Genomic DNA, 144,179 nt, shown 5'->3' with positions numbered 1-144,179 from the left:
GGCAGGATTGGGTGCAGGGAGGGGAGGATGGGAAGGGATGGGAAGGGTAAACAAAGGAGGAGGCTACAATGCTTGATTAGAAATGTACTCACTGTCTTGCCCATGTAATTGTAACCCCACTGTACAGTATTTTCACAAAAAATATTAAAACCTAAAAAAAATATCTTTAAGTAGCTTCCTAATGCTCACAAGATTTCTGTATTAATTTTTGGTTTGACTCCTCTCACTCCTTAGCATTCTCACAATGAGTCCTTTGCAAGTTTTCAATCATTTTATTCACCATGTTTACCAGTAGTGTTTGCACATCTTTTTGGGAACTCCTCTGGATTATTCATTAACTATTCTGTCATCTGATTATCATGAGTGGGAGGTCAGATACCTGGACTTGCCTTTTTCTTGTGCTTTTCGGCTTGTTCTGCCCATTTTGTATGAAAGAAACACCAGTTTTGTACTAGAACACTATTTTAAGGCAAGCATTCAACCAGAGTCCTGTAGTTGCATAATCAAAATGGCTGCAGATACAATCTAGTTCAACAGATACAATCTATTCAACATCAAATAACTATGTATTAATGGGCTACAAACAGCAAAAAAGGATTTGGCAAACCAGAAATTATTAGCTTTAGGAAGAAATGTAGGGACAAATAGGACAAGAGGGATGTGGAGAGGTAAAAGGAGAGTAAATTTAACCCAGTCCTAATCTCAGAGAGTGAAATGGATTGGACAGAATGATAGGAGAGAAATTTAAAAATAAATAAGTAAATTGGAAAAACAAAAATCAAATTGAAGAAGTGAAACACTTAAAAATTATGTAAGTTTAAATAAATGATATCGAGAGAAGAACAGGATAGGATGAGAGGAGAGAAGGGATAGAAAGGAAACATGAAAATTACAAAAAATTAAATTAGTTATTTGATAATTATGTAGGTATAAAGAGATAATACTGCTCTTAAAGAAGTTAAGCCTAAGAAGTTGTAAATTGAGTAATAAATTTCTGGATTAAGTATGTATACAATGTGTGATAAGGTCTAATAATTGATGACAGTTATATGTCTGGGGATGAGCAAAACAGTAATTAAGTCATGCAAAAAAAAAGAAAGATAAAAAATGAAAACAATAAAAAGGATGAAAAGGTCAAAAGAGATTAAACACACACACACACATACACACACACATACACCAAAAATAAAAATTATGAGAAAAAAAATCAACAGAAAAATAAAAATTATGAGAAAAAAAGATCAACAGAAAACACTTTAAAAATAAAAGCTTAAGAAAATTTCAAAAAAGAGTTCCTTGATTTTATGTTTTGTGTGTGTGTGTGGAGGGGGTGAATGGGAAGACCTGTATCTCCCCTGTGTCCATAACCAGTTTCTTGGTGGAGTCTCTGGTCTGCTTGTGATGTTTGGTTTTCCTATGGCTTGATTGGTTTATTGTCTGTTTGGGCAGACAGAAACTGCTCTGTGTTAGGAATGATTTTGTGATCCTCCTCCCAGGCTCGTTCAGTGGGAGGGAGATCTGTTTTGACTATCACAAAAGAGAGAGATGACAGTTTCCTCTAGTATGGAGATGCTGTGATGAGGCTAGGTTCTGAGTAGGGTTGAGGCCTTTCAGCAAATAGTAGCTTTTCCCTGAGGAGCTAGCACCTAAGACACTCACAGAGCCCAGGTTGGATCCTTTCTTGGGGTTTATGTTTACTGAATTTCAATTGTTTGTCTAGGCCACTGTAGGGTGTGGCAGCCTCTGGCTGACATCACAAACCTATTGTGACATATTGTGTCATCATAAACCTATTGTGACCTCATCACCAACTAATTATACCATCAAAATATTATTATAACTTGATATTGTGATGTCATATTGCCATTGTAATATCACTGTCCCATTGGGTTTTTCAAACCTATTATGACTTTATAACATTTTACAAAACTCGTGGCCTTTGAGACTATTAACTTGTGAACTTGTATACTTATGATGCATAAAACACAAGAAAATCCAATGAGGCACATTGAAAACTTTATTTACACTAGGGCCTGCGTTTACCTTGTCCTGGGCTGTACACTCTGTGACAGGCCAGCCCAACCACCAAATCTCAGGCGTCCAATGGGCAGCCCCACACATAATTAATTGGTTTGCAAACCACCAACCCCCCAAATTATCATTGCCATGCTCCAAACTTCATTAGGTAAGCCTTTTTCCTTTTCTCTTTCGCCCTCCTTCTTTATAGTTCTTTCCTTCATTTCCCTTTTTTCCTTCCATCACTCCCTTCTTCTCTTTAGGCCTCTCCACTATCCATAGGCCTCCACTTCTCTGGCCTGGTAGCCCATCGGCATCCTTCCCCTCCTGCTCTCCCTCAAATTCCTCTTCTCCCACGACTTTTCCCTCCTGATATCTCACCACTTCCTTCCTTCCAGGTCTTCCCTTGATTTTCTTCAATTCCATTGCTCTGACCATGCAGCCTATATATAGGTTGAACCCCTACCTCACTCAAGTGATTCTCCTGCCTGACAGTATTGAACCATCGCTTCACAAACTGCTTGTTCCCCAATCACTTCTTCACAGCTCATCATGTGAGGATGACATCTTACCCCCTCCAACAGCATGCCCTGCCCACTTGGGTGGCATGTCCCATGCACTCCAGTGGGCTAGGTCATGGGGCCACATTGATTAGTGGGCCCTGCTCATTATTAGGAACATGCTTCTTTATACATCAACCACTGGTTTTCATGTCCAATCAATTCCTTGATTCCTTCTTACCAAATCATAAAGATTCCCTTCTCTCCTCCCAATGAACAGGATTTCAATGTAAACTTAATAGAAAATAAGTAAGTTATAGAAACACGCTAGTTAGCACTAATTAACAAGTAGTAAGTCTTATTCTTAAGGGATTCTCTGTCTCTGAACAGTCCATCTTGCAGCCTTCCCTTTATATTGGTCCACTACCTATTCCACTTGAGACTGATGGATCCAATGCTGTTTTCCTGCTAATTTAATAGCTGACAGTGAAGATAGCACCACAAAGTAAGATCCTTGCCACTTCGGTTCCAATTTAGGACCAAGACGCATTTTTACCCACACCAGCGGTCCAGGCAAGAAAGATTGAGTGGAGTTTCTTTTTTTTTTTTCTTTTTTTCAACTCCATTTCTTAGTTTATTTCACTTACCTGGATTCTAGTTTTTGAATTTATTTCTGAAGTGAGACTTGCTATAGAATAAACTAAATTACTCTCCCCAAAGAAATTTTCCTTCCAACTGGATTTAATTTCTTAATTGATATTTGAAATTTTTATTTTCATCCTGTTTATTTTTAAACACATTTTTTATTATTATCTCTAAGTAGTTGTACAAAGAAGTTTCCATTCTACAAAACAGTACACGAATACAAGGTGTCTGACAACATTGTCACACATCCCTCGTAACCTTTCCCTTCTCGCACCGTTTTTGTAAAAATTGAGATAGGTGATTACATATACTTCGCTTTATTTTGGAATTGTGATAATTAGTTAAAGTCACAAACACATTTTAACTTTGACAAAGCAAATTATTGTTATCATGGTCTAATGTTTGTTCATTCTATGAGCTTTGACAATCCAAATTATTTTTCTCACCTCAGGTGATGTTTATACTTTTTCCTTTTGCTTAATGTAGGCTATTCCCTCTTTCTCTGTTTCCCTCTCATTCCTCCTTTCCCATCACTGTGTTTGGGTTGCTTAGTTATTTTTCTTCTACGTCCAGTGCAGCTCATGGGCCCCTTTGTTGTATGTCGTTCCATTTCCCACTTATTGTGTTCCTCCTCCTGGCTTCCCTCCATTGCATGCATATTTCTACCATCTACATGGTCAAGAACATGGAGTCATTAATGGTGATACAACAAAATGAGTGGCTGTCCTTTGTTTCTCGAGTTCTGTTTACTTTGTCATACCTTCTTGCATTTTGGCTTTAGCATCCACATATCAGGTAGACCCTGTGCCGTTTGTGTCGTTGTTATTGGCTTACCTCACTCAAATAATTTGGTCTAGTTCTATCCATTTCCCTGCACATACCATCATTTTGTGCTTTCTAATGACTTCATGGTATTCCATTGTATATAGGTTCCACATTTTTTGGATCCACTAATTAGTTGTGGCTTATCTGGGTTTTTTCCAAATCTTGGCTATTGTAAACAGTGCTGCAGCAATCATAGAGGTGTGTATGTCTATATACACTGTATCTTGTTGTTCAGAGTAGATGCTTTGAAGTGGTATGGCCAGTTCATAGGACAGGTCAATATTTAGGTTTTGTAAGTACCTCCAGACTGCTTTCCAAAGTGGTGTTATTAGTATATTCCCACTAGCAATGTAGTAATGTTTCTTTCTTTGTATCTCTTCCAGCATTTGTCATTGGTTGAATTTAGGATGTGGGCCATTCTGAATGGGGTAAGGTGGTATCTCAGAGTTGTTTTTATTTGCATTTCCCTTACAGGCAGGGATGATGAACATTTCCTCATGTATTTCTTTGCCGTTTTTATCTCTTCTTCTAAGAAGTCTCTCTTTAGCTCCCTTGGCCATTTCAAGATTGGTTTTTTAGGTTTGTGAAGGGTTAGTTTCTTGAGTTCACCATATGTAATGGATATTAGACCCTTGTCTGATATATTGCTGGTAAATAGTTTTTCCCATTTCTTCCCATTTCCTGGTAATCTCTATGATTCCTTTTTTTAGGCTTTTATAGTTTTCATGAAATAGACCCTTTACATCTTTGGTTAGGTTAATTCCTAGATACTTTTTTTTTGAGGTTATTGTGAATGGAGTTGTTTCCTTGATTTCCCTTTCTACTTGTACATTGTTGACATACAGAAAGGTGACTGATTTTTGTGGGTTAATTTTGTATCCTGCTACTTTGTCAAATTGGTTTATAAGCTCTAAGAGTTTGGGGATGGAGCTTTAGGGATCGTTATTTTATAAAATATTGCCATCTACAAAAAGAGATAGTTGACCTTCTTTCTGTCCTATGTGGATCCCTTTAATGTCTTTTTCTTGCCTTATTGCTCTGGCTAAGAATTCCAGAACTATATTGAAGAGGAGTGGAGAGAGTGGGCATCCTTGACTTGTTCTTGTTTTTAGGGGAATTGGTAGTAGTTTTTCCCAATTAAGTGTAATATTGGTCTTTGATCTGCCATGTAAGGCTTTTATTATCTTATGAAATGTTCCTTCTATTCATATTTTTTAGAGCTTTAACATTGGTTGTTGTCCTTGGATCTGTTGATGTGATGGATTACATTTATTGACTTACATATGTTAAACCATCCCTGCATCTCTGGGATGAAGCCTACTCGGTCATAATGAATGATTTTTTTATATATTTCTGGATTCTGTTGGCTACAATTTTATTGAGCAACTGTCTTAATCAAAGAGATTGGTATGTAGTTATTTTGTTGGGTCTTTGCCTGGTTTGGGGATGAATGTGTTACTGGCTTCTTAGAATGAGTTTGGGATTACTCCCTCTCTTTCTATTTCTCTGAAGAGCTTGAGGGTAATGGGTATTAGTTCCTCTTTAAAGGCCTTTTACAGTTCTGTGGTGAATCCATCAGATACTGGGCTTTTCTTGTTGGAAGGTTTCTGATTATTTCTACTATCTCATTGTATGTTATAGAAATGTTTAATTGATTTATTTCTTCTTAGTTCTGTTTAGGCAATTTGTATTTCTTTGTTTCTCAGGCAGGAAAAAAATTTAATTTATTGAACTGCTGCCCACATCATGCATGGTGGAGACACATGGCTGAAAAAGAAGGGGGGCGACCCACCTCTGGGCCCGGACTTATCTAAGCCAGGGACAGGAACAGATGTGACCAGGTGGGGAAAAGGTGTGGCCACACTGGATCTGAATGTGACTTTATGGTCTGGGACCCTCCTAAGGTCAGATGGGACTCTGGTGACCAGAAGTGGCCCAGGATGTGTCCTAGCAGGAGGGGAAGGTTACTGCTTCTAGGTCTGCCAGTTACCTATGTAACAGATATTGGGTGGAAACTTAGCCAAGAAGTGGGGAGGTGTCACTGTTCAAACCTTACATTCCAGCCTTTTGATAATTATGAAAAAGGTCGAAGATTCTCTCCAACTACTTCCTCTTTGCAAGGGGTGTCAACAGTAGGTGTAAAAGGCTGAGCTGTGATCCCCTCTGGGAGAAGGCAGCAGGCAACAGCTGTCACTTGGTCAATGAGTCCTTAGATGAAGTCTGGAGGAGGCAAGTCTCTTGGACGAAGTATGCCAATGTCTCATGAGGCATTGAGGGACTGAAAAAAATACGAGAGAGAAAATAAATGGCAAGAGGAAAGACTTGGGGCTGGAAATGTTGGTAGAAATATCCCTAGCTACTTCTGACAACCGGCGACTAGGTAGAGAAGAAGTCAAGTGACAAAGGCAAGAAGATAAATTCCTGTCCATTTGAAAATTAGAGATATGTGGACATTAGATGGGCAGTCTTCTTTCTTCTCTTGTCCTCCTGGCTCTGGTTTGTCTTGACAGGGGAGGCACAAAATGGCTGATGTGATATCATCTCCTCTTACTCCTTTTCATGTTCACTTGTTCCCCAGACTGGCTGAGTCTAAGTGCTCATTGCTGGGATGGTTTGTTCCAGTTGGTATTCAAGGAGGTTTGAACTAAAGGCCTGGGCACTGTCCCTGAGCACTTCTACTGAAGTCTAGCACTCTACCATTTTGAGTTATAGAAACACTTGCAGTGTTTTCTGGTTAGAGATGAGAGGCTCGAGCCATGCTTCCAGACTGGCTCTTTGCAGGTTAGTTGCGAGATGGATTCTTAGGGATTTTTCAGCCCAGGCTGGCTTTGAGTTGCAATCTTTGCCACAAAAGGCCTTTGTTATTTCCCATTATAGCAACAAGGAGATCAAATAGAATAAGTAGAGCTTACATGGTCCTTATCAAGAACTGACCAACAAATATTCTGCAATGACAAAATTGTTAGATGGGAGAATCTTAGCACACATATACTAATATGCTTGCTTTGCATGCATGAGGCCCTGGGTTCTATTCCTCAGGACCACATAAGCAAAAAGAAAACAGCCAGAAATGGCCCTGTGGCTCAAGTGGTAGAGCACTAGCCTTGAGCTCAAGAGTTGAGGGACAGCGCTTAGGCCCAGAGTTCAGGCCCCACAACCGGACCCCCCCCCAAAAAAAAAGAGTCATGTAGTCAGTTCTAGATTACACAACACAAAACCAAAAAGGCAAAACTCAAAACCTAAAATGTTTTGACAACAATGTTTAGACATCTTTGCTAACATAGCACATCAGATGGTTGGGCCTCAGTTACCAGAGTCTGTGAAAAGAGCAACTTGTTAGCAGGACACATTTGAATAGATGGATGGAGGAGAATTAAGCTTGGTGGAAGGGTCAGGATTGGAGGGGGCCAAACGCTTAACCCACCATTTGGCCAAGTTGATGAACTCAAGATGGCAAATTTCTTAAACAATGCAAAGAAAGCCTGAACAAAAATCAAGCCTAGTTTGGCTAGCCTTTTAGAGGGAATCTAGAGGGGATTCCTTGAACCTAGCCTATGTCACACTCTTCAGGGCCCAATACAAATAATTGTAGAAAAGAAAGGGAGATATATAGAAAGTTAGACATGAATAGCAGAGAGCAAAGAGAGCCTGATTGTAAGCAGACTTCTGACCATTGCAGAGGCAAAAATTGTCTAAATCAGACAACAACATAAAAATATTAGGTGCTCTCCTACCCAAGGAGCACAAGAGGCATTTCAGAGGGGTTTCACAGCTCAGGCATGACTTGCAGCACCCCATTAAATGTGTAGGATAGATAGTCTGGTGAATGAAGGAGAGATCACGAGGCAGAAGCAGTGTTGCGACTTCTCCCATAGCCCACTAGAGATTAATGGCCATGCCCCCCAAACCAAGTATCCTCAGCTTCGGAAGTGACCAGCCTTTCGGTTAAAGGCCATAGGAGCTCTCTGGTGTGGTGCCACATCTGAACAGAGATTGAGCAACATAGAGTAATAGAGAGTAGTTTCACTCACCAGAGTAGAGAAGTGGTGTGGACATGGATGTGAAGGCCAGCAATGGTATTGGTGAAAAGTCTCGCGTGGTGTCTCAAGACAGTTTGGTTCACAGAAAAGGGGTGGTTAGGAAATTCTAACATTTCCAAATCAAAAACCGTATCCACGTCATGGCCCCATATGTAAGATATATTAAAAAGCTAGGTTTCATTCTGTAGCCTATGAAGAGAATGCCACACACTATTAAGGTAGGAAAAGACGTTTATTTACCGAACTGCTGCCACCACCATACATGGTGGAGAAACATGGCTGAAAAGGAAAGGGGGGATAGCAATTTCTATTTCTGTATATCCATCTCTGCTAGGTTTTCCTTTCTTTGTGAGTAGAGTCTGGAATTATTTCTTCATGTCCTTGATGTTGGTTGTAATTTTCCCTGTGGTATCTCTAATATTATTGAAATGGGTCTCCTCTCTTATTTTGTTAGTTACTCTTGCCAGTGGTCCATCAGGTTTATTGATTTTTTCCTTAAACACAGCTTTTTAAAATTAATTTTATTTATAATTTTCTCAGTCTCTATTTCATTAATTTGAGCTCTTATTTCGATTATCTCTGTCTGCCGAGCAACTTTAGGTTCAATTTTTTCTTGTTTCTCTAGCAGTTTTGGTTACTTCATAAGATTGTTTACTTGGTCTCTATTTTCTTGATATGTGCACTGAGAACAATAAATTTGCCCTTCAGGACTGCTTTCGCTTGGTCACATAGATTTCTTTGTGATGTTTATTCATTTTCATTGAATTGTAGGAACTTTTAAATTTCTTCTTTAATTTCTTCTGTAACCCATTTATTGTTCAACTGAGTGCTGTTTAATTTCCAATATGTTTAAGGTTTTCCTACTTTATGCCTTGTTATTGAGAATTAGTTTGATTTCACTATGGTCAGATTGAATACAGGGTATTATGTTGATCCTCTTGTATTTGCTTAAATTCCTTGTGATCTATTGTAGAAAATGTTAGGGGTTTGGTAAGAGTAAGACCCTGCTGGTGTGAATGTCTGTAATTGTAGCTACTCAGAGGGCTCAGATATGTGTATTCAGGTTCAAAGCCAGCCCAGGTAGGAAAGTTCATGAGCTTTTTCTGGGGTTGTTCAGCACCAAACCCTGCCTCATGTCTGGGTTTGTTCACCAACTTTGCCACCATGGGCTGGGCTAGGCTGCTTATGCAAGCCAGTATGGAGAGGCCCTCCACCCCACCAGGAGTGAGGTGTTAACCAGGGCTGTTGCCTCAGGCTGGGCTGGGCTGCTTATGTGGGCCAGTATGGAGAGGCACAAAGCGACATGGGTCTGGAGTTGTTCACTGCAACTGTCCCTGCCCCAGCTACCGCTGCAGCCCTTGGCTTGTCTGGGCTGTTCCTGTGAGCTAGAGCTAAGAAGCATTGTGCCCAGAGTCTGAGTGCTTTGCCACTACTGCCAGCTGCTGCTGCTGCTCCAGGTTAGGCTAGGTTGTTTACAGCAGCCGGACAGAGGTGCAACGCTGTGATTATAGCGTCGTTTGCCACTGCTGACAGCTGCTTCTGCTCCAGACTGGGTGGTGCTGCTTGCACCAGCCAGGAAGATGCGCCATGCCAGGGAGGTTGAGGGGAGTCTTCATGCCAGCTCTGTCTTCTGAGATTTGTTTCTATTCTCTGGGTTGGCACCAGCAAGTGAGAGTCTTCTGGATGTCTTGGAATGCTTGTGGATATGTGGTCCTCTGAGGGTCCAGAGCCAGGCCACTTAAGCAGCCTGGTAAGAAGCTCCACCACTTAAGCTGCTCAGCGTGGAGCCCCATCACCAACAAGGGGTGGCTGAAGGTTATTTCCACTTTACTGTTTGTGTAGGTTTTTCCCTTTTCTTTTTTTTCACTTATTGTACCTCTCTGAGTAATCCCTTTTTTTGGTGGGTCACTTGGAAAAACTGAGCATTGAAATTCAAACTATATTTGGTTGGGGAGACCTGTGGTGTTTACCTGCTGTTCCATCACCATCTTGGCCTCTCCCCTTCAGGTGGAGTTTTTCTTAGGTGGAGGGTGGGCCTTAGTTACCAAAGGATAGGTACATAAAAGAATATGTTGTAAAGCCTGCAGATTGTAGTTAGACATTTCTGTTAATATAGCCTTCCCAAATTTAGGAACCAAAGGGTTTGGTCTACCCTAAAGTATTTCAAAGGGATTAAATCCTTTACCATAAGGGCTACATCTTGCTCGAAGGAGAGCAAAGTGGAGGAGGCTCACCTAGCCATGGACAGTCTCTGTATTTAAGTTATTCTGTGTATTTAATTTAATTTAAATAAATTAAATTCTTTCAAATGCTTTGAACTCTGAGTTCTATAAATGGATTGTAACTTCCAATTTATTCCTAGAGCGTTAGTTAATAATTGAGAACTTGGACCATGAATGCAGGGCCATCTTTGTACACCACAAATAAGGGTAAGCCAAATCAAGAAATTATTACATGCCTCACCTCAGCCTGAAAAACTGTCCACTATTACTAACAGATATGAATACCCATACTTTCCAGGCTTTACCTCTGTGAAGTCCACTTTCCCAAATTCACCATCTGAGGTTCCTCACATATGAATTATTTCCATATGTTCCAGCTTTTCAGCATTTACCTGTTTGGAAATTACATACACATATTACAAAGGATTGTCAGCCTGAGGCCCCACTAGTTTTCGAACAGTTTTAGGCAGTTGTCTGGAGCAATTTACCAGGGTGCAAATATCTACACATAAACTGAAAGAAAGCTTGAACCTGTTTACATTTTTCACAAGTCCAGTGTCAACATTTGCCCACATATTACGACTGTTTTTGTTTCTTCCCTTAATCTTAACAACTAGTAACTCTAGAGACCCCACTGGTTTTAGAGTGGTCTCCCAAGCTACCTGATCAGCTCAAATGTTTTCCTGTATCTTATGGTCTCTAGGTTCTTTAATTCCTGTATAGTACTCTGAACCTTGGATACTTCTTCCATATTATTCTCCTTTTCTTTCAACCTTGCTTTCATGATCCCACTCTCCTTCTCAATGAGCTCCTTAACCTACAAGTGTTTTCGAGGGTCACAGGAGAGTTCCTTTGGACAACTGCTGCTCCTTCTCACAACACCTTTGCTTGCTCTACAGCTCCTCCCTTAAGTTCACAAAGGTGCTACTGAGAGGTATTTTTTCCACCTCTTCCTGTACCATTGGGACAAGATGGTTCTGCATTACATTTATGGTAAAGATCTCAGCAGTCTTTTCGGGCTTTTACTCTATTAGTTTCCCTTTCTAGTTTTCGACTTCAGTGTATTTTTGCGACAGATCTTTCAATTGTTTGTTTAGCTCTTCTGTTTTTCTTCCTAATGCTCTTTCCTTTTGCCTGGAATTCTCTATCAGAGCATGTGATCCTATAACTCTTTCTGAAGAGTAACAATCTCTTTCTTGAGGCTGATATTTTCCTGTTCACTTTTCTTGGCCTCATCTTCTATGACACAGCCCTTCCTCGTCTTCTCTGCTAGCTACTTTTCCCCCCTCTTTCTCTGTTGCTTTGAATTTCTGGTGACACTCTTCAAAGCTTATAATAGACATGTGTCGCGACCACCTCGACCAGCAAGGAAGACACAACCCGGGATTCTTCTCAATGCGGTTTATTCAGGACCTTGCTACAAGCTTCTCTCCCACTTTTCTTCCCTCTTCTTCCCGCTTCTCTCCCCCACCCCCACCCCCCCGCACCCGCGCTCCGGTTATAAGCCTCCTGGATGGCCAATCATGAAGCGCCACGTGGCATATACCGATAGGGTCGCAAACACAGAAGCAAACTAGGAGCCAAGTCATAGCCATATAAGGAGTTGTTTTTACAGAGAGCATTCGTCACCGGGAAGATGGAAGGCGGGAGCCAGCGCCATCTTTGGTCGCAGCCGCGCCATGCGGTCACACCATTTTTGTGGCCGCGCCTTATGGCCGCGCCATCTTTGGTCGCGGCTCCTGCAGCTCTCCACAGCTCCCCATTTTTTGTTTTATTAAGCAACAGGTAAGAGTAGAGGTTGGGCCTCTGTCTAAAACTTTAATGAGAGGACCTTGCACTGGTCTTTGCCTGAGGGGCGCCTTCCCCAGTGATGACCAGGCCCGTCCGTTGCCTTTTTTGCAGAGGTGGGATCTTGGGCATTAACCCACTTGCAACCCAACATGCCCTTCTTGGGCTCACGCCAGGGAGTGATTCCCAAGTGCAGTGCATTTGCCTCGCACCCTGTGCTATTCCTTTAACATGGCAAGCCACACGTAGGGGGACTGTCCGGCCTCAATGGCAATGAAGGCCTGGACTACCTTAGCCATACTCCTGCGCTGCGAGCTCCTAATCTGGCATATGCACCACAGGCACAGCAAGATCACCAATGCCAGGATACCAATAAGGGAGCCCATTCCCGCCCACTCCTTCAAATGATCCACAGCTGTCAAAATCCAGGAGGAAACATCTTGTAACAGGGCATCATCCATCCGGGTAGAGTTTATCGCGACAATGGCCGATCATAGCTGCAACATCAATTGGTCGAATTCCCCCGTCCAGTTGCCTAAAAGATAACTTGACAGTTGTTTAGACAAATTTGCTGCTTGGGTATAGTTATAATACTGAATAGCAGTAATACAAAGCCCTTCATATTTTTGAACACATCCCAGCTGAGCCAACTGCCACAGGATATCAACCTGCTCCTGCACAAGGTCAACCCTTTGATTTAACCACATCAGTCCTCCTTTAAATTGTGCATTGGCTGCTTGTTGTAAATCCAGAGCTCTTGCTGTAGTAGCCGATAAGTTATTTAAAGTCTGAGCCGTCTGCACAGTATGTGACATGGTGACAGCAGCAGCCATCGCACCCGCAGCAGCCACAACTATAGCAGTTACAATGGCCGCAGTGATGCCAAAATCTCTCTTATGCCTAAACAAGGTTACAGCTTGAGAAGCATCTACTGTCACAGGCACCCAAAGTGGGATGCGTGCAACTATAGCTAACGGATACTGAGAACTCCAGCAGGTAGCATAATAGCAGGTTTCATTAGTGCAAGCACATACATCATCTGAGCATACAGAGGTGTTGTTAATTACCAAAAACACAAAAGGGGAAACCACACACACGGGTGTAGGCTGATTGCTAAATACCGTATAATTCTTACTAAAATGACAATTGGCACCCACAGTACAGGCAGTCCAGAGGCCCGTGAGCACATCCTTCCACAAAGCCGATCCTAAGGCTGAAGGAGTGGAACAATTATGCCTATCCGCCGCTGAGCGACCAGCGTTATCCAAATTCAAAAAATGTAGGGTGAGTGACTCAGTAGATGAATGGATCAAGAAAATATGGTATATATACACAATGGAATTCTATGCCTCCATCAGAAAGAATGACATTTCCCCATTTGTTAGGAAATGGAAAAAAATTGGAAAAAATTATATTAAGTGAAGTAAGCCAGGCCCAAAGAAGCATAGGTCCCATGGTTTCCCTTATTTGCAATATCTAGTATAGGTATGAGTCAAGCGGATAAGGTCAGATAATGTGATGTTAGGAAAATGAACCCTTAAATATGTATTTTAATGTTTTCGTTTCTTTCATGCATGTGTTTCTAACGCATTTATAAGATTATTTCTTTGTTGCTTTGTACCTCCCTCCCCCACAGTGTAACCCCTGCTTTCACTATATTTGATGTCAGTATAACATGTGGAGGAGATGGGGACAAACAAGTCGTTTAAGGATTCAGGTGGACCTGTTGCAACAATGAGAAATACAAAATGTCATGTCAAAACCAGCTTTACAATGTCGGTGTGGGGGGGGAGGGGGGTATAATTGGGTGGGGGGAAGGGGGAGGCTGGGAAGGGAGGTGAAGGGTAAACAAAGGAGGAGGCTGCAATGCTTGGTAAGAAATGTATGCATTATCCTGCCCATGTAATTGTAGCCCCTCTGTACAGTATGTTCTCAAATAAAATAAAATAAAATTAAAAAAAAATTTAGGGTGAAAAGTGTCATGGCTATTCTTTTTCTTGCTGTGGCCATCAGGGGTCCAGCTCCCCCTTTTTGTTTTATTAACATTTCCTTGATAGTACGATGAGCTCTTTCCACAATTCCTTCTCCTTGAGTGTTATAGGGCAGTCCATGCACCAGGGTAACACCCATTTGAGTGCAAAAGGAAACAAAGCACTGCCCAGTATAGGTCGGACCATTATCAGTTTTTAGCTGTTTTGGCATTCCCCAGGCCGCCCACGCTTCCAGGCAGTGAGATATTTTCCCCTGACAGGGGGGTGGCAAGTATAACACCCAAAAAGGTGTCAACAGAAACATGTAGATATTTTAAGCGGCCAAATTCTGGTACATGAGTTACATCCATTTGCCATATTTGTAAGGGTCTTAAACCACATGGATTAACTCCAAACATAGGGGGCTTATGGTAAATAATACATCGGGGACACTCCTTTACCACTTGACGTGCATCCGCTCTAGAAAGGGAAAAGCGGCTTTGTAAAGTCCTGGCATTTACATGAAATTTGGCATGAAAATCTTTTGCTAAGTCAACAGAAGAAGCATGGAGCGCCCACTCAGCACTAGTGTGTGCATCAGCCAGGGCATTACCCTTTGTCAGTTGTCCTGGGAGGCTCGTATGTGCTTGAATACACATTGGAAAAAAGGGTTCCTTGTGTTGCCATATAAGGGATTGTAGCAAGGTAAAGGGAGCTAGAACAGAACAGGTAGCCTTTATTGAACCAACCGCTTCCAATATATTTAAAGCATTTATTACATAGGCTGAATCTGATATTAAATTAAAGGGACAGGGGAAAGCTTTAAATACTTCAATTACAATCATCAACTCAACAATCTGTGGGTTACCAGGGACAAATTGATGCTGCACGGGGTCTTGGTTACCTGCGACGTATACCCCGCAACCCGTTTTGAAACCATCTGTAAAAATATTTATAGCCCCTCCAATAGGCTTTTGGGCAGTTACCTTTGGAAAAATCACTGGATGTTCCTTTACAAATCTCAGTAGGGGGTCTTTGGGCAAATGATTATCAATATCTCCTGGAAACATGCATCTCAAAATGGACCAATTATCAATAGTGGTACATAAGGTCTGAACTTGGTAGGCATTGTAGGGAACAATGATGGAGTGCGGATAAATTCCAAAAAATTGTAAACTCTGTTGAACTCCTTGCAGAGCTAAGCCCGCTACCGCCTCAGGGTAATACTCCAGCGCCTTTCCGGGGGAAACATGAGAGTGTAACCACATCAAAGGCCCCTCTTGCCAAAGTACACCAGTTGGTTGGGTCTCAGTGGGAAGAATGCATAAATCAAAGGGTTGGCCATCTTGTAGCCTGTTTAAACAGGCGGCACTTAAAGCCTCCTCCACCCTTTTAAGAGCAAATCGGGCGTTCTCAGTCAGGTCTCCTGGGGAGTTTAAATCTATATCTCCTTTTAACATATCAAATAAGGGTTTTAATTCATAATTTGGCAATTTCAAATACCCCCTTATCCAATTAATATCCCCCAACAATATTTGAAAATCATTTAAAGTCTTTAAGTTATCTTTTCTCAGGGTCAATTTTTGGGGCATGATCGACCTGGGATGTATCTTAGCTCCCAGGTACTCCACCACTCTGCCTGTTTGTATTTTTTCTGGTGCTGGATAAAGACCCTGTTCCCTTAAGGCAAAAACCAATCCTGCATAGGCCTTTTGTAACCCAGCTTCTTCCTTATGAGCTATCAAAATGTCATCCATATAATGGACCACCCTGAGTTTAGGATGCCGTTCTTTAACAGGAGATATAGCCCTGCCGACAAACAGCTGACACATAGTGGGGCTGTTGGCCATACCCTGAGGCAGCACGACCCACTCATATCTTTGGTCAGGTTCTTCATGGTTACAGGAGGGCACAGTAAAGGCAAAATGCTCACAATCAGCGGAATGCAAGGGGATAGAAAAGAAACAATCTTTTATATCTATTACCATAATAGGCCAATGGGCAGGGAGTGTGGAAAGCAAAGGTAACCCTCTTTGTACAGGGCCCATAATTTGCATTTGTGCGTTTATGGCACGCAAACCATGAAGTAATCACCATTTACCCAACTTTGTTATCACAAATATTGGAGTATTCCATGGTGAAACTGAGGGTCTCACATGGCCCAGGGCTACTTGTTCTTTTACCAGTTTATGAGCGGCTAAAAGCTTTTCGGAGGATAGAGGCCACTGAGCTACCCATACCGGTTCCTCCGTCTTACAGGTAATGGGAACTTGATTTTCAGCAGCCCCTATGAAAATGGGTTTTTGGTGGACATCAATAGGCTCTTTACAGCCTTGCAAGTTTTTTCCCGGTCCTTGCCCTGGGCAGTAGCCCATTTGTAACATCATTTCCTTTCAGGTAGGAGAATATTCATTACTAAGGGAAAACCCCATCTCTTTTAGTAAATCTCGACCCCACAGGGAGACAGGCAATTCTAAAACATAAGGCTGGATGTTTCCAGAGTGTCCCTCTCCATCCTTCCAGTTGAGGGGTCTTGCACTTATGTCAGGGGCTTTGGCATAGCCCAACCCTCTCAGGGTTTGTTCTGAGGCCTGTAATGGCCACCCTCTCGGCCAATCCTTTTTAGCAATAATGCTACGATCAGCCCCTGTGTCTAACAGTCCTATAATCCTTTTCCTTCAATCTCCAGCTCAAGCGTGGGTCTCTGGTCTAAATCCAGGGCTAGGTACACTGACCCAATTCCAGAGGAGCCAAAACCCTTTTTACCTCTCTCAGACTGTATGGCAGGAAATTTTTCATGTAGGCTAGGCAGGAGTAACAATTGGGCAATTCTGTCTCCAGGGGAAATTGCTACAATACCTTTTGGGGCTTCTACCATGATTTTAAGTATACCTGTATAATCTGGGTCAATAACTCCTGGGTGAATTTTAAGCCCTCTAAGAGTAACGGAAGACCGGCCAAGTAGTAACCCCACTGTGCCCTGTTCTAGAGGACCTTGAAAATCTGACTCTATTAACTGAACGCCCATTAGTGGGGTTAGTACGAGTCTGGTGGTAGTGCGGATGTCCAGTCCTGCCGAGCCTGTAGTGGCTCTCCGCGGTTCTTGGGATGCCTCAGGGTAGGCCATCCTTCTTGGGAAATTTCCTCATTTGGGCTCTCCATTGCCCCATACATTTGTGGGCCCTGGGGACGGGGGCCCCTCTGCCCATTTTTTGGCTGCATGATGGGGCCCAAGGGCTGGCAGTTAACAACTTTGACTGATCTACATTGGCCCAATGCTTTCCTTTCTTACATCTGGGGCACAGCCCTGGTTGTTTACCCGTTGTAACTCCTCCAGCCCTTCCGGTTCCTTTTCTCTCTGGGCAATCTCTTTTAAAAGGACCAGCCTTACCACACTTAAAACATACTCCAGATGTCACTCCAGAGCCCCACGGCCTATTTGAATACTGGAATACAGCGGCAGCAAGGCCTGCATTAGTTAGAGGTCCTCCCAGCTCCCTGCACACTTTCATCCATGCTTCCAACCCTCTATGCTTAAACAGGGTAATGGCGGCTTTGCATTCTTTGGTGCATTGCTCATAGACTAATTGTTTTATAAGAGGCATAGCCATGTCAGGATCCCCAAAAATTCTGCCTGCTGCTTCCACCATTCTGGCCACAAAATCTGAAAAAGGCTCCGTAGCCCCCTGCAGGATCTTGGTGAGATTGCCGCTAACTTCCCCCTTATTTGGTAGTGATTTCCACGGCTTAATGCAAACATCATTTATCTGTTGATACACTTCAGGGGAATATCCTATCTGAGCATTAGCAAAGCGACCTTGTCCTAAGAGCATGTCTCTGTCCCAAACCTGACGTCCGTTCGCTTGATTTATGGCTGCCTGTTCATTACAAAATTCTAGCATAAATGCCCTCCAATCCAAGTATTGGCCTGGACTCAAACATGCCCATGCTTGGCTCGCCCAATCAGAGGGGGTCATGCAATATCTCATTATAGCTTCCACTTGAGCTACGGTAAAAGAGTCTGTAAGCCCATACGTCCGAACAGACTCAGCCAGGGACTTAATTACTTTAAATTCTAGAGGCTCATGGAATCTCTGTTGATTATTGTCTTGAAAAACTGGGAAGGCGAGTTCTGCTCGAGCAGTTCGCCAAGTGTCCGGGCAAAACGTGTGCCCATTGGCTCTATGTTGATATGGAGGAGGAGCTAAAGGGGTCGGACCGGAAGTTCTTTCTAAGTCCTCATTAAGTGCAGGTTGGCTTAGCTTACGTTCCCCTTGTTTTATACGGCTCCTTTTCATCTGTTGAATAAGTGCTCTCACTTCTTCCTCCTATAACTCGCTGGAACTCGCTCTTTCCAATTTTAGCTCGGACAGATCTGGGTATAGTCGCCCCCTTTTGCCCTGTTCACTGTCTCCCTTTTCACTGATTGCCTTCTCTGACCTCTCCTCCTGTAACTGCTCCAGTGCTGGCTGTCCATTTTCTATAATCTCACAGCAGATCTGATCCTCCAAGGCAGCCACTAATCAATCTCCAAATGGGGCGGACTCCTGCCTTTAATGTGCCCTGTTCATAGGCAAAGTCCAACTCCCTCCCTAATTTATCCCATGAGGCTATTGTAAGGCTTCCGGACACTATGAACCAAGGAGCTACAATGTTTCATTTTTCAAGGAACCTCTGTAAAGTACCCTTCTTTAACTTTAGTCCTTTTGAGCGTAGTAGCTCTTCCAGGGCCAGAAAAATTGGATGTGACGTCGCGGCGCCCATCTCAGTTATTAAAATTTTTATTTTTTGTTACTTTCACTTTAGGCCTGTATTTTATTTCTTCCCGGGTTTCTGCTCTCTCTTTTATCTACAGAGAAGAGCCCCGTATTATGCCCACTTTAATCGCGGATTCCCACTTCACCTGGGAACTTAGCCCCGCTCTTGTCGAGGATTCCCCCTTTTCCTGGGAACTTACCGGTGCACCACCCTGACAACAGAGAGAACTGAATTCCCCATATGGCCCACCAGCTGTCGCGACCACCTCGACCAGCAAGGAAGACGCGACCCGGGATTCTTCTCAATGCAGTTTATTCAGGACCTTGCTACAAGCTTCTCTCCCGCTTCTCTTCTTCCCTCTTCTTCCCACTTCTCTCTCCCTCCCCCTCCCCCACCACCCGCGCTCCGGTTATAAGCCTCCTGGATGGCCAATCACGAAGCACCACATGGCATATACCGATAGGGTCGCAAACACAGAAGCAAACTAGGAGCCAAGTCATAGCCATATAAGGAGTTGTTTTTACAGAGAACACTCATCACCGGGAAGACGGAAGGCGGGAGCCAGCGCCATCTTTGGTCACAGCCGCACCATGTGGCCGCGCCATTTTTGCAGCCGCGCCTTACGACCGCGCCGTATTTGGTCGCGGCTCCTGCAGCTCTCCACAGACATTTACTTCACCCTAATACATTCTTATATCAGGTCTGGCTCCATTTTCATGGCCACAATTTCTTAATGCAACATCAGTATCTCTTCTTGGCCTCATTTGTTGTTAGCAAGGATGACAACATTGCTGTCTTGTGCTTCTGTCGGCCTCTGATCTGTGGTCCCCTAATTTGCCTCATGCTCACCCAGGCTAATGTACTTGAATTTCATTTTATTCTGTGTTTTCTAAGTTCCTTTTGCAGATTTTCTTCTCATTTTTGACTCTCACAAGAATATATCTTCAAATCTTTTCTTCACGTCAAATTATTCTCCCTGTTTTCTCCAGTGTCCAGTGCTTTTAAACTCTTGGTGGGTTTGGACTGGCACATATTGGAGATTCAGTCTTTTATAAGCCTGTATTTTGAGGTAGAAGTGTGTGAATTTTTCTTTGCCTCATTTCTTCTTAAGTTCAGAGGGCTGATTTTTAAATTGAACACAATTGGAATTCAGAGCCCCAAGCTCCTTTTCATGTTACTCCAGAGATATGAACACATTTTCCACTTCCTTCCTTCCAGGACTTTTCTCTTTTTCTCTTTCCTTCTATTGCTCTGAACAAGTAGCCTGTAAAAAATCTGTACCCATTCCCCACTCCATCTGCCTAACAGTTTTCAACTGTCACATCAGAAACTGCCCAAAGCCCAATCACTTCTTAATAGCTCAATAGGTGGGGATTAATGCAACAGCCCCTCCCACAGAATGCCCCACCTTCTTTGGTGGCATACTTTGTCCTCTCCAGCTGGCCAGGAGATAGTGCCTGGCTGATTATCGGACCCTATAGATTATCATGGCCCTGATGATTATTACAGTATCCTCCTTGTGAATTAGTTGCAATTGAAATTGGAAATTTGATTGTGATATTACAAACTCGTTATGACATCACAAACCCATTTTGACATCATCATAACACAACATCACAAACCCATTGTGACAATATTGTCATTGTGACATCATGATTCCATTGTGACATCTCAAATCAATTATGATCACTTAGCTCCTTTGAAAAATCACATGCCTTTTTCAACATCATAGTCCTTTTGTGTACCCATATTCTTGTTGTTAACCAATGACAATTGAGATCAGACATGCCATTATAACATCAAAAAGTGTTTGTGACATCCTCAACAGTGTGACATCACATTTTCATTATGAGAGCTTCACCAAACTCAATGACATAATCGCATTATGACAAGAATTCTCATTGTGACATCAAAGACACATTGTGAATGCCTATTCTGTGATTTCATTGTATTTCAAATGTGGCATGAGAGTTGATATCAGAAACGCATGTTTGTGCCTACACAATCATTTTGACATCATAATCACTTTGTGATATAGCAGTGCCAATGTGATATCACTAACACAATGTGACATCACGAAACTCTCCTGTCCTCATAACTTTTGTGACATGCTAACATTGTGATATCTTAGACCTTTTTGCCCTCATAATTTGTTTCAAGCTCATATTTCATGTATGACGAGATACCAGAAATCCACTAACATTATGACCATGTGACATCACGCTGACAGATGTCATGATCATCCTGTCATGTGACATCACAAAAGGTTTTGATGTCACAATTAGTTGGTGATGCCATACAGGTAAGGGGTCACAATAGGTCTATGATGCCACAATTTGTTGGTGATATCCAAATGGCATAAAGGATCTCATTTGTCATGAAATCACAGAGACTATGAGTGCAGAAACGGACTGTGGTATCTTCAAAGGCATGTGTTGTCAGATGTGTGATGAAGTCCTAAGAGGAATATGATATCACAGTGTGACACAATGTGCATGATATCTGTCAGTATGATGTCACAATTGTCATGATATCACAGTGGATTTCTGATATCACATATCATAACAAATATTATAAGACTGAAAACAGATTACGAGCTCATAAAAGGCCTAAGACATCACAATTGCAGCACGTCAGAAGACTTATGAGGACAGGGCAGGTTTGTGATGTCAGTGTGTTAATGATATCACCAGAGCACTGTGATGTCACAAAGTGATTGTGATGCCATATATTTATGAGATCATAATGGTTTTTTCATATCAACCCACATGCCACATTTGAAATAGAATGAACTAAGAGAATAGGCATTTACAATGTGTCAATGTGTCTATAACATCGCAATGACAATATAATGTCATAATGCTATAAGGTCATTATAAATTGGTGATATTGCAAGGACATAATGGTGTCATAATGAATATTTGTTGTCTTATTTGTGATGGGGTCACAAATGGTGATGTTACAATGGCATATATGAATTCCATTGTCATGTGTTCACAATGAGGATATGGGCATACAAAGGGACTGTGATGTCACAAATGCCATGTGTGTTTTCAAAGGTACTTAAGGTCATGATAGCTTTATGATAAACTGTTGTGATGAGGTCACCAAAGGTTTTTGATGACATAATAATTTTGTAATATCTCAAACACAGGTCCAATGTCAATTGCTAATATTTCACAATGTGCATACTAGTTCACAGAAGGATCTTGAAGGCCTAATGGACATGAATTTTTTTAAAGTTATGAGATCATATTAGGTTTGTGAATACACAATGGGACAGATATCATCATGGCAATGTCAACTCACTACATCATGTCAAAATATTGTGTTGTTGTCACAATTGGTGATGAGGTCACAAAAGATTAGTGATGTCACAATTTGTTGTGCATGTCACAATGACATGATGGTTCCCAATTGTCTTTAACTTACAATAAGTATAGGATTTTACAAAGGGACTGTGGTTTCTCCAAAAGCATGTGTTGTCACAAATATATTGAAATCCTAAAAGGTTTGTGATGCTAAAATTTGACACAATGGTTATGAAATCTGGCAGTGTGATATCACCATGGTCATGATGTCACTGGGAATTTGTGATATCAAGTGTCATATGTGAAATCTAATGAGGTCGACAACAGATTATGAGGACAAAAAAGCCAAAGGTATTAGAATTGCAGCATGTCACAAAAGTTATGATGCCAGGATAGGTTTGTGATGTCACAGTGTATTAGAGATATCACAATGGAAGAGTGATGTACAAAGGGATTTTGATATCACAATGGTTAGGAGTTCTTGATTTGCTTATGATATCAACCTACAGGCCACATTTTAAATAGAATGAAATAACAGAAAAGGCATTCATAATATGTCTATGAAGTCACATGACATGGTGAAGTTATAAAGCTATCATATCATTTTAGTTTTGTGATTTCACAAGGAGTAGATGGTGTCAAAATGACAATGTGATGTCACAATTGTGATAAACTCACAAACTGTTTTTGATATTAAAATGTCATGTCTGATTCTCAATTGTCAATATTTCACAGTGGGGATTTGAGTACACAAATGAAATGTGATGTCACAAAGCTATGTATTTTTTCAAAATGTATAAGAGGTCATAATAGATTTGGGATATAACAATGTGATCCTGGTGTTAAAATATCAATGTGATGTCGCAATGGGTTTGTGATGTCACAGTGTTGGTGAGGTCACAATGGGTTAGTTATGTCATGAGTTTTTAATATCACAATTATTTGTCCAATTTCAATTGCTCCTACTTCACCATGAGGACACTGTAATAACCATCAGTGCTGGTATAATCCACAGGAACAGATAGTCATCATGACCTCTTGGTATGGACCACCATAGAGAGGGGTGTATGCCGCTGAAAGGGGCAGGACATGCTGTTGAAGGTGATAGGATGTCAAGTCCCACATGGTGAGCTGCCAAGAAGTGATTGGGCATGGACATTTGGGAAGTGATGATTGAAAACTGTTATGTAGGAAACATATTGCAGTAGGGGTAGGGTACGGCCTAAATATAGGCTGCAGGTTCAGAGCAACAGAAGGAGACAGAAAAAGCGGAAAGGCCTAGAAGGAAAGAAGTGATGAGACTGCAGGAGGATAAAGAGCTGGCAGGAAAGGAAATTGAGGGAGTTCAGGAGCTGAAGGATGGCACCTGGCCACTTGGATAGGGCAGGGCAGGCCTGTAAAGTGTAGAACAGCCTGAAGAGAAGAAGGGATTGGTGGAAGGAAAAAAATAAGACCTGAAATGTCGGACAGGTCTGTAGTGAAGAAGGATGAGGAGATAAGAAAAAGCCTTGTCCTTTGAAATTTGGAGCTTTGGAGATCATTAGTTTTGGGGTTGGTTGTTTGAAGACCAGTTAACCAATGGCTGGGCTGCTCTGTGGAGTTCTGAGGGTTCATGGTTGAGGCTGCATGTAGCTCTGGGCATCCAGCCAAGGTCAAGTTAGTCGCTTGTTATAAAATTTAGGAGGACAAGACAGATTTGTGATGCAACATTGCATTAATCATATCATAATGTCAATATGAGGTCACAAAGGGTTTGTAATGTCACAATGGTGATGTGGTCACAATGGGTTTCTGAAATCAAACTATATGCCACATTTGAGATAGAATGAAATCACAGAATAGGCAATCACATTGTCTCTAGGACATCACAATGAATATGTGATGTCATAATGCTATGATGTCATTGTCATTTAGGGATATCACAATGGGCTGATTGTATGCTAACAACAATGTGATCTCACTCTGGAGATGATGTCATAAAGCGTTTGTAATGGTACAATGGCATGTTTGATGTCATTTGTCCATTTTCAAAGGTGCTAAGAGGTCACAACAGATTTGGGATATCACAAGGTGATCGTGATATCACTGTGGAAATGTGATGTCACAATTGGTTTGTGATGTCACAGTGCTGATAAAGGCACACATGGATAGAGATGTCACAATGAATTTGTAATATCACCATTACATATCTAATTTCATTCTACTAGATCACAATGAAGATACGTGTTTACATAAGGAGCTAGAAGTCAGAAAGGCCATGGATTTTGTAAAATATTATGCAGAAATAAGAGATTGGTGAAAATGCAATGGGACATAGATATCCCACTGGCAATGTGATGTTACCATTACATGGGACAGTATTGTTTTGATGTCACAAATAATTGGTAATGCCATACAGCTGATGAGGTCACATAGATTTGTGATTTCACAATGGGATGTTGATGTCAAAATTTCATGCCAGGTCTCCAATTAACAATAAATATATAAGTTCACAAGGCATAATGTATCCAAAGGCATATGTTGGCACAAGTGCAATGAGTATTAACAAGTTTGTGATGTCACAATGTGAGTCAGTGGTCATGACATCTGGCAGTGCGGTGTCACATTGGTCATGATGTCACAGTGGATTTCTGATATCACATGTCATACCTGAAGTATTATGAGTTAAACAATTTATGAGCTTAGAGAGGCCAGAGATCACACTGGCAGCATGTCAAAACATTTATGAGGTAGGAGAGACAGTGGGTTAGTGATATCATAATGGCAATGTAGTGTCATCGAGGTATTGTGATGCCATAGTGGTTATGTGTTCACAATCTATTTCTGATATCAACACACCTGTCACATTTGAAATAGAATGAAATCACAGAATAGACATTCCATTGTATCTGTGACATCACAATGACCATGTGATGTCATAATTCTATGATGTCATTGTTGTTTTATGATGTCACAATGGGATGATGTTGTCATAATGACAATGTGATGTTACAGTGGTGATGATGTCACAAAGGTTTTGAGATGTTAAAATGGCATGTCTGATCTCAATTGTCATTAGCTCAAAATGAGGATTTGGGTACACAAAGGTCCTGTGATGACACAAAGGCCATGCTTTCTTTCAAAGCTTCTGAAGTCATATTAAGATTGGGATGTCACAATGTGAGCATGGTGACACAATGGCAATGTGATATCACAATGAGTTTGTTTTTTTTTTTTTTTTTTTTTTTTTGGGTCCGGTCGTGGGGCCTGAACTCTGGGCCTGGGCGCTGTCCCTGAGCCCTTCAGCTCAAGGCTAGCACTCTACCACTTGAGCCACAGCGCCACTTCCGGTTTTTTTCTTTTTGCTTATGTGGTGCTGAGGAATCGAACCCAGGGCCTCAGGCATGCAAGGCAAGCGCTCTACCACTGAGCCACCTTCCCAGCCCATCACAATGAGTTTGTGATGTCACCATGGTGATGAGGTCACAACGGTTTAGTGATGTCTCATCAAGTAATATAACAATGACATATAAAATTTTAATTTCTTCTAATTCACTATGAGGAAACTATCATAACCAGTGAGGCCAGAATTATCTGTGGGAGCCCATAATCATTGTAAATTCTTGGCCTGGCCCACCGGAGAGTGAGGGGAATACCGCTAAAGGTGGTGGTGTCAAGCCTCACATGGTGAGCTGTCAAGAAGTAATTGAACATTGGGCAGTTTGGGAAGTGACGATTGAAAACTGTTAGGCAGACGACACATTGGTGTGAGGAGGGGTACAACCTATATATAATTTGCATTTTCAGAGCATTAGAAGGGGACATAAAAATGAGAGCTACCCAGATGGAAGAAAGTGGTGAGACAGCAGGAAGGGAAAAGAGAAAAGAGGAAGTTGAGGGAGAGCAGAAGGTTGGCAAGAGGTCACTGGGGCAGAGGAGGGCAGGCCTGTGGAGACTGGAGAGGCCTGAAGGAAGTGGTGGAAGGGAAATAGGGAAAGACCAGGAAGGAAGGACAAGTCTGTAGCGAAGGAGGGAGGAATGGAAAAGTAAAAAACCTTGCTCATTGAGGTTTGGAGTTTTGGAGATCATAATTTTTTGACTGGTGGTTTGCAGACCAATTAAGAAAGGGTGGGGCTGCCCATTGAAGTTCTGAGGTTTGGTGGTCAAGGCTGCTCTTGCACCTGGGTATCCAGTCCAGGATAAGGTAATCACAGTCCGCTTTCTAGTGTAAATTGGATTATTATACTAAATGTGACTTGATGGTTTGTCTCTTTGCCTTAGAAGTTATAAGCACACGAGTTCACAGAAAGAGCTTGAAGTCTCAAAGGCCATGAATTTTCTAAGATGTGATGTGACCATATAGTTTTGTAAAAAACACAATGGGACAGTGATATCACAATGGCAATACCACAATATCATGTCAAAATAATGCTTTCATACCACAATTAGTTGTCGATGCCATTCTTGTGATGAGGTCACAATAAGTTTGTGATGTCACAAAGGGTTCATGATGTCAGAGTGGCATGGCAGATCTCAATTGTCATTAATTGGCAATGAATATATGATTTCAAAAAGGGACTGTAATGTCTCCAAAGGCATTTGTTGTCACAAATGTGATGCCGTTCTAACAGGTTTGTGATGTCACAATGTGACACAATACTCATGATAGCTGGCAGTATGATGTCACAGGGGATTTCTGATATCACATGTCATACCAGAAATATGAGATTTAAAACAGATTATGAGCTCACAAACGGCTTAACATATGACAATGGCAGCATGTCACAAAACTTATAAGGACTGGTTTGTGATGGCACAGCAGATTAATGATGTCACAAAAGATTGTGATATCACAATGGTTATATGGTCAAAATGGGTTTCTGAAATAGAATAAATTCACAGAATAAGCCTTCACACTGTTATGACTATGATGTAACAATGTCATTGTGATTTATCATGCTATGATGCCATTGTTGTTTGGTGATGTCACAACGAGCTGAAGGTGTCATAATGACAATTTGATGTCACTGCTTATTTATGATGTTACAGTGGTTATGAGTTCAAATTATGTTTCTGATGTCAACACACATGTCAAATTTGAAAAAAGAATGAAAAAGCCTGGAGCCAGTGGCTCATGACTGTAATCCAAGCTACTCAGGAGGCTGAGATCTAAGGATTGCACTTCAAAGCCACTTTAGGCAGGAAAGTGTATGAGACTATCTCCAATAAAAACCATTAGAAAACCAGAAGTGGTGCTGTGACTGAAGTGATAGATTGCTTGCCTTGAGCTGTAGAGCAGGGACAGAACCCAAGCCCAGAGATCAAGCTCGATGACCGAAAAAAAAAATGAAAAACAGGCATTCACAATCTCTCTATAACATCACAATGACAATGTGATCTCATAATGCTATCTTGTCATAGTTTTGTGATGTCAAAAGTAGTTGGTCCTGTCATAATGAGAATGTTATGTCACACTGGTGATGTCACGAAGAGTTCATGATGTTACAATGGCATGTCTTATATCAATTGTCAGTTCATAATCATGGTATAGTTACACAAAGGGACTGTAATGTCACAAAGGCCATGTGTTTTTTCAAAGGTGCTAAGAGGTCCAAACAGGTTTGGGATGTCACAATGTGATAGTGATATCAAGTGGCAATGAAAGCTCACAATGGGTTTGTGATGTCACATTGGTGATGAAATCAACGTTTTGTGAAGTCACATCTCATACTCACATGTCCAATTTCAGTTGCTACTATTTCACAATGAGGATATGAGTTCACAGAAGAAGACTGAAATATAAAAGGCCATGAATTTTCTAAAATGCTATGAAGACATACTAGGTTTTTGAAAAAACATTGGAACAGTGATATCGCTATGGCAATGGGATGTTGCAATATGATGATTTAATAAAGTTTTGTTGCCACAATTGGTGATGCCATACTGGTGATAGTTTACAAGAGGTGTGTGATATCACAATGGGTTGGTGATATCAAAATGACACATGCGATCTCAATTGTCAACTCAAAATGAGGATATGGGCTCACAAAGGGACTGTGATGTCTCCAAAGTCATGCGTTGTCTCAAAAATGATGAAGTCCTAACAGGTGTGTGTTGTCAGAATATGACAAAATGCTCAGAACATCTATCAGTGTGATGTCACCATGATCTAGATGTCACACTGCATTCGGGTATCACATTTCATACCTGGATTGGGTATGAGAGGATTGGAATTTCACAGTGGGTTAGTGATATCACCATGGACATATGGGGTCACAAAAGGATTGTGCTACCACAATGGCTATTAGATCACAATGTGTTTCTACTATAATAGGTTTGTGCTGTCACAATTGGTTGGAAATGTCACAATTGCATGCCGATTCTCAAATAACTTTAATTCACAATGAAGATATGAGTTCACAAAAGGACTGTGTTGTCTCCAAAGTCATGTGTTGAGGCAAATGTGATGAAGTCTTAACACATTTGTGAGTTCACAATGTGACACCATGGTCTTGATGTCTATCAATGTGATGTCACAATGTTCATATTGTCAGAGTCAAAACAGAATATAAGCTTACTAAAGCCCTAAAATATCCTAATGGCAGCATATCACACGTTATGACTAACAGTTCATGGTCCTTGGAGCTTAAGATTCTTTGAAATTGTATCCTCATTTTGAACTAGTAGAAATTGAAATTGGACATGTCATTGTAATAATACTAACTCTTAGTGACATCACAAACGCATTGTGACCTCATCATCACTGTGACATCACAAACTCATTGTGTCATCACACTATTGTTGTGCCTTCACAATCACATTGTGACATCACTAAGCAATAATGAACTCTTAGCACCTTTAAAATACACATGACCTCTGTGTCATCACAGACCCTTTGAGTACCCATATCTTCATAGTGAACTAATGAAAATTGTGATCACACATAGCATTGTAGCGTCACAAATACTTTGTACAATAATTATGACTGTGAAATCACATTGTCATCATGACACCATCATCTCATTGTGACTCACAAAACCGCAATGACACAATACCATTTTTCTCTTTTTTTCTTCCGTACGTTTTTTATTGTATGTGTACTGTACAGAGGGATTACAGTTACATGAGTAAGGTAATGAGTACATATCCTATCAAACATTGCTGCCTTGATATCCCCTTGTCACTTTAATGTCATAGACCCATTGTGAATGCCTATACTTTGATTTCATTCTATTTCAAATGTGCTATGTGGGTTGATATCAGGAAACCATTGTGAACTCATAACCTTTGTGACATCAAAATCTCTTTGTCACAACACTTTGCATTTGTTATATCATTAATCCACTGTGACATCAAATACCTCTCCTGTCCTCATAACTTTTGTGAAATGCCATTGTGATTTCTTAGGCCCTTTGTGAGTTGAAAATCTGTGTTCGACTTCATATTTCAAATATGACATGAGATATCTAAAATCCAATTTAACATCATAACACACCCCTGGACATCATAACCATTGTGTCACTTTGTGACATCTCAGACCTGTTAGTTCTTCACTATCTTGACTGCAAATATTTTGGTGACATCAGAATCCCTTCCCAAACTCCTCATATACTCATGGTGAGTTAGTGATAATTGAGATCCCACATGCCATTGTGACATCACCAACCCCTTGGTACATCTCAAATCTATTGTGACCCCCTCATCAGTATGACATCACCAATTGTGACATCAAAAAATTATTATAACATGATGTTGAGACATCACATTGTCATTGTGAAATCACTGTTCCATTGGGTTTTCACATAGTATGACCACATATTATGAAGCTCCTTCTATCACCCGGTATCCTCATATTGAATTATGAGTAATTGAAATTGGATGTATCATTCTGATATTACAAACTGTGACATCACTAAACCATTTTGACCTCATCACCATTGTAACATCAAAAACCCAATGGGACATCTCATTTTCGTTGTGACATTATGGATCACATTGTGCCCTTTGAAACCTATTATGACCTCTTACCACCTTTGAAAACACACATGGCCTCTGTGGCATCACAGAACATTTTTGTATCCATATCCTCATGGGGAACTGACAACTGACATCAGACATACCATTTAAACATAAAAAAATCCTTTCTGACATTATCATAATTATGACATCATGTTGCCATTATGACACCATCAGCTCATTTTGACATGTAAAACTGCAATGACATCATAGCATTGTAACATCTCAATGTCATTCTGATATCATAGACATGTTGTGTTTGCCTATTATGTTATCTGATTGTATTTCTAATGTGGCATGTCGGTTGATATCAGAAACCCATTGTGAGTTCATGACCATTGTGATATCATGGTGCTTTAGTAGCATCATATTGCTATTGTGATGTCACAGTGCCAAAATGATGTCACAAAGGGATTCTGATGTGACAATGGTTATGATATCACAATGAGTTTCTGATATCAACCCACATGCCACATTTCAAATACAATGAAATCACAGATTTGGCATTCATAATGTGAATATGATGTCACAATGACATAATGGCAAATGCTATAATGTCATTCTCATTTTGTGTTGTCACCATAAGCCAAAATGTGATCACAACAATATGGTGTCACAATGATTATGACATCACACAGGGTTTATAATGTTACAATGGTTATGAGGTCACAATATGTTTCTGATATCAACTGATATGCCACATTTGAAATAGAGTGAAATAACAGGATATACATTCACAATGTGTCTATGACAGTAAAATGGCAATGCGATGTCATAATGCTATGATGTCACTGTAGCTTGGTGATGTCACAATGAGCTGATGATATCATAACGACAGTTTCATGATGTCACAAAGGGTTTGTGAGGTCATAATGGCATGTCAGATCTTAACTGCCATTAGTTTATAATGAGTATATGAGAATGAAGTCACAATGACATACACAAATGAACTGTGATGACACAAAGGCCATTTTTTTTGTCAAAAGTGCTAAGGATCCTAACAGGTTTCATTTGTCAAAGTGTTAATGATATAAAAATGCGTAAGTGATGTCAAACTAGTTTGTAATATCACACTTTATTTCAAATTTCAATTGCTACAAGTTCACAATGATACAAGTTCAGAGAAGGAGCTTGATGTCCCAAAGATCGTGCATTTTTTAAGATGTTATGAGGTCATAATAGGTTTGTGAAAGCATGATGGTACAGTAATATCACAATTGCAATATGATGTCAAATTATAATGTCATAAGAATGTTGTTATAATCACAATTAGTTGGTGATGCCATAATAGTGATGAGTTCAAAATCGTTTTATGATGTCGCAGTATAGATTGGTGATGTGACAATGGCATTTGACACCTCAATTGTCAATAGCTCACAATGAGTATATGAGTTTAGAATGGGATTGTGAGGATTCCAAAGGCATTTGTTGGCACAAATGTGATGAAGTTGAATAGATTTGTGATGTGACAATGTGACACAATGGTCATTACATCTAGCAGTGTGATGTCACAATACTCAAGATGTCACAGTACATTATTAATATTTTATGTCATACCTGAAATAATATGAGGTCAAAAATAGAATGAGCTCTCAATGGGCCTAACATAACACACTGGCAACATGTCAAAACTTACGAGGGCAGGACATGTTTGAGTTGTCACATTTGTTTAGAGATATCACAATGGCAAAGTTTTGTCACAAAGGGATTGTGATGTCACAATGGTTATGAAGTCAAAATGTGTTTTTTATATGAACCCACATGCCACATTTGAAATATAATGACATCACATAATAGGCATTCATAATGTAAATATGATGTCACAATGAAAATGTGATGTCATAATGGTATGATATCATTATAGATTTGGGATATCATAATGACCTGATGTCATAATGACAATGTGATGTCACACCTGTGATTATATTGTAAATGTTTTTTGATCTCACAATGGCATATCTGATCTCAATTGACACTTCACAATGAAGATATAGATACACAAAGGGATTGTGGTGTCACAAAGGCCATGTGTTTTTACAAAAGTGCTAAAGATGTCATAATGGGTTTGGGAGGTCTCAGGGTGATTGTAATGTCACAACAGCAATGTGATATCACAATGGCTTTGTGATGTCACATTGGTGAGGAGGTCACAATGGACAGGACAGCTTTGTGATGTCACAACAGATTAATGATATCACAATGGCACAGTGATATCACAAAAGGATTTTCATGTCACAATGGATTTCTGATATCCACCAATATTGCTTGCTTGAACTAGAATGAAATCACAAAATAGGCATTCACAATATGTCTATAATTTCACTATGACATGCTGTCATAATTCTATGATATTTAAGCTTGGTGATGTCAAAATGACATGTCTAATTTTATTGGTCATTAGATTACCATGAGGATCCCAAAGGTTGTTATGTGCTGAGTCCTTCAAAAGGCGCATTGTGATGAGTCCATTACACAGGTTTCTTTGTGCTATTTTTTTAAACTATGCTGTTTGCTGTCATCCAAAAAGGTGCTATGTTCTGAGTCCTTGTGAGGTAGGTATCCCTGAAAATTACACACACACACACACACACACACACACACACACACACACACACACACACACACACACACACTAACAGAGGGTAACCGTGCACCTGCTTAGTGTGTGAGGTGGATAGAGAATAGTCTCTCCCAGCTGTTGGACTGAGGGAGGGGTTCGTTGCCATGGGCAGCTGCTGGGGTTCGGAAGAAGCCCTGAGCTGTGGTGAGGCTGCTTCTTCCATGGCCTGTTAGCCTTAGGGAGTCAGGGCACCACAAGGTCAGGGATGGGGGGTGTGGTCGAGTGGGGAGGGGGCGTGACTGAGGAGAGGACAGGACGTGGCCCAGGGGGCACATATCTGCTGCAGCCAGGGGCACATGGGGGCTGGCTCAATTGTGCAGCATGGGTGGGGCGGCCCGGGAGAGAAGTGGGGGTCAGAGAGAGACAGCAGACAGAAGAGCAGGCACAAGCACCAGGGGAGGAGGCTTCTGCTCCTGTAGGATCACGGGTCTGGGCTAGGAGCACAGAGCACACAAAGCCAGCACAGCAGGCACATCCCTCCCACAGGCCATTGGAGGCTCAGAGGCCAAGTAGGCATTGAGTCTGAGATTCCAGTGCCAGGAGCTCAGCTGAGCCTAAGGCGGGCTCAGTCCTGCCACCTTCCTACCCCTGTCCTGGCCCCCTTTCCTGCTCTACCCGTGGCATTACGTTTCAAACATGGGCTGCTGGCTCGGACCTGCAGCACCTCTCAGAGTCATCCAGTGATGTGCCCCAGGCCAGCTTGTGGCCCTGACCATGTACTGACCCCCATCCTCTGCTCTGGGCCTGAGCATCTGCCATGATGCTGCCATTGCTGCCCACTACACCCAGAATGGCAGCCTATAGCATCTCCTAGCAGCACACATGAGTGGCCGTCCCAGGGGCCCGCACCTTGTGACCTCTCCAAATCCCCTCTTCCCCACCCCAACCCAGACTCGCGACTCCCACTTCCCTTCTCACATCCTAACCTTGCCTCACCAGTGCCAGGGGCCAGCCCTGGCTCTGCCACAAATGCTCCCCAGGAGTGGGGGGTGGGGGAGTTGGTGTCGACCCAAGGATCCCACCCCTATCACTAGTGTCAGTGTCCAAGGAAATGGGGAGATGCAGGGTTGGGTGAGAAGGTGGCATCACCAAGCCCCTGGCCTGGAGCAGTGGGAACCACACAACCCCACATGTTCACCCTTCCTCTCCTAGGTGGGAATTTTGTGGCTTTATAAAGAGGTGGGGAGCAGCAACTCCACACCTGCCTTCTCAGGTCTTTTCCTTTTTTCTGGGGGTGGGGGCGGTGTTGGATGCAGAAGATAGAGACCCTTTGCTGTGTGAGTTCTTGTCCTCTGTTCTCAGTCATCCTCTCACCTGAGGAGGGTATCAGAAAATCCGACTAGGGAGGTGAGAGCACTGGGTGTCAGATGAAAGGTGAATATCTGGAGGAACACACTCTCTCTGACACCCATACACCTGGCCTGTCCCCCCCTTGCCCTATGCCAGCTGTCAACAGTACTCACAGGTTGGTCACATTTCCCAGCTCTTCCAGCATCTGCTGGTGCTCCTGGTCCATCTGTTCTCCTTGTCCCTCCAAGAATCCACCCAGTTGCCCAGAAGCATCTAGGCTGGAAGTAGGGAATGTGTCCATGTTTGTAGTCTTTAGAACCCCATCCATTTCCTCAACACCATGCCCACCCCAGCTTAGACACCCATTTGGGGACCCATGACCCCCTGCTTGTTTTCAGTTCTTGCTATGAGGAGCCACCTGTCTGGGGATTTAATGCTGGTTGTTCCCAAGGGGAGGAGTTTGGCCCTGGAGAAGGCAAGAGGCAGGGTGGTGCTGTGTCATTACACTGGTGCTCCCCTTGGGTGGGAACCCTTGCTTCTGAAAAGGGAATGGGGAATGGGAACCTGCATGCTCCAGCTGTACATTGTCCCAGATGAGTAACCAACAAACTTAAGAGAGGCAATACTCTGAGTCTGTGTGTGTGTATGTGTGTGTGTGTGTGTGTGTGTGTGTGTGTGTGTGTGTGTATGAGAGAGAGAGAGAGAGAGAGAGAGAGAGAGAGAGAGAGAGAGAGAGAGAGAGAGAGAGAGAGAGAGAGAGAGAGAGAGAGAGAGAGAGAGAGAGAGAGAGATCGATCATCTTTCTCCTTGTACAGCCTGATTGTGCTCAGGTGAGTGATCATTTGACAAATTGCAGGTACTGCATGGAAGACACTTCTGTCACTGTTCTGGATTTGTGTGTGTGTGTGTGTGTGTGTGTCACCATGTCTAAAAACAGCAAAAGCCTCTGTGTGTATGTATTTGTTGTTGTTCTTTTTTCATCAGTACCAAGTATGAGCCCAGCCACAATTTTTGTTTTCTCCTTCACAGTTTCATGGATCCTTTATGAAGATTTCAGTAGACATTCCTTTCCTCCCCTTTCCACCTCACTTTTCCCCTTTTCCTGTAACCCACAATAGCTGCTGGGCCTGCGTGGCCCTCCACTAGGAGACCTGTGTGAACTCGAGTGGACACCTGTCCTTCTATCCCAGGCCAGAAGTTTGTTGAGGCAAGAGTGTCCACAGCCACACTCTTCCAGACAGACACGCTGCTCTCAGTGTATAGTTGGAGCTAATTCAAGGGTTGGGAATGTGTCTGCCAAACATAATTAGGGAAGGAGATGGGAGAAAGGATAGGGCAGGGGCTGTGAAGCTATGAGGTTTTGGGGGCTGGCGTACAGTGTGACATGGAAGATGTTTCACCATGACCAAGGATGAGAGGGGATCCTTACCTAGGGCGTTTATGGCCTCTGTGGACATCCAGGCCCAGGGCTCCGGGGCCCCACTGGTGGCCTGGTTTCTCTCCCGGGGCAGTGCACCAGTGGTCAATCCTCCCTGGAGTCCTGCAGACTCCAATCTGTGTCCTATCTGGGATGTTTCAAGCTGGACAGTGGTAGGCAAGTCCATTCCCCCTGCTGGAGCCCGCTTGTTATCAGGATATGGCAATTAGATAGGGATCGATAAATCCCAGTTTCCATAACCTGCTGTAGGCTGTCTGGAAGCAAAAGGGGACCACTGATTTTGGAACACTTTAAGTTTGATTGGGACAATTTAAATGCTACATTTTCCAGGTTTTTTTTATTTAAGCTGGCAATTTCCACTAATGCCTTGGATGGACGTTTTCAGCTGCCAAACAGTGACGTTCAAAGCGTCACAGGCAGAGTTCCCAGGCCAGATTATTTCTTGCTTTGAACCTTGTGCCTTGACTAAGCCTTTCTCTGGCAGCTGCTGAATCTCCTCCAGTTCTCTCTAGGGTGACCACCTCAGTCGGGGACGTCCTGGGGAGCAGAGATTGTGACCTTGACATCCTCAGCCTGCAGCTGTGAGCAGAGACGATTCCCAGTAACTGCACTGGATTATGGGAGACTCTGAGATCCCAGGCTGCCTCAAAGATCCTTTGTCTGCACCATGAAACTTGGGGGTGGGATTTGGTAGACCATCCTGGCTGGTCCCAGGGGGAGGAGAGGAGGCCTCTTGAGCCAGTCATTCAGCTCATGGCAAACTCGTTCATAACTGAGTGGCGAATTGATTGCCACAGAGCTGGTCAGCCGCTGGACAGAGATCTTTGAGAAGATAGGCATCATAGAGGCCCTGGAATCCAGTGAGTACATCATAGCTCACATCCTAGGAGTCAAAACAGTTAAGTGTGGTGCCACCAGGAGGGCATGAAGAGGGAAGAGAGAGAACTGTGGGAGAGCTTCATCAGGCTTCATCAGAGGAATAATTACAGGGGATACATACCTGAATCAGATGGGACTTTTCTGTAGTATTGTCATAGACAGATGCTCATTTATTTATCCAACAAACCTATACAGTGTGCACCATGCTCTGGGAGGTTTTAGACAATGAAAGGTTCCAGGACTGTTTCCACAGAACATGAAGAAAACTTGGTTTGAGCTGGATGCTGGTGCTTCTAGCCTGTCATCCTAGTTACTTAGGAAGCTGAGATCCAAGGATGGAGGCTTTTGGCCCGGGCAGGAAAGCCTGTAAGACTCTTGTCTTCAATTAACTACCAAAAACAAAACAACAGAAGTTGTATGGCTCAAGCAATAGACTGCTAGCCTTGAGTAAAAGTCTCAGGGATAGCACTTAAGCTCCGAGTTCAAGGCCCATGACTGACAAAAAGAAAGGAAAGACACAGAGAGAGAGAGAGAAACAGAGAGAGAGAGAGACATAGACAGAGACAGACAGAGAGAGAGAGAGAAAGAGAGAGAGGAGGGAAGGACAGAAGGAGAAAAAGAGGAAAGGAAGGAAGAAGGGAGAACATGCAAGACTTGTTTTGGAGTCCCTGGATCAAGGGAGCCAACCATTCACACAATCTCTGTGGGGACAGTTTCAGAGATTAAAGCCAGTATGTTGGATCAAGCCACTGACCCCTGAGCAAGTTCATGACATCCAAGAGCTGTGTACTCAACCGAGTGCAGAGGAAAGCAGCCTCAGTAGACCCTAGGGATCAGGGTGGGTTACCAGGTTTAATCATCCCTGGCCCCAACGAGTTTATTTTCTGGTCAGATAAGAAGAAAATGTCCAAGGGCTAGGGAGGTATTGGGGAGAGGGAGTGTGAAGGGTGGGGGCAAGTGATAATTAGGATGATGAAGAGGGAGGATGATTCCAGGTCAGGGGTGTCAGGATATTTTAGCTATGATTTCACCTGACAACCTAGACTACCAGTGATCGAGCCTTTGATCCAGCCACAATACTATTAAAAGTCCTGGCACCTTGGTATCACCGTTGACGACCTGGCTGTCATTCACTGCAGGATGCCTGTGCAGTTCATCCTTGGGGGCTGGGACTTTCGAGTGCTCAATTGGGCTCAATCTGAAGATGACACCCCTGGTGTTTATTCCTCCATGAGAGACAGAGGTAAGCATGCCACTGGCACAGGGCAGCCTGGGAATGAGGGCGGGAGTTGGGACCCATGTTGCTCTGAGACTTCATCTAGAAGGTGTTAGGGCCCTGTGACTTCCATTCTCAGTGGCAGAAGGGGGTCTCTTTCGTGGCTCAGTCTTTAATCTAGATGGCAGATTTGGGATTCAGAGAGGGCAGGCTGAAGGTGAGGCAGGGCTAGGTAGAGACTGGTGGGAAAACCAGAGGCACTGGGCTCTGAGCAGGGTTGCTTTTTTTGTTAATACTCAAACACAGGAGCATTCCTGGGATAGATTAGCCATTTTCACCTTCCCAAGAGAGAGGGACCTAGAGCTCCCCAGTCTCAGTCCCTTGACCAAGAAACCCTTTGGTTCCCATATCATGTGTTTGGATAACTAGATCTCACTTTACTGTCCAGTGTTGAGGCAGAACTCTGAGAGATCTTGAGTCTTTGATAATTTCAGGGGATCCTCAGTATGAGATCGTACTTGAACGTCCTAATTTGGTGCATGGTCAGGCCCATCTAAGACTGCCATGGTGTAGGACAAATTATCTAGAGAATCATAGCAGGGTGGGAGAGTTCTGAGAGTCTTGATTATTATGTGTGAGTTTTGAGCACCCGTGTGCCCACCTGCTTCCCTTTCTTGGGTGGATTTTGCTAGGAAATGCTTAAAATTAGGGGGTGTTTTGTCTTTTATGCTCAAAGATAACCTTTGAACCAGAGCTTTACTTCTAGCTCTTTTGGGTTTAATTGGAAAATAAAGAGTTCTCATGGACTTGTTGCAAAGGGTGGCATCCAACTGCAGTCCTCAGATCTTAGTTTCCTAAGGGGATAAGATGACAATCATGGAAAATTATCTTTGGCCAAGTGCCAGTAGCTCATGACTGTCATCCTCGGTACTCAGGAGGTAAGATCTGAGGATCCCAGTTCAAAGCCAGCCTGGGTAGGAAAGACTCTGAGACTCTTATCTCCAACAAACCATCACAAAACCAGAAGGGGTGCTGTTGATCAAGCCTTGAGCTGAAGAGCTCAGGGACAGCACCCAGGCCCAGAGTTCAAGCCACACAACCAAAAAAAAGAAAGAAAGTAAAACATCTTTGCCTGCAAAAATGTGGAGGTGTGTGTGTGTGTGGGTGCTGTGGAGACCAGGTGCTGGCCTCACTTTACAGACATTTCTAAGAACTCCCCAAGTTTTCCCCAGTTTGAAGCCACAGTAGGATGGGCGGTGCCTTACCAAGAACTCAAGAGGACGAGGCCTTTGGCAGGCAGTGAGTGGGTAAATGGGTGAAGAGATCGGAGTGTTGTGCCTGTATTCTCTCCATTGAAGGATCTGTTTGGATGCTGAGTGTCAAAGTTTGAAGTCAAGGGCTGCAAGAAGTTCGTGTCCTGACAAATTGAGTTTCCTCTGGGAATATGAACATGGCTAAAGCAGGGTGCTGCTGGTGGCTCACAACTGTCATCCTAGCTACTCATAAAGCTGAGATGTAAAGACCACAGTTCAAGGCCAGCTTGGTGATACTTCATATCCAATGAACCACCAGAAAACAGGAACTGGCTTTGTGGCTCAAGTGGTAGAGTGATCATCTTCAGCTGAAGAGCTGAAAGTCAGTGCCCTGGCCCAGAGTTCAAACCCCATGACCAGCAATAAACAAAGAGGTGGCTGAGTTTTCAACATAGCAGTGTGTATGGTAGGAAATTCCATGCTGGGTTATGAGACATTCCAGATATGTTAGAGGCTCAGTCTTGTGTCTACAGTTGGACTGAGTACGATAGTGCCATCTTCTCACTGGTCAGATATGATCCGAATGGAGGGAGTTCGTGGTTCTGTTCTCAGGAACAGCTGAGGCCTTGGAATGTCCGTGTGTGTGTATGTGTGTGTGTGTGTGTGTGTGTGTGTGTGTGTGTGTGTCTGTTTACGTGTCTGTGTGTTTGTGTGTGTGTGTGTAATTTTCCCTCATCCTTCTCTGCCCCCTTCTTAGGTTCCTGTCCTCCTCTTTCTGACTTCAGATGGTGCCCTTCCTCCACACCAACCTTGCCTTTAGCTCCCTATCAGCATCTACAATGAGTCGAAAATTGCCAGTGGCCTGTGTTCCATATTTTCTCTGGGGCACAAGTCTGGCTGTCCAAATATTTGGCCGCCTCCAGCAGATTCTGGTACAGCAGTGCCAGCTGGCATAGGTCTCTCATGCCTCAGATGGAGGGCCTCAGTCATATGATGTCCTGTCCTTTTCCTCAGCTGGGCTTCTGACATCCCTCTCAACAGGCTGGCAGTGGAGTGGGGAATGGGGGTTTGCTGGTGGGTCTGGCCAACTCAAGCTTGACAGCTGACTGAAGGCCACCCGAGCAAGGAGGATCCAGGGCTACATGGGAGGTGAGACCAAGGTGGCTTGGAAATATTGGTCGGTGTCTAGGTAATGTAAATGTACTTTATCACAGGAAAGTCTATCTTCTGGCCCCAGCTTGGCCTTCTAGACAATTTCGGATGCCCAGAATACAGAGGCACAGACTTTAGATTCCAGGGCCAGGGAGCTGGGAGATGAGAGAATCAATGTTCTGGCGTATTAGTCTTTACCTGGCTATGCCCCTCCCCCCTTGTGTATGTTCACTTCTTAACCCAGTGTTGGCCACACACTGGCCACATGTGGCAGTACTGTGGAAGTGGCAGAAGTGGAGGTGAGATCTAGGATGACCAAAATCTGGATTTATGGCCTGCGGGGCTGGCAAAGTGTGTCTTAAAAAAATCTTTGAGCTGTAACTCTGGGCCTAGGCACTGTCCCTGAGCTTCCTTTGCTCAAAGGTAGCATTCTACCACTTGAAACACAGCTGAACTTTCATCTTTTTTAGTAGTTTGGTGGACATAAGTGTCTCATGGACTTTCCTGCCTGGGATGGCTTCAAGCTGCCATCCTAAGAGCTCAGTAGCTAGAATTGCTGGCACCTGCTAATGATGTTAGTCTGTGTGTGTGTGTGTGTGTGTGTGTGTGTGTGTGTGTGTGTGTGTGTGTGTGTGTGTGTGTGTGTGTGTGTGTGTGTGTGTGTGTTTACCGGGACAAGAACTCAGAGCCTAGATGTTATCCTTTAGCTTGTTTACACTAGGTTCGTGCGGTACCACTTGAACTACAGTAGCTCAACTTCCCAGCTTTTTGGTGATTCATTGGAGGTAAGATACTGCCCAGGATAGCTTTGAATCTTGATTGATCCTCAGGTCTCAGTCTTGAGTAGCTAGGATGACAGGCTTGATCCACCTTCGCCCAGCTGATAATGGCCTTTCTCAACATTGGATTTTGAGCTTCTGAAATCTTCTTTATTTTTTCTGTGCCTATACTGGGGCTTGAATTCAGGGTCTAAGCTCTGGTCTCTTAATATTTTCCCTCAAGGCTGGTACTCTACCAATTGAGCCACAGCTCCATTTCTGGCTTTTGGTGGTTCATTGGCAAGAAGAGTCTCACTAACTTTCTTCCCCTGAGCTGGCTTTGAACCACGATCTCTGATTTCAATCTCTTGAGCAGCTAGGATTTACAAGGGTTGAGTTACTGGTGGCACTGGGTAGAAGCTTTTCTTAAGCAAGTGTTCTTCCCTGCGTTTGCCCTGATTCCTCCATGCAAAGGAGGCCTTAGGGTCAATGGCTGTGAAAAATAGGCTTTCAGCCACAGGAAATGGCTGGGGTCCATGGTGAAAAATCAAGCTAATCTTCCCCTGGGCCCCATTCTGGACCCTACCCTCTGCCCTACCTGTGACTCAAGTACAAACCTTGACCCAGCCTTGAGTGTTCAGCCATACTTGCCTGAAGACACAGAGCCTTCATTCCTCCCACACCACCTGCTCTACACCAAACCTCAGGACCTTTGCCCATGCTGTGTACCTTCTGCCTGAGGCTCTCTGTCCTGTTCCACATCTTAGAACTCCTGTGGAATTTTGGCACTAGTTATATCACCTCCTGGAGCAAGCCCTTCCTTCCATTCTCTCTCTTTTTAAAAAATATTGAGTTCCTAGAGATGGAACTTGGTAGACTGACTGGCAAATGCTCTATATTGGTGTGTGTGTGTGTGTGTGTGTGTGTGTGTGTGTGTGTGTGTGTGTGTGTGTGTATGTGTGTGTGTGTGTGTGCCATTCCTGGGGTTGAAATTCATGGCCTGGATGCTATTCCTGAGTTTTTATGCTCAAGGCTAGCACTCTACTACGTGGAACACAGCTCTACTTCTGGCTTTTGGGGTGTTTAATTGGAGAAAAGATTCTCATATAGACTTTCCTGCCTGCACTGTCTTGCAATTATAATCCTCAGATTTCAGCCTCCAGAGTAGCTAAGAGTATAGGGGTGAGCCATCAGCACCTGCCATCTCCCTCTTACCTATAACCTCAGCCCTCCTCTGAGTCCCAGAAGAGTATGTCTCACCAAGCTCACATGTTTTTGCTAATCTTGGGCTTGAACTAAGGGTCTGGGATTAAGCCACAGTGCCACTTTTGGCTTTTTCTGTTTATGTAGTACTGAGGAATTGAACCTCGAGCTTCATGCTCTCTAGGTAAGCACTTTACCACTAAGCCACATTCACAGCCCAAGGCTCACCTAACAGGATCTAGGAGGGTGGGATTTCAGCACAGAAATCGCTGGCCATTTTATATCTTTGCCAGGATTTGGGACCAGCCTGAGACTCGGCAATGAGGAATGGTGAATGAGTGATAGCCACCAGGCCTCAGAGATCTAGGCTCACATCCTACAGAGGGATAGGAAATATGGAGCCAGAACCTTCCACAACTCATACAGCCTAGCAACTGTGGTCTCCCTGGAGGTAGTGGCTGGCTGCTAGATGTCCCAATGAAATACCTCAGCCAGAATGTAATGCATCTGTTGCATACACCAGCCCAGGCAAGCCTTCGGGGTTTCACTTATTAAATACCAGAGAAGGATGCTTTGTTCAAGCTACTGGCTCATACTTAGTACTCTCTGAGGGCTTTTCCCAGCTTGCCCAGGTTAGGGGTCTGGGCATGGGCAGCCTGCTGAAAGCCCATCGTCCATACATCTACACACAGAGACATGGAGTTACTGAATTCTTTTATTTCTTTGGCAGGTCCGAGGTTGAAATAGGAGACTAAGCCCTATCCCTGATCTCCTTTTGCTCAAGGGTAGAGCTCTGCCCTTGAGGTACAGGCCCAACCCATGGGCATATTTTCCTGTGATCTCTTAGAATTAAGAGTGTCTAGGACTTTCCTGCCCTGGCTGAATTCAAATTGGCATTCTCTACACCTCAGCCTCCTGAGGAGCTAGCATTAAATACAGGAGCCACTGACACCTGGCTTTCTTTTCTTCTTGTTCTTTTTAAAATCATGACAATCTGAAATCTTCACAGTGTTATTCCAATTGTTTACATTTGAAATAAATTATCTAGGCCTGGAGTTAGAATGCCAGGACTGCCACTCACAAATGGAGGGAGATCCTGACAAACTCATTCCTATTTATGTGAATGCTAATGGAATATTATCAAAGTAATCAAAGTAATAATTAAATTTGCAGTTAATTCATGATTCTATTTTAGAATGCCACAGAAAAATTATTGAACTTAAATCTTCCATTCTAACACCATGGTATGATTCCTCTAATGGAAGGATATTGACGAATTTTTAATTAATGCTTTCATAAGTATTCAGCCATTATATTTCATTAAATGGAGAAATAACTTAAACTAATAATTGGTAACTATATATATATATATATATATATATATAATTTAATGATATCCTCTATATATTGGGCACTATTGTGGCTTGATCACAGGTCCTCAGAATTTCCTGGCAGCTCAGTTTTCCAGAGGATGGTGAGCCAAGACTGTGACCCCATTTATGGATTGGGCATTCTAGGCCATGAGTTGAAATCTCAGCATGGCCAAAAATTTATTCATGGAGTAAGAAGCCACTTTTGACACATTTTTTTTCCTGAAAAATATCCTGGGTTTCAGTATGATATATAATCTATATGCAAATATATCCTGTGTGATAGGATGTAATAAATGAAATGTTATGTGTATTATAATACTAAAGAAATAAGTGTAATAAACGTCATACTCACTAAACCCATGCATGTAAATAAATCTCATATATGAATATTATTATTTCATTTTGAGGCTTCTATTCAGGCCCTGGGAACTGGTCTAAAATTTCTTGTCCTCAAGAACGGTGAGCTTCCCCTTGAACCACAGTGCCAAAGAGTTACCCAGACCCTGAGTTCAAATCCCAGGCCTGCCAGAAAAGTGGTGCAAATTTAAAACCAGGGCTTTTTTTCCTTTGGCTAAGCACAGGGCTTGAACTCAGGTCTTGGCATCTCTGTCACAGTTGACCCTTGGTTCCTGGGACCCAAGTTCAAATCTCGGGGTTGGCAAAAAATAAAAAGGAGAAGGATAAAACAGAGAAGTTCAATAACATGGTCTTACATTTTTTCCCCTTTGCATTCTGACAATCCTGGGCTTAAATTAAAAGGCCCAGAAAGTGTACATGATCTTGCGTTTGGCTGGCTATGAGGGAAGCCATAACCGAAACTTCAACTTAGGCCTGGAGGTCGAATCCTGGGACTTCCACTAATGATTGTTGGGAGATTCTAAGAAATGCATGCCAATATACATCCATACAAATGGAATGTTATAAAAGTAACCATTAAATTAGTAGTGTATGAGTATACTATAAAATTATACACAATAATTATACTACTTTGACTAATTTTCAATTAATACCTTGTTATATATTCAACCATGATACTTAAAACTTGAAGGAATAATTTATTTGTCAATAATTACTAGTAATATATGTAATTTCATAATATACAGACAACTTTCTCTTATTTTATACATATGTATACATATATATATATACGTATATATGTCAATCTATATATTTATTTGTTTATACACTTGTCATTCCTGGGGCTCAGTTGTATAGTGATGGCTTGTACATACAAAGCCCTGGATTTGATTCTCCACTACCACATGCATATAAAAATTCGGAAGTTGTGCTGTCACTCAAGCACTTGAGCACTGGCTTTGAGTGCAAAACCATAGGGACTGTGTCTAGACTCTTACTCAAGACCCAGGACTGGCACCAAAATATGATTGAATGTTGTGAATGCAACTCTATAAGTATAGGACTTCAAATACCTCATCACAGAGCAAGCCATGAGTCTGGTGCTGACAGCTGCCATCTAACCTGACTTAGCCAGAGGTATGCCACTGCAAGCCAGCTCCACAGAACCACATGCTGCTGCCTCGCTCACCCCTGTCATCAAGATATTCGGGGGCTGAGATCTCACACTGATGGGTTTAAAACCCAGCCCTGGCAGGATGTCTGTGAAATTCTGTGCTGTGGCTCAAGCAAAAGTTCATAGGACAGTACCCTCAACATTTTAGTGCAATCCCTATGGCTGACTCCCTCCCCCCCAAAAAAACCCCCACCAATCTCAATGATTAGATGTGAACTTTGTGCAGTTTGTGATGTGTTTCTGAAAAAATGGTGATACTGATGAAAGCACCCAATACTAATGACATCTTGTGGGATACAGCTATGTGATGAGTTCTTCCTGAGGTGCTGGGTCCTTCGTGTGGTGCTGTGTGCTGAGTCCTGCTCAGGATGCTATGTGCTGAGTCCTTCACAGGGTGCAGTGTTCTGAGTCCTGCATTGGGTGCTGGGTGATGAGTCTCACTGGATGTTGTGTGCTGAATACTGTAAAGAGTGTAATGTGTTTTGTCCTTCAAAGGGTGCATTCTTTCATCTTGCCCTTGTAATAGCTCCACAACTTGGATGATTAGGCAGACAAGAATATTGAGGCTCACATATGTCCCCATGGCAGGGACAAAATTATGTATTAATGAAGACTAGTGAGTTGTCTACTGCGGACAATTGTTTTGTTTTGTTTTTTTCTCAGTCATGAACCTTGAACTCAGGGTCTAGGCGCTGATCCTTACCTCTTGGACTCATGGCCAGCACTCCACCACGTGTAGCCAAGGAACCTCTTGCAGCAGAGTGCCACAGCCTAGGGTTGTATCGCCAAGGTCTGTCTTCCTGGCTTCTCAGGAAGCTGAGACCAGAGTATCTGGGTTCCAAACTATCCCAGACACAAAAGGTCCCATGAGACTATTATCTCCAATTCATCACTAAGAAACGTGAAGTGGAAGCTGGGTGCTTGTGGCTCATGCTGATCATCCTAGCTACTCAGTAGGATGAGATCTGAGGATCATGGTTCAAAGCTAGCCTGGGCAGGAAAGTCCGTGAGACACTTAGCTCCAATGAACCACCAGAAAACCGGTGGCTCAAGTGGTAGAGCACAAGATTAGAGCTGAATTGCTCAGGGACAGCACCCAGAACCAGACTTCAACTCATACAACTGACAACAACAAAAAAGACATAAGCCAATTAACAAACCTGAAGTAGAGGGCTGAGAATGTACCTTAGGGGTAGAGTGCTTTTCATACATGAAACCCTAGGCTTGAATACTCTGGACCAAATCACTAGGAAAAAGCCTGAAATGGCTCTGTGTTTCAAGTAAGAGAGGGCAATCCTTGTACAAGAGAAACTAGATACAGTGCTCATGTCCTGTGTTCAAGCTCCAGGACTAGTGTATGCACATACACACTCCCACGTGCGTTCGCTTACTGACACACAAACACACACAGAAAGTAGAAGTGAAGCTGTGACACAAAATGGGAAGGCAGTAGACTTCTGCTCTGAGATCATGGTCAGCACCCACGCCCTGGGTTTAACCACAAAACTTAGCCTCTCAGGGCCCAACTAGGAGAGGTCAAAGGTTTCAAAACTTGATGCGCTTCACCAGCCCTAGATGACAGGAAATTTTGTGATATCTGAGATGTTCTTGGATTTCCAAAGCTTCCGGAAAGCTAGGAGAGGCATCATAGGCCCATCATCGCAGGTTATGAAACATTTAATTAGGTTAAGTGCCCTAGTTGTTTGCCAGAAGGACTCCTGAATTATATTGAGCCCTGTATCTGAACATCAGAATATAGTCTCACAAAGGCAGTATAAGTGCACAGAACTTGGCCTTCCATGGGAGGTGGCATAAATGAAGGTTTCCTGTCAAAATAGAGCACTTGGGAGAGAGATCGTTTGACTTTCAGAGCCTGCCCACACTCCTCCTCACTAAGTGGCCCAGATAGAGTTGCTTGTTACACAGCTGTACAGGATTAAGGACTTTTGTCTGCCTGTCCAGACAATGAGAAAGACTTCTTCCAGCAGGACTGGGATGCAGAGCAACCTTCAGGCTATACTGGGAGCAGTGAGTGGAGCCCTTGAACATGCAATGTCATAAAAGCATCCTCTGTGTTATGAACTCATAGTTTTGAATACAAATTTCCTCGCTTGGTGCCATTCATCATAGCTACTCTTACTCTGGAGATTCACCTGTAGGAATACATCCATACATAGACCAAGACGTGGAGATACAGGCTCTTTTTGAGGGGGCAGGTCCTGGGGTTGAACTATGAGCCTGTGCGCTGTCCCTGAGCTCCTTTTACACTGGCCGGATTCAAATTCAGATTCTTTACATCATCTCAGCCTCCTGAGGAACTGGGATTACAGTCAGCAGCCACTGGTACCATCTTTCTTTTCTTAATTTTTTTTTTAATCTGGACAATCTGACTTCTTAGTGGGTCATTCCAATGGTTTGAACTTATAAGAGACTACCCAATGTTCTTTATAGCTGCTTTCTCAGAGAAGGATTTTCTCTCCTCATCTTCCACTCTGGTCACAGGTTGGAAGACAAAAGTGAGAAATGAGTGTCACAGGATTGAGGAGCAAATGTCCACAGGACATGCCAGTTCTGTCACTTAGCATTGAGCTGCAATGAATTTACTGTCTCAGGATGAGAGGACCAAAAGCTGGAACGATCGTCATACTGTCTGCATTGCTCCTTTTGCCTATAAAATGATCTGATAATTATGAGTGCTGTGTGTCTCCAACCTTAACTATCTAGGACACACTACAAGTATCTGCACGTTTCTATTTTTATCTAGTACCTCCTGAGATTTAGATTAAAGGTTTTTGTGGAGTGGCTCCTTGGTAAATCCCTGAGGAAAGCTGCTTGAATCCTCTTCAGGAGATCGCCTTACAAAGCCAGCCCAAGCAGGAAGTCTGTGAAACTCTTATTGCCAATAAACCACCAGAAAACCAGAAGTGGAGTAGTGGCCTAGAAGATAGAGCTCCAGTTTTGGGAGAGAAAGCCTAGCAGGAAACACAAGCCAGACCAGGCAGGAAAGTCTGGGAGTTGCTTAAGTCCAATTAACGACCAGTTGGCTGGAAGTAGAGCTATGGCAGTATTAGAAGCTCAGCCTTGAGCAAAACAGCTGAGGAACACATTGCACCCTGAGTTTAAGCACTGAGATGTCCAAAAAATAAAATTCAAAAAGAGAAGGCCAAGTTTATGTATCAGTGCCCTACTTTCTTACTTGTGTATGTTAATTCTTTGAGTGCAAACAGACTGTATGCAAAGCTTTTGCTTTCATATACTGATTGATTTTTCAGATATGCTTGTTACGCATACTGCATCATTCTTTTTATTTCAGCCCCATCGCTTTGCTCTTCCAGGGTTCCAGGCCTCTCTCCTTATACAATGCACATTGCAGCTCTCAGCAGCCTATAGTTACATTTTATTATGAGGCCAATCCAGGAACAGTCACAAATAAGGCAAGGGAAGAGAAGATCAGGGTTTATAGAAATAACCGGTATTCAGAAAATTACACTTGAGGACACAAACTGTAGCATACTTATGTAAAAACTACCATTAAGAAAAAAAGATGAGGGGGCAGGGAATGTGGATTAGTGAGAGAATGCTTGCCTAGCATGCAAGAAGCCCTGGGTTCTATTCTTCAGTAGTATATACAGAGAAAAAGCCAGAATTGGTGCTGTGGCTCAAGTAGTAGAGTGCTAGAGACAATGCCCAGTCCTTGAGTTCAATCTAAGAAATGTCAAAGAGATATATAGGTAGGTAGGTAGGTAGGCAGGCAGGCAGGCAGATAGATAGATGATAGATAGATAGATAGATAGATAGATAGATAGATAGATAGATAGATAGATAGATAGATAGATAGATAGATAGATAGAAAAATGATACATGAATCTGGTCTTGGATGTCAGGAGGAAAGAAGGGAACAATTCCCAGTCATGAGTCCTTCTGCAGTGTGCCAGGACACCAGCATCGCCTTCACACAACCACAGAGCAGGAAGACTGTCTCTTTTTCACTTCTCAGGCAGAATGAAGGCCCCAGAACCAAGAAGGCAAAGCCAAGTTCTAACTCAGGTGCTTGGAAATAGAAGAGAAACGGCCCTGCCTGACGTTCGACTGAGGATTTGCATTAATGATGTGGAGAATGAAGGAAGGAGAATGGACTGGCAGAGGTAGAAGAAGGGCCTTCAAATCTGACAGATGTAGAGTAAAAAATCCACTCCCTAAGAACAGAGAGCATGGTTTTTCTACTCTGTTCCTGCCCTCTCTCTCACTAAACTGACTCTCAATTGGTAACCTAAAGATAGCCTGAGGCTCCCTTCACCTAAAGGAGGAAGGTTATGCATCGTTTGAAGAGGCTGAGAAAGCCTGACCGTGGTGTAACTGTAACAAATATTTCAGGTTTCCCCTCATTGCTGGATGTGTCTGGAATGAATATAATGAAGTGGTTTGCAGCTCACTTCCCTGTTGAGTGTGTATCTTCTGCCTCCTAATCCTACAAGCCTAGGTCTCTCCACCTAGCCTGGCTTTTGATACTGTTTTCTGTCCTTTAAATACAGTGTTACACTGGAGTTCTCCCTGCTAACAGGGCTAGGGCTTGAATCCTGAGAATTTCATTTGAACCTTGGATGGGTCAATGATGTTTCTTTCCTTCTTCTATAGCACAAGAATTCTAATAACATTTAGAGTTCAAGTAATTTCTCATCACCAAAGGAAACATAAGAAACTATTGAACACCTGACCTTTCAGAAGTGGAAGTCAGAGTGTCATAGACTTTCCTGCCCTGGTTGGCTTCACCCTGTAATCCTGAGACCTCAGCCTCCTTAGCTAGGTTGATGAGTTTAAGCTACTGGTGCTCTGCTAGGTTTAGGACTGTAATGACACTGACAATACAAGTCAAGTGCTTATCACAAAGGGCTTGGGGAGCATATTAAGCCTTTCAACATTGGACCATTCAGATCCCTTTAGCACACAAGGTTATAATGCTAGAGTCTGAGAGCCTGGGCAAGTGGATCTGTTACACTTCAACCTTAAGCTCTGACTCCAATTCTGGTTTACATCAGCTTTTATTTTCCAGGGAACGTTCTCCTAATTAGCAGATAGGAAAAGTACTTTGATTAACCCTTACTTTTTTCCAGTTGTGTGTCTTGTATCAAGCTTGGGCCCTGTCCCTGGGCAATTCAGCTCAAGGCTAACACTCTACCACTTGAGCCACAGCGCCACTAGGGTTTTTTTTTGGTGGTACATTGGACATAAGAGTCTAACAGGCTTTCCTTGCCTAGGCTGTCTTTGAACTGTGGTCTTCAAATCTCAGCATCCTGAGAAGCTGGGGTTCCAGGTGTGAGCCACCCGCATCTGGCCAATTGTTTATGACAGTCCTGGGGCTTATTTTTATCAAGGCTAGCACTCTGCCATTTGAGCCACTCCACTGCTTCTGGCTTTTTCTGAGTATGTGGCACTGAATATTCAAGCCCTCGTCATCATGCATGTTGAGCCAGCTCTTTACCTGTAAGCCACATTTCTAGGCTCACCCTTACAATCTTATCCCACAACTTGTCTGTCCAAAAAAAAACGCTTCTGAGTATAAATCATTAAAGAAATCCCTATAGGAACGTGTTCAAAGATAAATAAGACAAAGTTCATACTTGAGAGAGACCCTAAACGTGTGAAGATTATTACAAATGCCATTTAATTATGTATCATGTTTCAACACAAAAAGTTTTAATGAAAAATGAGTCAATGTCCTAAATTATTGTGTATAATTTTATAATAGATGTGCAAAATGTAATAAATATGTGTATGATAACACTAAATAAAATACTCAATAAATAAATGAATCAAATAAAAAATAAATACAAAATCAATAATAAAAATCATAATATGTAACAAACATAATTATCTAAGTATATATCCTATATTACATATGTGTAGAAATATCTTTTCCATTGCAGGGCCTCCATTCAGGCCAGGGGAACTCTAGCCTGAATTTCATTTTGTCAAGGACAGTAAGCTTCGCCTTCACCCATGGTACAAAAGAGTTACTTGGATGGTGAGATCAAATCCAACCAATGGTAAAAATATTGGCCAGTTCCAAGATAGTGACTTAATTTTTTAATGAAAGGAGTTATGTTTATTCAGTTACATAATGAACATTAAAAAAAGCAGTGTAGAATTTTGTACAGCTATTCAGACGTCCGTCCCTTACTCACAAAGTGCTTCTCTGAACACTACATTGTTTCTTTCTTGTACTTTGTTTATTGTAAAAATGTTGTACGGAGGGGTCACAGTTACTTGAGCAAGGTCATGAGTATATTTCCTATTGAGCATTGTTGCCTCCTCCTTTGTTTTCCTCCTACCATCCCTTCCCTCCCATCTCCAAAACTACTCCTCCTGCCAATCTGAGTGACTTATTTTTAGTTTTGGCTTGGCATGGGGTATGAACCCCAGTAGTGGCAAATCTGCACTTTCCCTCACATTGCTACAGATTTACAAAGACCCTGAGGTCAAATCCCAGGCTAGGAAAGAAAACTGACAGAAATTCCAAATTAGGGAGCTTTTTTTTAAAAATTTAGTTCATTAATTAATTAATTAATTTTTCTTTTCTTTTCTTTTTATTTGGGGGGCCAACCATGGGGCTTGAACTGAGGTCGTGGCAACTCTGCCTCAGCTCGATCACCCTAGGCTAGCTGCTGCTCAGGACCCATACCCAATCCTGGAATCCTAGGCCCAGAGGGCTTGCATGAGGATAAAAGTGGGATAGAACAAAAAGTGGGGAGCTGCAGAAGTCTGGGGTTTTATGTTTTTTAGTTTGCACAGTGACCATCCTGGGTCTGAATCAGATAGCTGCAAAGTTGATCTAACCTGCCATATCTGAAGGCTGGCACACTATCAAGAAAACCATAGGACAACCTGTCAACATAGGCCCTGGCTTCAAATCCCGGTCCTGACACCTACCAATGACAGGGGATCACAAGAGACTCATTCCTATGCATAGGAATACTGATTGAAAGAGAAGTTTGTGCATCGGTCTAGTCTAAAATTGGATGCAATAATCCTAGGACACGGATCGATCCCAATTAATAGTTTATTAAGCATGAAAAGAATACTATTCCTTTAATTGTATTATAATAAATACCTAAGAATTGGTAGGAACGTAATATATGTCATTCAATCATAGATAGGCGGCTATGGCTCTTTTTACCAATATATATTTATTTGTATACCACTGTCTGCCTATCCACGTAATGCTGTTTTGTACAATCCTGGGGCAAGATCTCAGCAGCTGCGAACCACCTGACAGCTTCATTGGCTAGAGGCTGCCGTGCTCAAACTCACCCATTCATGAATTGGGACTGCATGTCCCTGAGTTCAGATCCTAGCACTGCCAAAAATTTAATCTTGGATTAAGAAGCCAATCTGTTTTCCTTTTCTGGGAGAGTCCTGGGTGTCAGGCATGATTGAGAAGACATCTACAAATCTAAATGCTATGTGAAAGGATGCAAACAGTATAATACATTATTAGGTGTCATCACAGTCAATAAAATAAATGGTAAATAAATGAATAAAACAAAAAATTAAATGAATAACCACCCCAAACATAATATAGTCTGAACATCTGTATGGAAGTTCAATCCTATCTTTGAAATGTATATAAGGAATATGCTTTCCAGGGATAAGCCTTGAATTCAGGCCTAGGGAACAGGCCTGACTTTCTGTTCTTCAAGCATGCTGAGCTTCCCATTCCTGCACAGTGGAACAGAGTTACCCAGACCTCTTGTTCAAATTCCAGGCCTTGCAGACAAAAAAATGCCACACATTCCAAGCAAGGGAGCTTCATTAGCATTTTTAATATTTTTTCAGTTCACTTCACCTTTATTTGATACATTTTGATTTTATAACACTAAAGTTTTTCAAAAAAAGACTTTAAACTTTTACATTTCATCATAGCACATTGGTGTTTCTATTTTGACCATCTTCTATGAAGAGTGAACATGAAAATAAGGACACCATTTCTCCCTAGAAGGTTGGGACAGTTGATTTTATTTATATTTAGAGTTATTTCTATATTTATAAACTCTACATTTGTGTCATGTTAGTTTTCCTCCGTGCCTACAACGAAATACACTAGGGGAGTCATAGCACAAAAAGTTGTGTTTCTGAATAAAAACTCACTTTTGTGAGGACAGCAGGTACTTGTAAGCATTTTGGGAATAAACTAGATTGTAAAATGAAAAACAATAACATTGGGAGTGGGATGTAGTCAGTAGTGGAGTATTCGCCTAAAGAGCATAAGACTCTGGCATAAGACTCTGAGTTTCCTAAAGCTCAAAGTATTAGAATTTTATGATCTGTATGAACAAACTTTTTTTTTTGGTCGTGGGCCTGAACTCAGGGGTTATCCCTTCATTCTTCAGCTCAATGTAAGCAATCTACTTCTTGAGTCACAATGCTACTTCCGGTTTTCTAGTGGTTTATTGGAATTAAGAGTCTCACCGACTTTCCTGTCCAGGCTGGGTTTGAACCGCCATCCTCAAATCTCAGCCTCCTGATTAGCTAGGATTATAGGCATGAGCCACCTGTGCCAGGCACGTGAACAAACTTCTTAAAGATTGATTCTGAGAAAATAAACCTGGAATATACTTTTAGTATAAATAATTTATAATGCTATGTTTAAGGCACTAATTCAGAAGTATTTATTCATTGGCTGGTTTCTTAGTTTATTTAAAGATATATTATATATTCATTATGAATATATATGCATATATTATTAAAAATGTAGCTTTGAAGTGTACCTAAGAGCATATATGCTCATGTAAAGTTATACAACTGCACAACTTCATTATTTTTTTTCCAGTTTGGTTGGTACCATAAATTATGTGGGATTTTTCTACTGTTGTTTTGTTCTCTGTTTTTGGAGGATTTCTCTCCCTTTTATCTCCCTCTCTCCCTCCATGAACTTGAACTCAGCTTGGTCTTTCTTGCCTTTGTTGTTCATAGCTGATTTTCTACCACTTCAGCCATACCTGTAGCCGGGCTTTTTGCCAGTTAATTGGAGATGAGTTCTCTCAGGCTTTTCTGCCTTCATTACCTTTGAAATTTCATAGTGCAGTTCTCAGCCTCCTGAGTAGCTAGGATTACAGATGTGGGCAACTGGGGTGCCTAGGGATAAATTAGACTTTGGTTGGTGTATTCTTTCTGTTTTTCTAAGCATGGGATCATCTAATATAGAAATTCAGTGAATGTCCTGGGTCTGAAGTAAGATATATAATATATATGCAAATCTGTATAGTTCTCATAATATGTAATAAATTTAATATGTGTAATAAGTATAGTAATAGTCAATAAATATAATGAATGAATAATACACAAAATAAATACCCTGAAAGCAATATACAGTAAACATAATTATGTAGATATTAAAAATTTTTTCAAGTGTGGATGAATATTACTTTAACAGGGCTGAGGATTGAATTCAGGCCTAGGGAACAGGCCTGAATTGCTTGTATTCAAAGAGGGTGAGTTTCCCCATTCTCCACAGTGCATTAGAGATTCCCAGACTCTGAGTTCAAATCCCAGGCCTAGCAGAAAAAAGCAGACACGAATTCCAAGCCAGGGAGCTCCATTAGTATTTTTAATATTTTTAAATTTTTAAAATTTTTTATTTTACTTTTTATATACTTTATTAAAATTTATTTTATTTTATTTATTTATTCATTTATTTTGCCAGGCACGGGGCTTGAACTTAGGTCGTAGCAACTCTGCCTCAGCCTCCATCACCCTAAGCTGGAATGGTGCAGCTTCTGGGCCCACAGCCCATCCTGGGATCCGAGGTTTCAGGGGATGACAGGAAAACAAATTGAAAATGGCACTGAAAAATAGCCGCGAATTGCAGACAGTCGGCGGTTTCTCGGTTTTCCTTCCTTGCATGGTGACCATGCCGGGTCCAAATGACACAGCTATAACCTGTAGGTTACCTGGCATTGCTGAAGGCTGGCAGGCTGGCAGCGAACCCATAGGCCAATCTGGACACCTAGGCATTTGAATTCTGGTCATGGCACTTAGAAAGGGCTGGAGAGCCTAAGAAACTATTGTCTGTTCATAGGAACCCCAGAGGAATGTGATCAATGTCATGGTTGGATGAGTAGTTTGTCAATCAGCCTAACATAAAATTAAACCCAGTATTCACAAGCTGTGGATTGATTTTAATTCATAGTTTATTATGCATTAAAAGAATACGTGTGTGTGTGTGTGTGTGTGTGTGTGTGTGTGTGTGTGTGTGTGTGTGTGTGTGTGTGTGTGTGTTGTCGGTAGTGGGGCCTGAACACTGGTCCTGGGAACTCTCCGTCAGCTTTTAAGCTCAGGGATAGTGTGTACCATTTGAGACACAGCACCATTCCCGGCTTTTTCTGATCATGTGGTGCTGAGGAATTGAACCCAGGGCTCGTGCATGCAAGACAAGCACTCTCCCAGTGACCACTTTCCCAGCCCCTAAAAGAATACTATTGATTAAATAGAATTCTCACTACATACCTGTGAATCACTAGGAAGGTAGTATATGTCATTGAATACTACTAGATACACATCACTGGAAGTATCTAAATTTCTAAATATATATTTATTTTTATACCACTGTCTGAATAGAAAAGTATTGCTATTTTGGCCAAACCTGAGTCTCGATCCCAGGTCCTGGTATCCACCTGGCATCTGAATGTGCTAGAGGCTGCCATGCTGACACTCACCCATTCATGAATTGGGCCTCCTAGGGCTTCAGTTCAGGCCCCAGCATTGCTAAAAATGTCTTCCTCGAGAAAGATTCCAAATGTGATACCTGTTTTCCTTTTCTGTGCGAGTGCTGGGTGTCAGGTATGATGTAAAAATATGTCTGCAAAGCTCCATGCTGTGGAATAGATTTGAATGAATGTAATAAATGTTATAGGTGCACTCACAGTCAGTCTATAAATAAATGGTAAGTAGATAAATAAATAATAAAATATAATGAATCATTCCAACAAACACGATATAAATTGAATATATGGATGTAAGTATAAATCATATAATAAACATGTCTATAAATGTTATGTTTTCCAGGGCTGGGGCTTGAATTCAGTTCTAGGGAACAGGCCTGAATTGCTTGTCTTCAAGGGAGGAGAGCTTTCTTTTCCTCTACCCGCTCAGTGCATTAAAATTACCCAGATCCCAAGATGCATCCATGCCTGACAAACAACAAAATGGCACAAAATCCAAGACATGGAGCTTCAGTAATATTATTAATTAATTAATTTATTTTTTGCCATGCACGGGGCTTTAACTCAGGTCATGGCAATTCTTCCTCAGTTTCCATGACCCTAGGCTGGGATGGTGCAGTCACTGTACCCACAGCCCATCCTGGGTCCTAGGCCTCAGGGACTAACAGGAAAACAAAATGAAAACACCATCAAAAAAAAAAGCCACGAACCACAGAAGGTCAGCAGTTTCTATTTTTCTTCATTGCACGGGGACCATCCTGGGTCTGAATGACATGGCTGCAACCTGTAGTTCACCTGGCATTGCTGAAGGCTGGCGGGCTGTCAGTGAAGCCATAGGCCAACCTGGATGCTAGGCCCTGAGTTCGAATCCTGATCATGCCATTTAAAAGGGGCTGGAGAGTCTAAGAAACTATTGCCTGTCCATAGGAATACCATGGAAATGTGATAAATGTCATGGATGGATGAGTAGTCCCTCAAAATGTATCTAGAATAAATTTAGACCCAATAATCACAGGACACAGATTGATTTTAATTCATAGTTTATTATGCATTAAAACAATATTATTGATTAAATGGCATGCCCACTAAATACATGAGAATCGGTTGGAACGTAGTATATGTCATTGAATACTAGATACACACCTCTGGCAGTACCTAAATATCTAAATTTATTTTTATTTATGTACCACCATCGTCATAGAAAGTTACTGTGATTTTGGCCAAATTTAGATATTTATATTTATTTATGTACCATCATCATCATAGAAAGTTACTGCGATTTTGGCCAAACAGGGGCTTGATCCCAGGTCTTGGGATCGACTTGGCAGCTGAATGGGCTAGAGGCTGTGGTGCTGACACTCACCCATTCAAGAATTGGACCTCTCAGGCTTTCAGATCAGGTCGCATCATTGCCAAAAATTTCTTCCTGGTGTAAGTTTTCAAGTGTGACACCTGTTTTCCTTTTCTGTGCAAGTTCATAATATGTCTGTAAAGTTACATGCTATGGAATAGATTAGAATAAATGTAGTAAATATTATGGGTGCACTCACAGTTCGTAAAATAAATGCTTAATCAATAAATCAATAATAAAACATAATGATTCACTCCAACAAACACAATATAGACTTAATATATAGATGTAAATATAACTCGTATATTTAACATGTCTATAAATGTTATGAGGTTCTTGAATTCAGGCCTAGGGAAGAGTTTAGTTCATGCATGATTCTCATAGGAAATGATAGGCAAGACGTATGGCACAACAATAATTTTTAATTAAGAGTTCATGAAGTGTGACAATAAGGATCACATTTAGAAATTGGAGGAAAGGGGAAAGATCCAAGAATCAGTACTCACATGGTGTAGAGCACATGGGCAGCAAAGATGGCGCTGATAGGGAGTTGAGTGGACAGAGCCCGATTTGCTTTATGTTCAGTGCTTAAACAGACCGTGGAAGCTTAGGTGCATGATAGGATGTGACCTTGACAGTGATTGGTTCCTCTTCCTCCCCTCCCATGCTACCCATTCTTTTTTGCTTTAAAAATGGCTTGCTCTATGTTAATAAATTAGTTTTCCTGCTTGAGTTGACTCCCCGCTGCATCTGATTGTCTCCCTGGCTGAGGGAGATTGGGGAACAGGCCAGCGGCCACACTTACCTTTCCTCGGACCCTGTCCGTCTTTTGTGGGATGGATGAAGACCCAACATCTGGCTCCCAACAAGGGGCACGAAAGGAAAAAATACCAGCAGAGGCTAAGCAGTGTGTCAGCGTAAGTGAAACCCTTACTATGGGTAATGCTATCTTACAGAAGAAGGAGGAGGAGGCAATATTAGGCCTAGGAGGAGAAAAGGAGGACTTGGGAAGTGAGAAGGAAAAGGAATGGATCAAATATGACCTAGAACACACTGAAACATGCACCATGGAAGTCAAAACGAGGATGAAAGTTAGTCCCTCTGATTCAGATGCCCCTGATGGTCATAGCCCCTCTCCTTATTCCCCCGATTGGAGGGGAGGTACAGAACCCTACACGATCTGTGAGAGATACCTGCAAGAATCGGACCCCTACAAACCATCCACGGAGGGGTGGAGGGCGGGGGAAGTAACCTACTAGGAGGCCTACCCTGGAAAGGAAGGGCCACCTGAGAGCATGGACCCTAGGCCACAGGATTTGCTACCCCAAGTGTAAACGTTCAATCTGGCACCAAGAGCAAACAGGCCCTTGGAATGGTATCCATGGGAAGCTAAGGATCTTAAAGAGCTCTGCAACGTGGTGGCGGAGGATGTCCCAAACTCTCCTTTGGCCCAGAGCTTATTACAGGACATTGCTTATCACCCAGGTGTTGCTAAAGCCTGGCTGGATGTGGCTAAAGCTGTCCTCACTAGTTCTCAGTTTATTAAATGTGTGCTTTCTTTAAGGAGGAATGTAGAGGGCAAGTAGAAAATAACCGGCAGGCTCAACCCATGATACCTATTACTTATGCCTTGTTAACAGGGACGGGGAAGGGTACTCCACTGGCATCCAACAGGAGGCAATACCTGGTCCATACCATGACTAGGTGAGGCAAGCAGGACTTGTCACTTGGTACAAACTGGATGATAGGCCTACTGAGTCCCCTATAGCAGGAGTGAGGCAAAAACCTGGTGAGCCTCTAGCTGAGTTTGTAGACTGAGTCCAACAGAGCATTCATTACAAGCTTCCAGCAGGGAACCTCCGGGATCAGTTTGTAAAGCTACTGGTCTGGGAAGGGATGAATTCATACCACTGCACGGCCTGTGCGGGATTGAGAGAGTTCACTGAGCAGATGGGTGGTGGCCTCACAGGATGTGGGAATGCAACAGCACCAGTCCCAATCACTAGCTTTAGCTTTACAGGCTCAGACATCTGCCATGACTGAGGCTATTACCCAGGCGCTGGCAGCCCAGGGCCGAGGAACCCCAAGATCATCGTGGAGAGGGACTTGCAGGGTGTAGGGGGCAATTTCCCCCTCCCAGCCATTTGGCGGGGGGATTGTTGTAAGCAGTCCTTCTTAAAGTGTCTCTCTTTCAAGTCCCTCTCTCCGATGATTAACCCCAACAGGTGACCTGGACAGTGATCTGCACTGACAATGCAGAAATCATCAATAGACTTCAAGAGAAGCTGTTCCTTTGACCTGGAGGCCTGACCTTCATTTTGATCACCACCTTATGTCATTATGTATGGACCATTTAATATTTGTGTAGGAGCACTTATTTTAATGTTACTGGCTCTAATTGTTCTTTTACTACTTGCTTGTACAACCACCTTTTGTTATGCTTTCCTGTAAACATGTCTAAAATCTGCTCCAAAACAACCCCCACCTCTGGACTCTGAAGTGGCAAAGACTGCTATCCCATCCCTGACTAATGCTAAAAGACTGCTAATGACATTACTTGGCCTGGGAATGCTTTTGCTGATTGTTTTTCTATGCCTTACTTGCATTATATGTGCACTGCAAAACTCTTATGAGTTTAGCCAGCCAATTACATAAGATCAAGCTCCAAGTGAATAAATTTCTCCCAGGGAGGAATCGCAGCCAGAAATGGGTAAGAGGGGGTGTCAGTCTGTCCCTTGCTCTGAAGAAGTTCTCGATGATGGGTCAGGCAGACAAGGCGATCCACCCAAACTAAAATAGGTGGGTTCACTTCCTTAAACAAAGACAGGGGAAGATATTGGGAGCCATTTGGAGCTTAAAGTAAAGCTCAAAGTCATCTTGAACACTGTGCTCACTTAAAGGCACGTACAAGGAACTGGCTTACTTAAAAGACACCAGGTACCCAGGATTGTTCTGCTATGTCTGCAGTTTGTTTTAAATTTTCCTTGTTTTTCTGGACTATAGTAGAATGGCCTGAGTATGGGGGCCCACGAGGATGCACCATGCCACATGTGTGGAACTCCCAATACCCAGGCTGCTCCCAGGTTTTGAAGAGGATGGCCTTACGAGATACTGACTTTTATATATGCCCAGGAATTAATTGAACTGCTTTGGACATTTCTAACTGTGGTGGGACTGATGGCCAATGCTATCCATACCAATGGAATCCTTTTAAAAGAACCTTTACAGAGGAGGGAAAAAGATAACTAACTTGGAGGTGGGTCTGCCATTTAAACAAAAAAGAGGGAATCTATAGAGCACATGGACAGTAAAGATGGCGCTGATAGGGAGTTGAGTGGGCAGAGCCCGAATTGCTTTACAGTATGTAACCAGACCATGGAAGCTTAGGTGCATGATAGTATGTGTATGTAACCAGACCATGGAAGCTTAGGTGCATGATAGTATGTGACCTTAACAGTGATTGGTTCCTCTTCCCCTCTCATGCCATCCACTCTTTTTTGCTTTAAAAACGGCTTGATCTGTGTTAATAAATGAGTTTTCCTGCTTGAGTTGACTCCCTGCTGCGTCTGATTGTCTCCTGCGATGAGGGAGGCTTGGAAACGGGCGAGTGGTCGCACTTACCTTTCCACAGACCCTGTCCATCTTTTGTGGGATGAACGAAGACCCGACAACATGGTAGATGGGATTCCACCCCGAGCTTCAAACTCAGGTCCGGGAAACCCCTAGCTACTTAGTTGCTCACAGGTTGGTATCCTCACCTAGACCCTTTCGCCAATTGGGCCTGCTAAGCTCTGAGTTCAAATCCCAATACGGCCAAAAGATTAATCCTAATGTGAGAAGCCCATCGATCCACTTGTTTTCCTGTCATGTGAAAGTTCTGGGTCTCAGGGAGGATGGAGAATTCTATATAGGCAACTCTATAACCATAGGAATAAGTTGTTATCTGTGTCGGTACAGTTATGTCTGTCATCATACTCAATAAAACACAAATGCATCCATGACTAAGACACACAATAAAAAGAGTAACTAAACTGAACTCATGATGCATTCTATACATATATGTAAATAGAGATCCTATGTGTAAAATAGGTGGTACATTATTATTTCCAGTGCTGGGGCTTCAATTTAGGACCTGTGACCTGGCCTGATATTATAATTTTCAAGGATGGTGAGCTTCCCTTTCCCCCACAGTGTTATAGATTTACCCAAACCTGAGTTGGAATCCCAGCTGTGGGAGAAAAATGGTGCGAGTTCTGAGCCAGATAGTATTATTATTATTATTATTATTATTATTATTATTATTATTACTATTATTATTATTATTATTATTTCCAAGGAAAGGATTTTTTTTAATATTTTATTTTATTTTTGAACATAATGTACAGAGGGGTTACAATTACATGGGCAGGATAATGCATATATTTCTTACCAAGCATTGCAGCCTTCTCCTTTGTTTACCCTTCAAATCCCTTCCCACCTTCCCCCCTCCCTTCCCAGTCCCAAACTTTCTCCCTCCCCCCACCCCCGGCACCTACTTTGTAAAGCTCATTTTGGACATGAAAACTTGTACTTCTCATTGTTGCAACAGGACCACCTGTATCCTTAAACGACTTGTTTTTCCCCATCTCCTCCACAACTTATATTGACATCAAATATAGTGAAAGCAGGGGTTATACTGTGCGGGAGGGACATACAAAGAAACAAAGAAATAATCTTATAAATGGTTTAGAAATACATGCGTGAAAGAAAGAAACATTAAAATAGGTATCTAAGGGATCATTTTCCCATTTTCCTAACATCACATTATCTGACCTTTTCCGCTTGACTCATACAAATACTAGATATTGAAATAAGGGAAACCATGGGACCTATGTTTCTTTGGGCCAGGCGTACTTCGCTTAATATAATTTTTTCCAAGTCTTTCCATTTCCTAACAAATGGGGCAATGGCATTCTTTCTGATGGAGGCATAGAATTCCATTGTATATATATGCCACATTTTCTTGATCCATTCATCTACTGAGGGGCATCTGGGTTGGTTCCAGATCTTAGCTATGGTTAATAATGCTGCAATAAACATAGTTGTGCTGGTACCTTTAGTGTGGTCTTGTTTGTAAACATTTTGGTAAATGCCCAAAAGTGGGATTGCTTGGTCATAGGGGAGTTCTATGTGGAGTCTTTTGAGGAACCTCCATACTGCTTTCCAAAGTGGTTGAACAAGTTTACATTCCCACCAACTATGACGTAAGGTTCCCTTCTGTCCACATCCCCTCGACCATTTGTTGTTGTTAGAGTTCTTGATTTTTGCCATTCTAACTGGAGTGAGGGCATATCTCAATGTTGTTTTGATTTGCATTTCTTTTATGGCTAGGGATGTTGAGTATTTCTTCATGTGTCTATTGGACATCTTTCTTCTTCAGAGAAGTTTCTCTTTAAGTCTTTAGCCCACTTGTTTATTGGGCAGTTGTTTATTTGAGGATATGTTGTTGGAGGATTTAATTTTTTGCGTTCCAAGTATATTTTAGATATGAGACCCTTGTCCGTTGTATGGCTAGTAAAGATCTTCTCCCAATCCGGGGCTTTTTATTGATTTTGCTAGCTATGTCCTTTGCCATGCAGAAGCTCTGCAACTTCATGCAATCCCATTTGTCCAAACTTTGATTTCTTTTGTTTCCGGGTCTCTATTCAGAAAATTTTGGCCTGAGCCAAGGAGACCTAGGGTTTCTCCTATTCCATCCTGTAATGTTTTCAGAGTGTCTGCTTTGAGTTCAAGGTCTTTGATCAATTTGGAGTTGATTCTGGTGCAGGGTGATATATAAGGATCTAGCTTTAGTTTTCTACAAGTAGTTAACCAATGTTGCCATCACCATTTACTGAAAAGGCTATTTTTGTTCCATTCTATTGTTTTAGTTCCCTTATCGAAGATTAGATGGCTATAGGTCTGTAGGTTCATTTCTGGGTTTTCAATTCTATTCCATTGGTCCTGAGGTCTGTTATGCCAATACCAAGCTCTTTTGATTACTATGGCTTTATAGTAGAGTTTGAAATTTGGTATCGATATTTCTCCAGCAGTGTTCTTTCCGTTGAGGAGCGTTTTTGCTCTTCGGGGTCTTTTATTGTTCCATATGAATTTTTGGCTTGCCTCTTCTATTTCCTTGAAGAATGAGATTGGAATTTTGATAGGTATCGCGTTGAATTTGTAGATAGCCTTGGGAAGAATTGCCATTTTCATGATGTTAATGTTTTGTATCCAGGAGCATGGGAGGTTTTGCCATTTTTTAAGTTCTGTGTTGATTTCCTTTTCCAAGATTTTAAAGTTTTCATCATAGAGTTCATTCACTTCTTTGGTTAAGTTAATTCCTAGGTGTTTTAATATTTGTGGGGCTATTACAAATGGAGTTGCTTTCCTAATTTCAGCCACACTTTTCTCATTGTTGGCATACAGAAAGGCCATTGACTTTTGGGGTTTAATTTTATACCCTGCTACTTTGCCAACGTTTTGAATCAGTTTGAGTAATTTGGGAGTGGAGTCTATGGGATTCTTTAAATACAAGATCATGTCGTCTGCAAAGAGGGAGAGTTTTATTTCTTCTTTCCCTATTTGGATCCCCTTTATGTCTGCATCTTGTCTTATTGCTGTAGCTAGGCATTCTAATACTAATTCTAATACTTGCCTTGTTCCTGAGTTAAGAAGAAATGGCTTTAGTTTTTCACCATTAAGTATAATGCTGGCTGTAGGTTTGTCATATACACTGTTTATTTTATTGAGGAATGTTCCATGGATTCCTAATTTTTCCAAAACCTTCATCATAAAGGGGTGTTGGATCTTGTCGAATGTTTTTCTGCATCTATTGAGATAACCATGTGGTTCTTATTAGTGCTCCTGTTGATGTGATGAATAATATTAATTGATTTGCGTATATTGAACCAGCATTGCATCCCTGAAGTGAATCCTGTTTGATCATGGTGTATGATTTTTGAGTGAATTGTTGAAGTCGTTTGGCCAATATTTTGTTGAGTGGTTTTGCATCAATGTTCATCAAAGAAATGGGTCTATAGTTCTCATTCTTTGATGAGTCCCTGCCTGGTTTTGGGATGAGGGTTATGATGGCTTCATAGAATGTGTTCGGTAGTGAATTTTCTCTTTCAATTTCATTGAAGAGTTGGAGGAGAATTGGTGTGAACTAGGTTTTGAAGGCCTTTTAAAATTCTGCTGTAAAACCATCTGGTCCTGGACTTTTCTTAGCTGGAAGGTCTGTTATTTCTGTTTCTATTTCAATGCTTGATATGGGCCTGTTAAGCTGGTTTTGGCATGTCAATATTTGCTAGTAAAATGTCCATATCTGTCAAGTTCTCAAACTTATTAGCATAAAGTTTTGAGAAGTATTCCCTTATAATGTTTTGAATCTTGGTTTTTTTCCTTGGTGATGTTTCCATTCTCGTCTCTGAGTTTATTTATTTGGGAGTGTTCTCTTCTTTTTCTGATAAGATTTACTAAGGGTCTGTCAATTTTGTTAATTTTTTCGAAGAACCAACTCTTTGTTTTGTTGATTCTTTCTATAGTTTTTTTGGATTCTAATTCATTTAATTCTGATTTAATTTTAATTATTTCTTTCCATCTACTGGATTGGGGTTTATCTTGCTGCTCTTTTTCAAGGAGATTTAGATGTGTCATTAATTTTTGGTTTCAGATCTCTCCAATTTGTTGATGTAGGAGCTCAGAACTATAAACTTGCCTCTGAGTACTTCTTTTGCTGTGTCCCAGAAGAGCTGGTAATTTGTTTGTTCATTTTTGTTGAATAGCATGAACATTTGAATTTCCTTTCTAATCTCTTTCATGACTCACTCGTGAATCAGCAGTGAGTTGTTCAGCCTCCATGTGATACCAAACTTTCTTTGGTGGCTTTTGGTGTTGAGTTCTAATTTTATTCCCTTTTGGTCAGAGAGAATGCAAGGTATAACTTCTATGTTTCTGAATTTGGATAAGTTTGCTTTGTGGCCTAAAATGTGGTCTATTTTAGAAAATGTTCCATGTGCTGCTGAGAAAAACGTGTATTCAGATGCTGCTGGGTGAAATGTTTGGTAGATATCTTTTAAATCTAGTTGATCTATGCAGCTCTTTAGATCTGCAGTTTCTCTGTTGAGTTTTTGCAGAGTTGATCTATCTAGTGGGGAAAGTCGTGTGTTAAAATCCCCAACAATTAATGTCTTTGGATCTATATGGGATTTGAGGGAAAGTAGTGTTTCTTGGATAAATTTGGGTGCTCCACTGTTTGGCGAGTAGATAATTAGAATTTTAATATCCTCCTGAAAGAAAGATCCCTTAATTAGTATGTAGCGGAGTTCTTTATCTCTTCTCACGAATTTTAATTTGAAGTCTATTTTATCTGATATTAGGATTGCAACTCCCACCTGTTTATGGGGGCCGTTTGCTTGGTAGATTTTGTTCCAACCTTTACCATTGAAAATGTGTTTATTTTTATGGGCAAGATGTGACTCCTGAAGGCAGCAGATAGAAGGGTCTTGTTTTTTAATCCAGCTATACAGCCTATGTCGCTTAATTGGAGAGTTCAGTCCATTAACGTTAAGAGAAAGTACTGAGAGGTATTTGGGAGTTCCTGCCATGTTATCCACCTTCTTGGGGGTTGGGAAAACTGGGTTCTTTCTATGGTTCTTGGATTCTCAGTTTGGGTACAGTTTCTTGACATTTATTGTGGTCTTGTTGGTTTTCTATGTGTAGGACATCTTTAAGAATCTTTTGTAGGGTTGGTTTGGTGGAGATGTATTGTTTCAATTTTTCTTTGCTGTGGAAGGTTTTTATTTGGCCTTCAGTTATGAAGGAGAGTTTAGCTGGGTACAGTATTCTTGGTTGATAGTTGTTTGTTTTTAGGGCATGGCATACGTCATTCCAGGCTCTTCTTGCTTTGATTGTCTCTGCTGAGAAATCTGAGGTGATTCTAATTGGTTTTCCTTTATAAGTGTTTAATCTTTTCTCCTTGACAGCTGTAAGGATCTTTTCCTTGGTCTGAGTTGATCCTGTGTGGATTATAATGTGACAGTGGGATGTCCTATTCTGTTCTGGTCTTTTTGGAGTTCTAAAAGCTTCGTGTATCTGAATAGGCCTATCTTTTTGCATGTTTAGGAAGTTCTCTGCTAGGATCCTGTTAAACAAATTTCCTAGGCCATTAACTTCTCTTTCTAGGTGCTTCTCTACACCCATTATCCTTAGATTAGGCCTTATGATGTTGTCTTCCAAGTCTTGGATAGATCTATGATATTTCTTGGACTTGTCTTGGATGTTTGTAAGTTCTTTCTCTATAATATCTCGGCTGTCTTCAATCCCTGAGATTCTATCTTCTGCATGGTCTAACCTGCTGTCAACACTTTCTACTTTATTTTTTATCTCTTTTCCTTCTAATTGGTCAGCTTTGATGGCTTCAACTTCTTTGTTGAAGCTTTGTTTTAGATCTTGTATGAACTTCATTACTTCCTTAATTTGATGTTCAGTGTTTATTCTCAGATCACTTAGTTGATGGGTTATGGTTACCTTGGACTCCCATTCCTTCTGTTGGGTTCCATTCAGCATTCCCTTTGTGGTCTCCCTGACTTTCTTCAGCTCTTTTTTAATGGATTCCATGAATGCCATTAGTGATCTTTGTGTATTCTCTTCCTGCTCTCTCAATTCCTATATTATTCTTTGATAATCATCCTCCCCTTCATGGGATTCCTGTAGTTCTCTTTGAGTGTTCTCAGCCTGTTCACTCCATTCCTGCTTTTCTCATTGAGTATTCTCAAGCTGCTCATGCAAATCCTGTATCAGCTTTTGAATAGCTTCCTCAAGCTTATGATATTCCTGTATAAACTTTTGGAATGACTCCTCTCTCTCCCTATCATGCTCATACAGAGACCTTTGTATGCTTTCAATCTTTTGACTTATCATGTTTGCCATCAGTGTTTGTAGAGCTATTTGGGAATTCTCCTCTGGATTATTCATTGTCTGTTCTGTCCCCTGATTATCAGGATTGGGAATTGAGATACCCGGATTTGCCATTTTTCTTGTGTTTTTCCCGGTTACTCTGCCCATTTGAGATGAAAATAGCCCCAGTTTTGTGCTAGAACACTATCTTAAGGCAAGCATGAACCCAAGTCTGAATTTGCACAGTCAATATTCTACAGATACAATCTAGTTCAACAGATACATCTATTCAACATCAAACAACTATACGTTAATGGGCTACAAACCTCAAAGAAGAATTTGGAAGACCAGAAATTATTAGGGTTACGGAGAGATGTGGGTAAAAAAATAGGAATAGATTGATGTGGGGAGGCTCAGGGGGAGTTAACTAAGTCTTAATCTCAAAGCAGGAAATAGGTTGGGTAGGATGAAATTAGAGAGAGAGGAAAAAAAAGGGAACGGGAAAAGAAAAGAGACCAGAAAAAATAGAAAGGTAAAAATTAATAAAATTATGTAGAATCCATAACAATCTATTTAGATAAGAACGTGAATTTATTGAGAGAAGGGGAGGGATATAAAGGAGATGTGAAAAACTTAAAAATAAAAATGCTTGAAATATTATATAGGTATAAAGAGGTAGTACTGCTATTAAGGAATTTAAGTCTTAGAGGTTTTGACTTGAGTAATAAATTTGTGGATTAAGTGTGTACACAATGGGGGATAGGGTCTAATAGTCAACTACGGGTTTATCTGAGGGTGTGCAGGCCAAGAATTAAGTCACATAAAGAAGAACGAAAGAGAGGAGCAGGTGAAAATGATAAGAAAGGAAGAAGAAAAAGATGAGAAGTTCAGTAGAGGTAAACAAAAAACAAAAAGATAATTTAAAAAGAGAAAAAAAAATGAGAAAGAAAACCAAAAAAGAAAGCAAAAACGCCCACTCCCATATCCCCAAAATAAAATTATAAGAGGAAAAGAAAGTTTCTGGAAAACATTTTTTTTATCAAAAAAGGCAAAGATTAAAGATTGAAAAAAGTTTTAGAAAAGAAAAAAAATTTTATATAAGGTATCAAAAATTAAAAATTAAAAAAAGTAGATGAAGAAGAGAAAAAAAAGAAAAACAAACAAAAAACAAAAAACAAAAAAACCCAAAAAACTTCTTTGATTTTTTTTTTTTTGGGAGGATTGGGAAAAATCCTGTATCTCCCTTGTGTCAGTAACCAGCCTCTTGTTTGAGTCTCTGGTCTGCTTGTGGTCCTGTGGCTTGGTTGGTTTCTTTGGTCAGTTTGTTCGAACAGGCAGTAAAATGCTCTGCTTTACCCAGGATTTCGCGATCCTCCTCCCAGGCTAGTTCATTGGGAGACAGATCTGCTTTGAGTATCACAAAAGAGGGGGATGCAGTGATGAGGCTAGTTTCTGTTAGCTTTTCCCGGGCTGGTTTGTGAAAAGCTCACAGAACCCAGCCTGGAGCCATTCTCAGGGTTTCTGTTTACTGATTTTCAATTGCTTGACGAGGCTGCTAGCGGGAGGGGCAGCCTCTGGCTCTGATTACCCAGTGAAGAAACCCACTCCTCCGGCTGGCTCCCTAGCTAGGTGACTTTTCCCTGGGTGGAGCTGAGTCTGGCAGGTTACGCCGCCGTTATGTTCTTGTGACCTGCTAAATGACTCGTTTTATTCCAAGGCCTGAGCTGGAGCTAGCAGCTCCTCCGAGCTTTGTCGGTATCCAAGATGGAGATCACCAGTGCTGTGGGGAGGGGTGGCCTTCCCTCCTCTGCTCCCTGAGAAGGATTGAGGAAGTCAGTCTTCTACTCACGCCGAGTCTTAGTTCCTGGGTCGTCTCTGGTCTGCGAACTGCAGGATGAAGATGTCTGCTCCTTGTCGGTTCTTGCTGGTGTTGAGTAGAATCCACTCACCTGCTGCATCTGGCTCCTTCGTCCTGGACTCTGTGTTGCTCAGGTGTAGCGGCTGCACTCGGCTGCCACCTCTACAGCTGCCTCCGCCGCCGCAGCTGCTGGCAAGGGCTCAGAAGTGTCTCCTTGCCTGGATTTCCTTCTCTGGCCTAAATCTCTGTCCTGTGATGGCACACTTGGTGTAATTCTCTGACTTAGGACTGTTCACTGGAACTCTAAATCTGCTTTGTATGTGAGAGCTTACTTAGACTCCAGCTTCAACTCCGTCATCTTCCTGGACTCTCTAGGGAAAGGATTTAAACTCAATTTGTTGTAACTCTGCCTCAGCTTCAATCACCTCAGGGTGGTGGGATGCCATGGGCCACACACACACACACACACACACACACATACACACACACAGATAGAGAGAAAGAGAGAGAGTAAGAGAGAGAGAGAAAGAGAGAGAGAGAGAGAGAGGGAGAGAGAGAGGGAGAGGGAGAGGGAGAGAGGGAGAGAGAGAGGGAGAGGGAGAAAGGGATAGAGAGAGGAAAGCCGCGGGATGGATTTTTACATTTTGTTCCTTTCCAAGGTGACCATCCTGGGTCTTAATGACATGCTGACAAAGATCACTTCACCTTGCAATGGTGAAGGATAGTTGGCTATAAGGGAAGCCATAGGCCCATGCAGCAATGTAGGCCCTGATTTCGAGTCCTGGTCCTGACACATACCAATATGTGGAATTCCCAATACACTCGTTCTTATGCATCGAAATACCGATGGAATGTGAGCAAACTCATGATTGAATGAGAAGTTTCTGAGTGCATCAATCAGTCTAGTCTAAAATTAGATGCCATGATCCTAGGATGCTGATTGATCTTCATGAATAGTCTATTAAGCATGAAAAGATTCTTCAATGGTGGCATAATAACTACCTAAGAGTTGGTAGGAACCTAGTTGATATACTTGAATCCTAGGCAGATGTCTCTGGCACTCTATACAAACATATATTTATTGGTAAACTACCACCTGCCTATCCATGTATGGCTATTTTGTCCACCACTGTGCCTCAATCTCAGTGTCTGGGAACTGCCTGGCAGCTTCCTGGGCTAGAGTTTGCCATGTTGACACACCCATTCATGAATTGGGTCTGCTAGGCCCTGAGCTCAGGTCCCAGCACTGCCAACATTTGGATCGTGGAGTAAAAAGTGGAGTGTAACACCTGTTTTCCTTTTCTCTGAGTGTCCTGGGTGTAAGACATAAAAGAGAACATGTCTACAAATCTAGATATATGTGATAGGATGTCATCAATATAATAAATGGAATGTGTGTTATCACAGTCAATAAAATAAGTGATAAATAAATGAATAAAACAGAAATACAATAGATAACCACAACAAACAGTATATGGACTGAACATCAATAGGTAGGTACAAATCCTATCTTTACAATGTATATAAATAGTGTGTTTCCCAGGGCTGGGGCATGAATTCAGGCCTAGGGAGCAGGCCTGACTTTCTTGTCCTCAAGCATGGTGAGCTTCCCATTCATCCACAGTGCTACAGAGTTACCCAGACCCTAAGTTCAAATCCAAAGCCTGCCAGATAAAATGGCAACAATTGCAAGCCAGGGAAATTTTTTTTTGCCAAGCAATTTCTTGAACTCAGGTCAGGTCATGGCAACTCTGCCTCAGCTTCCATCACCCTAGGCTGTAGTGCAGCCACTGGAACCACAGATGATCCTGGGATCCTAGACCTCCAGGCCATGCTAGGGGGGGGATGCAGAGAAAATAAGTGGTGGGATGACCTTTTTAGATTTTGCACCATGACCATCTGGGTCTGAATGACAAAGCTCCAAAGGGTACTTCACCTTGCATTGCTTAAGGCTGGTGGGCTATTGGGCTATTGGGCCATAGTCCTGCAGGGCAATATAGGACTAGAGTCGAATCCCAGTCATGTCACTTCTGCATGATGGGAGATCCTAAGAGACTCATTTCAATCTATAAGAATAATGGTGGAATGTTATAAATGTCACTGTTGAATGAGTTGCTCATGAATGATACTCGTATAAAATTAGACATCATGGTTTTAGTCGGCTGGTTCATTTTATATAATATGAAACATTAAAAGAATACTCTTTCTTACAGGGATGCAATGATTTCAGGACGCCAATTTTACTTAAGAGTTTATTTATTTATTTTTTTATTGTGAAAGTAATGTACAGACGGGTTACAATTACATGGGCAAGATAATGAGTACATTTCTTATCAAGCATTGTAGCTTCCTCTTTTGTTTCCCTTTCCCATCCATTAACATCCTTCCCCCGCCTCCAAATCCAATCCTCCCCAACCCCCCTTCCTCACCCCACCCCCACGCCAAAGTTGTAAAATTAGTTTTCAACATAACGACTTGTACATCTCAGTGAGGATAAAAACAAGAACATTAATTACATGGAGGCATAATAATACCCAAGAATGGTAGTAATGTAGTCTATATAACTGAATAATGGATAGACATCTCTGGCACTCTATAAAGATATATATTTATTAGCGTACTACCATCTGAGTGTCAATCTGTTCTTATTTTGTCAACTGCTGGGGCTCAATCTCAGGCCCTGGGAACTTCCTGTCAGTTCAATTTGCCCCAGGATGCCATGCTGACAGTGACCCATTCATGAATTTGTCCCTGTAGGCCATGAGATCAGATGTCAGAACTCCCAAACAACGAATCATGGAATAAAAAGCTGATGGTGACACATGTTTTCCTTTTCTGTGAAAATCCTGGGTGTCAGATATGAAGCAGAATACATATGTACACCTATAACATATGTAATCAATGTAATCAATGTTCTATGTGCCATAATAGACAATAAAATAAAGTCAATACGTGAACAAAACAAAAAATAAAATGAATAAATATACTGAACTCAATATGTACATACATATATCTGTAAATATAAATCATATATTTGAAATGTACATGAATAGGATTTTATTTAGTGCAGATGATCGATTTCAGGCCTAAGGAACAGACTTGTATTTCTTGACTTCAAGGAGGCAAGCTTCCCCTTCCCACACGGTGCAACACAGTTACCAAGACCATGAGTTCAAATCCCAGTCCTGGCAAGAAAAATGACATCTCTATGCTATATGACACCCAATTCTTAGGTATTTCATTCCGCCTCCATTTAATGAATGTGATTGTTGAAATGCTTAATAAAGTATTAACTAAAATCGATCAGTGTCCTATAATATCATTGTATATAATTTTATACTGGAATCATTCAAAGAACTGCCCATTCAATCATGACTCACATCACATTCCATTGGTATTCATATGGATAAAATGAGTTTCTTAGTATCTCCTGCCATTTGAAAGTGGCAGGACCAGGATTCAAACTGTGGGTTCCAGCTACCACCACTTAAACCTGAGGATAGGGAACTCATCGGTCTGTCCAAGAACATCAGCAAGACCAATGATTAGGCAGGCAACAGTGGCTCTCAGCACTCCTCCTTGATACTTACAAGGCTGTGAAAGGAGGGTCATGTTCAAAGTCACCCTAGGCAGGAAAGTCCTTGAGACCACTGTCCAACTTAAGTGGCAACAAAGCCACAAGAAGAGACATGTGGCTCACGCTAGCCTTGATCCAATGCAGCTCTTAGACTGTGCCCAGATCCTGAGTTCAAGGTCTGAGACTGGCAACAAACAGCCATACACAACAATTTGTGCAGCCATCCAAGTAAAGCAGGTCACCCTTTTGTACCCAACTGAATTGGACAGAGTTCCCTGTGAAAGGGTCTGGCGAAGCCGCTGTCATTTTTACTCCACCCATGCTGCCTGCATCACAGGATTCCGGCCACAAACCCATTCTTTCCTGGTTCTTTCTGACCAATGGGATTCAAGAATGCTGGCCATGCCCACATTCCATGCTGCCCTGCAGCACCAGAATTACCTCTGTTGGTTGACACCACTACCAGCCATTGAGGAAAGTAGAGGTGGCTGAGTGGTGAGCAAGAGATCGAGGAAACTTTGGAGTAGGTTAGGATATTGACCTCTTAGTCACTGAGTGGGAGAATAGCAGATTTCCCAGAGCCTGGGAATGTGGCCAGCCCATCTTTCCCATCACAGCTCTCAGATGTCTGAAACAACAAGATTCCATGAGAGAGCTTATTGACCTCTTAGTCACTGAGTGGGAGAATAGAGGATTTCCCAGAGCCTGGGAATGTGGCCAGCCCATCTTTCCCATCACAGCTCTCAGATGTCTGAAACAACAAGATTCCATGAGAGAGCTGAGGACAAGAACTACTACGAGAACACCAGCAGAAGAATACTCCCGTCAGATCTGCAACATTCAACAAAACAAAGAAAACGAAAAAGAGAGGGAGGCTCAAGACAAACATCATCTTATAAATATGATAAAAACAATTGCGTAAAATGAAAAAAACAAAAAAAACATTTGAATACTTATCTTGGGGTTCATTCCATTAACATCAACTTATCTGAACTTAGTTATTACAAATAAGGGAAACCATGGGACCTATGTTTCTTTGGGCCTGGCTTACTTCACTTAATGTAATTTTTTCCAAGCCTTTCCATTTCCTAACAAATGGGGCAATGTCATTCTTTCTGATGGAGGCATAGAATTGCATTGTGTATATATACCACATTGTCTTGATCCATTCATCTACTGAGGGGCATCTGGGTTGTTTCCATAACTTAGCTATGGTAAATAATGCTGCAATAAAAATTGTCTTGCTGGTAGCTTTAGTTTGGTCTTGTTTGTGATCATTTGGGTAAATGCCCAAAAGTGGGATTGCCAGCTCATAAAGGAACTCTATGTGGAGTCTTTTGAGGAAACTCCATGCTGCTTTCCAAAGTGGTTGAACAAGTTTACACTCCCACCAACAATGCAGTAAAGTTCCCTTCTGTCAGTATGCCCTCCAGCAGCTGTTGTTATTAGAATTTTTTATTATAACCATTCTAACTGGGATGTGGTGGTATATCATTGTTGTTTTGATTTGCATTTCTTTAATGGCTAGAACTTGAGCATTTTTTCATGTGTCTATTGGCCATCATTCTTTCCTCTTCAGAGAAGTTTCTCGTTAAGTCTTTAGCACAGTCATTTATTGGGCAATTGTTTGTTTGAAGATTTGTTTTGGAGGGATTTAATTTTTTAAGTTCCAGGTATATTTTAGATATGAGACCCTTGTCTGTTGTATGGCTAGTGAAAATCTTCTCCCAATGCGTGGGCTTTCTATTGATCTTCCAAGCTATGTCCTTTGCCATGCAGAAGCTCTGCAATTTCATGCAATACCATTTGTCCAACCTTTCTTTCATTTGTTGTGTTTCTGGGGCTCTATTAAGAAAATTTAGGCCTATGCCAAGGAGACCTAGGGTTTCTCCTACTCCATTCTGTAATGTTTTCAGAGTGTCTGCTTTGACTCTGAGGTCATTGATCCATGTGGAGTTGATTCTGGTGCAAGGTGATATATAAGGTTCTAGCTTTAGTTTTCCATAAGTAGTTAACCAATTTTACCAGCACCATATACTGAAGAGGCTGTCTTTCTTCCATTCTGTTTTTTTTAGCTCCATTATCGAAGATTAGATGGCTACAGGTCTTTAGGTTCATTTGTGGGTTTTCAAGTCTGTTCAATTGGTCCTGGGGTCTTTTCTTGTGCCAGTACCAAGCTATTTTGATTACTATGGCTTTGTAGTAGAGTTTGAAATTTGGCATTGATATTTCTGCAGCACTGTTCTTTCTGTTAAAGATTGTTTTTGTTATTCAGGGTCTTTTGTTTTTCTATATAAATTTTTGGATTGCGTCTTCTATTTCCTTGAAGAATAAGATTGGAATATTGATAGGTATCACATTGAATTTGTAGATAGCCTTGGGAAGTATGGCCATTTTCACAATGTTGATTTTTCCAATCCAGGAGCATGGGAGTTTTTGCCAAATTCTAAGTTCTGGTTTGATTTCGTTTTTCAGGTTTTCAAAGTTTTCACCATAGATGTCCTTCACTTGTTTGGTTAATTCCTAGGTATTTTATTATTTGTGGGGCTATTACAAATGGAGTTGCTTTCCTGATTTCAGTCACACTTTTCTCATTGTTGGCATATACAAAAGCCATTGATTTATGAAGGCTAATTTTATACCCTGCTACTTTGCCAAAGTTTTGAATCATATTGAAGAATTTGGGAGCAGAGTCCATGGGATTCTTTAAATGCAAGATTATGTCATCTGCAAAAAGGGAGAGTTGTATTTCTTCTTTTCCTATTTGGAACCCCTTGATGTTTACATCTTGTATTATTGCTGTAGTTAGGCAATTTAATACTAGATTGAAGAACAAGGGAGTGAGTGGGCATCCTTGTCTCGTTCCTGAGTTTCGAGGACATGGAGTTAATTTTTCAACATTGAGCATAATACGGGCTTGAGGTTTTAATATACAGCTTTTATTGTACTGAGGAAGGTTGCATGGATTCCTAGTCTTTGCAGAAACTTCATCATAAAGTGGTGTTGGATCTTGTCAAATGTTTTCTCTGCATCTATTGAGATAACCATGTGGTTCTTATTCTTGCTCTTGTTGATGTGAATTACGTTATCTTGTTTGCGTATATTGAACCAGCTTTGCAACCCTGAAATGAATCCTGTTTGATTGTGACCTATGATTTTTTGGATAAATTGTTGAAGTCGATTCGCCAAACTTTTGTTGAAAAGTTTTGCATCAATGTTCATCAAAGATATGGGTCTATAGTTCTCTTTCTTTGATGAGTCCCTGCCTGGTTTTGGGATGAGGGTTATTATAGATTCATAGGATGAATTTGGTAGTAAACTTTCTCTTTCAATTCCATTAAAAATTTGAAGGAGCATTGGTGTGAATTCTGCTTTGAAGGCCTTGTAGAACTCTGCTGTAAAACCATCTGGTCCTGGGCTTTTCTTAGCTGGGAGGTCTCTTATTGCTATTTCTATTTCAATGCTTGATATGGGCTTGTTAAGATGGTTTAACTCATCTTGATTTAGTTTTGGCATGTTGATATTTGCTAGGAAAAGGTCCATTTCTGCCATGTTCTCAAACATATTAGCATAAAGGTTTGAGAATCATTCCCTTATAATTTTCTGAATCTTGTTTGTTTCTGTGGTGATATTTCCATTCTCATCTCTGAGTTTGTTTATTTGGGTGTGTTCTCTTCTTTTTCTGATAAGATTTGCTGGGGGTCTGTCTATTTTGTTGATTTTTTTCAAAGAACCAACTCTTTGTTTTGTTGATTCTTTCTATTTTTTATTCTAATTCATTTAATTCTGATTTAATTTTAATTATTTCTTTCCATCTACTTGTTTGGGGTTTATCTTGCTCTTTTTCAAGGAGGCTCATCTGTCTCATTAAATTGTTAGTTTCAGATCTATCGAATTAGTTGATGTAAGAACTCAAAGATATAAACTTGCCTCTGAGTACCACCTTTGCTGTGTCCCAGAGGAGCTAGTAGTTTGTGTGCTCATTTTTGTTGAATACCATGAACACATGAATTTCGTTTCTAATCGCTTCCATGACCTACTGGGGGTTCAACAGTGTGTTGCTCAGCATCCATATGTTACAGGACTTTCTTTTGTTGCTTTTGGTGTTGAGTTCTAATTTTTTTCCTTTGTCATCTGAGAGAATGCACGATTTTACTTCAGTGTTCCTGAATTTGGAAATGTTTGCTTTGTGACCTAAAATGTAGTCTATTTTGGAAAATGTTCCATGTGCTGCTGAGAAGAACATGTATTCTGATGCTGCTGGGTGAAATATTTGGTAGGTGTCTTTTAAATCTAGTTGATCTATGCGGTTTTTTATATCTGTGGTTTCTCTGATGAGTTTTTGCCAAGTTGATCTATCTAGTGGGGATAGTGGTGTATTAAAGCCCCTAACAATTAATTCATTTGGATCTATATGAGATTTGAGAGAAAGTAGTGTTTCTTGGATAAATTCGGATGCTCCATTGTTTGGGGAATAGAGATTTAGAATTGTAATCTCTCCTGAAGTAGAGATCCCTTAATTAGTATTAAGAGACCTTCTTTATCTCTTCTAACTAATTTTAATTTGAAGTCTATTTTATTTGATATTAGTATTGCAACTTCTGCCTGTTTATTGGACCCATTTGCTGGATAGATTTTGTTTCAGCCTTTCACATTCAAAATGTGTAGTTTTTAATGGACAAGGTGGGATTCCTGAAGGCAATAGGTAGAAGGATCTTCCTTTTTAATCCAACTAGACAGTATATGTCGCTTACTTGAAGCGTTAAGCCCATTAATGTTAAGAGGTAGGACTTAGAGGTATTTGGGAGTTCTTGCCCTTTTATTCACCTTCTTTGTGGCTGCCACAACAGGGTTCTTCCTATGGTTCTTGGATTCTCAGTTTGGGTGTGGTTTCTTGGTGTTTATTGTGGTCTTGTAGGTTTTCTATGTGTAGGACATCTTTAGGTATCTTTGTAGAGCTGGTTTGGTGGAGATATATTGTTTCAATTTTTCATTGCTACGGAAGATTTTTATTTGACTTTCAGTTATGAAGGAGAGTTTAGCTGGATACAGTATTGTTGGTTGATAGTTGCTTGTCTTTAGGTTATGGCATACATCATTCTAGGCTTTTCTTGCTTTAATTGTCTCTGCTGAGAAATCTTAGGTGATTCTAATTGGTTTCCCTTTATAGGTTATTGATCTTTTCTCCTTGACAGCTTTAAGGATTTTTTTCTTAGTCTGAATTGATCCTGTGCGGATAATAATTTGACAGTAGGATGTCCTGTTCTGGTCTGGTCTATTTGGAGTTCTAAAAGCTTCTTGTATTTGAATAGCCCTATCTTTTTGCATGTTTGAAGTTCTCTGCTAGGATCCTGTTAAACAAATTTCCTAGACCATTAACTTCTGACTCTAGGTGTTCCTTTACACCCATTATCCTCAGATTAGGCTTTCTGATGGTGTTTTCCAAATAGAATTGAATAGATAAATCATATTTCTTGGATTTGTCTTAGATGGGCTTATGTTCTTTCTCTATAGTATCTAGGCTGTATTGAATCCCTGAGATTCAATCTTCTACATGGTCTAACCTACTGTCAAACTTTCTACTTCATTTTTTATTTCTTCTCCTTCTAATTGGTCGACTTTGATGACTTCAAATTCTTTGTTGGACCTTTGTTCTAGATCTTGTAAGAAGTTCTTTATTTCCTTAATTTGGTGTTCAATATTTATTCTCAAATCACTTAGTTGATTTGTTATGGTTTCCTAGGACTCCCATTCCTTCTGTTGTTCTCCAATGAGCATTCCCTTTACTGTCTACCTGATTTCTTTCAGCTCTCTGTTTCTGTATTCCATGAATGCATCCATTCATCTTTGTCCTTTCTCATCCCGATCTCTCAGTTCCTGTATTTCTATTTGATTAAGATCCCCATGTTTACACATTTCCTGTATTTCTCTTTGAGTGTTCTCAGCCTGTTCACGCCATTCCTGACTTTCTCTTTGTCTGTTCTCAGCCAGCTCACATAATTGCTGTCTATCTGTTTGACTGATCTCAACCTACACTCACAATTCCTGTCTATCTCTTTGTCTGATCTCAACCTGCTCACACCATTCCTTTATTTCTCTTTGAGTGTTCTCAATCTGCTCACGAAATTCCTGTATCAATCTTTGAGTAGCTTCCTCAAGCTCATGAGTCTCCTGTATTGATCTTTGGTTTGCCTTCTCTCTCTCGCTATCATGCTCACACTGAGAGTTTTGCAGGTTTTAACTCTTTTCATTTACCCTGTTTACCTGTATTGTTTGTAGAGCTTTTTGGGAACTCTCCTCTGGATTATTATTTATCTATTCTCTCCCCTGATTGTCATGAATGGGAGTTGAGAACCCCAGGCTTGCCATTTTTCTTGTGTTTTTCAGGCTTGTTCTGCCCATTTGGGATGAGAATAACATGTTTTGTGCTAGAACACTATTTTAAGGTAAGCATCAACCAAAGTCCCTAGTTGCACAGTCAAAAGTCTGCAGATACAATCTGGTTTAAGAGATGCAATCTATTGAACATCAAACAACTATGTCTTAATGGACTAAGAACAGCAAAGGAGAATTTGGCAACCAGAAATTATTAGGTTTAGGTAAAATTTGGGGAACAATAGGATTGGAGGGATGTGGGAAGGTGAGGAAGAGTGGATTTAACCATGTCCTCATCTCAAAGAGGGAAATTGATTGGACAGAATGATAGCAGCGAGAGAAAAAAGAGTAAGAAAAGAGAAGAAAAAGGAAAAAAATCACAAGAAAAAATGGAAAAACAAAAATTTAATATTAAAAATTGAAACCCTTAAAAACTGCAAGTTTGAAGAAGCAGTATTCAGAGAAGAATGGTGATGGGATGAGAGGAGGGGAGGCATAGAAAGGAAATATGAAAAACTAGAAAAATAAAAATGTTTTAAAATATTATATGGGTATAAAGAGGTAATACTGCTATTAAAGAATTTAAGTCTATGAGGTTTTGAATTGAGTAATAAATTTCTGGATTAAGTGTGTACACAATGGAGTATAAGATCTAATAATCGACGACAGGTATATTTGAGGTTGAGCAGAACAGCAATTAAGTCATGCAGAAAAGAATGAAAGAGAAGAAGTGAAAAGAATGAGAAAAGATAGAAAGAAAGAAAGAAAGAAAGGAAGAAAGAAAAGGATCAAAAGTTCAGTAGAGATTAAAAAATAAGCACACACATATATTCACCTAAAATAAAAATTATATGAGGAAGAAAACAATAAACAATAAAAACAAAAATTTTAAAAAACAAAAAAATAAAAATAAATAAAAATAAGGTACAAAAACAATAAGAAAGTACTTTGATTTTTTTTTGTGGGCTGAGGGATGGGAAGATTCTGTATTTCCCTTGTGTCAGTAACGAGCCTCTTGGTGGAGTCCCTGGTCTGCTTGTGGTGTTTGGTTTTCCTGTGGCTTGATTGGTTAGTTAAGGCAGTTTGTTTGGGCAAGCAGATAATGCTCTGCTTTAGCGAGGATTTTGTGATCCTCCTCTCAGGCTAGTTCAGTGGGAGAGGGATCTCTTTTGAGTATTGCAAAAGAGGGAGATATCTGTTTTCTCTTGTTTGGTGATGCTTTGATGAGGCTAGGTTCTGGGTTGAGTTGAGGCCTTTCAGCAAACAGTAGCTTTTCCCTGAGGGGCTAGCTTCTGAGACACTCACAGAGCACAGCCTGGAGCCTTTCTCAGAGTTTATGTTTACTGAATTTCAACTGACTAGGCTGCTGTAGGGAGGGGCAGCCTCTGGCTCTGTTTACCCAGTGAAGAAAGCCACTCCCAGGTGGCAGATTTCCCCTGCCTGGGGTGGGTAACTTTTTCCTGGGTGGAGTTGAGCCTGGCAGGTCTGGGCAGGTTCCTGTGACCTGCCAAATAGCTGTCTTGTTATCTCCCAAGGCTGAATTGGAACTGGCAGCTCAGCAGAGCCTTTGTCAGTATCAAAGATGGAGCTCTCCAGTAGTGGGGTGGGGGATGAATGCCTTCCCTCCTCTGATCCATGAGAAGGAGTGAGTATGTCAGGCTTCTACTCATGATGCCAGAGTCTTGGTTCCTGGGTTATCTCTGATCTGCTATCTGCAGTGTGAAGATATCTGCTCCTTGTCAGTTCTTGCTGGTGTTGTGTAGAATCAGCTTGCCCGCTGCATCTGGTGCATTTGTCCCAGACCATGTGGCAGGTGTGACAGCTGCTGCCGCTGGCTGCCACAGCTCCTGGCAAGTGCTCAGATCTGTCTCTTTGCCTTGATTTTCCCTCTCTAGCCAAACTCTCTGTATTGTGATGGCACACTTGGTGTAATTCTCTGGCCTAGTACTGTTCACTGGAACACTAAAACTGCTTTTTATGCTAAAGTTTGTTTAGCCTCCAGCTTCTCCCCCGCCATCTTCCACACCCTATCTTGAGGCTTATTTTATATTCCTGACATTTTTCTACAGTTATAGTTAATTTTCCATAATGGGCTAATGTATTATATTGGATATACAAAAGTAAACTGAATGCTTATTCCATTAATCCTTTGCCACTTGTCTAATACCAATATAAATTATCCATGTGTTTGAGGTAATGAAAATATCAACAGATATAAACAAGATAAATCAGTCTGTAGTAGACAAGTATTTTCACCTTTATTTTGAAAGTTGGTCCTTTTTTACACTACAGAATATTCTTGAGAAAATGTGCTCCAGGCTCCACAACTGAATAATATTACGGTTTAATTTATCATAAGAGAAGGAAAGAAGAGGAACCTTCCTTCCAAAAGTTTGATCCCAGGAATGTGATGTACTTTATGGTGCCTAGTTGGAAATGAACAATTTTCACAGTCAACCTTGGAAAGCCATCTTGATAGACAACTTCTGTAAGTGGTTACAAAGCACTATTGATGGCTTTGCAATGATGCCTGATTGCCTCATTGTGGGACAATTAAAACAGGAATTTAGTAAGCTGTTCTTTGTAGTTTTAGAAAAAAAACCATTGACTCTAGGCCAGGGGATCACAGGGGCCAAGAGAAACTACTAACTTGAATAGTAATCCTAGACCTCTAAAACAAAACACACACACACACACACACACACACACACACACACACACACACACACACACACACACACACACACACACACAAAAAGCACTCCAGTAAGCACAGCCAAGCAGGGTTGCTATTACAGCCTACATGAAGTCAGGCAAAAAACTGAAGCTGAGAGTCATTTAGCCGATAGCTAAAATATTTTTATGAGGCAAACTCAAATGAGACTCCAGAGAGAGGGTCAGAAAGTCTGATCAGAGAGACTAATATTGGTCACACAAAGATTAGAAAGTAGAATTCCTTGTAGAACAAATAAATCATAGAAATCCTGTGCATGTAAAAAAAAGACAGCAGACCAAATTCCAGAAATTCACATTTTCTTAGAAGTCAGCTTAATCAATTATCAATTCAAATCTTTGAATTCTTAAATATTTGACCATATGTGGGAGAAGACTGAAGAGAAAGAAAATGGCATCATTCTCTTAGAAGGTCCAATATCACATTAGGAAGTAATCCAGCACAGATTTGTAATAAAAAGAAAACACATTTATTCCAAATGAGGGTTTTATTTGTTTTGATGTAAAAGTTCTTAAATTAGGTGCTAGTAATTACCATACAATTGATCCAGTCTCCCAGCTGAATTGATACTGACTGCAGTATTCCCACATGAAGGAAAAGAGAAAATTTACAAATATCTGATGAAATGAGTAAAAGGTGAAGTGTTCTAATAGTAATATCTGAGATTTAGATACAGGTGAAGAGGGCGATTTTCTTTTCTAAAAATCCCCCATTTTTACCTGGTGCCAGTGGTTCACAGCTGTAATCCTAGCTACTCAAGAAGCTGAGATCTGAGGACTTCAATTCAAAGACAGCCTGGGCAAGAAAGTCCCTGAGACTCTTATTTCCATTTAACCCCCAGAAAACCAGAAGAGGCACTGTTGCTCAAGAGGTAGAGCACTCACCTTGAGTTGAAGAACAGTGCCCAAGCCCAGACTTCAAGCACCTCGAACAACAACAACATATCCCCATTTCATGGATTGCCTACATCTTCTCTTAACACTCAACAAAAGAGCCATTTTATCACCCACTACCTTTAAGTCCTAAACTAGCTATTGGAAATAGATTCATTTGTTATCTTATATCAAACGGTTCATATTTGCGGAAACAAATACCAGCAGTGGTAAATTTTTTCCAGTCCTTCAACTCTGGGCCTGGGCCCTGAACATGGATATACTGGGAGCTTTCATGTGAGGCTGTTTGTTATTGATTGGATTACTGCCCAGGAGGAAAATTACTGGGGCTTAAGGGAGATATAGGTTTAGTCTTTTCAGGAAACTCCGTCCTGCATTCCACAATAGTTGAACCAGTTTAATTTCCCACCAACAGTGTAATAGAGTTCCCAATTGGCCAGCATTTGCTACTGTTAGTTTTCTTAGTAATGGCCATATTAACTGGGACGAAGTAGAATCTGTCTTGATTACTTATAGATTTGTATGCACCTTCTAGTTTCAATAAGTGAATGAATCCATGAAACCTATATTGCTCTGTGTCTGCATTCCTTTCTCATTTAATGTAATTTTCCCAAACCTTTCATTTTCCTTACCACTGGTGAAAAGTCATCTTTCTGATGGTTGAATGTAATCCCATTGTTTGTTTGTGTGTGTGTGTGTGTGTGTGTGTGTGTGTGTGTGTGTGTGTGTATGTATTTGTGTGTCTCTCTGTGTGTGTGTATGTGTGTAAGATGACTATAGGCCCATAAATTCATTTCTAAGCATTTTGTATCATCTGTAATTTTGTAATTCCATATTAAAGTTGGATTGCTTTCTCTACTGCACTGAAGAATATTGTTGGGATTTTGATGAGTATTGCATTGCCAATTGTTTGGGGGAAGTATTGCAATTTTTATGTGTGTCTTTTCTTTTTTGGCACTGGGGATCGAACCCAGGACATTGCACTTGCTAGGCAAGCGCTTTGCCACTGAGCTACATCCCAGCCCAGTATTGCAATTTTTAAAATGTTAATTCTTCCAACCAGGAACATTGAAAGACTTTCTATTTCCTTGAATCTCCTTCAATTTCCCTTTTTATATTTTTAAAGTTTTCACATATAGGTCCTTCACAATTTTAGTTAAATTAATTAATTCCTAGTTTTGTAGTTGTTGTTTTGTTTTGTTTAGATTTGATTTGTTTTTGAGGCTAATACATATGAGGTTGTATTTTGGATTTCCCCATGGATCTTCCCATTGTTGGTAACAGAAAAACTAATGATTCTTGTGGTTTTTCCCCCTGGTACATTGCTGAAGGGTAGCATCACCTGAACTAACTTGAGGGAGGAAGCCACAGGGTCCTTTAAATACAGGGTCATTTCATCTGTAAAAGGGGATAGTTTTACTTCTTCCATATTTGGATCTGCTTTATGTTTTTCTCTTGTCTAATGTTTTTGCAAGAAATTCCACTACCATATTGAAGAGTAGTAGAGAGAGTGCACATCCTTGTCTCATTCCTGATGTTAATGTCTTTAGGCTTCCACCGTGAGGTAAATGCTAATTATCTGTGTCATATACATACTCAGTATTATATTGATTCTCAGACCTTTTAAACATAAAGCGGTACTGGAGCTTGTTCAAAGCTATTTCTACATCCCTATAGAAGATCATGTGTTTCTTGTCCCTGCTTCTGCTGATAGTTTGTTTTACGTTTATTCACAAGAATATTAAATCCACTTGTATCTAAGATGAATCCTGTTTGATCATACCATATGATTTTTCTTTGGTAGTTGCTGAAATTGGTTAGTGAGAATTTTATTAAGAAGTTCTTCTTTAATGCTTATCAAAGAGTTGAATTCATAGTTCTCTTTCTTTGGTGAGTCCCTATGTGATTTGGGGAAGAGTCTAATTCTAGCTTCATAGAATGTGTTTGATAATGTGTCTCTCATAGATACTAGAAGGATGCATCTTGTTTTTAAATGCAACCTAATCTATGTCCTCTATTTGGAAATTTAAGTCCATTGATATTGAGAGTTGACAGAAATATCTGATAAGTCCTGATATGTTATACACCAGTTGTTAGGAGCTGTGCCTGATCTACTCTTAATAAATTTACCTTGAACTCTGGTAAGGAACATTTATATAAGCAGTTCCTGTTCTTCTTGATCTTCTCTATGTACGATATATTTGATTAAATTCTATCATGCTGATTTGGTGGAGATACGTTGTTTCAAGTTGTCTTTGTCATGAAATATGTTTATTTATTCTTTAAATGTAAAGGAAAGTTTGGCGTGGGACCTTATTCACGGTTGGTAGTTGTTTACATTTAGTGTTTGTCATATATCATTCCAGGCTCTCCTTTTCACCATATCAGCTAAGAAATCTGTTTTTCTTCTGACTGTATATCCTTTATAAATAATCAATCTTTTCTGTATGGCAGCTTTAAGAATCCTTTCCTTGATCGTTAATGATCCTCTAATGGATTAGGATGTCATGGTGGATTGTTCAGTTCTAGAATTCTGTGTTTGTTCTAAAGGCTTCTCTTCTCTGAATGAGCCTATCTGTTTGGATGTTTGGCATGTTCTCTGATAGAATTCTGTAATATGTTTCCCATCCATTTAGTTTCCTGCTCTTCTCCTTGATACCAATCTCTCCGAAATTTGATCTTCTAACTGAGTCTTGACGTTCTGGCAAGATCATTTCTTATTTCTTGGATTTGTTCTAAGTGATTTTTTCCTCTTTCCTATTAGATCTATTCTGTATTTGGCCCTGAGATTATCTTCTATGTCATCTATTTGCTGTGGAGGCATTCTACTTTGTTTTTTATTTCCCTGTCTTCTAGTTGGTAATTTTTTAGGAGTTCTATCTTTCTATTAAAGCTTTGTTTTAGGTCTTTTATGGACTTTCTGTACATTTTTTGGGGTCCGGTCATGGGGCCTGAACTCTGGGCCTGGGCACTGTCCCTGAGCTCTTCAGCTCAAGGCTAGCGCTCTACCACTTGAGCCACAGTGCCACTTCCAGGATTTTTCTTTCTTTCTTTCTTTCTTTCTTTTTTTTTTTTTTTGCTTATGTGGTGCTGATGAATCGAACCCAGGTCCTCAGGCAGGCAAGACAAGTGCTCTACCACTGAGCCACCTTCCCATCCCTCTGTACATTTTTTCTTTGGGTGGGGGATTTGCAAGGGTTGTTTTCTTAGCTGTGTCTTCTCTCATATCTTTTAACTAGGCATCCAGTTTTTCTTGAACTCCCTTGACTTCTCAGACTTTATTGATTTTTTTGTTTGTAGTCTCCATGAATTATTTTGCTAATCTTTGGTTGGTCTCATTTGTTCACAAATTTCCTTGTAGAGGTTTTCTATCTTTCCATTAATTACATTTTTCAGCAGTATATGTAATAAGTTTCGATAACTCTCTTCTAGGTCCTTGATTGTCTGTTCAAATGCCTGGTTATTTACTGTGTGAATTATACTACCTTGACATCTATTTTCTTGTATTTTTCTGATTTCTTTTGTCCATTTGGAGGTGTTCTTTTGGGGGAATCTATGATCTTAATAGGTGACTCTCTATGTTCTTGGTTGATTTGCCAGGTCTTTGTTTGGTCTCCTGTTATGATTTGCTTTTCTGGATTTGCATTTTCGTCAGGTCCATTAAGTGTAGGAATAGAAAACAGTTGTGGTGAGATGTTGTGATGTTAATATTTGTGGTTACAGTGACAGTTCGGACTGTCCAGTAGTATGGTGAATTGTCTATGTGTATGGATGTGGCTTTCTCTGATGTACGCTTCTGTTCCTGCTTTTTTCCATGTTGCCCATTTATTTTCACACTGCAGATGTGCATTTGAATGTGTTGGTCAACACAGTCATAGCAGTCAACTACCTGGCTGGAACCTTTTCATAGAATTCTATTTTCTTGTGAAGACAGTATAAAATCTTCTTATGAATGATATGTTTATAATTATCTCTATATTTATAGACATATCTATAGACATATTTATAGCATATCTATAATTATAGCTGATTTAATGTGACCCTCTAGAAATGGAGTATCTGCTAGGACTATAAACCTCTGTTTCATTAGAGATTACTAGGGTAATTTTCTGTTGTTATTCTGTTATTGTTTTTCCTCTTCCTCAGATTTATTTTTATATTATGGATGTTTTTACATAATTTAGGATTTGCGATTGTTGTATCAGGTTATTTTTGTTTTTCTGCTTATATTACGTTGAAGTAGTGATTTCAGGCTTGTATGAAGAAACAGAAAGAGACAGAATGTTTGTTATTAAATTTGGGAGAAAGAAGATATTTTAACCTATTTACTACAAATAAATTCATATTAAGTAAAGCTAATGAAAATAATTACTAATTTACTCTTGAAAGGATGAGTATAGTACTCTTGGATATCTTGGAAGAAAAGACTTTAGACTCATTACAATTTATAACTTACATTAAAATTAGTGCCTAAACGTTCTTCTTCAGAAAGGGAAAAGCTCCATTGCTTTCATTTAGTATTATAAAATCATAATAGATGCATGTTTAATTGTTTTCCTCTGCTTTTTATCAAGTCCATTTTTCATCCATTAGGTATCTAGGGCTTTGAATGACCAATTTCTTAAAATACCTATATTTCTTATATTGTGATGTAAATCTCAGTAATATAAATATGAATTTATCTTTGAATGTTATCTTGAGCTACATTCATATGAAATTTATGCACTCTCAAACAAGAAACCTGACTATTTTACTCTATTCTATGTTTTAATCAATAAATCCATTCTCTTTAGAAATACGTTCTCATCTTTTATATTGCTCCAGTAAACATCATGTGTTTCTAGTACTTTCACTGACGTAAATATAAAGTTTGGAACAAGAAGACAACCTCCCTCCATTATCACTTTAAAGTAAACCCTTGGGGATTATTTTATATATAAAAATAAAAAAGTGCAATGCAATGTTTATACATGAATAACATAATGGGTAAGTCAAAAGACACAAGAACTACCACAGCAATTCTCAATTGACTTAAAGGCACCAAAATATTGTGTTCATGAATATCACTCATTTAAAAAAATAACTCGTCAATACAAAGTTTATATTATATTTGAAATTTACAAAATGAAAATTACACTCAGATTTGCTGTCAATATTCTGTTTCCAGTAATACATTTATTCAGCAAACAGGGAAACAAAAAATAAGGGTTTGTCACATATAATGAAAAACGTAGAAGCAGACTGTGTTTCCTTAAGATGATAAGTACGTGCAAATTGTGTGATTTATTCAAAGATACTATAAACATTCATAAGAAGATTTGTGATCAGAAGTGATAGGTAAGAAAAGTACCTGGAAAACTGTATACATAAATTGAGCTTTCAATATAGGATGACAAGTTTTCAATAAATGAGCCTATTATTCTCTATTTCTAACACACATACAGTATTCTACATTTTCCCACATACTTCCATTCTCTTACCTCAGTACCTGATTAATATTCTTATTTTTCATGATGTCAATTCTTTCTAAAATAACAAGGTGGGCATTCTGTCCCTAGATCCAATACATTTTAATATTTTGGAATAGTAGCATGAATTCATGGAGTTTGACTTGAATGTCAAGTTTGAAGATATTGTATTCAAGTTACTGTTAATTGGCATGAAACATACAAAGATACACGGTATACTAAGAAAGGACTTGATCTCGGGGAAACATACAGGTCCAAGCAAGATCCTGAATCAAAGAAAAGCAAGGGAACAAACATCAATCAACTATAATTACAAAGGAATGAAACTGATCTCCGATGTGTCTGGGTGGCAGCACTATGTGTGTGTGTGTGTGTGTGTGTGTGTGTGTGTGTGTGTGTGTGTGTGTGTGTGTGTGTGTGTGTGAGAAGAGAGAGAAAAAGAGAGACAGAGAGAGAGAGAATTTAGTGTGGCGTCCATATTTACAGTCCATAGAGCATTACCTGTTAGGGAGGATGTGCTCCTATCAGAGCTGTGATACTACTGTCATCACTTTAGTGCAAAAAACACTTGCTTAAACTCTAATTAGCTGGGCGCTGGTGGCTCACGCCTGTAATCCTAGCTACTCAGGAGGCTGAGATATGAGGATCGTGGTTCAAAGCCAGCCCGGGCAGGAGAGACCGTGAGACTCCTATCTCCAATAAACCACCAGAAAACCGGAAGTGGCGCTGTAGCTCAAGTGGTAGAGCGCTCGCCTTGAGCTGAAGAGCTGAGGGACAGCGCCCAGGCCCAGAGTTCAAACCCCACGACCGACAAAAAAAAAAAAAAAAAAAAAAACTCTAATTAAATTTGGAAAATAGACTAACATCTTATACGATTGTTTTGACAATTAATTACTATATTGAAGGCAAAAGGGAGGAATTAAAGATCAATATAATCTTTTCCTTATCTTCTAAATATTACACAGCCATAGATGTGATTTCAGGAGTCTTCTGCCATGTACTGCCAGTTGAATGACTAATATGCTTAATAATATGTAAATATGATAGGGAAATTGATCAGCCAGCAAGCACAAAGAACTAGTGATAAAATTGAGCTTTTGAGCAGGGTTGCCACAACTTTTAGGAGTGTAATTCTTTCATATGAACTTCAAATTTTGTGGCTTTCCCTGTGTGCTTAAATGGCAAGAAAGTACTGTAGAGACAAGAACTCCTGTTCAGCCAAGTAGAAAGTGCTCATGAGTCCCATCCTCATGTTGCAAATTTCCAGTCCACATAGACTCTCTTTTATTTTTTTTAATTTTTATTTATTTTTTATTGTGAAAATACTGTACAGAGGGCTTACAATTACATGAGCAAGATAATGAGTACATTTCTCATCAAGCATTGCAGCCTCCTCCTTTGTTTCCCCTTCCCATCCCTTCCCATCTTCCCTCCACCCCCCCCACCCAATCCTCCCCGCCCCCCCAAGTTGTAAAGTTCGTTTTCGACATAACGACTTGTAGTTCTCATTGTTGCCTCCATCAGAAAGAATGCCATTGCCCCATTTGTTAGGAAATGGAAAGGCTTGGAAAAAATTACATTAAGTGAAGTAAGCTAAGCCCAAAGAAACATAGGTTCCATGGTTTCCCTTATTTGCAATATCTAGTATATGTCTGAATCAAGCAGAAAAGGTCAGATAAGGTGATGTTAGGGAAATGAACCCTAAGATATGTATTCAAATGTTTTTTTTTTCATTCATGCGATTGTTTCTAATGCATTTATAAGATTATTTCTTTGTTGCTTTGTATGTCCCTCTTCCACAGTATAACCCCTGCTTTCACTGTATTTGATGTCGGTATAATTTGTGGAGGAGAAGGGGAAAGACACATAGACTCTCTTTTAGAGTGCTTTCATTTAATATACTTCAGCACCTCATCCTTACCTGTGGGAGACAGGAAAAAATATAATTTTGTTTGTGTATTAAATTATGTAAATTAGCATGTACAGGCATGATTTGTTTAAATACAGAAGTTTGTAATAAATATAATTAGGAATCATTTCTCAATAAAAATATAATGAAAATCACATAACAAGACTAGAAGTCATAGAATTTTGTGCATGAAAACATACATTAGATTACTTGCAGAATTTCTATTTTGAGAAAAATTTTATCCCTCAATATTTGAAGGATAAAGCACTTTACCTAAGAATTGAAACATTTTATTGAAAAATATATTTCTTGGAGAAGTTTTTGTTTCATAATTTTAGGGATACCGTTGGACCCATTACAACAATGAGATGTACAAGACGTTATGTCGAAAGACGAACTTTACCACTTTGGCTGGTGAAGGGGTAGAGATGGGAAAGGATGGTAAGGGGAAACAAAGGAGGAGGCAACAATGCTTGATAACAAATGAACTGATTACGTTGCCCATATATTTGTAACCCCTCTGTACGATATTTTCACAATAAAAAAATTTTTAAGAAGAAAGTGATCCCAAAGTAATCATTTTTCTTCTTGTTTTCCTATTTCCATGTGATTTACTCCAATTTAGAAATCCAGATATATCATTTAATTTAATCTAGCCAAAAATATTGAGTATAGGGTTCTTATACTCTCTACATTCTTCACGCTAAGATCATCAAATATGGTGAGTTTGAAATGACTAGTCTCTGTTTAACCTATGTTAATATTATTTACAATGTGAGTGAAATGTTTAAAAAGTAGTATTTATTTTAGTTTCATTGCTCTGAAGAGACAATAAATGATATAATCAAAGGTTAAAAATGATTAGATTTAAAATTTAGAATTCAGGAAATGTTTTTGACCTCACTGGTTACTGGAGCCTTCACAACAACCTCATGTGATAATGTATATTAATGAAGAAAAAATCTCACAGGTTAGACATTTACAAATAGAAAAATCATGTCATTTTGAATATGTAGAGCTACATAACAGAAAATTTAGCTTTTAAATACCTGAATATCCTAGTACATTTAATTGCAGGGTAATTACTTGTTCTGAAAGGAGATAAAATTGCATTTATTTTGAAAATTAAACCTAAGTATTCATTTGAATAAAAGACAACGTTTAAAATCCAAAACACAAGATGTACAGTTCATTGTTTTACATGCCAATTATGTTCTCTAAACTTACTAGAAATACTAGGTTAGTAAACCTTAATCATTGCTTTGTAGGGAAATAGAAATTTAGCTTCTTAAAACTCATGATTATAACTTTTTCTCAAACATTTATTAAGTAACTGATTTATATTTTTGTCATGAAAACTTATTTGATAAATTTTTATTCATTAAGTTAATAAGTGGCCAATAACAATATAAATTATGCATGAACAAAGTTTATCTAACACAATTATTTCTTTCACAAGACATATCATGGTTCTCTTCAAGAACACTGGAAGGCAGTGTGCTATTTATTTATTTATTTTTAGTTATTTTGTTAATGGTTATTAATTTTCAGAAGTGGTAGTTTAATTATGCTCTTTCCATAATCTATTAAAAATATTTGATTTTGCTCCCTCTATTTCCTTTTTGTTACTCCTTTCTCCAAAGATCTTCTGTTTTTCACATAAAATTATATTTTCATATATGCACATATAAAGTAATTTGGAAGATTTAAGCTAAACTGCAACTTAATTCAAGATGTACAGTGGATTATCAGGATAAACCAAAAACAAAAACAAAAATAAAACTGTACTGAAAATGAATTTTACAACATGGGGAGAGAAGAGTGATGGAGGTGGGAGAGGGAAGGGATAGTGGGACAACAACAAAGAAGGGGGTAACAATGCTCAACAAGATATGTACTCATTACCTTACACATGTAACTGTAATCCCTATGTAAGCCTCATTACAATAAAATAAAATTTAAAAATGAAAAATAAAACAACAGGAAATAAAAAAACATTTTTAAAAATTTAGGTTCAAAATGCATGTAAAATTTAGAACTACACGCTGAGCAAGAGATAGGATAATTGTGAAATAGAGGCTTGATATTAACATTATGATTCGGTTATATGTAGGTTTAGGATTAGGCAAGGTGTTCCAGTTAGAGCTGGGGTTAGAATGAGAAAAAGATGTAAGATATTGTGTAAAATTGCCACATATTTTAAGAAGAATGAATGACATCAAAGTTAGAATGAATGAAAACAAGTATGCATGTTATCTTAAACATTCATATATAATTTGGTTTAAAGTGTTACTGTTTTAGTTCTTGTTAGGATTAGGGAAGGATAAGCTTTAGGGTAAAATTAAGTTTTCCACTAAGAAGTAGAAGCAAAAAAATATGTGATTGAATAGAATCCAGACAATTTCCCTTACATTAACCATTTGTTGTTAATTCAGGTTGTGATTAGGATTAGGTTTCTGGTTAAAGGGGGTTGAGAATTGAGTAAAGAAATATATTAAACTGGTGGCTCGCGCCTATTATCCTACCTATTCAGGAAGCTAATTTCTGAGGATCGCAGTTCAAAGCCATCCCAGGCAGGAAAGTCTGTGAGAATTTTATCTCCAATTAACCATCAGAAAATCAGAAAGTGGTGCTGTGGCTCAAGTGGTAAAGTGCACACCTTGAGCTAAAGAACTCAGGGATCATGCCTATGCCTAGAACTCAGGGATTATGCCCAGGCCCAGAGATGAAATCCCACAATCAACCAAAAGAAAAAAAAAGGAATAGGATAAAGGTTAATTAAATTTGAACTTATTTTAGGTTCTAGGAATTCAGGAAAAGCTGGGATAATGGAAGTAAAATGTGTTTCATAATATCAGGATTTGAGATCAATTGGTTTAATGATTACTTTTATGGAACAGGATAGGTTCAGAGATAAGAATGAGAAAATCTGTAGGGTTGAGGAAAACTTGCAAATTATTTCAAGAATTACAAGTGGAATTTCAGTTAGGATTGCACAAAACCAGCATTTTTCATAAATTTTAGAATTGTGATACCATTACTGTTAAGGTTATGGTTAGGATTCAGCCACGTTTAGGGTTAGAGTGAAGGAGAAAAAAAATGAGGCTCAAATTGATGGTGAATTTTGGAATAAGTCTGGTAAGAATTAGAATGAATGTGAACTAGTGTACTGCTATTAATATTAGAATCTACTTGCAATTAGGCTTATATTTATTCTCAATATTCCAGTTAAGATTAAGTTTAGGGTTAGAAAATGACTAAGATATTGGAAAAAAATAGAAACCTATGTTTGGAAGGCATATTTGAATCAAATTAGGATGAATGAAAACTATTGTAACACTAACTAGTAAGTGTTAGTATTGACGTATAATTTGGATTAAAATCAGTGTCAGTATTTTGTTCTGATTATGATTAGTGTTATGAATAGGAAAGTTTTGGTATAAAATTGAGCTTTCACTAACAAGTAGAAGCAAAAATGTGGGAATGAATAGTAACTAGAGCATTACCATGATATATATATATATACATATATTTCTCAGTGATCATTCTTGTAATGATTAATGAGCGTTTTCCAGCCAGGTTTAGGTTGAGAGTTAACATTGATAAGTAGATGATAAATAAATATGAAATTGCTTTAGAATACTGTGGTTCAGGAAAAGGTAGGATCAATGGAAACTACAGTGTTTCCTGATAAGAGAATCTGATGACAAATAATATAATGGTTCATGTTAGGGAACAAGATAACTTCAGAGGTAGAGTCAGGAAATTTGTTGGAATTAGGGCAAATTGAAACTCATCTCCAGAGTGCAAACTGGAATATTCATTCCAATGAATAAAAACTAGAGTATTTTTTAATATTAATTTTGGACTATGATTAGGTTGAAAGTTAGGTTTCAGTTCCAGGTGGGTTTAGTGTTAGCATAAGGGAAATGGAAAATTTAGGGTCAAACTGAAAGTTAAGCTTCGAATAACAAGTCAAGATAGAATTAGGATGAATATGAAATAGGAAACTGCTAATAATATTAGGATTGGGATATGATTAGTGTGAGGATTAGCCTGAATGTTCCAGTTAGGGTTCGTGTTAGAAAAATGACAAGATATTGAGTAAAACTAGAAATAATTTTAAGAAAGATGAGTTGAATCAAAGATAGGATGTATAAATTTAATATATATTGTGTGGCTTTTTGAATGCAGAGGCAACTTGTTCTAGGGTTAGGGTTACTTTTTTAATGTATGAACTAATGAATTAAAGGCACATTTCTTTCTTTCTTATAAACCAAGACAGTCACAATTTGGAGAAAAAACTCAATTTTCTACATGAAAATGTGTCTTAAAATATTTTCCAACCAGGATTAAATAATAGTGATCAGGGTGTCATTTATTAAAATTAGGTAAGTTTATGACACAGCTTTCAAAAACATCAAACACATAGGATTGGAACTCAGATATGTCATTGGGAAAACAGATATTGTATTGCTCTAGCTGGGAAATTGTGTGTGCGTGCGTGCGTGTGTGTGTGTGTGTGTGTGTGTGTGTGTGTGTGCACCCACCACAGGTCTTCAACTCAGGCCTCGTCCTGTCGTCAGCTTATTCTGTGGAAGTATGGCACTATACCGCGTAGTCACAAGTTTTCTTCTGGCTTTTCAATAGTTAATTTGAGATGCATATCTCATGGATTTTCCTGTCTGGACTTAATCTTCTGATCCCCAGCAATCCTTGGGTTAGTATTACTGTGGGTGCTACCACAAAGTGACAGTTCATTAAACTGGGATCAATATGGAAGTACTTGTGCAAGATACAAAGTAACCATTTCATTAATGTGGGATTAACAGTATCACGTTAGTTTGCCTTCAAAGACATTGTTTCTGATGAGTTTAACTGAAGCCCAAAGCATAATCCAAGCCTATTAGCCACACTGTATGAAGTAGCACATATTCATGATGTAGAATATGTACAATGAATTAAATCCTGAATCAAAAGACTTTGTTGGGTTTTTAGCAAAGAAATAGAGTGTCATTGAAATGAAGTCCAGACTGGAGGCCTGTAGCGAGCAGCAGAGCATTTGCTTAGTGCGTGTCCAACCCCCAGGACGATAAAGATGTAGAAGAAAGTGAAAGTGTAGGAGAAAGAGGAAAGGACAGGAGGAGGAAGGGGTAAGAGAGGAGAAAGGTCATAGCACGAGAGAGAAGAGGAGAGCACAGGGAGAAAGTAGAGGTAGGAGAGAAGGAAGAGGGAAACAGGACACTAATTCAGAAGTCCCCATGCAAAAATATAGGACAAGAGGAAAGCAAAACTGTTTTTAAAGTGTAATAGGTTATCATTGATGAATGGTTTTCCCGGACATTTTTCGTTTTTCTTTCTTTTTTCTTTTCTTTTCTTTTTTTTTTTTTTGCCAATTGTTCATTGCTCCAAGGCTGTGCCCTGGAGCCCTTTCCAAGTCATTATGTGAAACTCCATTTCTGTAGTCCCTATGGGTGTGGATGCCTTCTTAGGTCACCCGTTGAGATGTGGGGCCAACTCCCTTATGGTGGATGTGCAGTGAATGGATGTGTGTGCATGCTCCCCAGAATTGCTAGATGAACCCCGCCCACGCATCCCACCTAACTTCCCAGTCTCAGTTGCTCCATTTCACCCAGCAGCTGGCAGCCATGGGGCTGGAGTTGAGGCAACTGCTGCCCTCTCCTCCTCCAGCTGTGCTGGTACTTGTCTTCTGTGCTCCTGAGTGTGTGGCCCATCCTAGAGAGACTCTGTTCTGGGGTCACTGCCTGTCCCCTGAGTGAGGGGTGGGGGACACCATGTTTGTACACTGCACAGTCCATGGGTAAAGGAAGGTTGAGAATGCAGTCTGCCTCCTTAGGGCTAGGTAGCCTAGCCTTGGTTCACATCATCAGGCTTTAAGGGGGGCGGGGGACTGGAGCCATGTGCTGGCCCCTCTGCCAGCTGGCTTGTGACAGTTGCAGCAGCTCAGCAACCTGGAGCCCCTTCAGCATCTCTGTGGACCTCCATTTTCTGGACCCTGTGGAGTCAGGTACAGGGCCAACCCTACATATGCCCAACCGTGCCAGAGGAGCCTGGACTTGCAGCACACCAGCTGCAGCACCGAGGGACTGAAGCCCCTTTTGCTTTGCTGTGTAGTCTCCTCCATCACCCTTCTGGCCCATATGGGCCCAGCTCTGGGTACCATTCCAGGGATACTCCATTTGGAGGCAAAGGGCTCACCCCCTACCATCGTTGTTCTCCAAAGCAGGGGAATGGGCCTAGTTTTCGCAGTGTAGGCTGCACTGATGGAAGGCAGGACTTGGCGTCTGCCCTGCCTTCCCCCTGGCTTTGACATCTGAATCTGGGTTGCTTGGTTTGGTCACTAATGGAGCCTTGTTGGCTACAGCCCACCGCAACAAGTGCTATACTTGCTGCAGCAGCAATGCAGTGTCCTGGGACCCCTTAGAGTCACCACATGGACCACTGATCGGTCTACATGGGCCCGGTGTGGGTTTCATCCCAGGACTCCCAAAAGGAAGTGCCACTCCCCTTCATGGTACTGGAAGCAAGATGTGCCACATATAATATCTACTTCTAACAGTTCCCTTCATTGAGATAAACAGAACTGAGAGATATAAATAAGTTTTATAAAAACAAAATATATAAACTATATCACTTCAACTTGTTAAACCATTGTAATATTTTTATCCAGTAGGAATTCTGTCTGTAATTACTTATTTTACACTTGAATACAACTAATGTAATATATTTTGTGTGTATTTTACTATTCTAGTATAACTTTATTTGTACTACTTCCATACAATTATTTTTCAAATTCTGATATTTAATCACGTGTTTACGGTTAAGAGATTTGTTGTACTTTTATTTCAGTTTTACATTACGGCTTTATGAATACAAACAATAAAATCCATTCTTGCTAGTATAAAGTTCAATGATTTTTGACTAGAGACTCATGGATAGAGCATTACAAATCATACAGTAATGTGTATCACTTTGTTTAATACTGCTCTATAAAATAATTAGTAATTCAGGCGGCAGCCACTTCACCTGGCATGCTGATCTGTCTGGTGAAGTAGGATCCTAGTGGCAGCATGACCATATCGGACCCTTGTGGGCACCTCTCCTGGGACTGTGGGAGAAGATCAGGGTGCACCTGCTGTTGGGCTAGGGCAGCAACCCGGCAGCTGCTGCGTGAATGACACAATGTCACTGACTCACATCTAGCACATGCCTGCTCCGTGGGCCTGGGCCCTGAGGATCAGCCCCTGGGACCACACATACACTACAGGGCAGGGGCTGCCCACCTAGGAAAGAGTACAGATTAAACAGAAGCCAGTCTGTGGATCAGCTTGTACAATATTTATCCTTCATGGAGCACAGAACTATTCTGTTCTGCTGTGGGGAGAAGACAAGAAAGGCAGGCCCAGGAGGGGTGATGCCAACTTTTGTACTCAGGCTGGCAAGGAAACTTCTTCCATGCTCTTTCCAGTAGGCTCAGGAAGCCCTTCCATGCTCCTTGTCCATGGAGTAGCAACCAGGGACACTCACATCTTGTACTCCTGGCTGCTTTTTTGAGTTTGTTTGTTAATTTATTCAGAGAGCCCCTCCCTCAGTCAGCAGAGTTTTATTCTGGGTTTTGTAAAAACGTTCAGCATCTGAGCATTCCCAGGGTTTTTTTTTATTGTTTCTTGTAAATACGTTGTGCAATTTGTGTTTTAGGTGTTGAGGTGCGGGAGGAGGAGCCAGATTATGAACATAGTTTCCTACAAGCCTTTCATCTAAAAATGAAAATAGATTCACTCTAAAAATGCCTTTCAGGAAATAAATTTGAGATGGAAAAAAGGTTGTTTTCGCATGAGATGAAACTATGCTATTTTTATATGCATGTTTTATGCGTTCAAATTACACTTAAGTAATTCACTATCTAGGAACAATCGTCCAGACCTAAGAATTAAGTGTTTTGTGAGCTACAGGCAGGGTTATCACAAAGACCTCTTTGCTATTCGGTGTCTTTTATTGTTCCATCTGACTTTTTGGATTGCTTCTTCTATTTCATTGAAGAGTGAGATTGGGATATTGATAAGTATCACATTGAATTTGGATATAGCCTTTGGCAGTATTGCCATTTTCATGATGTTAATCCTCCCAATCCATGAGCGTGGGAGGTTGCCCACTTCCTGAGTTATGCTTTCATTTTCTTTTTCAGGTTTTTAAATTTCCATCATAGAGGTCCTTCACCTCTTAAGTTAATTCCTAGGTATTTTATTTTTTGTGTGGATATTAAAACGGGGTTGCTTTCCCAATTTCAGCCACAGTCATATCGTTATTGGAATACAGGAAAGCCATTTATTTCTGAGGGTGAATTTTATACTCGGCTAGTTTGCCAAAGTTTCTGATCAGCTCAAGTAACTTGGGAGTGGAGTACATGGTGTTCTTTGAATACAAGACCAGCTCATCTGCAAAGATGGATAGTTTTACTTCATCTTTCTCTATTTGGATCCCATCTTGTCTTGTTGCCCCATCTAGCATTCTAATACTAAGTTGAAGAGTAGTGGAGAGAGCAGACATCCTTATCTCATTCCTGAATTTATAAGAAATGTCCTTAACTTTTCACCATTAAGTATAATGATGGCTTTAGGTTTGTCAGTCCTTAGCAGAAAGAACAGCACTGGAGCAATATCAGTTCCAAATTTCAAACTCTACGAAAAAGCCATAGTAATAAGAACAGCTTGGTCTGGCACAAGAACAGACCTGAGGACCAATGGAATAGGACTGAAGAGTCAGAAATGAGTCCCCTGACCTATAGCCACCGAATGTTTGACAAGGGAGCAAAAAAATAGAATGGAAGAAAGACAGCATTTTGAGTAAATGATGTTGGCACAATTGGTTAAACACCTGTAGAAAACTAAAGCTAGATCCGTATATATCACCCTGCATGAGAATCAACTCCAAATGGATCAAAGACCTCAAAATAAAAGAAGACACCATGAAAACATTGCATGAAGGAATAGGATAAACTCGAGAGCTTTTTAGTACAGGCAGAAAATTTCTTTATCGAGAGCCAGAAACAAAGAGTAAAGAAAGATAAGTTAGGAAATTAATTTTTTAATTAATCTCTTTATGAAACTAGTAATTTGCTATTACAAGATGCGATGGAATTATAAATTCCAAGTGCTAATGGAGTCTGTATACAATAAACATATTATAATAGTCAAAAAACAGAAATCAAAGAAAATTTGGACAAATGGGATTACATGAAACATCAGAGCTTCTGCAAAGCAAAGGTCATAGTTAGCAAGATCAATAGAAAGCCCACATTCTGGTAGAAGATTTCATGAGACATAAAATGGACAAGGTCTCACATCTAAAATATACTTAGGACTCAAAAACTTAAATTCTCCAACAGCAAATCCTCAAAGAAACAACCGCTCAATAACTAAGTGGGCTAAAGACTTAGAGAATTCTCTGGAGAGGAAATAAAAATGACCATTAGGCACATGAAGAAATGCTCAACTATTCTAGCTACAAAAGAATGCAAATCAAGACAACATTGAGATTGCACCTTACTCTAGTTAGAATGGCTATAATCAAGAAATATAATAGCAACAGATGTTGGAGGGGATGTGTCTAAAAGACTCTTATTGCATTGTTGGTGGGAGTGTAAACTTGTTTAAACACTTTGTAAACCAGTATGGAAGTTCTTGAAAAGACTCCAGGTAAAGCTCCCCAATGACTCAGCAATCCCACTTTTGGGCATTTAGGCATTTACCCAAATGATCACAAACAAGATCATACCAAAGTTGCAAGCGCCACCATGTTTATTGCAGCATTATTCACCAAAACTATGATATGGACCCAACCTTGATGCTCCTCAGTACATGAGTTGATCCAAAAAATGTGATACACACACAAACACACACACACACACACACACACACACACACACACACACACACACAATTGAATTCTATGCCTCCATTAGAAAGAATGAAATTGCCCCATTTTTTAGGAAATGGAAAGACTTGGTAAGTATTATATTAAGTGAAGTAAGGCTAGGCCCAAAAAACATAGGTCCCATGTTTTCCCTTGTTTGCAAGGACTAGTACATGTCTAGAACAAGCACAAAAGATCAAAGGCTATGTACATATGACCATATAAGATGATGTTAAGCGAAATATACCCCAAGTCAGAGACACAAGTGGTTTTATTTTTCTTGCCTTTTGTTTTTAATATACTTATAATGCACTATGGGATTCTTTTGTAGGTTCATACCCCCATGGTATAATTCCTGTTTTCACTGTATTTGATTTAGTGTTCTGCATCTTTTATATACATTTTTGTAATTTGGGGAGTGGAAAGGTTATAGCAGAATGCTGAAATGGGGATGCATTGTGACGATGAGTTATACAGGACACTGTGTCGAAAATAAATTTATAATGTCGGGCAGGAGTCAAGGAGGAAGGAGTTGGAGAGGTGGGGAGGGAAGTAATAGGGGAAAAACAAAGGAGGAGGTAACAATGCTCAATAGGAAATGTAATCATTACCTTACTCATGTAACTGTAAACCCTCTGTATAGCATTTTTACAATAAAAAATATAAAAAAAACTTTCCCTGGTGTAGATTTCCAGTGCTGCCCTGGGCATTGCATTTTTTGCCTTTTCTGGCTGTGGTTAGGTCTACCTGTCCAGTGGATCAGTAGTCTTCACAGCTTCTTGGTCCTGAAGTGGTACTTGGATTATACAGTGGTGGTTGGAACCAGGCCAAGGACAGGATAAAAACACTTCCAGGGCATGGCTTCTTCATTCCCCATGCAACTAGGATTGCAAGCAGAATTTCTCTGAATTTATTCTAGAAAACAATCACTGCACCAAAAGGCAAGGTCACCAAACACCTCCCCTCCTCCTCACATTCCCTCCTTTCTCCCTCCTTGGGAAAGTACAAAAGAATTTTGCAGGTTTTGGTAAACACACAATTGTCCACTACCTCCCCTGGTAAACTAGGCTTAAAGTCACTAAGTCATGTAAACGGATAATGCTGCCCTCATTATTCTGGATAACAACTTCAGGTTGTTTGATGCTTTAATTTGTAGTTGGTGGTGGTGGTGGTAGGAGGGCCTGAACTCTGGGTCTGGGCACTGTCCTTGATGAGCTTTTCATCTCAAGGCTAGTGCTCTACCGCTTGAGCCACAAAGCCATTTCCACTTTTTCTTCTTATGTGGTGCTGAGGAATTGAACCCAGGATTTCATGAATGCAAGACAAGCACTCTACCACTGAGTCTCCTACCCAGCCCTAATGCTTTAATTCTTCAAATTGTATTTTTGTCGGTCCTGGGGTTTAATTTCAGGACCTGGGTGTTAACATATCACTGAGTTCTTCAGTTCAAGGGGAGCCTTCTACCACTTGAACCACAGTGCCACTTCTTGTCCTCATAATGTTGAGGAGAATATTTGAAGGTGAATACGTGATTACAGAGGTGTGTGCTTTCTTGAGTTATATGTTCATAGCATAGTTTATATACTGTTGAAAATGAGACAGTTAAGATAGGGTTGTTGACATTCCTTGTATCCTTAACAGTATAATATTAAAACCAGTTTTATAATATAATATTTATAGTAATTATAGAATATCCCTAATTATGCATATATTATAAATATATCATTTATATTTTATGTAATATAGTAGTTTATGTATATTATGCATACATAATTTAATTTCTCTGCTCATCTGTCCAGGAATTAAATTAGAAATGTCTTTGAAAATTGATAGTAAAGTATGGTCCTTACATGTTCGATTGCAACATAGCGTTTTACCCAATAAATAGTTATTTATTCAGAATTGGTTTAGAAATGGAATATCATAACATAATTGAACATTCAGAAATAATTATGTAGGAACATGCCAAGGATGGAATTCAAAAAATATAACATGAGGACCTGTTGCAACAATGAGAAGTACAATTGACATGTCAAAAACGAACTTTACAACTTGGGGCGGGGAGGATTGGGTGTGGGGGGTGGGAGGATGGGAAGGGATGGGAAGGGTAAACAAAGGAGGAGGCTACAATGCTTGATAACAAATCTACTCACTATCTTGCCCATGCAATTGTAACCCCTCTGTACAGTATTTTAACAATAAAAAATATATATAACATGATTCATATCTGTAATCCCAGCTACTTAGGGGCTGAGATCTGAAGATAGCTATATGAAGCCAGTCTAAGTGAAATGGCTCAGGGACAAGACCCAGACCATAGTTCAAGTATCAGTACTGGCACAAAAATAAATTATGTGACTAAAACATACAAATATATTTAGTTAAATAAAGTTGTCATTCCTTGTATCCTTCACAGTATAATACTAAAACCAGTTTTATACATATATTATTTATAATGTTTATAGAATATTATTTATATAATATCAATAATGATACATGTATTATAAATATATCATTTATATGTTATGTAATAGAATACATTACATATATTATGCACACCTAATTTATACTGATAAAACTAATATCCATTAAATTGATATAAGTTTTAGAATAGGGAATAGATATTCTTTAGTACAACAAGAAAGTAACTAGTCAAAAATTATTTCTTTTGTATTATATATCCATAAAAACTATTCCCTGTGTATTCAAGGTACTTAATGATAAAAGCCTGTGTTCATCAGAAAAAGGGGATTTGTTCTCCTTAAGGAATTACTCCAGGAATAATAAACAGTGAACGGTGAGTGGTGTTTATTCAGGTATTTTTGTAGAAATTAAACCGATCTTTATTTGGTATTAAAATCACTTACACTCTCATTATCCACACCCTTTTTATTTAAAAATGCTTATGTTCTGTAGCATTGTTATTGCCCTTATAACCATAATTAGGAAGATAATGTGAGTTCATCCACTCCATAACTCTTTAAAGGTAATGAATGTTACAGAAAATAGCCTCAGATATGCCTGGTGGAAACCTGGATTTGAATTATAGGTCGACAACTGATCAGTCTTAGGTACTTGGGAAATTTGTTTGGCCTTCTTGCCTACTTCTGTTTTTAATAAAATACTTAATTCATTTCCTAACTTGAAGAACAGACATGAGCACTAAAATTACCCTAATGCAAGTGCAGTGCTTGGAATGGTGTCTGCACATTGTGAAGTAGGTCTCAAAGAAGTCAGTTTCCACCAACATGGTCACAGCATCCTTCCTGAAGGCCTTAAGAAATATATACCCAATTGATATTAATATCTGTGAAAATTTGTCTTTTCTACCAAAAAAGTTCTTTTCTTCATATGAACAATGAAAGTAATGTTGGGGCTGTCCTGTGGCTTTTACTCTGAAGGAATTTTGCCTAAATTTCATTCTTACTCTATTAGTGGTAGCAGTAGCATTCTTTAGTGCTACCCTTCATGTTTCTAGTTCTGTTTTCCATTTGGAATACTATTGTAACTTAGTTTATAAACTTTGTTATGAGAGTAAAAAATACAACTGCTGAAGTTTTCAACAATGACAATGCATTACATTTTATGTGCTTACTACTTTCCTAAAATTATTCTTTTTGGATTATATATCCCTAACAAACTATTTTTTATGATTTCTTATATGATTTTTATACATTTTTATGTGTTTCTTATATGATTTTTAGAGATCCATAAATAAAAAAGCAAAGAACAGTAAAAGTGTAGGAAAGAAGTCATAAACAATACTATTATGGTGGTCTCAATGGGTAAGTGTAAAGAAAATGTAAGGAAACAGTTGGAAGATTCATTTTCTCTTTTCGCTGTTCTCTCCCTCTTCTTTGTAGAAAGGTTCTCACTATGAAGCGCCAAGTGGTCTGGACCTTTCAAGCCTTATCTCAGTGAGAGAAGTGATGGGATTAGGGACATGTGCTCCCATGGATGGCTTTTAGGAAGTTCACAATATAGCAATACGAATACACATAAAAAACTTGCGTGAGTCATGTATATTCCCCTCCTCAATTGCCAAAATTAAATTTATATGTCAAAACATCAAATTACTTACATTATAATATATGCAGTTCAACTGGCACCACTAGCACCTCCATAAATCAAATGCAAACTAAAAGCTCTATTTCAAACTCCAACATCTAAAGCAGTGTTGGAAATACAAGAAGATACACAATAAATCTAAAGGAGTGAGATCTTTAACACTGGCAATGAGCAGTGATAGCTGAATATTTAGCCACACATGAAAAGTCCAGGTGTTCACTAACTATGTGATTAGAGTTGCAGAGTTGACCTTGGTATCAATATTGGAGATAAAATTCAAAGGCAGCTAAGGTTGCTGCAGTATTGTAGCTCAGTACAGTGTGACCCTGCCTGATAATGGTAAAGCCCAGAATAGATGCTAAGTCAGTAAAATGTACAGGAAGGATTCTCCACTGAGAATAATTGCAGAGGGTGATCATCACTCTTGCGTTGAAAATGTATAGCCCATCATCCTACTTTAAGCTTTAGCATATTTCTGATCTGAATACCATTTTAACACACCAATGTGCCATGAATGCTGATCAGTGTAGGCGTATATTACTCTAATATATGTAAAATCCTTACAGGTATGTAACTGCCTGACCCTGACACTTCATTTTGTGTTCTTGAGTTTCTTGGAGAAATGCTCATAATTAGGCAATTCACACTCATCTAATTCTGAATCAGGAAACTGAGATAAGATGTTAGGGTAATCACTCCAGTCACATGGTCTGTGATCTATGAAATGAATGACATTATTTCACAATGTATATGTGTTTCTGAAAATGTATGCAATACCAAATACCTAGGGACAATTATCTATCTCATATTATCAGAAGTAAAGATACTCCTGAATTGTACTTTCTTGCTAGAGGATCATAGGGTGACTGCTGATGTTTGGTATCTTTCCATGTGCTCCTATACATTTGTCAATGTTCTTTGAGGAAGTGTTTGTCATAGTTTGTTTTGAGGTGTTCAGAATATCAGTACTGTCACTAACTGCAACTATGGGACAACCAAGATGATGGGATACCTGAACAAAGAACTAAGAAATCACAGGAAGTGATAGGAAAGAAGACACTAGAGGACCCAAAGCGTCATTGCCAACTTCTGGATCCTTAAATCCTGCTTGACATACTTTATATTCATTCTACTACCGGGGGTGGTGGTCAGTGGCTGCAGGTATGTCCGGAAAGACATCAATATAGCTTGTGGTTACAACTATTAACATGAAGTATTGTTTGTAGACATAGTGACAATTGAATCCCTCATTGTTAGGGAGCAGAAGGGAACAATAGTCATTCTAACCATAACACAGACATCCATTGTGTCTCCGAAGTCTTAATCTTTTAGTGTCCAACAGCTCGAACTTAAATACTCTTGAGGTAATAAATCATACCCCTGTCTTCCCTTGACTGCTTGGCCTTTACAGAGCACAGCTCTCAGCCTTTCGATTGCTGTTTGAGATGGCTTCCCAATCTATCCTTTTCCAAGTCTAATAGCTTGACTTTAGAATCACTCACAAGGTCTGTGACAGATGTATTATTTTGAAAACGATATTTTGTCTAGGATAGGCTCAATATTAAAATTTTATTTTATTTCAAAAATACTATACAGGGTAGTTACAGTTACATGAGCAAGTTGCATTCCTTATTGAATATTGTTACCCACTCCATTGTTGTTCTCCTATCACTTCCCACCACCTATACCTCCCACCCACTCCAAAGTTGTAAAGTGCATTTCCATTATATAGTATCTTGTGAATATCATTGTTGTAATGAGTTACTCTTTTTACTTCTTTCATCATTATATTTTTTCCCTTCCCTTCTCCAAATCAGATAAATGTATATACAAGATGGAAGGAACCGGAATCAAGACAGAGATTGCCAGGGATAAACCAATGGTAAAAGACAAATGAAATAAAATAAGATCTAGATACTCTACCGACATCAAGGTTGACATCTGAAAAAAGACAGTTTTTACCATGTTTTGGAGTTCATTTTAATTAGCTTCATTTTGTAAGGTCAAATATACTTAGCTCTGGAGCCAGTAATCCAACTCCTGGGCATTTGTCGAAATGATCTCAAGCTAAAACCCATTAAATCTACAACCATGTTTTTGGGAGCATTATTGGAACCAATCAAGATGCCCCTCAAGAGATGAATGGATCAGGAAAATGTGGTATATAGAAACAATGTAATTTTATGCATCTATCAGAAATAATGACACAGACCCTTTCATAATAAAATGGAAAGACTTAGAAGCCAATCATATTATGTGAAGGAAGCCAGACTCAAAGAAACATAGGTTCCATGGTTTCCCTCATTTTTATTAATATATGGTTAGGATAGTCCTTAAACTCTTAATATTCCCTGTTTTCTCTCCCTCTTCCTCTCTCATTCCATTTGTGTGTGTGCACACACACACACACGCACACACATGTACACTAATGAAACTTGACTCAGAGCCTCAAACACTTGCTTGTTTTTTTTCACTCATGATTGACTGAGTCTGTAGTATTGAACCAAGGTTTAACTCTGTCGTTGATTGAATAATTGAACAGAAATGTCTCATGGATTGCTACCCCAGACATCTGTGAACCATGATATTCCAATCTCAGGCTCGTGACTATCTAGGAATAGGAAGGAAGCACTGGCATCCAGCTCTATTGCCAATTTTCTTTTCTTTGTTTTGCTTTTGTTTTTTGTTGGTTTTGTACATCCAAAATGTGTAAGGAAAATAAATCTTTTATAATAAGGACTACTCCCATAAAATGTGTGTGGTTTAACGGTTACCTTAATAATGTTATGCTTTTGCATCCACACTATATGATTTGATTTTTTGAACTCTATTTTTGTGAACAGTCAAGTTACTTATATACAATTTGAATCTTCTGGTCTTGGTTTTATAGTCTGTTAGGTGTTTCCAAACAGAATTTATCAAGGTTTAACTCTGTACTACTGAAGCAAGACTTTTATGATTATTCAATGTCTTGTAAATCGTAAGTTCTTCACTGCTTGTGGCACCATATGAGCACAGGTAGTTTCCTATAACACCTCCACATAGTTTAGACCTCAATGCCACGCACTCTTCTGCCAAATATGCAAGGGCATCCTTTGTAATTTTCCATTCCTTTTCACTGTTCTTCTCTCTACTCTCCAGTGTTAAATCCTGTGATGATCATGTTGATTTTCTCCCCTGTTATATTAATTATTTCATCTTGGGAACTACAGGTATGCACTAATGTACTTCTGTCCATTCCCCTTGTGCTTTGGCTTGTACCCCTCTCATCTTGAGAAGCCAGAAATTGGGGATATGTTCTTCACTCTTCATCTCAGACATTTATCTATACTTTCTAGCAATACATTCATCGAATTTTTTTGTAAAGTATAAGGCCTTGAAAAGGATTATTGCGTTTTCATGGCTTTATTATTTGGCATTAGGGAAGAACATAGGTCAGTAATTGTAACTTAAATAAAAGAAGATTGCAATCATGCCTCAATAGGTATTGCTCATTGGATAATGTTTACTTCAAGGTCTGCCTGCCTGCTTCCTTTTCGTTGTTTTGTTTATTTTTCAATGCAGCCTTTTCTTCTGGAAATTATTTTTGGGCCTACAGAAAATCAATTCCTACTGTAATTAGTCATTAATTTTATTCCAACATCATTTCACAGATCCTTCTGAGTCTCTTCAGGGTCTCTATAGAAGTGTTTTCCTTCTTAGATATGTTTTAATAGCGATGCATCCAAAGATAAATACACATCGTTTAAGTCACCATTTTGATGACTGGAAAAAAAACCATGCTACAATCTCACTATATGGCAATTTTATTGTTTCAAATTCTTTTAGATTAAAGTTGATGCTGCAGAATGAACAATCTGTGTACAGTTTATATTTTCCTAATTAATTTTTGTATACCCACCTTCCAATATTATAAAAAGTTAAAACATTATTACTACTTACATAGTTTTAGTATTTCTAAAATGGTCAGAGTAAAAGTTTCATTCATTCACAATTTTAAGACAATAGAGTGTCCATTATTACTGTGAGACATTTAAAAAAATTTTTTTTTACTTCAACAACTTTTTTTTTGTTATTTTATTTTATTTTATTTGAGAACATACTGTACAGAGGGGTTACAATTACATGGGCAGGATAATGCATACATTTCTTACCAAGCATTGCAGCCTCCTCCTTTGTTTGCCCTTCACCTCCCTTCCCAGCCTCCTCCCTCCCCCCCAACCAATCATACCCCCCTCCCCCCCACACAACGACATTGTAAAGCTGGTTTTGACATGACATTTTGTACTTCTCAATGTTGCAACAGGTCCACCTGAATCCTTAAACGACTTGTTTGTCCCCATCTCCTCCACATGTTATACTGACATCAAATATAGTGAAAGCGGGGGTTACACTGTGGGGGAGGGACATACAAAGCAGCAAAGAAATAATCTTATAAATGCGTTAGAAACACATGCATGAAAGAAACAAAAACATTAAAATACATATTTAAGGGTTTGTTTTCCTAACATCACATTATCTGACCTTTTCGGCTTGACTGACACCTATACTAGATATTGCAAATAAGGGAAACCATGGGAGCTATGTTTCTTTGGGCCTGGCTTACTTCACTTAATATAAATTTTTCCAAGCCTTTCCATTTCCTAACAAATGGGGAATCTCTCCTTGCTCCAACAAGAACCCAGCCTACATCGGGCTTCTCCCTTGAATCCTCACTTCATCCACCAGATTCCCAGCCCCTAACTACACTATTTTCTCATCAACCCATTGATCCCATATCATAGTACCTCCAAGCTCCTCCCTTCTCTTTCATACCCCACCCCACAACCAGACTTCTCCCTCCAGTCCCTTCTGGTTTCATCAGAAACTCTGCCCCTCTCTGTCTGCTTCTAAGTGGCCTAACTTGTCAAACACAGCCCCAACCCTACCTCTTTCCACAATGCCAATCATGCTACACAAAAACCCTCCACCTCCGTATAACTGCCCTTGAAGCCCAGCCTTGGTTGGCCAGAAGCTTCTCACATAGCCCATCTCCTGCTTGGAAAGCCAGCTCTGCTTCACAACAAGTCTCTCCACCTCCCATTCCTACTCTCTCAATGCCTTGGATTGCTCCCCAGATAAATCCAACCCTATTGGATGCTCCCTCAGATCCACACCCTACTCCAACAGATACCCTGCCCATAATTATCCTACACCTTTGTAGACTTTCCACTCCTTCTCAAAGCCCCTCCTCCAATTAGCCCCATGGCTGTAAGCCCTGACCTGCTCTACAAAACCCCCATTAAATATCTCCCACCACACTATCCCATCTCTCGACACCCACATTGCTTAACTGGAAACCACTGCACCAGTTGGCCCCCTTCTGGAAGCCTCACCATGCTCAACTGTAAATCCCTGTCCCTCCGTAGTCTCTTTTTGAAAGTTGCCTTGCACTACTGGAAACCCTGTCCAAAGTCCTTGTCCTGCCTTGTAACACTGAAATCCCCACCCAACCTTACTCCTCCTTCCGAAGTGGTGTCTGGCTACACCAGAAAACCGTCTTAACTAATCTAGTCCATTGGATCCTATCCCTGCTTTAACAAAGCCCTGGTCCTGAAAAGCTTCTCTATACATTGTGAATACATTCTGCTCCGCCAGAAACCCCACCTCCTCCCTAACACACTTCCCAAAGACCTGCCATTCTCCACCAGAAACCATGCCTCTTACTAGCCCACTTCTTCCTAGCACTGCCCTGTCCTCTTAAAGCCAGACACTGAAAAGCCTCTCCCTCATAGATCCATATTCCTGCACCAGAAACCCCACCTTCTGTCAGCCTCTTGCCTCCATTCCATTCCTTGCCTTATGGGAAACCCCACCCTACATATCCTACTAGAGCTCACAGTGCTCCACCAGAACCCCTCCTCTAAGTAACCTCCCCCTTTGTAGCCTTGTTCTTCCTTCTCAAAGCTCTTCCCCAAACAGCCTCTTCCCCAGTGACCCAGTCTTCTTACACTGAAAACCCATCTACCTGCCAGCCTCCATCCTAAAGTCCCACCTATTCCACAAGTCTAGTCCTTCCTGTCCCTCCCTACTCTCTCAAAGTCCTACACAGACTGGCCTTCATCCTCAAAACCCCGTCCTGCTCCACCGCAGGGACTGTACCAATACCAACTCTTCCTTTGAACCAGACAGAAACCACACACCACCTCATAAATTTTATTAGATGCCTTAGACTAGTTGTAGGTTCTGTTACCAAGCAGATACACATTGTGTGAAAATGTATCAAGATGATTCCTCTAATTGGAAAACATCCGTTGAAGTATTAATAAGGTTTCATGAGTGATCATTTTATTTCTGGAAAAATCATGCACATTTGTGCCCATTAACTTAAAAAATATTAGTTATTTTAAATCCTCTGGCTTTGTTGAGGAAACAGTTAGTGTGTATAAAGATGACTTTCAACTCATCTCTCTAATGAATAATTTTGAAGTTGCTTCCCTTACTATATACTGGAGTTTTTAGTAACAGAAATTGTCTACCAGAATCAATGATTTTCCTCCTTCCACTAAAGTGCCCTTTGGAAAAGACTTAAGTGAGATTACTCAGGTAAAATGCCAGAAATAAAGACGCATTTTGAGATCATAACACATTTATTATGAAGAACCCACCCACTAGACTTACATTCCTATTGGTCCAACAGTGTAAGCCAGACCAGTATTTTACCAAAGCTTTGTATGGGGCATGCTATGGCTTATTCAGGCTTGATTCAAAATGTCTCTGTCCAGGATTAAATGATGACATTTATAGCTAAAATTACTTAAAGTCATTATTAACATCTAACGCATCTTGAGGTTTTTGTTTATACTTCTTTTTCCCTTTCTTTCTTCCTCCTTCTTTCTTTTATTTATTCCTTTCTTTCTTTCTTCATTTTTCTTTCCTCTTTTAGGAAATGAGTATGAATTTTGATATTTTGTTTGCTGAACAAGTATTCTACCATTAGAACATTCTTTTTTGATTTAGTTACTTTGCTCATAGGTTATCAATTTTGCTAGGGCCAAACAGAGGCTAAGTTCCTCATTTCTGTCTGTCAAGTAGCTGGGATTACAAATCCATTCCAACATGCCAGGATTTGGGATGATATGTGACTCTTATTACTTTCCTTGCACACTGGTTCTGAACTGTGATGCTCTCAAGTTATAGCTCTTCAATTAGTGATGTGAGTTCCAGTAGCCTGCCCTCAGTATAGATTGTCTAAATGAATGATTAAAGGCAATTTCACTTTAATCTCTTTTTCTTTGCCAGTCCAGAGACTGTTATAGTTTTATTTCTAGAAAATTTTTGTGTATATGTTATATGTGCACATTAATTGTAAAAATGTTACTTTTTCCTTCTTTTTTCCTTTTTTTTATTTTTCTTGGTCATAGGGCTTGAAGTCTGGGTCTGGGCATTGTCCCTGGGCTCAGTGCCACTTCCAGTTTTCTGGTGGTTAATTGGAAGTAAGAGTGTCACAGATTTCCTGCCAGGGATAGCTTTGAACTACCATCCTCAAACCGCAGCTCCTGAGTAGCTAGGATTACAAGAATGAGCCAATGGCACACAGCTAAAATGGTACTTATTTTAAGTTCTATGATATAGTTGAGGGAGTAGCATGAGTGTGTAGAAAGATAACTTTCAAGTCATCTCTTTTAATAATTTTTTCATTTTCATAATATTTATTTCAGTGATTAATAACCAAAGCTCCCAAAGTAACAGTATGATCCTTCATTTTCTCCTTCCCATAGATACTATTGGAAGAGAATGAATGAGATTTAAGTCTAAGACAATATGTACTTGAAATTATAAAAAATATATTTTGATGATTCATATAGAGCCACATAACACAACGTGCTTTTCATTTTCTAAAGAAAGGAATGTCATACAAGTATGTTTATTGGCAGGCTTTTTTCATCTGAAAAACAAAGAAAAAACAATATCCTAAAAAAGCTGAAAGCGATCAGCAACTATGTAAATGTGATATAGCATTAGAGACTTGAAGACATGAATTGGTTCAGATAAAATAATTCTTTAAGAAAGGTATCTGTTCAATTAATTTATTCATTACAAATTTTTTATTTTTATTTACATGTTAATATATAAATACATACAAGTGTGTGTGTGTGTGTATGTGTGTGTGTGTGTGTGTGTGTGTGTGTGTGTGTGTGTGTGTGTGTGTGTGTGTGTATCAGCAGTATCTGTCCAGTAAACTGTCTGGTTATGTATGGTTAGGTAATTTCATCATGTCAAGTTCATCAAAAGGATGGACTTCCATAAACCTTAACAACCCTGCAACACCACTGGACATGCAAACTTAAGTGTTCATCATTGTAAGCTAGACCTGTGTTTTACCAAAGATTTATATATAGTGTGCTATTTTTTCATTTAGGCTTAACAGAAAATATGTTTAGCCCTAGAAATAAATGATGGCATTTATTACTATGATAATTTAGTGTAAATCTTTACATTGAACACATGGTCAGTATTGTTGTTTTTTCTTTCCTTTTCTTATTTTATCTTTAGGAAGTTGATTTGAGTTTTGATGTTCTGTTTGCCAGACAGGTACTCCACCACTGGAGCCACTCCATCAATCCTTTCTCATTTAAGTTACTTTACTCCTATAGTAGCAATTTTTGCACCCATCCCAGAAAGCAGGGATTATGATTGCATTCCAATATCCCTACCTAGTATGTTGATATGAGTGTTTCTTTTCCTTCCTTGACTGATTCAGAACTGTGATCCTCTCAAATTCTACCACTTTATTTTATGGTGTGAGTTCTGCCTACTTCTAAAAGATATGACAGAAATAAATGATTACAGGTAATTTGAGTTAATCATTGATTAATATAGGTGATTTGATATAAAAATGTAGGGTGAGTTTGCAAGTATAATCACAGTAGTCAGATATTTTGCTAAGTAATTTTGTTTCACATTAAAAACACATCTCGACCAAAATTAAGGACTTACTTTTGCTGTCTGTCAACTTGTATGTCATTTGGGAAAATCAACTTCATGTCTTCCATGTGTGATAAAGACTTTGAGTGGTCTGATCGTGGTTAGAAATAAGAAATAAATAGATCACCATTTGATCATAGGCTAACCAAAAAATTAGGAAGTCCCAATCTCAACAAATTAGTGGATCATTTTGAAGCATGCCATTAATTTCAGCACAACCAGAGACTAAGTCTCTGTCAAGTACCTGTGCCACTTAGGTAACTGGCTCACATGGAGCCAGTCAACTCTCCTGATGCAGAAACTGGGCTGAGATTGCTCAAGAGGAGGGAGGAGTCTGCCACACTTTCCTAGGTTGGACTTCACAGAATGCAGTAAGCTTGATTGCTTTACTTACTCCCCTAAATGCCTTAATATTCCATGCTGCTGAGTGTTCATGATTTGATTCCAGTGATCTGTGGTAGAGGTATAAAGGAACATTAAATTAAAGTTCACATTCACTAATTGAGCTGCTCTTCTCAGCCTGTGAGTTCAACTCAGCAAGTGTTCAATATTTGAGAGTTGAGAATACTGAAGTAGGAGAGAGAGAGAGGGTGAGTGAAAGAAAGGAGAGAGAGAGAGAGAGAGAGAGAGAGAGAGAGAGAGAGAGAGAGAGAGAGAGAGAGAGAGAGAAGGAAGGAGGGAAGGAAGGAAGGAAGGAAGAAAAAAGAAAAAAAGAAAGAAAAAGAAAGAGAGAAAGAAAATGTTTGAGAATGAATTTTTTAGAGTCTGGAGTCACATGGCAGTACTACGTGTATTTAATATTAGGTCTGCCCCAGGCCATGCAGACCCTACGCAGATGCCTTTTCACTTCTTCGCTAAGTTTCCACCCTTTATGTGTTATCTAGGTATCTGGCACACCTGGAGGCAGCCACCTCCTCCTCCCACTAAGTCACGACCTGGTCAGCCTCTGATCACACTTTCCATCTGACTGGAGGTGAATCCCAGGCCCTGAAGTCACATCCAGATGCAGTATTGCTAGTCTTTCCCCCTACCTTGCCACACCTCATCCGATCCTTTGCCTAGATACATCCAGGCCCGAGGTTGGGTCGCCCTATTTTTTGTACATCCCTTTCCACCATGTATGGCATGGGCAGCAGTTCAGTAAATAAACAACTTTGCCTGGCTTAATACCATGTTGTGTTCTCGGCATTGGTTACCTAATGAAATTCAACTAATTAGTATGCTTTACACTTCAGAATTTCTAGTTATGAATCCATGGATATTTTAGTGACACATGTGAGTTCAGTATCTAGAAAACACATGCATTAACTCATCATTTAAGATTATAATTCTGCCAGGAATCCTTAATAACAGCTTAATTCACCATAACATCTATTTTGTTTACTTTCCTCTGTTTTTTTTTTTTTTGCTTAAAATAATAAGAGTTGTCGTGACAATATGAAAGGATCTCTGGTTTCATATTTTCTAATCACCCCGGGCTACAACCTGTGTGTTGCCAGCTCAGATGATGGTACTTTGAAATCCTAGAAAGTAGATGCACATCATAAGGGCTAATGGCTACAGGATTTCTCAGATTTTTTAAAAATGTAATTGTTACTAATTGTACAGTGAGGTTACGATTTCACAATTCATGTAATGTGTACATTTGTCTTGTAGACAAGGCCATCCTTTCCTGAGCTTTCTCCAGTTTCTGTTTTTTTGTGTGTGTTGAATGTTTTTGTTTTTGTGCCTGACCTTCTGCTTGAACTCAAGATTGGGTGCTGCCTCTGATTTTTTTTGGGGGGTCCGTTAATGGGGCCTGAACTCTGGGCCTGGGCACTGTCCCTCTCTCTTCAGCTCAAAGCTAGTGCTCTAACACTTGAGCCACAGCACCACTTATGTTTTTTTTTCTTTTTGCTTATGACATGCTGAGGACTCGAACCCAGGGCATCATGCATGCATGGCAAGCACTCTACCACTGAGCCATCTTCCCAGCCCTCGCCTCTGACTTTTTGTAAGCAAGGCTACTCTGCCTCTGGAGCCCCAGCTCCATTTATGGTTGTTGGTTGTTAATTGGAGAGAAGAGTCTCACAGATTTTCTCACTCCAGTTGGATTTGAACAGTGATCATCAGCCTCCTGAGTAGCTAGGATTAGGCCTGAGTCCCCAGTGTCCAGCTAATATAGAGTTGGTTTCATGCTTTCCTGGTTGTGTTACAATTTTCCTCACCTCTTGGCACTAATACTACATATTGCCTGGCTCAAATCTGAATTGGTGGAAAATGCTTGTATTTGAGGAAGGCACGAATAGGAAACTATAGGCCATAGGGAAATATAAGCTAAACAAATCATTCGGAATATCACATAAAGACAAATAAGTTTACTGCAAGTTTACTGTGTCCTGTCTTTACTATTAATTCTGCATGGCCTGTGAATGATGTCATACATATCCAAATAGCCATTGGTAGAAATAAGATTTCTCATCCTGTCCTAAAAACAAAACAAAAACCAACCAAAAGTATTATGTATGAGCCCAGCAATTTCCTCTAATTAGAGACCAATCTTCCCTAGTTTATGAAAAAGTGTCCTTTATTCAAGTGTTGCTAATTTTTCTAAACGTAAATATAATGAAATCTGTAGTAGACTGTAGAATTGTATACCAGAGCTGTCATTTTAATTCACAAGAAATTCAGACATTTATATGTTTATTTTTTTGTCAGTTGTGGCGCTTGAATTCCGAGCCTGGGCACTGACTCTGAGACTCTGTGCCAAAGTTAGTTAACACTGGGTCAATTGAGCCATGGAGCCACTTCAAGCTTTTGAGTTGTTAATTGTAGATAAGTGTGTTATGGGAACTTTTCTTCCTGGGCTGGCTTTGAACGCTATCCTCAGGTCTCAGCCTCATGAGTAGCCGGGATTACATGCATGAGCCACTGGCACCTGGCTTCACATAGACTTTTTTTTATTGTGAAAATAACATACAGAGAAGATACAATTAAATGGACAAGTTATTGAATAAATTTCTTATCAAGCATTGTTGCCCTGTCCTTTGTTTCTCCATCCCATATCTTTTTATCTCCACCACACACCTCCCCACCCCACCCCCACTTCTCACCCCTCTTGGCCAAAGTTGTAAAGTTCGATTTTCAAAATATTGGCTTGTATATTTCATTGCTGCAATGGGTCCACCTGTATCCTTTTTTAAAAATGTGTTTTTTCCTTCCCCTCCACAAATTATACCAACATCAAATACAGTGAAAGCAGTGGATATACTGTGGGGAAAGGACATACAAAACAACAAAGAAATCATCTTATGAATATCTTTGAAATAATCGCAAGAAAGAAAAAAAGTATTTGAATCTTTCTCTAGGGGTATATCTCATCCAACATCAACTTATCTGACCTTTTCTGCATGTCTCAAAAATATACTAGTTATTGCAAATAAGGGAAAACAAGGGACTTATGTTTCTTTCACTTATGTTTTTTGGGCCTGGATTACTTCACTTAATATAATTTTTTCCAAGTCTTTCCATTTCCTAACAAATGGTGCAATGTCATTCTTTATGATAGAGGCATAGAATTCCATTGTGTATATAGACCACATTTTCTTGATTCATTCATCTACTAAGGGGCATCTGGGTTGGTTCCACATCTTAGCTATGGTAAATAATGTTGTAATAAACATAGTTGTTCTGGTAGCTTTGGTATGGTCTTGTGATCATTTGGGTAAATTCCCAAAACTGGGATTGCTGGGTCATAGGGGAGCTCTATGTGGTGTCTTTTGATGAACCTCCATAATATTTTCCAAAGTGGTTGAACAAGTTTACAGACCCACCAACAATTCAGTAGGATTCCCTTCTGTCCATATCCCCTGTTGTTATCTGTTGTTATTAGAGTTCTTGATTATAGCCATTCTATCTGGGGTGAGGTGGTACCTCAATGTTGTTTTGATTTGCATTTCTTTCATGGCCAGGGAGGTTGAGCATTTCTTCATGTGTTTATTGGCCATCCTCCTTTCCTCTTCAGAGAAGTATGTCTTTAAGTCTTTAGCCCACTTATTTATTGGGCAGTTGTTTCCTTGAGGGTTTGTTGTTGGGGGATTTAATTTTTTGAGTTCCAGGCATATTTTAGATATGAGGCCCTTGTCCGTTGTGTGGTTAGTGAAGATCTTCTCCTAATATGTGGTTGATCTATTGATCTTGCTAGCTATGTCCTTTGCCATGCAGAAGCTCTGCAATTTCATGCAATCCTATTTGTCTAACCTTTCTTTGATTCGTTGTGTTTCTGGGTGTCTTAAGAAAGTTTCGGCGTGTGCCAAGGAGACCTAGGTAGTCTCTTATTCACGGACTCCACTCCTAAACTACTCACGGTGATTCAAACCTTTGGCAAAGCAGCAAGGTATAAAATTAACCCTCAAAAGTCAATGGCTTTTCTGTATTCCAACAATGAGAAAAGCGTGGCTGAAATTAGGATAGCAACTCCGTTCGTAATCGCACCACAAAAAATACCTGGGAACTAACTTAACCAAAGAAGTAAAGGACCTCTATGGTGAAAACTTTAAAAACCTGTTAATGGAAATCAAAACAATGTAAAAATGGAAAACCTCCCATTCTCCTGAATTGGAAGGATCAACATCATGAAAATGGCAATACTTCCCAACACTATAACTTCAATGTGGTACCAATCAATATTCCAACGTCATTCTTCAAGGAAATAGATGAAGTAATCCAAAAATTCATATGGATCATAAAAGACCTCAAATAGCAAAAATTATCCTTAACAGAAAGAACAGTGCTGGAGGAATATCAATACCAAATTTCAAACTCTACTACAAAGCCACAGTAATCCAAACAGCTTGGTAGTGGCAAAAGAACAGACCTCAGGACCAATGGAATAGAACTGAAATCCCCGAAATGAACCTACAGACATATAGCCATTTAAACTTCGATAAGGTAGCTTTAAAAAGAATGGAAGAAAGACAGCCTCATCAGTAAATGGTGCTGGCAAAATTGGGTTACTACTTGTAGAAAAATAAAGCTAGATCCTTATATATTACCCTGCACCACAATCAACTCCAAATGGATCAAAGACCTTGGAGTCAAAGCAGACACTCAAATAGTCATTTTATAATGATGAACTGCTTAGTGTCTCTGGCTCACATATATAATCCAAGCTATAGTTAAGAATAAAGGTATGAGAAACAAACACCTACTGTGCGTTGTTCATGATGCTTTGCATTGGCATTATTTAATATCGTTTGTTTCTTATACTACAATGCTCTTATTTTTATTTTTACCTAGGTGGGGGATATAGGTTCTAGCCAGTGTTTAGCCTTCTTTGGTTGAGAGGGAGCCATGTGGTAGTTCTTGCCTTGTATGGCATGTAATTGAAATCCTCCTGCTTTCACCTCCCCATGGACCAGGGTGATAGAAGTATTCCATCATGCACAGCCAGGGGTGGGGATCATTGCAGGTAAAATTTCACTGGTCTTGAAATGATGTCCCAAAAGGCTAGCTTTACAGGCATATGCCTTCAAAACCTTGTTGTATTCCGTTTCACTTTGAAGTAGTGTTTGTACATACTTAGAGATAAAATGGTAACACATTACATGTTTAATATATAGAATAGTCAATATAATTAGCAAGTTGATCTCCTAAAACATTGCAGCTAATATATTTTGGTAACTTCCTCACTCTGCTAGTCACTTTTTCAAATATACCATAAACATGAATACATTAATAATGTGCACTAGAAGATTAAATGTTGATAGATATAGACAAGTTAGACTATGTGTAGTAAATATATATTTATCTATTGCTGCTTTGAAGAACATTATCATATATTCACCATAAAAATGCCACCATATATTCACCATGACAATAATTTTCCTGCAGTGTAGAATTTTCCATTTCATTATCTGCCATCTTTTTACATTCTCATAAGTATGAATTTTTTCTTGTTTCTTATGTTTTGAAATTATTAAGATGGAATTTAAAAAATCGTAGAGTCTCCTAAAATTAGCACATTTTGTTTGGTTTTGTGTTGCTAAATCATTAAAACCAAGGTTTCCTGAAAGGTATGCTAGCAGACTATATCACTATATTGTATTGTAATTACATCTTATTATTGTATTTTGATATAGGATTTTGCTGTTGCTGTTTTATGATATAGTGTCTTGAAGCCGGACTGAAACTTGCAACTCCACTGCCTCCATTAACAATGCTTTATCACCAGGTACTGGAGGCTGATAATTATAACTCTAGCTAATCAGGAGGTTGATAACTGATATTTAGTTCAGACAGCCTGAGCAGGAAATATTATGAGTCTCTCCTCTCTAGTTCACTAAAAAAAAGCTTGCAGCTGAACTGTAGTATAATTGGTAGAGCAATAAGGTCAAGGGAAAGAAGCGTGGGATTGTCATATAGCCCCCGAGTTCAAGCCCTAAGACACAAATATGCACAGACACACATTCATACACACATACTCCCACACACTTGTACACGCACAAATTACCAGGCAAAGTTGTACCTTAAATACTTATCCAGAGATCAGACAACTGTCTACTTACTTGTGAAGGATTTTCCTTGATTATTTTGATGGAGGAGGATAGTTCATGGGACACAGACGACAAGACTTTAGTGAGGAATACTTTATAAACGACTAGCTTATAAAAAGAACAGGAGCAGGGTTTTTATCTTTAAATCTTACATTCCTTCAACTATACTATTTAAAAAAAATCATTGAATTATGAGAAAACAATGTACCTCTTCCCTTCTCCCCTTCCCCTCTGTCATAAAATATGACAAAAGATTCAAAAATACTCTTTTATCTTACAAGAATGTACACCTGTAAAAATGTCTGTCTATATGTGTAACAATACATGTGTTTTCCAATACTTGTTTGATTTTCCCACCGCTAAGAACTTGCCTTTTTTCCAGATGAAAGCACACTGGGGTTTCAAAGGCAAGTAAGATTAGGAAACAAAAACCTAATAATGTCTTAGGAAGTAGATGTCAAAAATTGATGCAAGAAGCACATGGCAGGCCGAGGGGGCCCTGAGAGGCAAAATGATTTGTGCAGGATGAGAGGAATAGTGACAAATAAGGCCTGGATCTGACCTAGGAAGGGCTATTTGAGGTTGAGACATGCCTGTATCTAGGCCTAGCTGAGGCTATTGGGATTTGTCAATGTCCACATGTGTATAAATTGATGTGGGAGGGGAGATTTCAGCCTCCAGTTTGTCTTGGGGATGGTCTTATGTGAGCAAGCAGCTTAGATCATTGGGCTCTGAGAGATGACACTACCTCACTCACAATGGAATAGAATATAGATCTCTGAGAGCCACGCAACTGTAACCTACAGTTAGCTCAAGCCAGCTCACTTGGCCTGTGGCTCAGGAACAAGAAAGATGTTCCTGTACTGTTTTCAAAGTCAAGAGACTCAGGTCTCAAGCATGAGAGGTGTGAGTGCCTCACTCGATGCTGCAGACATTCGATCAGTGCCCAACCACGAATCCAATGTCTCAGGACTTTTTATAAGAAGAAACCAAGGAAATCACAAGGAAATTCAGGCCAGGTATAACTATGACAGTAAACCTATTTAATCTCATCCTAGCCCACACTAGAAACTTCTTCTTATGTGCTTTTATATGTGTAGACAGAAAATATTTGCTGTGCACTTTTCAATCCACTCTACTAAAATTACTCAGTTTGAAGTGTACTCTCATTTCCATGTTTCATAGATCCATTCTTTTTTACCACCTCAGTGTGACAATGAGTCCATCCAAACCCTGAATGTGCCTTATTATGTATGGAGCCTGGACTCAGGCTTTCTGGAAATTCTGGTAATGGACCTTGTCCCTGCCTACCAGAAAGCTGATCCCTTCTATGTGGGAAACTTCCTCCACCACTTCACAGAGTGTAGGACAATGGAGCAGTTGCTGGATATTCTGAAAGTGACTGTTCCTGGGCTGGGAAGGTGGCTTAGTGGTAGAGAGCTTGCCTTGTATGCATGAGGCCCTGGGTTCGAATCCTGACCACGACATAAGCAGAAAACAAGCCAGAAGTGGTGCTGTTGCTCAAGTGGTAGAGTGCTGGCATTGAGCTGAAGAGCTGAGGGACAGGGCCCAGGCCCAGAGTTCAAGCCCTGACAAACAAAAAAGTTAGTGTTCCTAAGCCAGGCACCAGTAACTCACACCTGTAATCCTAGATACTCAGGAGACAGAGATCTGAGGTTCACGTTTCAAAGCCAGCCCTGGCAGGAAAGTCCATGATACTCCTCTCCAATAAGACACTAGAAAACCAGAAGTGGTGCTGTGGCTCAAGTGGTAGAGTGCTCCCCTTGAGCTGAAAGGCTGAGGGATAGCACCCAAGCCCAGAGTTCAAGCCCCATGACAAACAAAAGAAGTTAGTGTTCCTCCTTCAAACCCAGGGCTGATGATACCCCCTGGCAGAATATTGGAATACTAGGTACATCTCTGAGACAGTTTCACTGGGGTCTAGTCAAAGGAGCTTGGCTTGAGACAAAGAAGTGCAGTCTTTGGCTAATTCCTTAGGACTGGGCTGCCAGAATATTTCATGTGCTTCATAAGCTAGTGGAGCCTTAGTAATTTGCTTGCTGAGAGACTAGGATTTAAGGAAGGAGCAAGTGGCACCCAACGTCAACGCTCACCTAGGAAATCACTATCTTTGAGGCCTTTGAAGGAATATAGACAGAAGAAAGGAGGCAACTTTTACTTTAATTGGGGGCTTGAGTGCTGTCCCATTTCTAACACACTACCAATTGAGCCCCAGGTCCAATTCTGGCCTTTGACTGGTTAATTGAAGATAAGTATATTTAGATTTTTACAAACTAGACTGGCTTCAAACTGTGATTCTCAGATCTCACCCTACGGATTAGTAGGATTAGAGGCATGAGCCATTGTGCATTTATTTGGACAGATGCACATAAGCATCTTCACAGAATTACCATGAAGTTGTATATACATATCTGCAATTTTGTGTGTCATGTTTACATTACCATGTGGGACTTAGCGAGTCCTATGTGTGTCCTGTTAGTTCAGAAAAGGAGAAGCATAGAGTTAACTTCCTTCTCTCCTCCCATTGGTACAGATACTTCTACCATAACTGAGAAGAAGATGAACAAGTGAAGAAGTAAGTGGACGCTGGAACAAAGAATTCTATCCTTGAAAACTTGGTATCTTTGAGGTTTCTGAATCAAACTCAACTTTCTTCTTTGAACACCAGTTGTGATTTTCAACAGGGGGTTGAGGCTTGGCACATCAGTGGATAGCAGATTACACAGTTGTGGTTGTGGTTGTGCTTTTGGACTCTCATGGATGACAGGGAGGGCTGTGTGTAGCAAGTCAGATCCAGTTGGGAAAAAATTTCTCTTCCTATTACAGGGAGAATTTTAGAGGATTATATTTGAGAAATTACTAGAAGTGGGTTGTGAGGAGCATCCTGCTTGCAGGAGTCTCTTTCCACTTCCCAACAATCAATCTGCCCACAGCGTTGTTTGTTTGATCCTCCCCATGTGGATGGACTTCTACCCTGATGATTTCTATGAGCCCAAGAACAATGACACCCTGAAAGAACTTACACAGAATGTCAACCTCATCATGGCCTCTTCAGACCTGCTCTTCCGCTTACATATTTTTCTGGACCAGCTGGAGGATCCCATGAGACCAAGAAAAAGAGGAAGAAGTCCTTGTTTAGATGCCCCAGAGCTTGTGAGTAGGGATGGAACCTGAGTCTCTAGGGATGTTTCTGATTGGCCAAGAGCCCTTAGTACTCCCCAGCTTGGCAAAATTTCCTTTTATGGATATTCTTTGCCAGGTAATGTCTGTTCTCCTTTTGAAAGAACTTGGAAGTAGCCACTCATTAGAAAAAGCCTACCTCCTCATCAGTGTTCAGTCCCAACTCAAATCCTACTGCTTCTCCTATTAGATCATCTTGGAAGTTTAGTGACACCTTAACTACGAGGGTCTACTCAAAGACTCCTGTACCTATTTTCATTCTCAGGTTTGCATCACCGTAGAAAAGCTTCTGCAGAACTCCAGGTAAAGAACCCATCAGTGATGTCGTCTATGGTGACTGATGGAGATTGGAAGCCATCGCTGATCTCCAGAAATCCTGTGAAGGTAGAGTGTGTTTTTCAATTTGTAGAAAGGCCAAAGTAGGTTTTGAGTCCTGTGGACATCCCACTGATTCTGAACCCCACATGTGATGCAGGTGTATCTACACATACCACCAAGGAAGAAGACGATACAGAATGTCTTCCATTGATGTTCACAATCCAGCTAGATCAGCTCTAAATCAGTCAACAAAAAAACACTTCTTGGTGTGATGGTTAAATATGTGCTAATGGAAAATGACTCCAGTCTATGTTTAGGAAAACCAATAAGTGAGGTCCAAAATCTAGATTCAGTTGAGGAAAGGGAATCTTTCCTCACAGAATACCCAGACCAATCTCTCTTCTTGCAAGGGATCCAAATTCCAGTTGATAAATTAGAATCTGTCCCTCCCTGGACTCAGGAAGAAAATCCTGTCTTTATTGAGGAAGTAGATCCCTTTGAAGACTCTGAGGCAGAATTTCTGTCTGAAGGCAACTTAGAGGCCAATCTAGATTTTGAGATTCCTTCTCCCCTTCCTAAGAAAATCCTTATTTTTCTTTTTTTTCTGATTTTTGTAAAAGGTTCATTCTATTTATTTTTCTAACTTTATTAATATGTAAATATTTTTGACATATTCTAGAATTCATGAATCCTAAATATATTTCTTTTTAAACCTACAAACTGAAGAATCGTGCATACCTGTTCTGGAGGCGGGGAAGCAGAGTGACAGGGGGCTGTAGAAGAGAGCCTACTGGATATAATGGGAGCTGTTAAATGCAACAAGAGTGAGAAGGAAGCCAGGCCATGCCTGTATGGGGTGATAAGGTGGCTACAAAAGGTCTAGGACATAGCAGATCAGATGTCCTAGAAAGCTATTCTGTCAATTGGGACAAATACCACAATACTTATAGCGTTAAGTGGGACTCTCTTCCAACAATGAGTTCAAATCTGTATACATTTTCATTGCATTCATTTGCCTTGAGCAAATATGGAAGGAAAATTTGGCTCCAATAATATAAAAAGTCTACTTTGGGCTGAAAATATTTGACACAATATATAGGAGATATGTATACTGGAAAGTAAAAGCCATCATCAATAGAAGAAAGAAGGCTTACATAGATGAACAAACACAAAATCAGGAAAAATTTCCACAATTAAATCAGTTATATGTAAATACATGTTATATTCTTTATGTTCTACATAGTATATTATGTAATATATAAGATTCAATATGATTTTTCAAAGTAAAAAGGCATTTAAAATTTTAGAATTGCGTGTTTTTTGCACAAAACATTAGTGTAAATATTGGAGAAAGTAGTGATATAATTTGATTATAATTATATGAATATATATTTGTGTGTTTCTAGATATAACACTGAGTATAAATAAATATTATATACATATATTTGTATATATCTGTCTATGAAGTGAATATAATGAAAGTGAACATAATGAAACTGAGTTTAGTATGTATAAAAAAGTTGAGTACATGAGACTCAAACCTGTAATCCTACTGATGTAGGAAGCTCGGTTTTGAGTTTTAGTATCTCTTATCCCCAAGCCCTAGATTTTTCAGAGGAGGCATGGGCCCTCCAGTGTAGCAAACAAACATATGCCATGGGATCAAACTCCCTGACCACAGAGGAAAGTCAGTAGAAATCAGGACAAGCTTCTTATCTTGACTGTGTATTCAGTTCCTGTACCAAGAAGGCCATCTTTAGAACACCAGATGGAAAGTTGGCATTCCCTCCACAAGGTTCTAAAAATATCTTTCTGAACGATAGTCTGACTATATTGAATTAAATCTTTTTCCCTTCGCAAGCTGCAAACACATAGAAATATGACAAGAGCTAAAGAAAGATGGTCAAAGACTTACAAATACATAAAATTATATACTCTGTTTCAGTAATTCAATGACAAATTATCAAAGGCATGTCGAATTTTTTTAAAGGAAATAGAAACATACTCTGAGTTTATCAGGAACTGGGTGATATTTTGGTTGCTGAATTGTTGAATGCACTTCTGGGCAAAGGAGACACATACCTTGGGGAAAATTGTGTGGGGTTGGATGTCCTCACACGGCTTCACAATAAAATGGCCATAACATCTAGGATGTCACAGCCAACTTTGCCATGGCAGCAAGTAGGTGTCAGGCACTGATTTTGCCCTGAAGTGGACTCAACAACACCAACAGGCAAAAAGAATGAGAAGGAATGACTATTATCCACCAAACTTCAGCTTAAATAGCTGTCCTTACCAGAACTAGGATAAATTGAGCTGGAAAAGGCTGATCTCCATGTCAGGATCCTGAGCACTAAGGACTAGTGTGTGTGTGTGTGTGTTTGTGTGTGTGTGTGTGTGTGTGTGTGTGTGTGTGTGTGTGTGTGTGTGTGTGTGTGTGTGTGTGAATACTGGGGCTTGAACTCAGGGAGATGACCTTTAGCTTTTTTTAATCAAGGGTAACAGTCTACGACTTGAACCAAATTTCCATGTCTTGATTTTGAATGGTTAATTAGAGATCAAAGTTTCAATGTTGCACATGTTCATTCTTTGTCCCTCCTTTTCAATGACACCTTTAACTTCTTTTTTTTTTTGGGTCCGATCATGGGGCCTGAACTCTGGGCCTGGGCGCTGTCCCTCAGCTCTTCAGCTCAAGGTTATCGCTCTACTGCTTGAGCCACAGCGCCACTTCCGGCTTTTTTCTTTTTTCTTATGTGGTGCTGAAGAATCGAACCCAGGGCCTCGAGCATGCAAGGTAAGCGCTCTACCACTGAGCCACCTTCCCAGCCCCCCTTAAACTTCTGAAAGAGAGATAAATGTAAAAAAAATGAAAAAAATGAAAGAAAATAAATATCATCTTGTTTCTGTTTCCTGGTCACTGATTATTTTTGAGATAGTGCTTCTTACTAATAAGAATTATTGGTAGAATCTGAAAACCTATTTGAGTAATAAATAGACTAGGAAAAATATTGTCTCCTATTTTTTATCACTACATTTCTTTTTGTCTAAGTATACATGCCAGACTTACCCTAAGGGCCTAGAATAAACAAAATGGCTTATAGAGCTCAGATCATATCTTTCCACAGAAGATGACAGCCCCAGAAGAAAAACTTGTCCACAACTTGCACAAGGAAGGGAGAGTTTGATGTCTCCTTAAATCTTAGGATCGAATACTCATGAAGAACCCTGGGGACTGATGACAGCTTAAGGACCTAACATTTCCTGTGTCGTTCAACCATAGGAACAGTCACCAGTCTCCCATCATACTGTAGGTGCCACGCCTGACTGGTGACCTTGGCTGTGTCATGAGAACGTGCAGCAGGGCTCTGTCATGGTCATTGGAGAGTCAGTATTGCACACTAAGAGGACATTCATGAAGGTGGTAACAAGGCCTGAGTGAGGGTTTGTCAGATATAGATGATTTGTAACAGGCACTACTGTATTCTGGCTAAGAATGTGGATATATCATCGGGGTCTTGCACACAAATTTATCAAGTGTTAGCTTGCAACATTTCTGCATGAAAGCCAACAAAAGGTCATCAATGCCCTCTGAACATATTCTCATCAATATTTAGTAAGTAAAAAGCTATAAAAATCAAGTTCATCATGACGAAAAATCTGATATGAAAACCAAATTGCAGGAGCATTTACAAAAAATGTTTTTCTGTATGTATCAAATGTGACAAAATATTAAAAATTAATGAAGCTGGGAAAGTTAAATTGATTTCTTTTTTACTATGGTTGCAACTGTCTTTTACATTTCAACTACTTAACAAAAAGAAGGTAGGCCAAGTACCACTGGTGGCTCACACCTGTAATTCTAGCTAGTTAGAAACCTGAGATCTGAGGAAAGTGAATTGAAGTTAGACTAGTTAGGAAATCCAGTGAAACTTTGATCTTTAATTAACCATTCAAAATCAAGACATGGAAGTTTGGTTCAAGTCTTAAACTGTCAACCTTGATTAAAAAAGCTAAATGTCAGCTCCCTGAATTCAAGCCCCAGTATTCACACACACACACACACACACACACACACACACACACACACACACACACACACACACACATTCTCAAAAATAACCAGTGACCAGGAAACAGAAACAAGATGATATATATTTTCTTTCCTTTTTGTCATTTTTTTCAGAAGTTAAAGGGGTCATAGAAAAGGAGGGACAAAGAATGAACACGTGCAACACTGGTATTCAATTGGTACTATGTTGAAAATTACCTATGAAATTTGTTTTGGGGGAAGAATGGGAAAACAGAAAAAGAGATAAAGTGAAAGGGTAAAATTGTCCAAAAAAATGCACTCAGGGAATTAGAGCTGTGGCGCAATATGAGTGCCATTATTCAGCAAAAGAGCTCAGAGAAAGTGTCCAGGCCCTGGATTCAAGCCTCATTACTGACTAAAACAAAAACAAGAAAAAAGAAATGTAATCCTTACCACACGATTGTAACTAAAACCTCTACAGCACAATAATAATAATAATAATAATAATAATAATAATAATAATAATAATAATAATAATGATAGAAGTAGATGATGATGAAGAAGAAGAAGAAGGAAGTTAAAAAAAACCAAACCTGTGAGAAAAATTGAGAGAGCAAGGGAAGGACTGACCTTTCAAAAAGAAATATATCCATACCTGACTTATATGCCTGTAACCTCAGTGTAATTCACATTTATAATAACAATACAAAAGAAAAAACAGAAATGTAGTGCTGGAGCCATAACTCAAATGGGAGGTCAGACTAATATGTATGTGATACCAAGGTCAACCCCCTTATCAATTTCTCCTTCAAAAACGGTTCTTCTTATCACTTGTGCTTTCCTTTGCTTATGAAAAGGGGTGCAGTTAAAGAAAGAGAAAGGTAATCTGTCAGGCACAGAACTGTACTTGCAAAGAGCAGTACTCACTAGAACACATGTTTACTAGACCACTTGATGACTCCACGTTTTCTGAAATAAACAGAACTAGTTGGAATTGAATACATGCTCCACTGTATACTAGATGGGGGCTCAAAATTATTGAAACTCTCTGGATCTCAAATTCTTTACAGGTAAAATGAGCATAACAATACGTACCTCACAGCATTATGAGATCTGGTTGTCATCAAACATGGAGCGGTTTTATCTTTGGTGTGTGTGCAACACTCAAACATTGCTGGAAGGAGTAAAAACTGGCATGATGTTTACTATATTACTTAAGAGTAATACAACATGCCTGTAATCCTACTTACAAAAGAGGCTGAGAAAAGAGGATCAAGGTTTTAAGTCTGGAGGAAACTGGATCAGATTCATCTCCAATGATCTCTAAAAAAGATTGAGGTGGAGTTTGGTTCAAGTGGTAGAGTGCTATACTGGAGCATAAGCCTCAGGAACAGTGCCAAGGGAATGAGTTCAAGCCCTAGGACCAGCACAAGCACACACACATGCACAAGCACACACACACACTAAATTGTTTGTGTTCCTATCACCCTGCTTAACAATATATTTCCTTTTCCAAGCTCACCTGATTTTTTCTGTTTTAAAAGGGACTTCTGTGTAGCACAGGCTGCTCCTAAACTTACAATCCTCCTGGGTACTGGGAGTACAGGCAAGCCTACTATAATTGCCTTCACTCAATAACTCTATTTATAACATATTAGCAAGAAATTCATTCATACTCATGAAGATATTTGGCTTAAAGCTGTTCACAGTAATATTCTACTGTACAAAATGTAAATAATATAACTGGATATGGTACTATCCTACCACATGGTAATACCAGCCAATACTCAGGAACCTGACACAGGAGAATAAGCAGGTGAGGAAAGCCTGGTCTATGCTGCAAAACCTGGTCTCCAAAGGAAAGAAATTCTATAAATATTAATCTACTATGAAACATACAATATGTTAAATTTATATAATGTAACGAATAGGTCATTATTAATAAAAATAAAATCTTGGCAGAAATTTTAAATACATACATATGCATATATATTTAAACTTGTAGAAATAAAATTTCAAGTGCTTTTATCTGCATCTTTCAGTCTACCTGTCACCTACTTATTTACTGACACATTGATTTCTGTTTAGTCTTCACAAAACACTGTTCTCTCACATAAGTACACAAAATTGTAAAACAAAAAGTACAAAACAAATATTATCATAAATACAAATGTAGTTTAATCCCTACCAAAATAATTTGGAGAAAACATACATTAAGTTAATGGCATTGTATACTGCTCAGGAAGGGGAATCTAGGAAAATGTAGATTGTATATGTGTGTGTGTGTGTGTGTGTGTGTGTGTGTGTGTGTGTGTGTGTGTCTGTCTGTCTGTCTGTCTGTCTGTCTTTCTGTGTCTGTGTGTTTTCCATGAGTAATATTGGAGTTAGAATTAAATGTATTATTCTTGCTTGGTCTTTTTGCTCAAAGATGACACTCTACCACTTGATCCACATCTCCACTTCTGGATTTTGTTTTCTTAATTGGAGAAATATCTCAGATTTTCTGCATGGGCTGCTTTAAACCTGAATCCTCAGTTTTTGACCTCTAAAGTAGATAGGTTTTAAAATATGAGCCACTGGTGGAAATCAACTACGTTAATATTTTTGCCTGTTTGAATGAATTTTAAAGTAATACATATATGTTACATTTGAGAGTGACTGGAAATAGTCATTAACGTTTAACAGAATTTAAAACATACAAAGCTGAGAATGGCAAGTAGCTGAGAACAGAATGGAATAAATCAAAATTACCTATGACAGTTTTCAGTCTGTGCACAGAAATAATTACATTATTGGAGCCCAAAGCCATCAGATAGCTGAGCTCCAGCTGGCTGCTATGCTCATGAGGCTAGCTGGTGCTATTCACCAGAATGTGATGTTGTTGGATAGTAGGGATCAGCTTCAAGTTAAGAACCTGAAATATTTCTATTCATCTAGAAGAGGAAACATACCAGGACAAGAAATGTGATTAAAATTGCTGAATGCAAAAACCATCCAAAGGAAGACCGAATAACTTTCTATATCTGAAAAGAGTATTCTCTCACAAAGAATCATGAGCTGAATATAGTGGTCAATGTTTGTAATCTCCGAACTTGGGAGGCTGATTTAGAAGTTAGCTTGAGGCCAGCCTAAGTTTTAGGCAATCAGAAGGACATATAGTAAAATGCTATCTTAAAACAACAACAACAAAAGACCCAGTGACTGGGAGTATTTTTAGTGGTAGAGTGCTGGCCTTACATGCAAGAAGCACTTGATTTGATTCCTCAGTATGTCGTAAGCAGAAAAACTGGAAGTGGTGCTGTGGCTCAATTGGTAGTGTGCTAGCCTTGAGCAAAAGAAATTTAGGAAGAGTGCACAGGCCCTGATTTCAAGCCCCAGCTCTGGCAAAATTTAAAAAAAAAAAACAAGTGCAAAATGCTGTTTGTTGAAATAAATATGTTGAAGAATTTTTATACTCACTAGAAAATAGTGCTGTTGGGAATTCATAATGAACTTTGTTAGGAAAAATTAAAATAAATTAATGAAATATTATCTGGCATTGGAAAGAACATAGTGAGATGTAAAAATGATTGGTGCCTATAGTTAATTGATACAACAATGTTATAGATACACTTGCCAAACTGTGATTTTTTTAAGTATACAATCGTGGGTTTGTTCTTTTTCAAAATAATTTTACTGCCAGGCCTAGCTACTAAGGAGACTGAGAACTGTTCGAATCCAGCCAGGGCAGCAAAGTCTGTGAGACCTTTATATCCAACTAAAGGTTCAGAAAATGTGAAGTGGCACTGTTGCTTAAGTGGTAGAGTGCTAGTCTTGAGCTGAAGAGTTGAGATACGATGCCCAGGCCTAGAGTTCAAGCTCCACAACTGACAAAAAATAGTAATAGTAATAATATTAATTTTATTGTTACTATTAAGGTGTTATATATAAAGGCTACCAATTCATAAGTTTTTTTCTTTGCTAAAAGAAATACGTATCCATCTTCATTGCCAACAGCCAGGATTTGGCCATCTGCTTTCCAGCTGATCTCTCGATGTAGAGGCAATGTGTAATACAAAACAATACAAACCCTTTCTGACTATAAATAATTTTTTCCCTGCACATCTTAAAAATCAATGCTGACAACATGAAATTAAAAATCCCTAAGTTTAAAACATTCTTCTAAACAAGTTAAAGAAATCCTGATAACAAGTATTTTAAGAATAATTTCAGAGAGCTTGAACTCAGGGCCTGGGTTCTGTCTCTGAGATTTACTACTCAAGATTGGGTTGCCAGTTTGAGCCACAGTGCCACTTCCAGTTTTCTCGTGATTAGTTGCACAGAAAAGTCTCACCAACTTTCCTCTCCAACCTGGCTTTGAACTAGGATCTAGAGATCTCAGCCCTCTGAGTAGCTAGGTTTATAGGCCTGAGCCCCTGGCACCTGGCTTTTTGCTTACCTGAGACAGAGGCCAGTTAATATTAAATGTCAATCATGTTTAATTTTGTAAAATGAAGTTAACTGAAATGCCTTCCACTAGAAATAAGGAATCAAATGAGTAGGTGGGTTACAACGTTATTACCAAAAGTTACTTATTTTCCTTGTGTTTTTTTCTTCCAAAATTGTGTGCTTTCCAGAATCATACCTTATCTTTCCTTGCTAATTTCTTTGGTTTATTTCATAATTGTCCACATCTTCTTCAGCAATCATTTACTTATGTGAAGAGCTTTCAAACATCTATTTTCAGCCCAAATTCCTTGTATACACCTCTCATCCATATATTCAGCTGACATAAAAACTTGTGAAACAGTAATCATCTCTTATCAGTATTGGATATTAATGTGTAAGTTAAATTTAAGAAAATAACATCAATAATTGTAACATGATTTTAATAATAATGCTAAACATAAATACAAAGTTGATTATATTCTGAGCAATTTAATAAAAACCTCCAGGAAAAGAAATCACTTTTTTTAGTGCTGATATTATGGTTTAAACTCAGGACCTTACCTTCTCACTTAAGCTTTTTCCCTCAAGGGTGGTGCTCTGTATTTCAACCACAGCTCTCCTTCGAATTTTATTTGGGGGATAACATAGAGATAAGAATCTCATGGAATAAAAACAATCATTTGTGTCCCTATCTTATTTCACATAACATTCTCTTATAAGGTTATATGGTACCATGTACTACTTTCTGAAAGTGAGGTTAACCATGGGACCTATGGTTATTGGAGCCTCGCTTATTTCACTTAATAAAATTGTTTCCCCATCTTTCCATTTCCTAGCAAATGGGGCGATTTCATTCTCTCTGATGGAGGCATAGAATTCCAGTGTTTGTGTGTGTATCACATTTTCTTGATCCATTCATCTACTGAGAGGCATCTGGGTTGGTTCCATATCTTAGCTATGGTAAATAATGCTGCAATAAACATAGTTGTGCCGGTAGCTTAGTATGGACTTGTGTGTTATCATTTGGTAAATGCCCAAAAGTGGGATTGCTGGGGTATAGGGGAGCTCTAAGTGGAGTCTTGGAAAAAATTATATTAAGTAAAGTAAGTCAGACAAAAGAAACATAGGTCCCATGGTTTCCCTTATTTGGAATAACTAGTGTATATCTGGGACACGCATAAGAGTTCAAAAGCTATGTACATACCAACAGATAAGATGATGTTAAGCGAAGTGAATCCCAAGATAGGCTTTATAATTTACCATGTGATTTCTTTTTGTTTTTGTTTTTGTATTTTCCCCCACCAAGGTATAACTCCTTTTTTCACTGTATTTAATGTATGTGCCCTGCATCTTGTATACACCATTTCTCTAACTTGGGTAGGGCAAGGGAAAAAACAAAATGTTTAAATAGGGCAGGCTGACCCGTTGTAACAATGAGATGCACAAGACACTATGTTGAAAAAGAATCTTTACAATATGGGTGGGGAAGCAGGGAAGGGAGGAGAGGGGGGTGTGTAGTTGTGGAGGTGGGAGGAAGAAAGGGTAGGGGAAAAACAAAGGAGGAGGTACAATACCTCATAGAAAATGTACTCATTACCTTGCTCATGTAACTATAACCCCTCTATACCATATTTTTACAGTAAAAACCTCTTTTATAAAACAGAAGGTGTCATGTACACCAAGTATAGCAGCCCACATATGTAATTCCCGCTGATTGGGAAGCAGAGATGACAAGGATCATGGTCTGAGGCCAGGCCAGAGAAAAAACTGCCAAGACGGCCATCCTAACGAATGAGCTTTCCATAGTGGTTCACATCTGTATTCCTAGCTAATTATGTGGGAGGCATAGGTAGCAAAGTCTCAGTCAATCTAAGATCAGACCCGGGCAAAAAGTTCAAGACCTCAAGTAATTAAATGGACTAGAAGTATGGTAAAAGTAGTTGAGCTTCTTGATGCTATTCAACCAGAGTCCTATCTAGCAAACAGGGAACCCCTGAATAGAACCCTTCCACCAAAAAGCCTAAATAATTTTAGCCTATTTGAACATCTAATTTCAAGGAGCCTGACAGATCAGAGATGATGACATTCTCTTTAAAATTAGGTATTCAAAAGAGACAAAGTTATTTAGATTTTGAAAAAATTGAAAAGGAAAATACATGTGATTTTTGTTAGCTCTGTAATTCTTGAAAACATGAAATGTACTCAAGTATTTAATATATATCCATATGTGTGCATATGTCCATGTATATATGTATATCCAAGTATGTATGTATATATATGTATATATACATACATATATGTATATGTATTTATATGTATGTATATATACATACATACATACAAGTGGTTCATCTCTATTCTGTGTAGCAAATGGTACAAATGAATCTGTATAATCACTATTCAAATGCATGAATAGACAAAGAGAATGAGCAAAGAACTCATATTCAGGAAATTATGGCTAGCCCATAACCCTGAAAATCTTTTACATCAGTTTGCATGTTTCAGTTACTGCAGTACAGGGACAGTAGGACAACAGTGGGATACTAGGCAGATGAAATTAGAAATGAGAGATACAAATGTTAAAATATTCTTTCTTATGGGTAAGTAGAATTTCCTCTGTGTGTGTGTGTGTGTGTGTGTGTGTGTGTGTGTGTGTGTGTGTGTGTGTGTGTATTACATTTTCTTGATTTTTTTTCTGTTGAAGGTTATCTGGGCATATTCAATAAGAATGGTCTGGATGAAACCTTTACTATATCCTGGTTTGTAATCTTTCAGGTAAATGCCTGGAGTAGAGTTGCTGGATCATATGGAAGTGGGTAGTCAAATGAGGGGTGAAGGGTTAAAAGGTAGATGAATGACCAGGAGAAAAGGGGGAAAATGCAGAAAGGAATCCAATAAACATCCTACAATATTAAGAAGAGTGAAGGAAGAAGTGCATAGAGAAAGGATGGATGAGAACATTGAAAGGGTTGGCACTAATCAAGGTATATTGTACGCATAAAATGCTTTGTTTAATGATAATTTCTTACTGCTTAAAATTTCTTTCTACTTAAAATAATAATTAAAAAATCATGTCCCTAAACTGTTATGCAATTAGAAGCAAAGAATGAAAATTTGCTCTGATCAACTCCAGGGTCTATAAGTTTTTTTTGTTAGGATAAGTTTTAGAACAACACTAATGATACATATCACCTGAAGAAAATTTAATGATTTTCAGTTATTTATAGTAATCATTTTGGAGATATGGCTCAAGTGGCAAAATGCTACTTAGTGAGCAAAGCTGTCAGATAATGAATTCAAGTCTCAATCTCGAACAAAAGTACAAACAATCAGTAAAATTCAGGCACTTTCCTGGGCACTGGTAACTCATGCCTTTAATCTTACCTTTAATCAAAAGGCAGAGATCTGGGGATCTCAGTTGAATGTCAGCTTAGATAGGAACGTCTGTGAGTTTCTCATCTCCAACACACTGCCAAAGAAAGCTGGAAGTGGACTCATGGTTCAAGTGGTAGAATGCTGGCCTACAGCAAAAAGCTCAGAGGCAGAACCCAATCCTAAAGTTCACGCCTTAGAATAGTGCATATACAAACACAGGGGAAGTAAGTCACTCAAGTTCTCAATCTTCCATTTCCCTAATCCTAACTCAAATCTTGGACAGAACCCTAAGAGTAACCTTGATGATAATAGTAACCCAATCTTAAAATTAATGGAAAATATATCCTAACAGATACTCATTGTCTTTGAAATGATTTGGACTTTGCTCCAAATACTACAGATTCCCTGACTTGGACTCTGAAATCGTTCCCTATTATTAATCATTAACCTCAAATCTTCATATCATGAAAACTTCTGTAGTTTCCACTAATCTTAACTTTTAATGAACTCCTCTATCTCCAAAAAGAAGTTTCAGGTTTACTTAAAATCTACTCTAGTTCTTAACCCTAACTATATATCTAAACATTACTAGAAACCTAACTCTAAATTTAACCCTATTGAACCCTTAATAATAAACTTAAGAAAACTCTGTAGTTTTCTTTAAATTTCACACTTATTTTACTTGAAAGTGTTAGCAGAAAACTCAGTTTTACCTGAAAGCTTACCCTTCCCTAAGCCTAAGTCTAACCTGAACTAGAAAAGCAACCCAAGCCCTAGAACTAATAGCCTTTGGATTCTAAAGGTCATAAAAATACATTAGTTTTTATTCATCCTAACTTTGATTTAACTCATCCTTCTAAAAATACTTTGTAGTTTTACTCATTATCTTGCCATTTTTGTAACCATAACCCTAACTGGAATATTGAAGCTAACCCTCACAATAACCATACCCTAATCTTAATATTATTAGCAGTTTCTTATTTCACATTCATCCTAATTCTAACTAGACTTGTTATTCGAAGATTTACTTTGAGTTGGACCCTAAACTTTCCATTTCCCTAATGCTAACACTAACTCCAGCTGGAACTAAAACCTAACTTTCACACTAATGATAGTCCAATTCTAATGTTTAAGAAAAATACTCTAGTTTTTATTCATTCTAATGAATACTCCAGTTTGCACTCTGGAAATGAGTTTGTTTGCCCTAATTCCCACAAATTTTCTGACTCTTCCTCTGAAGTTATCTTGTTCCCTAACATGAACCATTATTTTAGTTGTCCTCACATTCTCTAATCAGGAAAAATACTGTAGTTTCCAATGATCCTACCTTTTCCTGAACCCCTGTGCCCTAAAACAATATCAGATTTCCTTACCATCTAGTCCATTAATTAACTCTAACTCTCAACCTAAACCTGGCTGGAAAACTCTCATTAATCATTACAAGAATGATCACTGAGAAATAAATATAATGATAATGGTCTAGTTACTGTTTAATCTCATATTTTTGCTTCCACTTGTTAGTGAAAACTTAATATTATACTAAAAACTTTACTATTCATAACACTATTCATACTCAGAACAAAATACTGACCCTAATGATAATCCAAATTATATGTCAATACTAACACTAACACAAGTAAACTTGTTTTCACTCATCCTAACTTGATTCAAATAAGCTTTCCAAAAATATGTTTCAATTTTTTTCCAATATCTTAGTCATTTTCTAACCCTAAACTTAATCTTAACTGGAACATTAAGAATAACCATAACCCTAATTGCAAGTTGATTCTAATACTAATAGCAATACTCTAGTTCACATTCATTCTAATTCCTGCCAGGCTTATTCTAAAATTTACCTTCAATTTGACTCTCATTTTTTTCTCCTTCACTCTAAATCCAATCATGGCTAGAATCGTAACCATATCCTTGACACTAACAGTATCTCACTTCTAAAATTTATGAAAAATGCCTGTTTTGTGTCATCATTATTGAAATTTCACCTGTAATTCTTGAAATAAATTGCAGGTTTTCCTAAACCCTATGGATTTTCTCACTTTTAACTCTGAATCTATCTTGTTCCTTAACAGGAATCATTATATCCATTGATCTCAAATCCTGATATTATGAAATACATTATACTTCCAATATCCAAGCTTTTCCTGAATTCCTAGAACCTAAAATAAGTTCAGATTTACTTAACATTTAACACATTTCTTTTCTTTTTCTTTTTGTCCAACGTGGGGCTTGAACTCTGGGCCTGGGCATGATCCCTGAACTCTAGGTCATGATCCCTCAGTTCATTAGCTGTAGGTGTGAAACTTTACCACTTGAGCCACAGCACCACTTTTGGGTTTTCTGGTGGTTAATTGGAGATAAATGTCTCATGGACTTTCTGCCCTGGCAGGCTTTGAACTGCGATCCTCAGAAATCAGCTTCCTGACTAGCTAAGATAATAGGCACGAGAAACTAGTTTAACCAATTTATTTATCCTATTCTCAACCCCCCTTAACCAGAAACCTAATCCTAATCAAAATCTGATTTAACACCAAATAGTTACTGTAAGGAAAATTGTCTAGATTATTCAATCACACATTTTTTTGTTTCTACTTCTTATTGGAAAACTAAATTTTACACTAAAGCTTATCCTTCCCTAAACCTAAGGAGAACAAAATGTAATTCACCTTTAAGCCAAATTATGTCTAAATGTTTAAAGTTACACAGACACTGGTTTTCATTAATTCTAACCTTGATGCCATTCATTCTTCTTAAAATATGTTGCAATTTTGCACCTTTTTAAATCTTACATCTTTTTCTCATGCTAACCCCAGCTCTAATTGGAACACCTTGCCTAATCCTAAACCTACATATAACCGAATCATAATGTTAATAGCAAGCCTCTATTGCACTTTAATTCTCTTGCTCAGGATGTAGGTCTAAATTTTACTTGCATTTTGAGCCTACATTTTTTAAGTGTTTTTCTATTTCCTGTCAGGTTTTCTTTTTCTTTTTTTTTTTTTTTTGTCGGTCATGGGGCCTAAATTTTGGCATTGGGCACTGTCCCTCCACTCTTCAGATCAAGGCGAGTGCTCTACCACTTAAGCCAAAGCGCCACTTATGGTTTTCTAGTAGTTTATTGGAGATATGAGACTCACAGACTTTCCTGCCTGGGCTGCTTGGAACTCTGATCCTCAGACATCAGCATCCTGAGTACCTAGGATTAAAAGTGTTAGCCACTGACACCCATCTTTATTATATTTTTAAATTTTATTTTATTGTAAAGATGCTTTAAAGACAGATTAGTTATACGAGTAAGGTAATGGGTATATTTCTTGTTGAGCATTGTTACACCCTTCTTTGTTGTTCTCCTACTAGCCCCCCTACCTTAATCCTCCCTCCTCTTGGTGTAAAGTCCCTTTACAACATAGGGTCTTCTGAGTATCATTGTTGCAATGAGTCATCCTGTATTGAACCTATTTCACTAACCTTAATTCTAATTTTGTCTGGGATCCTAAATCTAAGCATAATAATAATGATAGCTAAATTCAGAAGTTAATAAAAATATTCAAGTTTTTATTCATCTTGTTAATCCACTATACAAGTTGAATTAAATTGCAGTTTACCTTAATTATTTTTCCAAATTAGATTATATGTGCATATATAAAGATGTAACTTTATGTGAAATACAGAAGATCTTTGGAAGAAGAAGTAATGAAAAGAAAATAGAAGGTGGGAGTATAATCAAATGCTTTAAACATATTATGGAATTGCCACTTCTGACATTAATAACCATTAACAAAATAACTAAAAATTAATAAAGAACACACTGTTGTCTAGTATTTTTTAAGAGAGCCATGATATGTCTTGTGAATAAAATACTTGTGTTAGATAAACTTTGTTCATGCATATTTTATATTGTTATTGGTCAATTATTAACTTAGTAAGAAAAATATATCAAATAAGATTCCATGAAAAAATCATAAAACAGTTTTTTAGTAATTGAGAAAAAGTTATAGTCATGAATTTTAGGAAACTAAATTTCTATTTTTCTATGAAGCAATAATTTAGGTTTACTAATCTAGTTATTTTAGAGAACATATTGGCATGACAAACAACTAACTGTATATCTTGTTTCTTTAATGTGTGATGTTTAAACATTGTCTTTCATTCAAATGAATACTTAGGTTTACTTTTCAATGTAAATGCAATTTTATCTCCTTTCAAAACAAGTATTTACCCTGCAATTAAATGTATTAGCATATTCAAGTATTTAAAAGTTAAAAATTCTATGTTTGATATGTAGCTCCACATATTCAGAATGACAGAATTTTTGTATTCATAAATGTCTAACCACTGGGATTTTTGCTTCATCAATATAAATTATCTCATGAGGTTGTTGCAAAGGCTCCAATAACCAGTGTGGTCAAAACATTTCCTGAATTCTGAAAATTAAATCTTATCATTTTCAGCCTTTGATTATATCATTTATTGTCTCTTCAGAGAAATTAAGCTAAACTATATACTACTTTTTAAAGATTTTGCTCACATTGTAAATAATATCAACACAGGTCACAAAGAGACTGATTATTTCAGACTCATCATATTTGGTAAAGTTAGTGTGAAGAATGTAGAGAGCAGAAGTTTCATATACTCAATAAATATTTTTGGTTAATTTAAATTAAATTAAATATCTGGATTTCTAATTAGGAGGTTAATCACATGGAAACAGGAAAATAATTTTTTAAAAATAATTACTTTGGGACCATTTTTCTTCTTAAAATATGAAGCAAAAATATCTTTAAGAATATATTTTTTTATTAAAATGTTTTAACCTTTAGTAAACTGCTTTATACTTTAATATAAAGTCTGTCTCAAAATAGAAATTCTACAACTAATCTAATGTATGTTTTCATGCACAAAATTCTGTAACTTCTAGTCTTATGTGATTTTAATTATATTTTTTAGTTGTGATATGATCCCTACTTATATTAATTACAAACTTCTGTAATTATACAAATCATGCCGGTACACACTAACTTATGTAAGATAATATTCAAAAAAAATTATCTTTTTTTTCCGTCTCTAACAGGGAAGGATGATGTGCTGAAGTATATTAAATGAAAGCACACTAACAAAGAGTCTTTACGGAATGGAAATTTGCAACATGAGGATGAGAACATGAGCACTTTCTACTTGGCTGAACAGGAATTTTTGTTTCTACAGTACTTTCTTACCTTTTAATCACACAGGGAAAGCCATAACCTTTGAAATTCATATGAAGGAATTGCTTTACTAAAAGATGTGGCAACCCTGCTCAAAAGCTCAATCTTATCACTAGGTCTTTGTGCTTGCTGGCTGATCTATTTCTCTATCATATGTTTCATATTATTAAACATATTAATAATTAAGCAGTAAGTACATTACAGGAGATTCCTGAAAATCACAGCTATTACAGTTTAGTAATCAGAAGTGAGGAAAAAGATTGTATTAATCTCCAATTTCTCCCTTTGGCCTTCAATTTGCCAATTAATTTTCAGAACAATCATGTAAGATGTTAGTTTATTTTTCCCTTTTTAGTTAGAGATTAAGCAAGTGTTTTTTTTTTTTTTTTTTTTTTGCAGTAAAAAGTGATGACAATGGTATCAGAGCTCTGGTAAGGGCACCTTCTCCTTAACAATTAATGCCCTATGGACTGTAAATATAGAAGCCACACTAAAATTCTCTACACACACACACACACACACACACACAAACACACAAACACACTCACAAACACACACACACACACACACACACACACACAAACAAGCACACAGACACACCACTTCCACCCAGACACATCAGATATATGTTCCATTCCCTTGTAATGATTGTTGATTAATGTTTGCTGCATTGCTTTATCTCAGCTTCAAGATCTTTCCTGGACCTTTATCTTTCCCCGAGTCCAAGTCCCTAATTCTTAGTATACCGAGTGTCTGTGTATTCACAATAGGTTCCTGCCTGCTTCAAGCCAATTAATACCCTGAATACAGTATCCTCAAACTTCACATCCCAGTCAAACTCCATGAGTTTATACACCGTTGCAAAATACTAAAATTTTTTGGATGTAGAAACCAAGAGAACACCCACCTTGTTACTATAGTAGAAATTGACATCATGAAAGTAGAAGAATATTGATCAAGAAACGAGGTAAGAGAATGGGAGTATGTCTAAAATGTAGAATACTGGATATGTGTTACAGATACAAAATCATCATCTATAGGCGTATTTATTGCAAACGTAATCATATATTGAAAGCACTATTTACAAATACAGTTTTCCAGTTACTTTGCTTACCTATCACTTCTGATCACAAATCCGCTCATGAATTTTTATAGTATCTTTGAATAAAGATTTGCATGTATGTATCATCTTAAAATAAGACAGTATGCTTTTACATCTTTCTTTCTATATGACAAGCCCTTATTTTTTGTTTCCCTGTTTGCTGAATAACTGTTTTCCTGGAAACAAGATATTCACATCAAATCTGGCTGTAATTTTTATTTCTTAAATTTGAAATATAAACTTTGTTGTGACTTGTCATTTTCTAAAGATGAGTGATATTCATGAACACTAATATGTTGGTGCCTTTAAGTAAACTGAGACTTGATGTGGTATGATAGTTCTTGTGTCTAATTGACATAACCATTAGATGATTCATGTATAAACATGTGCATTGCACTTTTTTATTTTTATATATAACATAGTCCCCAAGGATATACATTAAAGTGATAAGGGGGGGTTGTCTGCATGTTCCATACTTTATATTTATTTCAGTAAATGTACTAGAAATAAATGATGTTTACTGGAACAATATAAAAGAACATATTTTCTTTAGAACATATTTCTAAAGATAATAGATTTATTGTTTAAAGAATAGAAAAGAGTAAAATAGGTTTCTTGCTTGAGACTGCATAAATTACATATGAATGTAGCTCAAGATGAGACTCAGTGATAAATTCATATTAATATTACTGAGATTTATATCACAATATAAGCAATATAGGTATTTTAAAGAATGGGACATTCCAAGCCCTAGATACCTAATAGATGAAGAATGGTATTGAAAATAGCAGAGGAAATCAATTCAACATGCAGATGTTATGATTTTATAATACTAATACGAAAAAAAATGGAGCATTTGCCTTTCTGAAGGAGAATGTTTAGCCAGTAATTTCAATGAAAGGCATCAGTTGTAATCAGTCTAAAGTCTTTTCCTCCAAGATATCCAACAGTACTATACTCATCCTCTGAAGAGTAAATAAGAGTTAAGTAGCTTTGCTTAATATTAATTTAATTGTGGCAAATAGGTTAAAATGCCTGCACTCTTTCTTTCAATGTAATAACTTACATTTGTTTTACTAGACTCAAGACCCCCCGAAGACCACTCAACCAATACAAGTAACAAAGGTATCTTTTATTTGCAAGCTCCAGGCTGGTGCTCTGTGCAATCGGTAACCCATGACACTAAGAGACCCCAAGCATAGAATCAGCACAGTTTTTATAGTATTGAACAAACAACTTTATGGAAGTTTTAAATGAGAAATTACGTGATTGATTAACAGTTAAATAAACTAAGCTATACATATGTGATTGGCTAATATTATTGAGGTGTTATTGACAAGAAGTGTCTGGCCACTGGGTCACCGTGTCCTGCATGGCCAACCAATGTTTGGTCAATGCATTTGGAGAAAATTCCTGTGGCTTTCCCGAGGATTGTTTATGTGTCAGTTGTCCAGGAAGTATTTTTCTTTTGTGTCATTTCTGGGTCCAACCCATGGTTATTTTCATAATTCATACCTCACAAGATGGTTGCTAGCCTGAAATGTAGTTACTTAGGCCTTCATTGTGCCTCTTTAAGCTTTTAGCTCTTCACATTTCATATTATTACTGTCTCTTCATACAAGCCAGAAATCACTATGTAAAAGTAACACAAACTGAAAAACAAAAATAACTTGATACAACCATCACAAATCCTAAATTATGTGAAAAAAATCCACAATATAATAAATGAACCAGAGGAAGGGGAAAAACAGTGGCAGAATAACAACAGGAATGTACCCTAGATTTCCCTAACGAAACAGAGATTTAGAGTCCTAGAAGGTACTCCATTTCTAGGGTGTCACACCAAGTTAGGCATAATTATATATTGATACACAATTCAAAAGAATATTTTATACTGTCTTCACAAAAAAACAGAAATCTATGAAAAGTTACCCAGGCAGGAAGGTGACTGCTGTGACTGTGTTGGCCAACATATTCAAAAACACAATTGCAGTGTGGAAATGAAAGGGCCACTTGGGGAAAAAAATCATGAACAGAGAGACAGTCACATATAAACACAGGCACAATTCACCTTACCACTGGATAGTTGGAATTGTCGTTGGAACCACAAGTATTAATTTCACAACATCTCTCACAACTGATCTCTTCTCCTACACTTAATGATCTAGACAAAAACCTAATTCCTGAAAAACAAATCACAACAGAAGACCAAAGAAACACCTGACAAATCATCCAAGAACATAGATAGTCACCTATTAAAATCATACATTCCCCCAAATGAAAGCCAAGAAACACTTCAAATGGACAGAACAAATCAGAAAATTATGAGAAAAGTCATGCCAAGGTAATATAATTCACACAGTAAATGAACGGGCATTAGAACAATCAATTATCTAGAAGATATTTTCAAAATACATTACAAATACTGCTGAAAAATGTGATTAATGAAAAGATACAAAACCTCTGCAAGGAAATTTGAGAAAAAGATGAGACCAAGCAAAGATCAGCAAAATATTTCATGGAGACTCCAAACACAAAGAAAAATAAATTCTGAGAAGGCAAGAGAGTCCAAGGGAAAAATGGATGCCAAGTTAAAAGATATGAGAGAACATACAGCTAAAACACATACCTCCCAAGCCACCATCCAATAAAAAGTTGTAAAGAAAATCCATACAAACCTAAAATAAAGCTTTAATAAAGAGATAGAAGCCCTAAAAAAATAACCAATTGTAAGACAGGGAAATCAAACAGAGAGGCTAATTAAGATAAGAGAAGCCCTTTAGAACACCAAACAGTATAAGAACAGAACAAACCACCATCACATCATAATCCATTAGAGGATCATTAGACATCAATGAAGGGATTCTTAAATATGTCAGGAGAAAAGACAGATTATATAAAGGATATACAGTCAGAATAAATACAAATTTCTTAGCTGATATGGTAAAAAGGGGAGCCTCACATGATATATGACAAACATTAAAGGCAATCAACTACCAACCGTAAATATGGTCCCAAGCCAAACTCTCCTTTACATTAAAAGGATATATAAAAATATTTCATGCCAAAGAAATCTTGAAACAATGTATCTCCACCAAATCAACAGGATAGAAGTTAATCAAATATATCCTACATAGAGAAGCTCATGAAGAACAGGAACTGGTTATATAAAATGCTCCCTACCAGTGAACAAGGTAAATATATTTAGAGTAGATGAGACACAGAGCCTAACAGCAGGTGAATAACATAGCAGGACTTATGAGATATTTCACAGACTTAACTCTCAATATCAATGGATTTAACTTTCCAATTAGAAAACAGACTAAATAGTATAATAAAACAAGACACATGCATGTAATATATACAAGAGACACATTTTATTGAAAAAAAAACACATACTCAAACTGAAAGGCTGGAAGGAAAA

General features: G+C 39.3%; 2 long non-coding RNA genes across 2 annotated transcripts; one reads left to right on the top strand and one right to left on the bottom strand.

Moving 5' to 3' along the window:
* The first annotated feature begins 39,819 nt into the window (after positions 1-39,819).
* Positions 39,820-122,684, top strand: LOC138838682 (uncharacterized). Its single transcript, XR_011375713.1, has 3 exons — positions 39,820-39,915; positions 121,637-121,678; positions 122,549-122,684. It is a non-coding gene; the product is annotated as an uncharacterized lncRNA (long non-coding RNA).
* On the bottom strand, positions 121,278-134,539 carry LOC138838681 (uncharacterized). Its single transcript, XR_011375712.1, has 4 exons — positions 134,444-134,539; positions 122,533-122,659; positions 122,127-122,193; positions 121,278-121,920 (listed from the first exon to the last, which is right to left on the bottom strand). It is a non-coding gene; the product is annotated as an uncharacterized lncRNA (long non-coding RNA).
* Positions 134,540-144,179: the final 9,640 nt, after the last annotated feature.

This window comes from Dipodomys merriami, unplaced genomic scaffold (assembly GCF_024711535.1).
Source record: "Dipodomys merriami isolate MVZ:Mamm:240054 unplaced genomic scaffold, mDipMer1.0.p SCAF_288, whole genome shotgun sequence".
Lineage (NCBI taxonomy): Eukaryota > Metazoa > Chordata > Mammalia > Rodentia > Heteromyidae > Dipodomys > Dipodomys merriami.
The sequence above is the reverse complement of the archived record's forward strand: the minus strand, read 5'-3'. Positions and strand labels throughout refer to the sequence as shown.